This window comes from Sminthopsis crassicaudata, chromosome 1 (assembly GCF_048593235.1).
Source record: "Sminthopsis crassicaudata isolate SCR6 chromosome 1, ASM4859323v1, whole genome shotgun sequence".
NCBI lineage: Eukaryota > Metazoa > Chordata > Mammalia > Dasyuromorphia > Dasyuridae > Sminthopsis > Sminthopsis crassicaudata.
Window position 1 is genome coordinate 748,739,826 of NC_133617.1, and position 142,262 is coordinate 748,882,087.

The following is a 142,262-nucleotide window of genomic DNA, read 5'->3' on the forward strand; positions in this document are numbered from 1 at the left end:
TCAGAATACAAACTCAGAAGAGGAACAGCAAAGGCAAAATGCTTTCAGGTGAAACCTCAGAGGAGCATATGAACTGGTCTCCAGCTCAAAAGGCTTTCTTAGAAGAATTCAAAAAGAATCTTAAAAGGGAGATAGAAGAAAAATGGGGGAAAGAAATGAGAGTTATGTAGGAGAATTATAAGATTTAAGGGGAAAAAGCCAACAACTTGGAAAAGGAAGCATAGAAATGGACTAAAGAAAACAACTTCTTAAAACTAAATTTGTCAAAATGGAAAAAGAAAACAACTCCTTAAAAACAAAATTGATAAAATAGGGGGGTGGAAATCCACCAAACAAAATAATTCCTTTAAAAGTACAATTAGCCAAATGCAAAAGGTTTAAAAACAAAAACAACAAAAAAATGCTAACTAAAGAAAATAATTCACTAAAAATTAGAATTGGACAAATGAAAGTGAATGACTTAATGAAACAGTAAGGCTCAAACAAGACCAAAAAAGTGAAAAAAAAAAAGAAGAAAATATAAAAATATAAAATACCTCATTGGAAGAACAACTGACCTGGAAAATAGATCCAGGTGAGAAAATCTAAAAATTATTGGACTTACCTGAAAATCCTGATATATATATATATAAAAAAAAAAAAAAAAAAAAAAGATCCTGGACAACATCTTTCAAGAAATCATCAAGGAAAACTGCCTGATGTTCTAGAACCAGAGAGTAAAATAGTCATGGAAAGAATCCATCGATTGCTTCCTGAAAGAGACAAAAAAATGAAAACTCCAAAGAATGTTGTAGCTAAATTCCAGAATTATCAGCTCAAGAAGAAAACATGCAAGCATCAAGGAAGGAACAATTCAATTATTGAGGAGCCACAATTAGGATTACTCAGGACTTAGTTTGCACATTAAAAGATTAGAGAGGCGGGAATATGATATTCTAGAAGGCAATGGAGCTTGGACTGAAGCCAAGAAAATCAACTACCCAGCAAAACTAAGCATCATCTTTAGGGGAAAAGATGGATATTCAATAAAATAAGGGTTTTTCATTTATTTCTGATGAATTACCTGGTGTCATAATTAATAACACAATTACTCAGAATTATCTCTCAAACTTTTTATGTCACAGGGTGAACAGTTGGGGCTGTTGTGATAGTCCCACTGGTGTTTTGCCTCTAGACTCTTGTCAGCCTCAGCACAACATGCATGGATAGTCAATATATGTAAGCATTGAGTTTCATTTTATTGTCTGCAGCTCCTGCTGGATATATCCCAGGTATGGATATTCTTTATCACTCAGACCTCCATATCCAAGCTCTGTCATAGACTTTAAAGATATTTCACACAAATATCTGTCATAAAAAGATTAGAAAATGAGCAACTTGGAAAACAAGTCCTCTACATGACGTCCTATGAGTTCAAAGGGAATAGACTCACAAGGAATTGATGAGGTTAATGTGGTTGTCCTTGGGGGCCCAGAGTGACTTCTTCCCTGGCCCTACGCTGGTTTCCAGAAGCTAGATCAGATTTTAAATTTGTTGTGACCAGTGACTAGTTCTCTTTGCCACTACAGCCAATGTAAGTATGTCCATATAATTCACAATTATAAACAAAAAGAGTAGAGCAAGAGTCCTGAAGTCAGGAAGGACCTGAGTTCAAATCTGGTCTCAGAAACTTATCCTAGCTCTGTGACCTTGGGCAAGTCACTTAACCCCAATTGGCTCAGCAAATAAAATAATAAAAATAAAAAATAAACAAAAAGTGTTACTCAGTTACTCTGATGATTACCTGATGGGAGTGATCTTATATCAGGCTTCCAGGGGCTCCATTCCTTTGGGCGCTATTCCATCTCTTACCTGATTACCTCAGCTTCTGGGACCACAATTCATCACTGGTTCCATTTATCAGCATATGGCAAGTAATAATTATACATTTAGTAGTATCCAAACTTTCAAGAAATACACTGTATCAGTACATACAACACTTGCATAACAGGAGGATAAAGATAAGCCAGAATAAGCTTCTTATGTCTCCGTGTAACAAAATCAAAATTGCTTTGGAATAACAATTTCAGAATATAATATAAACAAAGTGACAATTCTCAAAAAAAAAAAAAAAAATCTACTTCCTCTGGAAAAACAAAACAAAAACAAAAGAAATGCAATCAAAAAGCTTTCTCTTGATCCATAGTGGAGAAATCCCAAAGCTTGCTTAGATTGAACCCTATGGATTAGACTGACCTTTGAATGCTTTGTTTCAGTCATGATTGATCATAGTTTCTGGGTCCGCATAGTTAAAGCCCTTGATATCTAGATGGGCATTGACTGAGACCCTGAATTACTCTAATCAAAGAGAAACTAAGCTGCTCACTGAGGCAAGGAGGGAGAAGCACTGATGGGATGGACCTTCAGTAGGTCTATCACAAGAGGGGATGGCTTGTGCTTTATGGATGTAGAGTTTGGGCTATAATTATAATATTTAATCTTTCTGTGGAATATAGCTTCTTCTTCTTTTCCTTTTTGCTGAGGCAATTGAGGTTATGTTGAGAAGGGAAACTGAGGTCGGAGACCCTAAAAAGTCACATTATCCAGACCTAGAAGTCAGCTAACCCCACCTCTGTTAAGTACCACTAATGTACCTTTCTAATAGAGTTCAGCGGACACTACCCAAGTTTTCTATAGAGCTGAACTAAAGCTAAGTACTCCTACTTAACTTTCAATAGAACTGAATTAATGTTAAATACCACCACTTAAGCTCTATATATTTTGAACTATCACTATAGCCTTACTGAAGTCTAATCAAATCCAAAAGCTCTGTATCTTCTCAAATCATATATTCGAGGGTGGGAAGAATGGGCAGAAGGGGGCAGAATGGACAGAACTCTAATTCCATCAGAGAGTTCTGGTCCACTGAGATCTCTCAATGACTTAACATAAACTTTTACTTTTACTTTTAATTAAGTAAATTATTTTACTTCACCGGTGCCTTGTCTCACTCATCAAAAAGCCTGGAAAATCCCCCAACAAACCAACTTGCCGGAGTCACACTGTCAGGAAATATTAAGTGTCTGAAACTAGATTTGTATTTCTTTTTTTTTTTTTTAATTTTAATTTTATTTTATAATTATAACATTTTTTGACAGTACATATGCATGGGTAATGTTTTACAACATTATCCCTTGCACTTACTTCTATTCAGATTTTTTCCCTTCCTCCCCCAACCCCCTCCCCCAGATGGCAAGCAGTCTTATATATGTTAAATATATTACAGTATATTCTAGATACAATATATGTGTGTAGAACCAAATTTTTTGTTGCACATGAAGAATTGGATTCAGAAGGTAAAAATAACAGTTTACATTCATTTCCCAGTGTAGATTTGTATTTCAGATCCACCTGACTTCAGGGCTAGGGTTCTATTCACTGCACCACCTAGCTTTAACCAGGAAAGAGGCTTGCTACTTTGTAAAGTGATGCATGCATAAGTCTGAAATTCCCACTTCTTACTGTTAGTACCTCCATGTTTCTATGTTTCTATGGTCAAAATCCTCAGGCACAATTTTTAAAAAAATCCTAAATTGTTTCCCCAGCCTTGACATCAATGGCCTCAATTATTCATTCTTCTAATCCTTTCACTTTTCTTCCAAATAGGCTTAAACTGTTGTCATTCTTAATGTCTGGCTCTATTTCTGATATTGGAGATCTAATGATCCATGTTCTTCATTCTTGTCTTTTCTGGAGATTGCTCCAGATGTGTCCACATTAATACACAAATATTAACACAATGACAAATGTACAGTATTATAGCAAATGGCCTCTCTGATTAATCTAGCATATTGAACCATACAATGGTACAGCAAAAGACATTAATTCAAATATAAAAACAGAACCAACTACTTTTCCATTTATCAGCATATAGCAAGTAATAATTGGACATTTAGTAGCATTCAGACTTTCCAAAAATACACTGTATCAATACATACAGCAATTGCATAACAGGAGGATAAAGTCAAGCCAGAATAAGCTTCTTACATGTCCCAATGTAACAAAATTACTTTGAAATAACAATTTTAGGATATAACCAAGGATATAATATAATATAAACAAAATGACACTTTAAAAAAAAAATTCTTCTTTTGGAAAAAAAAAATAAAAGAAAGAAATGTAATCAAAAAAAATTTTTTTTTCCAAAAGGGGAAGACTTAATCTTGCTTTTGAAATTAATCTGATCCCAGGTAATTCCCAAAAACAAAAATGGGGGGAGGGGCAAAAAATCCAAGCCAAAAAAACATTCTTTACAAATTCAGGGCATTTTCCGTGCCACAGAGGTAGAAGAGAATGCTCATTCAATCACAAAAGACAAAGGAAGATGGCTTTAGGATTTACCATCACAAAACCCCCACAAAAAGAAAAAAACAGTGGGGGGTAAGGATTGGGGGAAGAGGAAAAATCTCCAAGGCTTAACCTGGTGGGTAGTAGAAAACAGTTGCTAATTATATTTACTTCCATCCATTAAAATCCAAAACTCTGCCTAGGATTGGGGGGTTTTTATTGGCTATTCAAAGATTTTGGTCTTAAAGGTGTGATCTAGAAACTCCATTTGAAATCCAATGGGCTAGCCTTAAAAAAATTAAAAAAAAAAAAAAAAGGCTAATAATAATAATAAAGAAGCCCTGGACTAAAAGCAAATTGTCCAAACTATTAGAGGTTAAAAAAAATAGCACCTTCTCCCCAAATTGTAGGATCTTGCAAAATATAAACAATGCAAAGTTATATTTCTGCAGAATGCCTGTGCATAGAGTGCCCTATCACATATAGTAATGAGAAAGATGGTGGCTTCTACATGTGGGGTAAAGGGCTTGTCATCCTGTGTGGCTCAAAGGGAGGCAGAAGGGACATCTCCAGCCTCTTCTTCCCCTCCCCCCTTTTCATTCCCGCTAGGAGAAGAACAGAAAGCTGGGGACAAAGGGCACCATCCTGCTCTCCTTAGAGACAGGCTAGAAATATATCTATTCCTGTAAATATGGCTCAACCTAACTTTTACTTCCTTTGTCATTTTGGGGGGAAGGTAGATCCCAAGGTCTATATCCAATGTTTAACTCTTTCCCATCAAACAATCACTTCCATAATGTAAATGACTAAATTCCCTATACTCTTGCTATAGAATTATTAATATTATATCAATAATAATTAATTACTGATTATCATCATATTGTGTGGGACAAGACCACCAGCTCAAATAAATCAAGGAGATTTCTCAAGGCAAAAGCAGAAATAAATTTTATTACAATTTTGGGAGAAAGGGCATCTCCTTCCCCACCTAAGCAGATAGGCAAGGAGAGGCAAGGATTAAATAAGGGCCTGGGCTAACAGTCCCTCTAGGCTGAATCTTTGTCCTGATTAGCCAGGACAAATGACCTCACATTCTAAATCATAAATGAGGAAAACTTTCAACCAACCAGCTTTAGGATTACTGAATTACTTTATTTGTGAGTTTCAGTGCCAAGGTGGCTCCAACTTAGTCTTACAAAGAAAAGGTCCCACTCCTCATTAACCATATGATTTCTGGAGAGAGAAACCTGGCCCTGGGGCCCAGCTGACCCTCATTCACTCTTTAGAATACTGTCTCTATCTTGCAAGACAGCTTTCACAGTTCACTTCATTCAATTTTTATCATTATATTGGTGTATAATGATTATATTTATATATTATATATAATAATGTAATATAACAATATTAATAAAATTACTATACTTTTTGGACACATAATAACTAGCAAAGAAGACCCCTTATCTGAATCTTAGCAAATTGGAGAAGGCCTCCAAAGGAGAAGAAATGCCAGGCTATCTGGAGCGCTGCTCTCCCATTGGGAGTGAGATAACTCAGTTCAACTAAGAGAAAACATTCTGCAACTCTCCCAAATGGAACCTCCCCAAAGCCTCGAGGATGGCAACCTGGGGACAGAAACGTGACCCCGATGTCCTGCTCCTCTTGAGTCTTCCAGAATTTTTTTCTTTGGTAACCCAAAGTAAGATTGGTCTTTTTTCCTCTTCTCTCTCAAAGCTTGAAGCTGGTTCAAGACTAAACGCAAAGATTTCATTTGAAGAGTCCCCAAAGGCAGGACTGGCTGAAAACTGAAGCTCTTGCCTGTCCCCAACTCCTGCCCCCGTCACTTAGGGCAGATGTTTATTTCTACCGAGATTCCCATGCCAGTGGGACAAGATGCCTATTGAACATATAATTCAATTTGTCTGAAAGATGGTGGGAGATAAGAGATTGGACGTCAAGGGAGAAATTGGGACAGAATAGAAAGAGTAGAGAAACCTCAGCATAGACATGATAATTAAATCCCTGGGAGCTGATGAGATCACTAAAGGAAATAGTATGGACAGTGTAGATGGAGACTGAATGTAAATCAACAAATGCTATGTTCACTTTTTTTCCTTTTTCTTCTGTTTTTTTTTTTTTTCTCTCTCATGATTTTTCCCTTTTGTTCTGATTTTTCTCTCCCCACATGATTCATAAAGAAATGTATATGAAATTAATTTACTTTATAATCAGGAAAAAAAATGAGACGATTAAAAAAAAAGTGAAGAGGACCTAGCACAGAACCCTGAGGGATCTCATGAATGAGAGGAGTGGTCACCCAGGAAGGAGCAGAACCTGGCAATTGTGTCCCAGTGATCAGAGGAAAGAGATTACCAAATTGGAGTGACTGATCCATCCCCAAAGGCTGCAGAGAAGACAGGGAAAATGAGGATTGGGAAAGGCCATTGGAGGCAGAAGTAGACTCAGGGGTAGATGTGACCATATTCAGGACCGAGAGGCATTTATGGAAGAAGGACAGGCAAAACTACTCACTTCATAAATGTGTATGTTTTCATATCAGAGAACTCCACTCTCTGGGGTACAAATACTCATTAAGTATTTATTATGTGCCCAGCACTGTGCTAAGAGCTTTAAAATATTATCTCATTTGGTCCTCATAACATCCTTGGGAGGTGAGTGCTACTGTGAGGGACTTTTTATATCAGGAAATGGAGGCAAAGGTTTAAGGGACTTACTTGGAGGCACCCAGTAAGTAAGTGCTTGAGACCAGATCTGAATTCAGATTTCCTGGACTCCAGGCCCCGTGCTCTATCCATGGTACCACCAGCTAACTCAAAAAATAGATTTCTTTATCAGCATCAGTTATAGGGAAAGCTCCAAGACATGTTTAGCTGATGACTTTGGTGGAACCCAGACCTGATGTTCTCAGCATTATGTCACACTCTTGATCATCTCTATATGGAGAGGCAGCACAGCCTAAGCCTGGCATTGGAGTCAGGAAAACTTGAGTTCAAATCCTTCCTCTGATATTTGCTAGCTGTGATATAGCAGAGCTATAAATATGTATATAAGCATGTTTAAATATATAGAATATATTTATAATATATATTATATTATATATTGTTTATAATATATAATAATATATTATAAATAATATATATTTACCAATCTACAACTCCATTTTCTTGCCTGTAAAGTGAAGATATTTATTCTTGCCTGAATTATTGCTTAGATTGAACAATAATGTACATGTGTTAAATCTGTATCTTGTTCAGGTCTTTCTTATCTCACATTCCTAAAGTCTAGCAAGTAAATTTATTCTCTAAATCACTTTTAATAAGAGAAATGCTTTTTTTTTTTCAGAGAAGCAACTGGGGTTAAGTGACTTTCCCGGGGTTAATACCACTAGTAGGTATCAATTTAAATTTAGGTCCCTAGACTCCAGGACCTAGTGATCCATCCACTGACTCAACTAGCTGCCTCACTGCATCCAGGGCTATCCTGATCTATATCTGGCCACCGGATCCAGACGACTGGTGACCTTGCACAGCCTTCCCTCCCTCAAATCCAATTCACTTGCATGGACATGGCATCTTGATCATTTTGGAGAATGAAGGGCAAATAACAAGAGCAAGGAAATTTATAAGTAGCTAGAACAAAGGTACAAGAGCGAGAAGTGAGATTGCAAAGGGGGAAGGCAGAAGCCACTTACAGACTGTCCCATAGATCAAAGGAACAGAACTTGCACACCGTATAATTAGTTAAAATCCCATCCTGTGACTATGTGCTAGATCAGAGGCAGCCATCTAGACTTGCTGGCAGATCCTTTTGATCCTGCTAACTGCCGTTCTCTGGCAGCTTCAGATAAGGTCCAAATTTCACACACAGCAAGCCCAGGAGAGCCCCAGATGTGGCTGATAACTTTGAGATGATGTAGACGTACCTGTCAATGAACTAACCCCAAGGTGGTAGAGTTAAGAATTAGTTAGTCTCCCTATAAAAATGAAACCCCCAATTCCTCCTATTCCCAGCCCTCTTCTGTCACCATCTGAGTCTGAGCTGCTGAGCGCTCCCAATTCTACTCCATGGCTACATAATTGGCTCTCCCCACTCTCCTCCCTGCCTCTTCCACCATCCCATCCAGTCCCCATATCCTTTGCCTCTAAGGCCCCTCCCTTCTTACCCTTTGTCTCTGTGCCTTATTAAAGTGTGACTGAAGCACTACTTTCTACAGTCATTGGGGTATTTCCTGGGGAGTACCCAAAGTACTGAGTTGTCTGCCCCTGTTTCATAATTCAGAAATTAATTCACTATGTTAAAACATTTTGTAAATATTAAACTGTTACATGAATCTCTGCTACTGCTATTATATAGTCAAGCTATTCCTAACTTTTTTTGTGTCTTGAACTCTTTGGTAACAGCATGGGAAAGCCCATGAACCCCTTCTCATTTCCTTCCCCAGCTTCTTTCTTCTCCAGCTCCAGCTCTGCAAGAAAATTCATATGAGGAAACTGAGGCAAACAATGAAGTATCCACAGTCAGAGAGCTCTGTGGTCACATTTGAACTCAGGAAGATGAATTTCCCATATTTTTTTTATGTTTTATGTTTTAATGTTTTATTTGAGGGACAGCTAAATGGTACAGTGAATAGAGTACTAGCCCTGAAGTCAGGAGGACCTGAGTTCAAATTTGATCTCAGACACTTAATGCTCCATAGCTGTGTGACTCTAGGCAAGTCATTTAACCTCAATTGCCTCTGCAAATAATAATAATAATAATAATAATAATAATAAATAATATTTCATTTGTTCAAATACATGCAAAGATAGTGTTCAACATTCACCACTGCAAAACCTTTTGTTCCAAAGTTTTCCTCCCTCTCTCCCCTCTTCTTCCTTCCCCAAGACAGCAAGTAATTTAAATATGTCCAATTCTTTTAAACATTTCCATATTCTTCATGTTACAGTAGAAAAATCAGATCAAAAGTGAAAAATAAAAGCAAACCAACAGCAGCAAAAAGGTGGAAACATTTTGCCTTGATCCACATTCACTCTCCACATAATGCTCTCTCTGGATGTGGATGGCACATTCCATCCCAAATCTACTGGAATTTCAGCATATTTTTTTAATTAAAGCTTTTTTTTTTATTTTCAAGATATATACATGGATAATTTTTAACATTCACCCTTACAAAATTTTGTGTTCTAAATTTTCCCCTCCCTTACCCCCCTTCCCTAGATGCCAAGTAAGCCAATATATATTCAATCCAACAAGTGCAATTCTTCTATACATATTTCCACAAATATTGATATTTTTATTTTATTTTTAATTTTTTTGGTCAGGCAATTGGGGTTAAGTGACTTGCTCAGGGTCACACAGCTGGGAAGTGTTAAGTATCTGAGACCAGATTTGAACTCAGGTCCTCTTGACTTCAGGATGATGCTCTATGCGCCACCGAGCTGCCCTTTTCAGCATATTTTTAAATGAACAAACTAAAATGCATAGGATTAGAACAGTAACCACTCATACTGAAATGCTGATCAAAATTTTATTTTTAATGTTCATATTCCCCAGGTCAAGAACTCATAACTTTGTTAATCCCTCTCACTTATAGATGCTGAAAGAAGGATTTTGAGATGTCAGAGAGAATAGAGAGCAGAGTCTGGCTTTGAACTCAGGATAGCATAGCAAGGCTGCTCTCCTGGACCTTTCTGGGATGGGATTTGGGGTCGCTAGGGGGTGCACAGAGTTCTGGGCTTGGAATATGGGAAATTCATCTTCCTGAGTTCAAATGTGACCACAGACCTCTCTGACTGTGGATACTTCATTGTTTGCCTCAGTTTCCTCATATGAATTTTCTTGCGGAGCTGGAGCTGGAGAAGAAAGAAGCTGGGGAAGGAAATGACAAACCTGCTATCTCTGTCGAGAAAATCCCAAGTAGGGCCCTGAGAAGTCGGATATAACTGAAAGGACTGAACAACAGCCCTGGGATTTGACTGCAGTTCCATCCCTTTTCCAGTGAGAGAGCTGCTTGTCTTTGCATGCTTCCTCATTGCCCCACCTGCCCGCCTGCAGAGAAACACAAGGCTGGCCAGAGGGTTCTTCAATGGCACCTTTGGGTGGAGTCCTGGCTCTACCCCAGAGCCCCGGCTCTCAAGTTGCAAGCCAGGATGACTAGGCAGTCCAGTTGGGACTCTGGGAAGGGAGGCGGGAAGGAGAGAGGATATCCTGGGGCTGGAAGTGCCTTGTAGCAGTGGTAGAGCTTCTTCAGGCGGGAGACTTCCTGGAGAGGTCCGATGGGGATGCATGCCCAGGCAGCTGACCAGGCAGTGCACAATTGGGCATCGGAGCGGAGCTCCCTGGAAGAGCAGCTGGCTGCTTTCAAAAATGTCAGCCAGTCAGCGCCTGCCCAGATATGCCTTCATCCCGATGTGCCCTAGCCAGAGCAGGGCCCCAGAAAAACAAGGGAGGTGGGGAAGTTTGCTTGGTCTGCCTGATCTCACCCTTCTGTACCAGCATCCCTCTCTCCCAAAGGGCCTGCTGTCTAGTGCTCAGTAGGCCTGGAGGCTGGGGAGGCTAGAGTTGACAAGGGTCCTAGAAAGCAAGACTCTGCTCCATTCCCTTCAGTTTACAGAGCAGGAAACTGAGGCCAGTAGGACATGAATGGTCCAAGGATCTACAAGGAAATAAACTGCAAACCTGGACCCGAACCCCTGTCTTCTAAACATAGGTCTGGTGCTCTTTCCATCCTGCCACAGCTGTGGGGCTCCATCCCACTCGTGACCTGGTCAGTGCCATAAGCTGGTTAAGGCACCTCATCTCTCAAAATCTCAGTTTCTTTCTCTGTCAATTGGAGGAAATAATCCACCTCCTGCTTACTTTGCAGTGTCATCAGGAGTGGATGGGGAAGCTTATTATATCTTAGAAAAATCAGGACGATGAGACCCGAGTTCAAATTCTGCTTCCATAGCCATGGGATTGTTATTTTATTAGTGTAACTATTGACAATCATAAAATGAGAGGATCATGGTATGATAGCCCAGCTTTACTAACTGAGTCAACAGGCAAAGAAGTTTGAGACGGGAGTTTTATTGTTGTTGTTCAGTTGTTTCAGTTCATGTCCAACTGTCTGTGACTCCATTTGAATTTTTCTTGGCAAAGATACTGGAGTGGTTTGCCATTTCCTTCTCCAGCCCATTTTACAGATGAAGAAACTTACAGAGTGAAATGACTTTCCCAGGGTAACACAGCTAGTAAGTTTGAACTCAAGTTTTCCTTACTCTGGGCCCAGCACCCAGCCAGTCACCCTCAATAATAATAGCTGTTATTTACTAGTGCTTTACAAACACACTATATAGCATAGGGACAATTCGGACCTGTCTCTGAGTTCTTTCCAAGAACTCCCCAAAGTCTCGACTTTTCAAGGTATATTATGCAGACCATTCCTCCAGGGGGAGAAGACAAAGCAGAAGTTCTCACAGCAGGCCACCTAACCTGGGGTCCCAGGGGCTCCCTCCTCTGTGTTCTATATCAGCCACCCAGCCGAACTTCTCTGATCTTCTCGGGGACCTATCCCCTTCTACAATGCGACCTCAATCCCAGGGATCAGAGGACAGATGTGGGGCAGGGTGGGATGAACTCAGTCAGGAAACAGTGACATTTTTATTGTCACCACCCCTAGGCTTCCTTTGGAGCACCATGTAGCTCGTTTTATGCATTTGAAACTCTGAGAAGAGGCTGGGAGCTTCATCCATCTCATGCCCAAGAGTCCGAGACACAAAGACAGTGATCAAGACCCCAAACAAAAGCAACTAGCTGTCAGCTGCCAGACTTTCTTGGGTTTACTGTTTCCAAGGCAGAAGGGGAGATATCCTAATTCTTGTAAGAGTGGGCCAAGGTTACGCCAACAATCCGCACGCCACAGTGGATCAAATCACCAAGCGGCAGCAAGAATGAACTAACCTGACATTTGTGTGTGTGTGTGTGTGTGTGTGTGTGTGTAGGATAGGATCCACCCATCAAGCCTTCCACATGCATTGGCAATCATGTTTGCCCATGAATTGTTCCTGAGCATTTGGGCAGCAAAACGCTCTGTTAGTTTTAACTAGCTGTCCCTTCCATCAAATCCAGCTGAACCCATTTTACTAATGTGGAAATTAAGGCAATATCTCCTTCCACATGTCAGAGAAGTGGCGATGTTTTATACATTTTCCCGCGTTGTCATTGGATTGGGCATTTTTACTTATTTTTCTTTGTTACAAGAGACATTTTAGTGGCACAATGGGCAGAATATTGGGCCTGGAGTCAAGAAGACCTGAGTAATCCAATTCAGTTCCATTTGATCAATGATGAACAGAACCAGCTATACTCAGCAAAAGAACATTGGGAAATGAGTGTGGCCTGCTTGCATTTTTGTTTTTCTTCTTTCTAAATCCGATTTTTCTTGCACAACAAGAGAACTGTATAAATATGCACACATATATTGTATTTAAGATGTAGTGTAACATATTTAACATGTATGGGACTGCTTGCCATCTAGGGGAGGGGGAAGGGGAAGGAGGGGAAAAGTTGGAGCAGAAGGTTTTGCAAGAGCCAATGTTTAAAAACTACCCATGCATCATGTGCTGTCAATAAAAAGCTATAATAAAAAAAAAAGAAAAGAAAAGAAAAGAAAAAAGAAAGAAAGAAAGAAAGAAAGAAAGAAAAAAGAAAGAAACAAAGAAACAAAGAAAGAAACAAAGAAAGAGAAAGAAAGAAAGAAAGAAAGAAAGAAAGAAAGAAAGAAAGAAAGAAAGAAAGAAAGAAAGAAAGAAAGAAAGAAAGAAAGAAAGAAAGAAAGAAAGAAAGAAAGAAAGAAAGAAAGAAAGAAAGAAAGAAAGAAAGAAAGAAAGAAAGAAAGAAAGAAAAGCTTTGTTGGATATCAGGATATGGAAGGAAGATGAAAAGAAGAGAGGAGGGATTGTTGATGAGAGGAAAGCAAATAGAAAATAAAAGAAAAGTGAGGGTTAGAATTATGCAAAGCAGAGCCAGACAGATAAAGACTAGGAATGCTTTCTCTTAGTTTATTTACAGTGAAGGAAAGAGTACAAAAATGCTACATGTATATGGTCTTGGCCCATTAATCTTAGGTATCCCATGTGGTCAGGTAACACACCCAGGGAAGGTTGATTTCTGGGAAGCAGATCTTTGGAAAGAGATACTGCTGCCCAAAATAACTGTATGAATATATAATATATATATATATGTATATATATATATATATATACATAAATTTTATTTAACTTATACTTTAATATTTATAACTTTTTTTTTGATAGTACATATGCATGGGTAATTTTTTACAACATTATCCCTTGCACTCATTTCTGCCCCAATTTTTCCCTCCTTCCCTTCACGCCCTCCCCTAGATGCCAGGCAGTCCCATACATGTTAAATGTGTTATAGTATATCCTAGATACAATATATGTGTGCAGAACCGAATTTCTTGTTGCACAGGAAGAATTGGATTCAGAAGGTAAAAATAACCTGGGAAGAAAAACAGAATACAAACAGTTTACACTCATTTCCCAGTGTTCCTTCTCTGGGTGTAGCTGATTCTGTCCATCATTAATCAATTGGCACTGAATTAGATCTTCTCTATGTTGAAGATCTCCACTTCCATCAGAATACATCCTCATACAGTATCATTGTTGAAGTGTACAGTGATCTTCTGGTCCTGCTCATTTCACTCAGCATCAGTTGATGTAAGTCTCTCCAAGCCTCTCTGTATTCCTCCTGCTGGTCATTTCTTTTTTTTTTTTTTAATTTTTTATTATATATATATTTTTATAATATTATCCCTTGTATTCATTTTTCCAAATTACCCCCCCTCCCTCTATTCCCTCCCCCCGATGACAGGCAATCCCATACATTTTACATGTGTTACAATATAGTCTAGGTACAATACATGTGTGCGAATATCATTTTCTTGTTGCACAATAAACATTAGAATCCGAAGGTACATGCAACCTGGGCAGACAGATATTAGTGCTAACAATTTTCATTCCCCTCCCAGTGTTTCTTCTCTGGGTGTAGCTACCTCTGTCCATCATTGATCCACTGGAAGTGAGTTGGATCTTCTTTATGTTGAAGATTTCCACTTCCATCAGAATACATCCTCATACAGCATTGTTGTTGAAGTGTACAGTGATCTTCTGGTTCTGCTCATTTCACTCCTGCTGGTCATTTCTTACACAGCAATAATATTCCATAACTTTCATATACCATAGTTTACCCAACCATTCTCCAACTGATGGACATCCATTCATCTTCCAGTTTCTGGCCACTACAAAAAGAGCTTCCACAATCATTTTGGCACATACAGGTCCCTTTCCCTTCTTTAGTATTTCTTGGCAAGTAAAGCTTATTTATTTTCCCTCATATATTTTACTTGTCACCTTTTGTTTGAACAGATCAGGTATATTTACACTTCCAAATGCATAAGTATAAGCAATACTTTTTTTTTCTCCTTTTTATCAGCTTAGCCCCATCTCTTCTTGGAAACAAGCACATAGAAAATGAAACTAAATAAACATTGTGTATCAGAAAAAAAAAAAAGACCTGAGTATAAAGTCATCCTCACACACTTATTCGTTGTGTGGCACTTTACCTCTCTGCCTCAGTTTCTTCAATCGTAAAATGGAGGTAATAATAACGCTTATTTTTCAGGTTGTTGTGGAGAATAAGTGAGACGTTATCTATAAAGTGCTAGCACAATTCTTGGCACATAATGGGTCTATATAAATTCTTGTTCATTTCTTCTGTCCTTAAAACAAAGGTGGAGGGTTCAGAAATGACTGCTATGATGGCAAAAAGTCATTAATATTTTTTAAATACCAAAAAAATTTAAAATAATTTTTTAAAAATGAGTTTTGGGCTAAATGATCTCTAAAGTCCTTCAAGCTTTCTCATTTGATGATACTGAATAAGAATTTCATAGCAGAATCAACTATTGGCCTTTTGGGCTGGCCGTACAGGAGTCCCCACTACCATTGAGCCCCCTTCTAGCCCAAGATGGTCCGTTTATCCACAGAAAATATTTATTTTACCAGGGGCCTGGCTAAAAATTTTGATAAAGTAACATTAAGGCATTCTCAGTCAAAAAGTGAAATGAAGTTAATTTAGTAAATTAGATTGTATCTATTGAATCCATACATTGTAACATTAGAAGGGATCCTTTCCTTGAAGGTAGAATGCTTTCTCTATGATTAGTACAGTGCCTGGCACACAGTAGGTGCTTAATAAATAATCATTGAGGAAGCAGTTAATTGGTGAAGGGTACGGAGCACTAGTTCTAAAGTCAGGAAGACCTGAATTTAAATTTGATCTCAGACACTTAACACTTAACTAGCTGTGTGACTCTGGGCAAGTCACATAGCCCCAGTTGCTTTAACCTAAACACACACATAAAACAAAATGAATGCTCATTGATTAATTGATAGTAGAACCCTTTCTCCCGCTCTTTGCTTTTCCCACTCTGTCCAAATGGGTCCAAATGATTTTTCCCACACACGATTTAACATCTCCCACCTGTGTCTTTCCATTGACTGTCCCTTAAGTCTGGAATGCTCTCTCCTCTCCAAATCTTAGAATCTTTAGCTCCCTTCAAGGGCTAATATACCTTCTACATGAAGCCTTTCAACTCCTGCATTATTTTGTACCGATTTATTCCTATTGAAAGAAAGAGGTCCCCCCCTCACATAGCTTTAGTCGCTGTAGTCACAGTATGGAAGAGCAACATTAGCAAATAGTGAGTGATAAAATCTTATTTTAAGGTTTAAAGTTTATTTCATTTGATCTTCACAAAAACTTGAGAGGTCGATGTTATTGTCCCCAATTTGCAGATGAGGAAACTGAGGCTCACAGAAGTTGCCTGAATTAGTAGCCAACAATAGCACACATTTATGAAGTGTTTTTAAGGTTTGTAAAGTGCATATTTTATTTCACTTGAATAGGACTTCATAATACCAAATCTAGTGCTCTATCCACTGAGCCACCTAAAAGCAATGAGAGCAATGACACCTGCTGATCCCTTTATGATACCCGAACATTTTTCTCTTATGGAATCAAAGGGAACTGACTTTCTCCTCTATTGACCACAAGTAGACACCATCTCCAGAAGTTCTAGAGTTTGTTGGTTTGAGAATTGGAAACAGAATCAAGGGAGCAGAGACAATGCTACAGAGTCACCTGAGGGAGGAAGTTGTAAAGAACAAAATTCCCAAAATGAAAGAAATCAACTATGAAGTTAAGGGAGAACTAATCCTCACCACCGAGAGGTGGACCCCAGAGAGGACTACACAAGGGGAGATAAGATTTCAGTTTAGCTCCTTGGCAGATGGCTTTGAGAGGTGGACCACAGAGAGGACTACACAAGGGGAGATAAGATTTCAGTTTAGCTCCTTGGCAGATGGATTTGAGAGGTGGACCACAGAGAGGACTACACAAGGGGAGATAAGATTTCAGTTTAGCTCCTTGGCAGATGGATTTGAGAGGTAGACCACAGAGAGGACTACACAAGGGGAGATAAGATTTCAGTTTAGCTCCTTGGCAGATGGCTTTGAGAGGTGGACCACAGAGAGGACTACACAAGGGGAGATAAGATTTCAGTTTAGCTCCTTGGCAGATGGATTTGAGAGGTGGACCACAGAGAGGACTACACAAGGGGAGATAAGATTTCAGTTTAGCTCCTTGGCAGATGGATTTGAGAGGTGGACCACAGAGAGGACTACACAAGGGGAGATAAGATTTCAGTTCCTTGGCAGATGGATTCCCTGAAGCAGTGGATAAAGTGGATAAAGTGCTGGGCCTAGAACCAGCAGGACCTGAGTTTGACCTCAGACACTTATTAGTTGTGTGATTCTAGGCAAGTCACTTAACCTCTGATCACTAGAGAAGGAAATAGTAAAGCACTTTGCTATCATTGCCAAGAAATAACTCTGTGTGTGTATGTGTGTCTCTGTGTGTGTGTGTGTGTGTGGTCCATGGGATCATGGAGAGTTGGATAAGCTGAATGACTGAGCAATAGCATGTGTCCCTACACATGTGCCTCCTTATTATTGTACTCTAAATGTCTGCCTTTTATGCCCATGGATGTTGTGTGTCATTGTAAAAGAGTGCACCTCCAGTTTAGAGGAGGAATACTTTGTAGCTACAATGGCTTCTCTATAGCATGCTATCTTAGTAAATGTCTTGGCTATTGCTACTTGTTGAATTGGGGAAGAACACTGGTGGGGGCTCATAAGCTATAGTTTTAGGAATACAGCCCCGTGGAGTTACCCCCAGACCGTGAGGCAGCAGCCATCCTCTGGGTGATCAACCCAAAAGTTCAAGTTGGGAGAGTAATCCGGAGTAGGTGCTATATATTGGGGTTTATGTGTATGCATATATTTGTGTATCTCTCTCTCTCTGTCTCTCTCTCTCTCTCTCTCTCTCTCTCTCTGTCTCTCTTTCTCTGTGTCTCTGTCTCTGTCTCTCTGTCTCTCTCTCTCTCTTTTTCTCTCTCTCTCTGTCTCTCTCTTTGTCTCTCTCTCTCTCTGTCTCTCTCTTTCTCTGTCTCTCTCTCTCTGTCTCTCTGTCTCTGTCTCTCTTTGTCTCTCTCTCTCTCTCTCTGTCTCTCTCTCTCTCTCTTCAATTTTTTTTTAATTTTCAAAACATATACATAGATAGTTTTCAACACTCACTCTTGTAAAACTTTGTGGTCTTTCCTTCCTCTACTCCTACTTCCTCTTACCTAGATGGTAAGAATCCAAAATATGCTAAATATGTGCAATTCTTCTGAACATATTTCTACAATTATCGTGCTGCACAAGAAAAATTGAATCAAAGAGGAAAAAAATGAGAAAACAAAACAAAAACAAAAAACAAGCAGACAACAACAATAAAAAAGATGAGAATACTATGTTGTGATGCACGCTCAGTCCCTCTCTGGGTGCAGATGGCTCTCTCCATCACAAGACCATTGGAACTGGCCTGAATCACCTCACTGAACAACATGACTCTCTAAGGAAGTAGGTTTCAATCAATTGATCCACAATAGTTAATTGAATCCCTAGTAATGCTGTGCTAGGCTAGTCCTGTCTCATCAGTCCCTTCTGACCCTCTGACATGGACTCCAAAGCCTCCATTAAGGAGCGGTCTCAGGCATTTTCCACTCACCCTTTTGGAAAGACATCTAAGTCAAAGATTTCGGGATGTGGGAATGGACCGCCTAATGGGGCTCCCAGCTTCAAGCCTCCCTCCGTTTCAGTTTGGACTACACATTGCTCCCCAGGGAGCTTTCCACAGATCAGACTTCATTGCTCCCTCATCCTACCACCACCAGTGTCATAATAGAATAGAATAAAATATAAGTTTGTCCCTTTGGCCTTTAATGCCCTTCACAGCCCGGCCCGAGCCCATCTTTGCAGCTTCACTGGATCCATCTCTTTCCTTTTGGCTTTGATCTGGCCAAACAGGCCCTTCTTTCTCTCCTCATTCAGTCTCTCCACCTCCAGTTTCTGAGCCTTTGTTATGGCCATTCAGCATGCTGTCTTTCTCCTCTGCTCTCCAGTTATTCTCTCTCTCTCCCCCCTCCTAAATAAAAATCCCATCTTCTTTTAGACAGAACACAAGCACCTTCTCCTAGGAAGCTTCTCCTGATGCTGCTGATCACTGGTTCTCTCCCATCGAAGCTCTCTTGTATTTAACTACTTTCCGTGTGTCTGTATTAATAACTCCATGTGGGAAGAGTGGATTTAGTTATTTCGTGCTGTCTTTATTTCTGAATTGGAGCTGGCCTGGGGTGGGGAGGATGGAGCCCCACAAAGCAGAGATGGGAGAATCTGAACACAAATGGAAGTTTAATTAATTTCAGAGGGAGGAGCAACATGTGCAGGCTGGAAGACCACTCCTGAGGAGGACTTAGGGCTGCTGAGGGGGCCCTTTATATACATAAAAGGGGTTGGCCCCCAGAGCAATCCTTCTTGAAAAAGTTTTCTTGGCTAGTGTCTCTTGGGATAATCCAGGGGTTCTTTGGTCCCACAGGAACAGCCCTGGTCTCAAGTTTGGGAGGGTCTCGGCCTAGCTGTGGGACTATGTCTGGAACAGGAGTCAGGTCCCCATCAGGGACAAAGGGCAGGGATTGTGAACATGTGATGGAGCACCTGGGAAATAAGAGGAGCTAAATCCCTCAGTGAACACCTGGTGCTGGTCCATGGCGTATACTTTGCCAGAGGATGATATTCTGAGGGCAGAGCATTATTGTTATGACAAGCTTAGGAGCCAGCCCGCCTGCTAAGCAGCTCTGGAAAACAGGGTGTCTCCAAAAGAGTTTAACAATATGTATATGTAGTCTCCCCTAGTAGAATGCAAGCTCTTTGTGACAAGGGATTGGTCCATTTTCTGTATTTGTTTGTCTAGTACCTGACACTTACTAAGTGGGCTTAAGAAACACCTGTTCCCGAGCAGCTAGGTGTTGTAGTAGATAGATACCTGGAGTCAGGAGGACCTGGATTCAAATCTAGCCTCAGACATTTACTAGCTGTGTGACCCTGGGCAAGTCACCAGATTGCTTAAAAAACAACAAAATAAAACTAAAAAAAAACTATTCCTCCATTGAGCTCCTGCCTCCAATATTTGCTAGCCATGATGGGAGGAAAGAGGGAAGGAAGGATGGGAGGAAGGAGGAAGAAAAAAAGAAAAGTTCTGTATCTGGAATCCCTTGTCCACATCATGCATCGAAACAAGCTCTGTTCTGGTCAGAGGGACTGACATTGAATCCAGCTTGGCTATTCACTATTTGAGAGACCTTGGGCAAGTGATTTCCTTCGCTAAAATTCAGTTTCCCTGTCTGTAAAAGAGACTAGATGATGTCTAAGGCTCCGTGTGATTGTGAGAGCTGAGGAGAAGACAGCTCTCCTTCCCGTGGTGGTAAAGGCACTATGCAGACTGGCTTAGTGCACCATGTCAACCACGCTCAGCCAGCTGCTGGGGCCTGGAGGCCGGCCAGGGAGTGCTTAGTCCTTCAAAGGCCTCCATCGGAAGAGGGAGACCCCAGGCCTCCAGCCAGGGTGAGTCAGGGGAAGGCCGAGGTCATAGTGGGGATAAGTTTGGCTTATCTGAAGTCTAGCTGGGGAATCAGGGCCCAGCAAGTGAGGCCTTAGATCACACAGCACAGATGGCAGAAGGGAATGCAAAAAGCTGGGCTTGGGAGGCCCAAGGCCTGGGTTCCAATTCGCCTCCTTCCTTCTTCCCTCCGGGACTTTAGGCAATCACTTGGCTTTCCCAGCCTCCTCTGCTGCCTTCTCTGTAAGATCAGAGGTTGGGTCCAGGAGCCTCCCAGGGCCCCTGCAGGCCTAGAGCTGAAATCCTCTGAGCTCAGATTTTTGGGCTCCACATCTAGAATGTTGTACCTCAGTCACTTCCCCACGCGTAAAGGGGGAGAGCAGCCCCCCCCCCCGCAAAAGCAGACGCGGGCCAGAGGCTCTTTGGGGGTGGAGCTTCGGTGGGGGCCACTTACAGGCAGGTGAACCCCACAACTCTCCATGCTCCTTCTTAGAGCGGGTCCCTGGGCCTCCCCCGACCTCCCCGGGCCTCCCTGGGCCACAGTTTCCTCTTCCTAAACAGTCCTAACTGGTGTGCAAAATTCTGGCTGTGAGGAGGGGGACTTCGGGCAGGGAATCGTGCGTGGGAGCGGGGCAACCCAGGGCTCCCTCCTGCACGTCCTTCCCCCCCTCTTCCCCCCCCCCCCCCCGCCGTGGGCCGGGCGGAGGCTGGCTCCTCCTCCGCCCGGCCTTCCTCTTCCTCCTCCCCCTTCCCCTGCCCACGTCCCCCGGCTCCTCCCGCAGGTAGGCCTGGTCATAAGAGGGCGCGCAGGGGCCGCCGTCCTCCTCTTCCTCCTCCTTGCTCCGCTCCCCCGTAGCAGTGTGTGCCGCCGGCCCGGGACGCCCGCCAATTCCTTTCGCCATGGAGGATTATCACAAGCCCGACCAGCAGAAACTGCAGGCGCTGAAGGACGCCGCCAACCGGCTGCGCATCCACTCCATCCAAGCCACCACCGCCGCCGGCTCCGGGTAAAGCCCCGGGCCCGGGGAGGGCAGGCTGGGGGCAGCGGGCACGGGCTCGGGACGTCGCAGCCGCCGGGCTCCCACTCAGGGAGCACGGGGAGGACCCTGGGACTTTGGGGCTCCGGCGCGGAGACTTTGGGGCCGCAGCAGCCGCGAGCGGGGGCAGCGTTGGGCATCCAGCCCCCGGCCCGGGAGGAGAAGGCTGGGGGCACGGCAGTCGGGGTGAGCGCGGGGCTCCAGCAGACGGGCCGCCGGCGCGGGGTGCGGGCTCCCCCGCTGCTGCAGCCGAAGCCGGGCCGCTCTGACTGGGGAACGGAGGGGATGCGCCGGAGGGCCAGGACGGGCCGGATCTCGGGGCGCCGCGCTAGCGCGCTCGGGGCAGCCTTTCCGGGTGCCCGGGCCCTCCCGAGCCTGACATCCCCGGCCGGAACCCGAGCTGGCTCCGCCCATCCCCGCCAAGTCGCGGGGCTCGGCCGGTGACCCGGGACCTGGGCAGGGATGGGCAGTCGGAGCCCCTGGGCCGAGCTGGGGCCTCCCCCCCTTCCCCCACCCCGGCGGGACTCCGATGGCTGCAAGCAGGGAGCCCCCGCGGGCGGGGGGAGGGGAGGAGGAGGGCTCCGAAGGAGTGGGCGAACCGAGCCCGAATTTGGGGCCCAGCCTGCGCCCCTGCCTCCGCCGGCCGCTCTCCCAGGTCCACTGTGGACCAATTTTGGGGAGGGGAAAGTCGGCGGGCGCTGGACAGCGCCCCAGCCAGTTACTGGGGCCCCCGCACGTGCTGACTCGGGCATAGGGAGAGAAAGTGCACCGTGGAGCTGCCTGGGCAGGGGCCCCTGCCTCCGGAGGCGGCCCCCGCGGCTCCTTCCGCGATCTCCGGGCCCCTGGAGGCCTCTCCGGTTATTCCTGTTCACTGCCCCGCCGGGGGGAGGGGAACGTTATTTTCCCGGGGCATTAGGATTGGCCAGATCAGCTTTCCCTGCTCACTCTGGATGGGGGATGGGATGAGGCATGTGGACCAGGTCCTGGAGCTCCAGAGAGGTTTGAGGTTGGGGCCACGTGGTGTGCCCCTTGGGGCGTTTGTTTACCCGTGTGCAATTTCGGTTATTGCTGGAACATTTGCCATCTGGGGAAGTCGAGGCCTACAAAACTCAAGTGACTTGCCTAGGAGTTGGTCACATCCTCTGGCCCAGGGAAAACCTGAACTCGGGTTGGGTGACCCCAGCCGGTGGCCTTCAGTGACCCTCCCCCTCCTAAACCACCCAAGCTTGGAGAGGGAAGAACTTGCCCTAGTGAATAGACTTGTGGGGACTTCGTATTCCGGGGTCTCCTTCCACAAACACCATCTCTGTCCCCTTTCCTCCCCATGGGAGAGCAACCCCAGGCTGAGGCCTCCTGACACCTGCAAGGTGTGGGCCAGCTCTCTGCTCTCTCCTCCTTGAATCTGGACCTCCTTTCCAAGGGCTTTGAGCTGCTGGGGGCACGGTGCAGAAGCGGAGCTTGGTCTGGGCTCCAGGATTGCCCAGCAGCCTCTGCTCCCAGCCCGCTCCTTCCAAATTCTGGCTTGCTCCCGCCCTCGCCCCCTTCTCTTACTCGATGGCCTCTGAAGACCTCTCTGACTCAGCCAGTCTGGAGTAAAGGAAAGAACCAAAATCAAGACAAAGAATACCCAATGGGTGCCGGCCACCTGGCCAAAGAATGTGCTCCCTGGGGCCCCAGGGCGCCTTATTTTCTTTTTGTGCCCACCAGTCAGAACTAATTATCCACAGGACTTCTAAGCGTTCCCCAGAATGTAGGTCAGTCCCTTAAGGCTGGTGACTTATTCATTTATGAGCTGGATCCTCACCTGCTCCCCAGAGAATCAGAGCTGGCCTGGAAGGTTCAAATGCTGGTGTGACTGGGCAATTAAAAGGAACCACACTAAACAAACCCCCAATCCCAGCTCCAATGGTGTGAAACAGTATTGAGACTTGATCGCGCTTCAAGTCTTGTCTCTGTCCTTTTTTAGACTTGTGACCTTGGATAAGTCATTGAACCGCTGAGTCTCAGATAACTCTTGAGACTATCAGTTATAATGACTAACATGGAACTAGATTTTACATATTTGCATATATATAATCCATATCAAATTGCTTGCCATTTTAGGCATGGGGAGGGAGAAAAATTTGGAATTTAATCTTTAAAAAATGGAAATTAAAACATCACATAATTGGGGAAAATTTTTTTTAATGTTAATTAAATAATTAATAATGTTAATTATTATTAATTAAATAATGAATAATGTTAAGTTGATGTTTTTTTTAAAGTTATAGCTTGGTGCAGAGACCCTATTGACTTAGACGGTATGGACTAAGGGAGAAAGAGGATTTGCATTCACGTTTTGCATCTTGCCACAGCCTGGCTGTGCTTCTGGGCCTTAGAATGGAACCTCTCTGTGACTGTGCTGTGGTACAGTAGAAGGAGTTCCCTTTGGAAGGTGATCCCCCAGACTGCAAAGTCCCAAAGTCCTTTGCTCATGTTCACTTAGGGGTTAGCTCCATTTTACTACTTTTAAAGACCTGGGTCTCAGAGAGCCTTTGTGCTTTTTGTTAGCTAGATTGTGGCTGGACCCCTGGCAAGAACTTCCTGCTTCTAAAATGACCTCTATCTTCTGGCTCAAAGTCCTGGGAGTGATTATGCTTCTGCTGAGTGGCACTACTTCTGCTATCTCCCCCACTTGGGAGAAGTAGAGCAGCAATTGTTTGTTCAGGCCTCAGGCATTCATTTGGTGAGATTGGAGAGCTCTTTCTAGCCACCCTGGGGTGGACCTTGTGGCCTTGCTCCTTAAAGGCTGCAAAGACCCAGTTTGGGAAATACTCTTGAAAGTTTGGAATTCCCCCCCTGGGGGGGGGAGGGAAATCTTTCCACCAGCTTGGATCAGATTCCAAATTTGGCTCCAGGATCCCAGAGCTAAGGGCCCCCTCAGAAGCCCTTCAATATAGAGAGAGAGATCAGTAAGATCTCTATAAACACTATCTCTAGATAGTGCCTTCTCTCAAGGACATCTGTCTGATTCACAACTGGGAAAACTGAATTCCTAGGGAAGGGGGGAATGACTTGCCCAGAGATTGGTTTTTAACTTGAAGAGTCACTGCTCCTTTTGCCGAGTCATTCTGTCTGCAGAATAGAAAGTATTGGGTTTGGAATTGTACATCATCCATTACCTTTGACACCTCTGACAGTAAAGGAAATGAATGAATGAGGCAATACGGGATTCCTATGCTGAGGGCCAGAGCTTGACAGTAGCCACGTACTGATGGGATGGACACAGAGCTTGGTAGTGGTCATCTTGGACAGAGTGCTGATGGGATGGACACAGCTTGATAATGGCCACCTTGGACAGTGCCAATAGGATGGACACAGAGCTTGGTAGTGGTCATCTTGGACAGAGTGCTGATGGGATGGACACAGAGCTTGGCAGTGGCTACCCACAGTGCAAGCATTGGTTCTTTCCTCTTTTTAACCCCAACACTGGCCAGTTGCATTTCCTAATTTGTCTTGCAACACTAGTATTGTATGGGGTGGACAAGTGCCAGGGGAACTAGAAGTCAGCTCTCATTGGGCCCTGACCTCTTCACAGGAAGTCTGAATGGAGGACAGAACTTAGGCCATACTAAGGTAGAGGACAGAGACAGCTCAAAATGGAGAGTCCCAACCAAAATCCCATCTTCTGGAGGAATTCTTTCCCAACTTTCCGAATTCAAGCAGCTCCCCTCTCTGTTCCTTATTTCCTATTTGTTTTTTGACTAGATTATAAACACCATTACTCTTTTTTGATGGGAATGTCTTTCACCTTTTTGTGTCCTCAGCACATTGCACAATGCTTGGCACATAGTAGGTGCTTCATATTTGTTTATTGATTTATTAATAGCTAACATTTATAAAGCACTTGCTCTGTGCTAGGCACTATACTTAGTGCTTTACTGTTACCTTATTTGATCCTCACAACAACCTTGGGAGGCAGCTTCTATTAATACCCCCTTACAGAAATAAAAACTGAGGCAAACAGCTTAAGTGACTTGTCAAAGGTCATAGCCAGTGGGTAACAAAGACTGATTTGAACACAGATCTTCCTGATTCCAATCCCAGTGTGTCAAGCATGGTGCTAGGCTGAGGGTGGGGAAGAGGGTGAAGGGGTTTGCATGTGCCCTCCCCTCGTCACATCCATTTCATTGTAGGGAACTCCCAGTGTGGACTCTTTGCCAATGCAGATGGGCACCTGCATAGAATCATGAAGTGGATCTCAAAGGCCAGCTCATTTCCAGAAAGGAGTGACTGACTTGCCCAGGATCCCACAGGGAGTGTCAGGGACTATTTGAACCCCCTCCTCTGTCTGTAGAGCCGGCGTTCTTTCCACAGTTCTGCAACAGTCTGGGGCACTGAGTGGTTAAGGGCCAGCATGGGTCAGAGACAGGCCTTCTGATGGCTGATCTCCATGACCATAACCTCTCGATTTAAGGATCTAAAGAAGAAACAAAAAAAAAAAAAACAGTTTCAGCTTCCCAGTTTGCCATTCTTCTAGGAGATACAATCTGACCAGCTTAGAGAGTAAAAATATGTACAAAGTAATTTCAGGAGGAAGCAGGTGCTAGACTCCCAGCATCCTCTCAGCTACATGGGTGAGTATTTAGGGCAGAAATCAACAAGGGATTTCAGAACCGAACCAAGTCAGGTTTAAGAGATTTCCCAGAATTAAATCAATCAGCCAAAGGGTAAGCCTACTATGTGCTAAGGGGGGGGGGGATTCCAAATTAATGATGTAAGGAGGTATGTGAATAAAAGTAGAGTCAAGAAAGAGAAGGTGAATTGATAAGACTGAAACAATCTAGTTGTAAAGCTGCTGTAAAGAAAGGAAAGGGAAAAAAATGACTTCAGAGTAAAAACTGAACTTGGAACTTTGCAGAAGGAAGGAGCATTGCTCACCAGTGGCTGACTAATGTTGTAAGACACGTTAGGAAATGTCCCTGGGCACCCATGGTTCCTTCGGGCTTTCTTTTTCCCCCTCAAGACAAATGGAAAAACTAATGCTTGTCATGAGGTCATGAACTCTCCAGCTCTTACATGAATTAGATTTGAGCCCACTAAGGTGGGCTCTTTGATTCATGATTCCAGAATCTAACTCTTTGAGGCCTTTTCTCAATGGCATAATTTATATTCTACACCATGATCTTTGGGAAAAGATGGCTGACTGCAGCGCCTCAGTTTACTCATTATATTCTGACTACTGAGAGTCAGCAATTATTATTAAATGTAAAACTTTGTATATAGGTTGTCTCTCTCTGTCTCTGTCTCTGTCTCTCCCTCTCTCTCTCTGTTTCTCTCTCTCTCTCTCTCTCTCTCTCTCTCTCTCTCATATATATATGTATATGCTGACCTTTGAAAATCTCTAGCCAACAGCTAAAGGGAAGGACATAAGAACACAATAGAAATAGAGGGTGTGCATAAAAAGAAATGAACAACCAGGCAGTTGTCCACATCATTTATCATTGACTGGATGGTGAGATAACTGCCTAAGAAGCCAAAACACACGAATTTAGGATCATCCAATTCTGCTCTGTGCATATAAGCCCTCCCCAGAAGCTAGGAAGGAGGATGAAATTGTGGGAATAACATAGGTGAAAGGAGGAGTCCTGGTTCTTACCACTTATCACTTAAATTTACTGATCTGTGAAATAAGGGGGCTGAGCAAGGTGGTTTCTAAGGCCCTTTTTTTTTAAACTCCCTCACTCTCACCTGATGGTCTTGCTGAATTTTGCTTCCCAAGGGTTACACAAGACTCCGGCTTCCTGGCTTAAATCAAAGTGAGGCAAGGGCGAACTTGCCAAGATTTTCCCTGAAGAAGTGAGGGTTCAAGCCCTTGGGGAGGACGGAGCACGCAGCCTTAGAGTGACTTGGTTATCTGTCCAAACATCCACTGGCCTGAGCTCGATTAGGGAATGTGGATCATCCTACCTGCACCCTGCATTGGGATGAGCAGTTGGCAGGAACCCATTGCAATCATCACAGCTATAGAGCATGGAGGCTTTTCCTTAGGAGTCTGACTGATGTGCTGCATGGGTCAGAGTTCAGCTTGGGATTTCTCTGCTTCTGCACATCAGCTCTCCCGATCTTGTGTCCTGTATTTTAGGAGGAACTTTTGGGCTTTCTAGGAGATCTCCCCCAGCACTGCCAGGGATACAAATTACTCCAAAGAGAGCAAGAAGAGAAAGCAGTCAGTGGCTCTGGAGCTAGGAATTGCGTCCAGATCCTACTTTTGTTCTTAACCTTAGCTGGGTCACTTAAAAATCTTGGGCCTCAGTTTCCTCATCTGTAAAAAATGAAGGAGGTTGGGTTCAATGACTTTTGTCCCTTCTAACTCTGGTCCTAAGTCCCTAAGAATATACTTTCAGGGATTCTGTTTTCTCACCCAGTGACTGGAATCTAACGCAGGATTGTACCCTGGCTGTGCAGGACTCAGGGATGTTGAAATTTCTTTCTAGACAAGTAGTAACACACACACACACACACACACACACACACACACACACACACACACACACACATACACACACACCCCTATTCCTGTCTCATATGACTTTAAGCCTTCCTTTGCTGTGTACACCCACGTCTGTCCTTTTAAGGTCCCTGAGCCCAGGGGCCCATGCTACCTATCTGGCACTTCCCTTGATCCCGGAGAAGCCGGGTGTTGCTGGTTACCCTTCCTGGTGACAGAAGTCACCAAAGCCCGGCCCATAAGGAGAGACGCCCAGGTCTGGCCCACGGCAGCGCTATTGCTTCTTACGGTTCAGCTATTCTCACTGCTTTCTCCCATTTTAGCTTCCATTACTCGGGATCTGATCTGTCTAAAGGACTAGGTTAATGGCTAAAACCTCTTGCTTCCCCAGCACTTAACCCCTCATCCTTCTTAAGACTAAGGGGGCTCTCTGCAAGCAGCACCAAAGCAGCCTACAACTGTGGAAAGGATGTGGTAGCTCCCAAAGACCCGGAATCAAATGCCACACCTGTCCCTTATTTGTGTGACCCAAAGCAATTCATTCAGTACTCTGGTCTCAGTTTCCTCATTTGTAAAAAGGGGACCAAACTCATTTGATGCCATCTGGCTATGTTTCCACAGTGGATTGGAAGAGGACTGTGGGAGGAAGGAGGGGACAAAATCATCAACAAGCCCCTTACCCCTTATGGCATGCTTCAGGAGGCGCAAGCCCAGTCCTAGCTTCGTTCCTCTGGGAGCTGGGACTATTGCTCATGGCCATCTTTGTTTAAGTCTCCAAAGGGCTCAGGAAACACTGAGTCAGAGTATTATAGGTGCTGGTAATGGGACCCTGCACCTTCAGAGGAGAGGAGAGAGAGAATAAAGATTATTTCCCAAGAGAAAAACTGTTAGAGTTTTGGCACCAGTTTCTAAATCAGGAAGCCACTTATTAGCATTTGAATACTTAACCTTCTATGTGCCTCAGTTTCCTCCACTGTCAAATTAAGTTGTCGGGCTAGCTGTCTGCTAAGGTCCCTTCGAATTCCAACTGTGAGCTACTGAATGTGGATCTGTAGCCCCCCATGGTGCTGGGGAGAGCTTTCATGCTGCATTTCATATTTTCTTATTTTGAAAACTGTGTGAGCACATGGAGCCCTCCTCTCCACCTTTATCTGATTAGGCCGGCTACCAAGAGTTTCCTCTTTTTCCTTCTTGCTTAAGAGAATGGGGCTGGATTTGCAGAACCAGTATCAATGCAATCCCTTCTGCAAGGGAGATGTGGGCTAACCGGTCGCAGTTTCCTCCTTTGAGCTCTGGAGTAATTTCTGCCAATTTTTTTTTCTTTTTTTAAATATATATTTATTTATAGCTTTTTATTTACCAGATATATATGCAAAATCTTTTGTTCCAATTTTTCCCCTCCTTCCACCTCCCCCCCCAAGATGGCAGATAGACCCATACATGTTAAATATGTCAGAGTATAAATACAATATATGTATATATGTCCAAATAATTGTTTTACTGTACAAAAAGAATCGGACTTTGAAATAGCGTACAATTAGCCTGTGAAGGAAACTCAAAATGCAGGCGGACAAAAATAGAGGGATTGGGAATTCTACGTAGTGGTTCATAGTCATCTCCCAGAGTTCTTTCACTGGGTGTGGCTGGTTCAGTTCATTACTGCTCCATTGGAGCTGATTTGGTTCATCTCATGGTTGGAGAGGGCCTCGTCCATCAGAATTGATCCTCATACAGTATTGTTGTGGAAGTACACAATGGTCTCCTGGTCCTGCTCATTTCACTCAGCATCTGCCAGACTTTGAAGTTCCTTCTGCCACCGGCTGACTGAATGGTCTTGAATAAGTCTTTCTGCTCCAAATCTGAAGCAAGGGGTTTAATTTTTTATTTTGAAGGCCTCTCATGGATTTCCTTCTGTGCTTAATAGAAACAGGTTTCTCTTGCTCTTTGTGTTCCAAGCACCCTTAGGAAGAGTTTCTTGGGTCTGATGGCTATGGATGCTCTTTGCCAATGGGTCTGCACACCTCTCAGAGTAAACTTGGGAGTCAGGATGGCTTGGAGACATCTGGCCAGTCTCCAAGGAAAGGCTGTTGTTCGTAAATGCTGTGCCCACTCTCTTGGAGGAGGATGATGGGAGCCCATCCATGTACTGGTCTAGAAACAAGGAGTTTTGTTCACTTATTTCTGTTAGGAAGTTTTAAAATCTGTCCCCTCCAGTCATGTGCCCTCTCCTAATTGCTGTTATTTCTCAATCCTCTCTTGTCACATTTCTGGGACAGCAGGAGCAATCCACGGCCTTCCATTCTCCCCGAACACTGGTTTAGTGTGTCTCACTTTCCTTGCTGGGTTTGAGAAGTGAAAGGCACATGCCTCGTACTGGAGCAGATAGAGCCTGGCACTTGATAAACATAAATCGAATCCCACTAATGCCATTTAATGGATTTGCCTAAATCCGTATCCTTGGAGTCTCAATTTCCTCAGCTGTAAAATGAGGGAGGATAATCTTGGGGGCTTCTAGGATCCCTTTGCTGAATCAACGGTCCTTCCCACTAGGAACTGTGCAGCTGAGTGGGGGAGTCATACTTCCCACTGTAGCCCTTCCCAGAGAGCCAGGCCCTTTTAACAAAAAACAAAAGGATAATAAGAGTTGAACAAAACCAGTCTCATAGTATGTCCTGTATTCTTCACCCATAATCCCCCACCTCTGCAAAGAAGGGACTAAGGTACAATATTGGAATGGATGGAGGAAGGGCCTGGTTCTCTCTCCCTTTTCCCCTTGGGGAATTACCAACATATTTAAAGTTTTTCAGAGCAATGCTGCCAAGTTCAGACTCTCAAAGTTGGAAAGGTCCTCTGGGGTCCATCTAGTCCCTTCTGAAGCCCCTTACACTGAAATGCCTCCTTCAGCCTCTGCTTGAAGGTTGCCAGGGAGGTGAGGTCCACTGCTTCCCAAGGGAGCCCATTCCAGACAGGGCCACGGTCACCTCCTGGTTGGGTTGTTTCCCCTGAGTTCACTTGTTCTGATCTGCCTTGTGGGCCCAAGGAGAACAAGGAATCCAGACACTTGAAGGCAACTGGGACGTCTTTGGGTCACCTTCTCTTCTGTGTGTGCCCAGAAATGCCAAGAAGTTAAGCTTGCAGTTTTCCTAGAGAAATACACACTTTGGACCAAAAGAGACTCATTGTCCGGCGGATTTGCAGACCTGAACTTCCTAAAAGTCTGAGCCTGGTTTAAAGTGGGGAAATCCTTGGAGTTGAGGAGGATTTCTTTGCCCCTAAGGCTGTGGGGGTTCTGAATGTGTAGGAAGCGTTTTGAGGGGTGTTATAATTTGGGAAAATTACACCTCATCAGAGTAATTTCACTGGAACACGTGTTTGCTCTTTCAGGTTAAATCTGTTTCCCCCCAAGACCAGGAATTCATAGACAATGGCTAAGTATAAAGTGGTTGAGACCCTAGGAATGGCAGCACTAAACATGCATGTGCTTGGGTTTGGTGATGAACTCTCGCCAGTCTTCCTGCCACTAATACCTGTTGGAAGTGTTAGTAGTAACTCGCTCCTATTCCCGTTCCCATGTGATGGGGACTCAGCAGAGAGACGGTGAAAGTTCCTCTGGATATAGAAGCTGTTCTCTGGGAAAAGGAAGTGGCCGGCGTATTCCCCAGATCCAGAAGTGATTCTGTGTGTTAGAAGGGAGCATCTCTCCCTTTGGGCCGGCCAGCCCAGCGCTAACATGCATGGAGCGTGGGGTCCCGTGTGCTGTGTGTATGGGGGGGTGGGGGGTGTTCAGGAACCAACTGTCCCATGTGCAAACAGGCTTTGGGGCTTAGTCAAAAGTGGCTCACACAGAAGCAGCAGAGCGACGGGCTGCCGGAACCACATCACCAGGACTTTGAGCACCCGTCCCAGAGGGAGAGGGAAATGCTGAAAGATTCTCCCTTGATCAGGAGTTTTGGGGTACATTGAGGAGAAACCCTGTTAGAAATGGCACTGGAGGAATCCTCCAATGACCAACTTAGGCACAACGAGAAAAACTCAGGAAACCCAAAGGCCTGCTTCAGATCCGGTTGCTGGCCACTTTGTCTTAGACTCATGGGTCCAGGGATCCAAGCAGTTGCAAAGGCTCTTGATGGTAACTGTGCCTTTTTCCCTTTGCACCTACCCCCTGCAACCTGCCCCCCCCCCCCGGCCCCCAACCAAAGGCTTAGACTAGAAAGGGAATCTAGAAAGATTGTTTCTCAAGGTGTCTCTTCTAAGTTGTGGAGGGTAAAGCCCCAAATGATCTGAGGGTAGGATGTTGGGAGCCAGCCATACTTGGACGCCCTCTCCCCCCCTGCCCCCGGCATCTTTTGAGCATCATTCTGGCTCCCCTGAGAGAGCTGGTGAGGGGACCTCCAGGGTTCATCTCTTGATGGTTTTTTTTATGGACTAGATTCTAAGATTCACATGTATTTGAGGTCTTCCTTTCCAGTTCTGTCAGACTCAATATGTTCTTGGCGCCCGGTGTGGGGCAGCAGAGCCAATTTGCTGCTTCTGGGACGGTGGAGAAAATTCTCTCTTGGGACTCTCACCATCCTGACCTTTGGGTACTCCCCCAGGGGGAGAATCCTATCACCACCTTCCTTTGAAAACTTTTTAAAGCAGCATTAAAGCTTTTTTTTTTTTTTTTTCATCACTCATTATTTATAACATTTCTCCCTCATCCTATCTGCTCTTCCCACCCCTGACAGGGAGTATCAGCTTTTAATAATAAGAAGAAAAAGAAAATTACCAACATTTTAATGGAATTTGATAAGTGCCCTGTGCCATGCCCATAGTCCTACCTGCAAGGAAGGGAGGCAGGTGCAATCTCAGAGCACTCCTCCCTTTGTTTCTTTTAAAAACAAACAAACAAACAAACTTACATCAATCATACTTCCCACTGTAGCCCTTCCCAGGAGGGCCAGGCCCTTTTAACAAAAAACAAAAGGATAACAAGAGTTGAACAAAACCAGTCTCATAGTATGTCCTGTATTCTTCACCCATAATCCCCCACCTCTGCAAAGAAGGGACTAAGGTACAATCTCATCTCTTCACATCCTTTTTCTTATGAACTTGACAGACATCCCTTGTTTCTCAAGGTGTCTCTTCTAAGGTATGGAGGGTAAAGGCCCAAATGATCTGAGGATGTTGGGAGCCAGACATATTTGGATGCCCTTCCCCCCCCCCCAGTCTTTTGAGCATCATTCTGGCTCCCCTGAGAAACCTGGTAAGGGGACCCCCAGCAGTCTTGATCAGGGTTCAGACATCTCCATGGCTGGGGTAACAGGAAGGGCGGAAGCCTCCAGAGGATGGCTCTGAGTTGGGCTGTTGGGCTTTTGGTGGGTCACTGACCTCCGGCTGTCTGTCTCCTTGGCTTGCAGTCACCCCACATCATGCTGCAGCGTAGCAGAGATCATGGCGGTCCTCTTCTTCCACACCATGAAGTACAAACCCCAGGACCCCCGGGATGCCAGCAATGACCGCTTTGTGCTCTCCAAGGTAAGAAGCGGCTGTCCCGAGGCAGCTGTGTCAGGGTGGCTGCTCCGATGTCCCACGAGCCCTCCCTCCAGCTCTGGTGGATCAGTGCCCACATTGTGTAGCATTCCCTCTCCCCGTTTCCCTTTGCTGAAGAGGAGTCGGCCGGCTTCTTAAGCTCTTCCATCTCTTTTGCCCTTTCATCACTCACCCATTTTCTGTGGGTCCTAACTCCACGGGAGGCTGTTTTGCGGTTTACACAGAAAAAGATCTGGGTTTAAGCCATGCTCCTGACATAGACTGTGTGACCCTGGGCAAGTCTCATGGCCTTGATCGCACTTGTCAATTAGTAATTGAAATTTCCACCTTGGGAGTTTGTATGCTAATAAAACTGCAGGATTACTACATCCCCCCCCCCAAAAAAAAAAAAAAAATTTGTTTGGGGGAAGTGCTTTATTCTGCCTTTTAGCCCTTTCCCAAGGAGTGATTCAGGTCTCTCCCCTCTTCCTATACCTTTCCCTCCTCCCTCTCCTTCTCCCCCCCTTCCCTCTCCCGCTCTTGCTAATCCATCCTTGTTCCTCCCAGGGGCACGCGGCTCCCATCCTCTATGCAGTGTGGGCTGAGGCTGGCTTTCTGCCAGAGGGTGAGCTGTTGAACCTGAGGAAGATCAGCTCCATCCTGGACGGCCACCCCGTGCCTGTAAGTGCAGGGCAGTCTGGGGGTGGTGGAGGGGGGAATCAGTGACTTCTGAAATGTCCCCTTGCCCACGGTGCCCTCTGGAGTTGCCCTCTCTGGGTTCCTTACAGACACAAGGGAAACTTGGGCCGAGGCAGCCGTGGCCCTTTCATTTGGAACATGGTGTGAGTCTGGGTGGAGGGTCAGACGCTGGTCTGAATAGGCCAGGCCTGACCCCATGGCTTGAAGGCCATTCCCCGTGACCACTGGCCGGGGCTTAGTTCTCCAAGGAAAAGGAGAAAGATTTAGACTCTGGTGATTTGGTGTCTCTCCTTTCCTGCATCCCTGGCCCGCCAAGGGTTCAGATCTCACCCTTGCCACTAAGTTATCCAGGCTACCTTAAACAGATTTCTGGGCCTCTATTTCCCCTACAAGGGGGATGAACCGCATTTAGGGCCTCCATTATACCCCTTATTAGGGCACAGTCATCCGCTCATCCTAGAGTGGCCTATTTCACCATAGAAGGTAGTGGACTTGGAGTCATAAGACCCAGATTCAAATCCAGCCTGTATTCCTCACTGATGACCTGCGGGGTCTTCAACAAACAACCACGTTTCCTCCCATCTGCACAAAGCGGCCCAGGGCTCACGACGTTTGGGTTCCTTCCAGTCTGAGCCTTTGTTCTTGGGAAATAAGAAAGTCTCAGTGCAGTTTCTAAAGTGGGGGCACTGGGGAGCCTTTCCATGTGGAGATTTTCAGTGGTGACCCAGCCGGGGGCCCTTCACTGGCTGCCCGAGGCCCCTGGCCCCGAGCTCCACGTGCTTGGACGGCTGCTTCTCGGCTTCTTGGGAAATCATTTCTGAGCACAAGAGACTCTTGGGGAACAAAGCCCACCATCTGGGACTTGGCCTGGCTGGGTGACTCCAGGCAAGACTAGAAATCCGAGTGGGCCCTGCACCTTAAGGTGTCTCCATGGTGAATTTGGACAAGAATGAAGGCAAAGTGCCATCTGACTCCTTAGAGGTGCTATCTTGGAGCCTGCGGCGCTGCTTGGGGTCCCCCATCGTGTGACTCAGAATTTACTTGATTAGCAGCGGGTGATGGGGCGGGCACCCCACGTTTGGGTCTTCAGCTGCTTCTTGTTGAATGGAAGTCGAAGGTCTTGAGGAGTGATTGACATCAACCATGGTGGGGGGGGTTAGGTGGGGGACAAAGCCAGAGCTTATCTCCAGATCTAAGAAGGAACCCCAGTGTTCTTGCCAACGCACCACACTGCCTCAAGCCCTTATATTGCTTTTTGTAATTGTAGAAACAAGCCTTTACAGACGTGGCTACCGGCTCCCTGGGTCAAGGGCTTGGGGCGGCCTGTGGAATGGCCTACACGGGCAAATACTTCGACAAAGCCAGGTAAGATGCTGCTCTCCCTGAGGTGACTGGGTCTGCTGCTTTCCTCTTCTCCTGAGGCTCCCAACCACCTCCCTCCCCCCGACCTGGGGTCACCCATTACATTGATTGATGGCAGTATCGCCCCCCCGCCCCGGGAACACCCCAGAATCTTTTTCCACTGTGAACCTCACTATTTCCTGCTTTGCTTGTAGAGAAGAGGTAAAAACCCTGGCTCCTGACACAGTGACTGAGGAGCTCTTCCATTGGCTGCAGATCGTTTCAGGTCCAGCCCTTGGGCACCCAGTTCAGTGCTTTTCTCACTCAAACACGCTGGAGTGTCCTGACCACTGAACTAACGAGTCTCAGTACGGTGTCTGGACCTGGCCGTTGGTGTGGACGGGCAGGGAAAGTACCGTGACCATCATGTAGTAGGTGCTCGATGAACAGCGCAGAAACCTTGGTTCCAGGGAAACGGATGGGTGCTCGTGGGGGAGGGTCCTTTGTCCATTCTCTGGTGTATCAGCCAGTGTTTGTTGAGCCCTTGGCTTTCTGCTGTGGGTGTCACCCCCAAGTGATTCATTGCTAGAACAATGGCGCTGTTTGACAGAGGACTCAGTTCGTCCTTCTCTGAAGTCTTAGGAAGTAATTCCCCGTGAAGGAGAATGACTTTATGATTGAAATTTGAAGGGACAGGGGCTGCTGGGAAAGGCGTGTCTAGTGACCCGCTCTTTCAGAAGCGTGATATTGCACAAAATGGTGGCGACCGGCCAGACCGGGGATTGCACCTGGGCCCAGAGGCCGACTCAGGTTTAGACAGGAATTTTGGTGCATCTTGATCTTTAGCCACTGCCCTGGGCAGGATTTGTCTCTGGGAATTAATTCTAGTGGGTGAGCGAGTTCCCCGAGGAAAGGCATTGGGTGGAAAGGGCAGCTGTGTGAGGGTCCCATCTGGCAGCGGCCTCTGAGGGAGGCTGCCATTCGGGCTGATACAGGGTGGCCCGGGGCCCCGCTGGCCGGATGTTCCCCAGGCCGCTCGCTGTCCTCGCTCGGCTCTGCTTTGGGGTGAGCCCAGGTCAGGAGTTGGGGAGACAGCTGTCTGCTGGTGCTCCAGCAGAGCCAGAGTGAACCCTGACCCACCCCGAGCCGTCCTGGCTGCCTCCTTCAGGCCCTCTCCAGCCCGAGAGGGCACTCAGTGCTGATTGTCAGGGCCACTGTGAGGCAAGAGCTGGCCGTTGGCACGGGAACCGAGTGCAGATAAGGGGTTCTTGGGTAATGGATCAGGGAGAGTTGAAGCTCTTCCAGAAAAAAAAGAGTCTAAGCCATTCCTGGGTGTGGCCCGGCAAGGGGAGGGGTTGAGGTTTCCCTACCTGCCCTGGCCTGTTCTTGGACCCTGAACTTGCTCTTTCTTGAGAGAAGGGACCGTCCCCATGGGTTTCCCGCTCTGCTCCAGTGAGGGACACACCCACGGGAGAGCTGCCCTGGCCTCTGCTGGCAATATTGCTGAATCACTGTGACTGTTAAGTGGAATGTGTCAGTGTGGACCGGGCCTGCCCCTTTCCCTGTGTCCAGACCAGGGCCAGAGGGGCCTCCCTAACACCTGGGGTCTCCTCAATGTGGGACCCCAGACCTACTTTTCTCAGGCTCAGTTTCCCCATCTGTTAAATGGGGCAATGGGGCCTGGGGCTCCTCCCAGTCCTCTGATTCCGAGGCTCTGACTGGTCCAGCAGTGAGAGTGGAGCCCCGGCGCTGGGGAGATCCCGGATTGTGTGTCCTTGGGCAGTGATCAGGCCTGGGCCGGTGGGCTGTGGAAGGAGCCGCTTCTTCCTCAGCTCTGACCATGCAGGTTCAGGCCTTTAGGCAACAAAGGAAATAGTTGAGCTGCTTTCTGTTAGAGCCGCCTACTCCTCCCCAGCCTGGCTGGACATGCCATCCATTCCTCCCTGGGTCCCAAGCTGGGGGAAGTCTGTCTTTTCTGCCTCCCTTGTGGCTGCTTGGGGTTGAGGCTTTCCTTGCCTCTTCCTGGAAAACCCTGGGACCCGGTCTTCTCTACCCAGACTCCTCCAGCCTAATTCCTCCCATTACTCCCTATTCAAAATTTGTCAGGGGCTCCTTGCTTTCCATGACACAGCAGGCCCAATGTGACCTCTGATCTACTTTCCCATGAAGCCATGAGATGTTGGGCTAAGGGCACTGAACTCAAGTTCCAGTCTTGACTACTATTTACTGCTCATGTGATCTTGGGCAAAGCATTCTATTGCCCTGAATGGCCTCAGTTTCCTCATCTGTAAAATGAGGTAGTTTGAGGAAATGGAACTGAACCCTGAGGTTGATCTTGATCCACACCTTTATTAGTCTGACCTCATCCCGACTATAATTTGACATCAAGGACTGAGCACAGGACTGTCTCCCATCTTCTGGACACTGGATTTTAATTAAGGCTTGGAGTCTGCTAACACTCCCGGGTCCTTTGTGTGAGAACTGTCACTGTCTACCTTTGGTCATTGGCCATTTTTACATGCTCCATTTGGCCACGAGCAGGATAAAATCCTCCCGCTCTGGCACCGTGCCTCCGATGACATAATCTCATCTCTTTGGCTAGAGTCCCTTCTGGCGATATTCTGTGACCTGGTAACTTGGCAAATAGGGCACCCTGGGGAAGGTAACATGTTCTCAGGAATTCTGATCTCAGCGGGGGAATGACTCAAGACTGTTCCTTGAAAATAGGTTCCACGAAGCTTTGCAAGGGTCAACGTATCCGGGCATGTGTTGTGAATATAAAAAGCTTTAATAAAAAAAAAATTATTGGAAAAAATGAAAATAAGTTCCAATAGTCGAAAAGGAAGAGAACATGAAGGCTCTGGAAAAGTAGCTACGAGGTCTGAAGTATCCTCATGTGGGCAATTGTACTCAGGCAAGGCGTGAAGAATTGTGGGTAGTGGATAGGAACCGGAAGACCAGGATTCAGCTGGCCTATCCCTGCTCTTGCAAAGAGGTCACTGGCGAGGCGTGGCCATCTCTGAATCTGCTTTCCTTCTTCTGTGAAAGGTGAAGGGGACACCACCTCCCGAGGTTCTCAGCATCACTGCTGTGTAAACTGAGGTGCCATCACTTCCTCCCTTAACAGGCTGGGTGAGCCTTGAGGTTCCTTCCAATTCTGTCACTTAAGCCAGAGCTCAGTCCTTTGTGGGGGGGCAGTACATTAACCTGGAAGAGGAATCCATGGCCCTTTTCCATAACTCCATTGTGGACAATGATGGAACCATCCTTTTGTTTTTCAGTTACCGCGTCTATTGCCTGCTGGGCGATGGGGAGCTGTCCGAGGGCTCCGTGTGGGAGGCCATGGCCTTCGCGGGGTTCTACAAGTTGGACAACCTAGTCGCCATCCTTGACATTAACCGACTGGGCCAGAGCGACCCCGCCCCTCTGCAGCACCAGGTGGATGTGTACCAGAAGCGATGCGAATCCTTTGGGTGCGTATGGGGCCGTCTCTCTGGGCTGGCGGGCTCGGAGTCACTTCTGAAACTTGTCAAGTCCCTCACAAAGATGGTATTCGGGCTGGATTTGAAGAGGGAAAGGCCGATCTTCCCCCTTCAAAACTATCGTATTTGCCAACTTCTGGGAGGAGAAAGCATTGTTCTCTGGGGCTGGGAAGGAGGATGGTTCAGTGCTCCCTCCACCCCCTTTCTGTACTTGACCACTGAGGGTCTTAGCCAGAAAATGGTAATAAGAATAATACCTGACTGGCCTCCTTCCCAGCACTATTGTGGAGACATCTCTGGGGCTTGGGTTCCTATCCTGGGCCCCTAAAGAGTCTAGCCTAAGGACAGCAGAAGGCTAGGACTTGGGCCTTGAAATAGTCTGTGGACTTAAGAGAGTTTGGTCAGGTCATTATCGCGCCTCAGTGGAACAAAATGATCGTTTTTGTCACCGAAACCTCTTCAGGTGTGCTTGGACTTAGTACCAACCCATAATACACAAAAGTGGTGCCTTGTATAGACAGTGAAGAAACACCTTTCTTCCAGCTTCTGTCGCTGTCCCTGTCTCTCCTGCTTTTTGCGTCACGGGCCTTCCACTGCTCTTCTAGGTGGAACGCGGTCGTTGTGGACGGACACAGCGTGGAAGAACTCTGCAAGACCTTCGACCAGAACAAGCACAAGCCACTGGCTGTCATTGCCAAGACGTACAAGGGCAGAGGAATCTCAGGTGAGGGATGACCTCTTCCCCTCCACCAACGGCTTCCTCTCCCCAAGGGTTCCTCTGCAGGGCCTCCAGAGTGGGCCGAGATCCTTCCTTGATCAGCCCTATAGAACAACGGAGGGCCAAAAATGCTCTCAGAAAGCCATGTTCTTGCTTTCATGTGGTCCTCCTTTCTCGGACGGGTACCCTCTGCTCCCCTCCCCAGGTTTATGGATGCATGGCACATCTCTTAGGTTTTCAGGGCATGTCCAGTATCCCTTCTAAGACCATCTGAATACCCATCCATTGCTCTATTTTGAGCATGACTTGGATCCCCACAAATCCTAAGATGGCTTGGTGATGGGCCGGATAGAAGGCCGGATGAGAATCAGAAAGACTTGAGTTCAAATCCTGTCTCAGAGATTTCCCTCCTTCTCAGCCTCGGTTTCTAGCTATAAAATGGGACAGTAATAGCATCTGTCTCATAGTATTGGCAAGAGGATAAAATTGAATAATACACATAAAAGTACTTTGCCAGTGCTTGCTATTGTTACCCCTGTGTTAAGCCCCCGGCTGCCTCGACAGTGCAGATCACGAGTGTCACTTCTGACGTTCTTGAATTCGTGGCCAGCTCCATGGCTACCCCGTCTGTGTATTACCTGGGTTTGCAGCGCCATCCGGGCCCTCCCTTTACTTTCTCTGCCCAGCTCCTGTTGATCTGCTCGGTTTTTCTGTGAGCACATGCCTCCTCCTCTGCTGTCGAGCAGAAAGCCAGATGCCATCTTGGAAGGCGGCACCCCTCAGCAGAGCCCATGGCCCCCAGAAAATGCCCCTTTCTTTTTACGAGCAGATCGAGTTTTGTCCATGGGACACAATTTTCGTGTATTCGAGGGTCAGTGCCTCATTTGGAGACCTGTGATTTGCCCTCGTTTATAACATTTTTGGCCGGCTGGCCTGTTTGCCCGGGGCCTTGGGCCTAATGGAGGCAGGGCCGGTGGGATGCCAGCCTTCAAGCTCTTACTGGGCTCTGTTCTTGAGAAATTCCTGAAGTTCCCCAGGCCTTCCCTAGGGAACCAGTACCTTCTGGGCTTCCCAGACCACCAGACTTCCTGAAGTTCTGCTTTGCCCACATGGCTCTGGCCCGCTTCTCATGGCTGGCAAAACTCCCCAGGCCATAGGAACGCTGGGAAAAGGCAAAGGCCCTTTAAGGGAGAGGAAGCTGGGTCTTCACTGTGCTGCTTTGTTAAAGGCCTTTTGGGAAGCTGTCCAGTTGTGAGAGGGGGCGGGGAGCAGGGAGCTGCTAGAGCTGCCCCACAAGCCTGTGTGGGAGGTGGAGGGCTTGCTGTGTGACCTTGAGCAGGTCACACAGGTTGTTCTGCAAATGAAGGGAATGGACGCCAATGGGCAGTATTTTGGCCTAAGGCTGCCAGGAAGCCCAAGGCCACATTCTCCTCCTGCTCCTTGTCACTTAGGACAGTTTCCACCTTCCACAACCGCCACATCACTCCTTTTAGTTTTTAAAAATGATTTTAAGCCCTGTCGTTAACCTGTTGTGGCGTCTGCTATCAGATGGGAACCGAAAGTTAATAGATGTTCACTGCCCATATGAAGCATGGGATAGGTTTGGCTTGCAGTGGCTCATTTCCTTGCCCAGAGAGCCTTCCCTGATAATCCCTCCACCCCCAGAAAACCTATGTCCATTCCTCTTTGCTGAACTCCTGGAATAGCAAACAACTACCCATCTCTCACCTGGAATCCTGGTCCTTGGTCACCTACATGAAACTTCCTTGGTCCCCCCCAGGATTGATTAGTTTTTGTCTCTTAAGTCCTGTTCTTTGCACTGGTTGGTGATTGTGTCATGTGAATTTGTGAAAGGGTTCTCCCTCCCTCCCTTTCTTCCTTCCTCTTTTCCTCCTTCCTCCCTCCCTCCCTCCCTTCCTTCCTTCGTTCTTTCTCCTTTATTTTTTCCCAAACTCTTCTGGAAGCTCTTTGAAGGCAGATAGTTTTTGCTTCTTTCCCCTTCCAGGGCTCAATACAATCATAGCTAACCTAGAAAACATTTATTAAGCACTTGTTGTATTCCACACTCTGGGATCATACAGTGAAACACTTCATAAATGGTTGTGGTGGATGAGGATGATAATGTTGCTCATTTCTATGGGGTTTTACAGTACCCACATTTCTGGCATAAACCTGGGAAAGGACGTATAAATAAATGCCCCTGTCTTACAAATGAGGAAACTGTAACTCAGATTAAATGACTTACCCAGGTTCACATAGTAAGAGTCGACACTGAGATCCTGTACATCCAAACCCGGTGCTCTCTCTGGAAGCTGCGTACTTACTTGCTGTGAGCTTTGGGGCAGGCAGCCTTGCCCATCCTCCAGAGAGCTTTGGGGAACTTCTGTTTTACTTTTCTTTTTATTCTGTTCCCCAACCACAGGTGTGGAAGATAAGGACTCATGGCACGGGAAGCCACTTCCCAAAAACATGGCGGAACAGGCCATTGAGGAAATTCATGGCCAAATCCAAAGCAAGAAGAAGACTCTCTCCACCCTCCCCAAAGAGGATGCCCCTGCGGTTAACATCACCAACATCCGGATGCCATCTCCCCCAAATTACAAACTTGGAGACAAGGTAGGAGGGGGAGCCTCGCTTGTGGGAGGGTCCAAAGGCACAGTCAGCAAACATAACCCCACAGACATTGATAAAGCTCCCATCCTCCGCCCGCCAGAGAGGCGAGAAATAGTCTTTGCCCTTCGGGAACCTTTGTTCTCCTGGGACAATTAAGCAACAGTCTCGGAAGAATAGTGGAGCTGGATTTCTCCCCTCAGTTGAATGAACAGTGACACGGTCACTAGTGCCAAGCTGGGTACTTGAGGGAGATACAAATGTTAGCCAGAAGCCCAGAGTCTGGCAGAGGGCAAAACCCAAACACAGACAAATTGAACCGATACATCATACCTCTGGGCCTATTTTTCTCACAAACAATGGGGACAATTGTCCCCGCCATCACCTACCTCTCAAGAGCGCCATAAGGATTAGACGAGACCACATATGTGTAAGGGATCAGTTGTTGCTATTTTGGAGAGCTTTCTGAGGGTGTCCTGGTACCCCCCAATAGAAGCAGCAGTCACACTTCCCACTTGCTTCCCTTCTGGGGGCTAGCATCCGCTTTTCCATTCTTGACTCTTACTGAAGAAAGGTGTCCGTCACACGGATCCATCAGGGACTAGAACATCCTGGAGGGTGGGCGACAATAACCACTGCGGATTCTCTCTCTCCTATCAGCTAGCCACCCGCAAAGCCTACGGCATGGCGCTGGCCAAACTGGGGCAAGCCAGCGATCGGGTGATCGCCCTGGACGGAGACACCAAGAACTCCACCTTCTCAGAACTCTTTAAGAAGGAGCATCCCAATCGCTTCATTGAGTGTTACATTGCCGAACAGAACATGGTAGGTCTGGGGGAAGCACGGTCATGGAACCCAAGATTGCAATGGGAGGGGTGGCTCATTTTATTTTTTCAAACCAAAGTGAACGTTTCATAAACCCTCAGAGTTGAGGACGTTAGGTCATTTTGCCTGATCCTGCACAGTATCCGGCACACAGGAGGGAGTGTTGCCAGTGCCTGGCACACAGTAGGATGTTTTGCTAGTCAAATGGCAGTTGACTTGGTCATATATCTTTACGACCTCCCTCGAGCCTAGCTTATCCTCTAATAAAGGAGAATACACTTTGGATGCTACCCTTTGCACAGCTCCAATGATCTGGGATTACATCCTGGAGATTGAAGTTTGGGGTTCGGATCCTGCACAGGCTGTGTGATCTCAGGTAAATCCCTTAACCCTCCCAGCATCCATTTCCTCCTCTGCAAGAAGGGGTTGGATAGTGTGATGAAGCTTTGAGTGTAGGGATTAAAAGTGGCCACTTGGCAGTGAAGGGAGCAGACACGCCGGCCTTGCTCTTTGCTAAGGTTTTGTAGGTTGGGAGCTCATAGGGAAACAGCTCTGTCTGTGCATGAGCAGTAATGGCCAGGGCCTGGGTCTGGGGGCTCGGACAACCCGGACGTGAGAATCTGTGTCAGTAGCCAGGACCCAGAAATCCCCTTTCTCCTGCTGTTCCGAGGCGACTTCGCTCTGCAGGGCTTCGGGAAGAGCCATTCATGTGGAGAAGGGAGTCTGCTGATGGGCCTGGCTCTCTGGCAGCCATGTGGGGAGAGTGGTACAGCAGAAAGCTCTTAGGGTTCAGATCCTGTTTCTGTTGTTACGTTTCGCGCAGCCATTTCATCTCTGGGACAGAAAGGAGGGGCTTATTTTGCTGTGCCTTCCCTGTTGGCTAGTTTGAAGCAGGGATCCCACGTTTGTTTCTCTTCCCAGGTGAGCATCGCCGTGGGCTGTGCCACACGGGACAGGACCGTGCCTTTCTGCAGTACTTTTGCTGCCTTCTTCACTAGAGCCTTTGACCAGATCCGCATGGCCGCCATTTCCGAGAGCAACATCAACCTATGTGGTTCACACTGCGGCGTGTCTATCGGTAAGCTGCCACTTGCCCACTTTTGTCCCGGGCCTTGGTGATTTTTCAAGGTATACTCATGCTTTTGGGCTATGTTACAACCATTTCCTAATATGTATCTCCCCTCCCCTCTCAGAGTGGTAGCCAAGTCATAGGAAGGTGCTGCTGAGTGCTTTGCTAGAGGGAGACTTCTCACCAAGAGTTCCCCCTCTACTAATAAAGGCCTATTTGGCTTAAAAAAAATCCAACCCCAAACCAGTTTTAAAACCCAGTGGTTACATCTACTAGCTTATGAAGCAGGGAGAGAGAGATATCAGACAGACTCGGGCCCAGATTATTTTGGCCACTGTGCATGAGGAAGGGGATCAGGGTGAGAGGGATTGTGGGTAACCTTGACAGGCACTAAGCACTAATTCAGTCTGAAGGGTAAGGAAAAAGGGAGTCAATCAAATATATCAATGAATCAGTGTGCTTGGGAAGCAGAGGAGGTCATGTGGAATGGCTGCCCTTTGGGGGATTTGCTGATTTTTTTCAAGCATTTCTTTTCCTCCACAGGGGAAGATGGTCCTTCCCAGATGGCCCTTGAAGACCTTGCCATGTTCCGGAGCATTCCCAACGGGACAGTCTTTTACCCAAGTGATGCTGTGGCTACTGAGAAAGCTGTAGAATTAGCTGCCAACACCAAGGTTTGTTGTGTGTGTGTTGGGGGAGGAGGGGGTTACAAGAGCAGAAGGGAACCCGGAAGCTCAGGGCCTTGATACTCACTCTTCTTAAATGGGAGAACTGGGCAGAGTTTGGCTCTCAGAGCCTGGAGAGAATCAAATTGCCAGAGAGTTCTGAAATCCCACTCCCTGCAGTGATATGAATTCCCAGAGAGCTTGTGGAGATCTCTGGGCCCAAGGGATAATTGTTCTCTGCCTTGGTCTCCTGAATGCAGGGGGGCCGGGGACCTTTCAGGGCCCTCTAGTTTTGTAGAGTGAATAGCCATCCAAAGGGAAACAGGTTATCTGGTACCAGAAACAGTCTCCAGAAATGACCGAGATCTTTGTGTCTTCTCCAAAAGAATATAAGCTCCAAGAAGACATCAGGAGCTCTTTCACTGTATCCCTAGTATCAATACAGGGCACGTAGTAGGTGCTTAACAAATGTCATTTGCTTGACCATCTGGCCCAGCTCCTTGCCTTCAAGCCTTGGGAGCTGGGTCCAGTTAAAATGTTTTTCCTTGAGGGCTGACTTTATTCTCTTGCTTTATTTCAATTGAGTTCATCCTTGTTCATTTCATTTATATTTATATATTCATTTTATTTAACCAGCATTTATTAAGTACTTACTGTATACAGAGCACATGCTAGATATTGGAGGAAATAAAAGACAAAGTCCCTATCTGCATGGAGGGAAGGGAGCGAGAGAAACCTGAAATCCACACCCCAAGAATTCTCAATACAGCTTTCCTGATAACAGCATGCTTTCAGCTCAAACTCTGGAATCTTATGAGTAGAATAATTTCTCACCTTTCCAGTCTTGTAGAGGCTCTTGAATGCCAGCATTTCATCAGCATTCTTGAATGCCAAGACTGGGGGCAGTTGGGTGGCACAGTAGATGTCCAGCCCTGAAGTCAGGAGGACCTGAGTTCAAATCTGGTCTCAGACACTTAACACTTCCTAGCTGTGTGACCCTGGGTGAGTCACTTAACCCCAGCCTCAGGAAAATAAATAAATAAATAAAAAGAAGGGAAATCATTCTGAGGAGAAAAGGGCATAACCAATGCAGAGGATCAGATTTTTCCAAAGGAAGTTCACCTTTAAAGCATGTGTAAGAATTAGGCAGCTAGGGAATGACGGTATCCTAGCTGGAAGAGATCTTAGGTTCGCATCCCTGATTATACAGATGAGGAAGCCATGTGATTGGCTCACGTGTGACTACGTGAGCCAATCACATGGCTTCCTCATCTGTATAGTCACATAGCTAGTAAGGAGCAGAGGCCAGCTGTTCTGCCTCCGGTCTGATCCTATCTTGTGACCAATGATTTTCCCCCCAATCCAGGGCATCTGCTTCATAAGGACCAGCCGCCCAGAGAACGCGATCATCTACAACAACAATGAAAACTTCCAGATTGGCCAGGCTAAGGTCAGTACCAGTGAGTCTCTGTCCTGCTAACTTGGGGTGGAGAGGATGGGATATGCTAGAACTCCACCCCCTGTAAGAACTCCTTTGTTCTCTCCCTGGATCCTTTGGCATCGCAGATAGGCAGCCAGACATTCAGTCTGGTAACAAACATACCCGAACCCAGTGCTCATTCTGGGCCTGCCATTGTCCTCCTTCCCAGGTGGTCCTGAAGAGCAAGGATGACCAAGTCACTGTGATCGGTGCTGGGGTGACCCTCCATGAGGCCTTGGCAGCTGCAGAGCAACTGAAGAAAGGTGAGATTGGCTGTCAAACCGGCTCCCTCTGAAGCCCTTCTCCAGCCTCGGCCTATGCCGTTGGGGCCTTGGGGGAGAAGTGAGAGCACTTAGGCTCCTAGCTAGGGACGACGCAGCTAGCTCCCGGTGCAGAGCAGCACAGGCTGAGGTCTGGGTGGTGAGCACTGCCCGCTCACAGAGGGAAGATTCCAGGTTTTGAAGGCCTCTGGGAAAAAGCTCCCATCTCTGACTGCATTGAGGCAGGTGCTTGCAGGAGTGTCTTTGGGAGGCTAAGCAAGGAGCATTGATGGCCAGAAAAGCCAGGCTGGCCAGATAAGGACAATTTGACTGGTGCCCTCCTGGGCCCTGGCTCCTGGCCCCATGCAGAGGGCTGGTAATGTGTTAGCATACAAAAGCTCATTGCCACATTACACTGCAGTGTATTGCCACCGCAGTGGACAACGGGGGTCCACACCACCCGGGACTGGCCCTGGCTCTCCTCAGTAGCTGTCTACTAGCTCTTGACCTGGGTCTCTATGTCCTCAATGCTGACTAGAACCCAGGTTCTTACTGGTTTTTACATGGGGAAATTGTGATCCATGCAAGGCTACATGGCCAAGCAGTGGAGAGAGCTTGCAACTTGTCTAGGCCTCTGTTCCTATCCCAGGTTCAGGAGGCAGGACCTTTAAGACTAGGCCACGTAGAACCAGGGAACCTTTTATCTAGGGAAACAAGCAGGTTGAAGGGGACTGGGCAGAGGCAGGATTCGAACTTGGTGCTTTAAAGTCCAATATGGTATTCCTTATATCCTCTGAAATCCCACTAAGGGCTATTTCCCATTGTTAGACCCGAGGCCTTCCAGTCACATCGGGCACTTCTTAAGCATTCTCCTTTGTGCCAGGCGCTTTGCCCATTCTCCTTTGTGCCAGGCACTTTGCCGCTCCCAAATGCAGGAAATGACTGTTCTTATCAGAGCAGACAGGAGATATTCTAGAAATGCACGCTGAGTTACCTTACCGAGATTCCGGAAATGCTGATTGGATTCATCTGCTTGTGCCTTTCTTCTGCTTCCAGAAAAGATCAACATCCGGGTGCTTGATCCCTTTACAATTAAGCCTCTGGACAAGAAGCTCATCCTTGAAAGTGCCCGTGCGACCCACGGCCGCATCCTGACTGTGGAGGACCATTACTATGAAGGTATGGTCGGGACCTTCGGCGGGTGGAGGGGGGATAGTGTCTGGGGATTAGGTGGGGACCTCTTCGCTTGGGGAGACATAGAGCAGAAGTTTTGGAAATGGGAAGAATTGGGGGTCTTTGCTTTCAGCTCGCTCCTAATCACCCCTTGTAGAAAGAGATACTAAAGGGATTCCCAAGAGCTACCCTTGCTTGGCAGTGGATTGACTGTTTTTTAAAGTGTGATTGGCTTGGAGATACCATTAAGAGAGCTTCCTTTGGTGGGCAGCTAGGTGGCGCAGTGGATAGAGCACCAGCCCTGAAGTCAGGAGGACCCCAGTTCAAATCCGGCTTCAGACACTTAACACTTCCTAGCTGTGTGACCCTGGGCAAGTCACTTAACCCCAGCCTCAGGGGAAAAAAAAAAGAGAAAAAAAAAAGAACTTCCTTTGGGGGCCTGGGCATTGGGATGAGGAACCCAGATGCTGCTCAGGATGATTTGTCGATCTTAGAAAAGAGTTGGCAGAAAGGATCTCCTACTCTCCCCCCACCTCACTTTATAAAAAAAGAAAATGGCAGCCCAGGGAGCCCACAGAGTTCTCAAGTGCTGGGGCTGGGAGTTCAAGCTAGGGATTCTCCATCTTTCCCTCATCTCCATTGGAGCCACCCCTTTGAGCGTTAGCTCGGCCACTTCCAGAGACGGAGAACGAAAGGTTTTGCTCGGTGCCATCCCCCAGACCCCCCCTGCTGACCGACGTTCGGTCCCTCCCATCTCCTCTTCTCCTCAGGCGGCATAGGAGAGGCTGTGGCTGCTGCCATTGTGGGCGAACCCGGCGTGACCCTCACTCGCTTGGCGGTCGCCAACATCCCAAGGAGCGGGAAGCCCGCGGAGTTGCTGAAGATGTTCGGCATCGACAAGGACGCCATCGTGCAGGCCGTCAAGACGGCCGTGTCTCAGGGCTGAGACGTCTGCCGGGGATTCCAGGCCAAACGAGGGGTAGGGAAGAGAGAGGCAGAGAAACATTCCTGTAACTTTAACCACATCGAGTAACTATGTTTATCGAGGATCCATTGAAAATAATAAAAGTGTTTTGAGAAAACGTTGCCAGCCAATGTTATTTTCTATCATTCGCAGACGCTACTTAGTAAACATAGCTCTGGGCTGGACGTTAGGGCTACAAGGCAAGGGTGAAATGAATGCATTCCCTGCCTTTGTGGGCTTACTGTCTCCGGGGGTGAAAACAAAAGCAAAATTGGTATTAGCTACTAGAACCAAGCTCCGAATTGCTTGCTATTCACCCACCACAAGGGACAGAGAAAGCATGAATAAAATCTTGATTTGGTTGGAAAGAGGTAAGACTCTGGAGGCCTTTGTGGCCCCTTACCCTCTGCCAGCTTTGGCACATCTGGCCTGGGGCTGGCATGTTGTTGGTAGGCTTCCTACAAACCAAATGATCCCTCTCTGGCCAATCAAACCTGCTTCTCCCACACTCTTTCCCACTGGGTCAGAGGGCGCTGTGCATTAGGGAGCTGAGCAGGCTTGGCCAGAGCCTCAAAAAGGGAGGAGGAGGAGGAAGAGGAGGGCTCGGTCAATCTGTTTCTTTTCTTAGCTGAGGGCAACCCTTTAGTGATCAAGGCTTCTCCTTTTACCCGATTTGGAATCGGAGAAAGAAATGAACCTGTTCTCCCTGTCCTTGTGCAGGGGGAGAAGCTGGGCTTGGGAACAGAAGCCAGTCTCTTTGGGGCCAGTTCTGATGGTCTTGTGATGGAGAGAGCCTTCTGCACCCAGAGAGGACTGTGGGAACTGAATGTGGATCACAGTATTTTCACTTTTTGTTGTTTACTTGCATTTTATTTTCTTTTTTCTGGTTTGATTTTTCTTGTGCCGCAAGATAAAAATATGTATGTATATATTTATTTAACATTGCATTACTTGCCACCTAGGGGAGGAGGTGGGAAATTGGAACACAAGGTTTTGCAAGGATTTTTATTATGCTTTGGGAAAAAAAAATCTTTAAGCTTTTTAAAGCGAATTTTTAAGAGAAGCTAATTCAAAGACTGCAAGCCAAACACAAGTTAGCCACCTGACCTGGGCCTCAGTTTCCTAAAGTGGAGAAGGAGGCTTTGCCCTGGATAAGGGAGGGCCCTTCCAGCCAGAGTTCTCTGATTGCTATTTGGTGGATCAGGTGCCCAGATGTGTGAAACGGTTAATTCCAAAAGCCTTTACCCCGGAGCCTCATGATAGCAGGGAGGTGAGCCTGGGGAGGCTGCGCCGGGGAGCAGGTTGGGGCAGGTTTCGGCCCATCTTGAGAGAGCTTTGGCAGGTTGTGCTTGCTGGAGCTGGAGGCAGGAAGACGGGTTTTTTGTTGTTTCGCATGCAGTCCATGCAGACAACTGTGAAAACATGTTCTAAAAACAGCACCATCCTACATCTTAGAGGTTCTAATAATGTGCTTTCAAAACCGGACTCGTGATGAGTCCTCTTTGTCCAGCTGGAGGTTCGGGTGTCTCCCTCAGAAGTGGAGGGATCTAGCGGGCCTCCATCAGTCAGTAGGCTCTGTCCTCAGGGAACAGTCCGGAGCCAGGCCTAGCTGAGACCCAAGAACAGGAGCTTCCGGGGAACAGAGACCAGAGCCAGGCCTAGCTGAGACCCAAGAACAGGAGCTTCCGGGGAACAGAGACCGGAGCCAGGCCTAGCTGAGACCCAAGAACAGGAGCTTCCGGGGAACAGAGACTGGAGCCAGGCCTAGCTGAGACCCAAGAACAGGAGCTTCCGGGGAACAGAGACCGGAGCCAGGCCTAGCTGAGACCCAAGAACAGGAGCTTCCGGGGAACAGACACCGGAGCCAGGCCTAGCTGAGACCCAAGAACAGGAGCTTCTGGGGAACAGAGACCGGAGCCAGGCCTAGCTGAGACCCAAGAACAGGAGCTTCCGGGGAACAGAGACCGGAGCCAGGCCTAGCTGAGACCCAAGAACAGGAGCTTCCGGGGAACAGAGGCCGGAGCCAGGCCTAGCTGAGACCCAAGAACAGGAGCTTCCGGGGAACAGAGACCGGAGCCAGGCCTAGCTGAGACCCAAGAACAGGAGCTTCCGGGGAACAGAGACCGGAGCCAGGCCTAGCTGAGACCCAAGAACAGGAGCTTCCGGGGAACAGAGGCCGGAGCCAGGCCTAGCTGAGACCCAAGAACAGGAGCTTCTGGGGAACAGAGACCGGAGCCAGGCCTAGTTGAGACCCAAGAACAGGAGCTTCCGGGGAACAGAGACCGGAGCCAGGCCTAGCTGAGACCCAAGAACAGGAGCTTCCGGGGAACAGAGGCCAGAGCCAGCCCTAAAAGTAGAAGCTTCCAGAGAATGGAGGCCAGACCCAGTACGGGTCCTAGCTGAGGGGGAGTCCTAGCAGTCCTGGTAGGGGCTTCCAGTGGGTTTCTACACTTCCAGCTATGGGTTGACCACATAATTTGGTAGATGACTATATAAATTACTGATAAAATTGTTCATAATATTTTTTGTGATAGTTTGTATGATCCGAAGATCCACAAGTTCATCAGTCGTTTAAGGACATACAAAGCTAGGTGGTTCAGCGGAAGGAAGATCCAGCTTTAGACACTTAGTTGCACAGCGCCGGGCTAAGATACCATGTCACTTCCGATTCTTTTTTTTCCCCTGATGAGTCGATGGGGCCAGGTAACTTTCCCAGGATCATACGACTGGCGTCGGACTTGGACTCGGGTCCTCCTAATTCCCGGGCCAGCGCTCTCCACCGCGCCAGCTGACTGCCCTTGGAATGTTTTTAAATGTATAAAATAAAACAAGCGATTATGAAGGAAAGATATCAAAATATTAAAAAAAAAAAAAAAAAAAAAAACAACTTTAAGATCATTCCCAGATGCTCCAAGACCCCCGCACTAGCTGGTTTCCAGGGCGCCGTCTCTCCCACGCGTGGGGCCTCCCAAATCGCCGCCCGAAGCCCCCTCCACAGCAGGGATCTGGGGACCAGGAGTGAGGTTTGGGGGCGCTAAGTCACCGGAGGTTCGGTTGTGTTGAAGGAAGGTCCCCGTGAGGCGGCGCCTCCTGAACCCGCCCCTTGGGGAAGGGATCTAGGAGAAATAAGGGGTCTTCGCCTCCGGGTTTTTCAGAGTCCCAAGTGCGCCCGGGGAGGAGACTATACAGAGAAGGGGAGAACTTCCGGGGAGGAAATCCACCTGGGCATGACTGTGTGCTCTGGACTCCCCCAAGCCCTGAATCCACGTTATGTGGGGGGCGCCCCAGCGCTCCCACGTGCTCCCCACTCTCTGGGCTTCACACCCTGTCCCTTCTGCTCCCTCCCTCCGGGGAACCCTGGCTGATCTCCCCGGGTGTGTGCAGGGGAGGGGGCGGGGAGGCCCGGCTGTTTTGTTTTGTTTCCCTGGAAGGTTAGAGAGGGGAGCCAGCAGGGATGGGGGAGCAGCGCCATCTGGTGGACACCTTGTGGTGCTACCAGTGAAGATGTCTGCTGGGAGAAGCCGAGTTTCCCTTCCCTATGAGGGGCCTGCGCACCCGGACTGAACTCGCGTGAAGCATCTTGGGACCGCGGAGGCCTCCGGACAATCCCTCCCTTTGCACAGAGGAGGCCACGCGGCCCGCGGAAAAGGGAGCAGAGCCAGGCTTCGGGCCGGGCCAGGGGCCGCCCAGCTCGCGGGCCTTCCTTGGGACCACCGGGCTCCGTTGGCGGGACTCCGACAGGCCGGGACGGGAGTGACCTGCTCAGGGAGGGGAGAAAATGAAGCAGTTGGGCCGGGCTGGAGAGGACGCAGGCCAGAGAGACCAGGCCCGGGTGGCAAACCGCAGGGACAAGGCCCGGTCGGTCATTTCTTCCCAGGATGGAAGACTTTGGCCTCAACCGATCACACCCAGAAAACCAGAGGGATGAGCCAGGCGGCCGCACAAAGCCTTCCCTCGCCGATCACACCGGGAAAACCAGAGGGATGAGCCAGGCGGCCGCACAAAGCCTTCCCTCGCCGATCACACCGGGAAAACCAGAGGGATGAGCCAGGCGGCCGCACAAAGCTTCCCTCGCCGATCACACCGGGAAAACCAGAGGGATGAGCCAGGCGGCCGCACAAAGCTTCCCTCACAGATCACACCCGGAAAACCAGAGGGATGAGCCAGGCGGCCGCACAAAGCTTCCCTCGCCGATCACACCCGGAAAACCAGAGGGATGAGCCAGGCGGCCGCACAAAGCTTCCCTCGCCGATCACACCCGGAAAACCAGAGGGATGAGCCAGGCGGCCGCACAAAGCTTCCCTCGCCGATCACACCCGGAAAACCAGAGGGATGAGCCAGGCGGCCGCACAAAGCTTCCCTCGCCGATCACACCGGGAAAACCAGAGGGATGAGCCAGGCGGCCGCACAAAGCTTCCCTCGCCGATCACACCCGGAAAACCAGAGGGATGAGCCAGGCGGCCGCACAAAGCTTCCCTCACCGATCACACCCAGAAAACCAGAGGGATGAGCCAGGCGGCCGCACAAAGCTTCCCTCACCGATCACACCCAGAAAACCAGAGGGATGAGCCAGGCGGCCGCACAAAGCTTCCCTCGCCGATCACACCGGGAAAACCAGAGGGATGAGCCAGGCGGCCGCACAAAGCTTCCCTCGCCGATCACACCGGGAAAACCAGAGGGATGAGCCAGGCGGCCGCACAAAGCTTCCCTCGCCGATCACACCGGGAAAACCAGAGGGATGAGCCAGGCGGCCGCACAAAGCTTCCCTCGCCGAACACACCGGGAAAACCAGAGGGATGAGCCAGGCGGCCGCACAAAGCTTCCCTCGCCGATCACACCCAGAAAACCAGAGGGATGAGCCAGGCGGCCGCACAAAGCTTCCCTCGCCGATAACACCGGGAAAACCAGAGGGATGAGCCAGGCGGCCGCACAAAGCCTTCCCTCGCCGATCACACCCGGAAAACCAGAGGGATGAGCCAGGCGCCGCACAAAGCTTCCCTCGCCGAACACACCGGGAAAACCAGAGCGATGAGCCAGGCGGCCACACAGCTTCCCTCGCCGATAACACCGGGAAAACCAGAGGGATGAGCCAGGCGGCCGCACAAAGCTTCCCTCGCCGATCACACCGGGAAAACCAGAGGGATGAGCCAGGCGGCCGCACAAAGCTTCCCTCGCCGAACACACCGGGAAAACCAGAGGGATGAGCCAGGCGGCCGCACAAAGCTTCCCTCGCCGATCACACCCAGAAAACCAGAGGGATGAGCCAGGCGGCCGCACAAAGCTTCCCTCGCCGATAACACCGGGAAAACCAGAGGGATGAGCCAGGCGGCCGCACAAAGCCTTCCCTCGCCGATCACACCCGGAAAACCAGAGGGATGAGCCAGGCGCCGCACAAAGCTTCCCTCGCTGAACACACCGGGAAAACCAGAGCGATGAGCCAGGCGGCCACACAGCTTCCCTCGCCGATAACACCGGGAAAACCAGAGGGATGAGCCAGGCGGCCGCACAAAGCCTTCCCTCGCCGATCACACCCGGAAAACCAGAGGGATGAGCCAGGCGGCCGCACAAAGCCTTCCCTCGCCGATCACACCCGGAAAACCAGAGGGATGAGCCAGGCGGCCGCACAAAGCCTTCCCTCGCCGATCACACCCAGAAAACCAGAGGGATGAGCCAGGCGGCCGCACAAAGCTTCCCTCGCCGATAACACCGGGAAAACCAGAGGGATGAGCCAGGCGGCCGCACAAAGCCTTCCCTCGCCGATCACACCCGGAAAACCAGAGGGATGAGCCAGGCGCCGCACAAAGCTTCCCTCGCCGAACACACCGGGAAAACCAGAGCGATGAGCCAGGCGGCCACACAGCTTCCCTCGCCGATAACACCGGGAAAACCAGAGGGATGAGCCAGGCGGCCGCACAAAGCCTTCCCTCGCCGATCACACCCGGAAAACCAGAGGGATGAGCCAGGCGGCCGCACAAAGCCTTCCCTCGCCGATCACACCCGGAAAACCAGAGGGATGAGCCAGGCGCCGCACAAAGCTTCCCTCGCCGATAACACCGGGAAAACCAGAGGGATGAGCCAGGCGGCCGCACAAAGCCTTCCCTCGCCGATCACACCCGGAAAACCAGAGGGATGAGCCAGGCGGCCGCACAAAGCCTTCCCTCGCCGATCACACCCGGAAAACCAGAGGGATGAGCCAGGCGCCGCACAAAGCTTCCCTCGCCGAACACACCGGGAAAACCAGAGCGATGAGCCAGGCGGCCACACAGCTTCCCTCACCAATAACACCGGGAAAACCAGAGCAATGAGCCAGGCGGCCGCACAAAGCTTCCCTTGCGGAAGGGAAAAACGACAAGAAAGAAAAGTGCAAACAACCAGCTTCCCTCCACTCTCGGACTCCTTAGTTCCGCGGAGGGGACATTTTCCATCACGAGTCTTTTGGCGTTCCCTTGGATGGCTTCATTGCTGAGAAGAGCCGAGTCCGCCAAAGCTGAGCATCGCAGCCGCTGCTCTCTCTGTACGGCGCTCTCCGCTTCTGCTTCCCTCACCATCAGTTCACATAACTCTTCCAGGTTTTTCTGAAGTCTGCCACGCACAATAGTATTCCACTAATACTCCCCTCTATACCACGATTTGTTCACTTGTCCCCCAACCGGTGCGCATTCGCTTGATTTCCAGTTCTTTGCCCCCACACAAAGAGCGGCTCTATAGGATTTGCTCAAGTGAGTCTTTTCTTCTTTTTTATGGTCTCTTTGGGATACAGACCTAACAGTGGTGTTGGTGGATAAAGGGGACGCACCGTGGTACAGCCCTGTGGGCAGTTTCAAGGGGGAATTGCTGAATCTAGAACCGTTGGACCAGTTCACAACTCCACCAACAATGCATTGTATTCCAATTTTCACTCCATCCTTCATCTCCCATCTTCTTCCACATGGATCATTCTCCTTTTCTATCATAGGAGTTTAGTTTTTAAAGGGCAGAAGAGAAATAGGAGGAATGTTAAAGAGGTTCAAGGGAGGTTTTGGGGGGACCAGGAAGGCATTAGAAAATGAGCCAGGAGAAAGAGATTGAAATTAAGGGAAAGCATGGGGATTACAGAGGGGGAACAATCTTGGAGAAGATGGGATGCAGTGGGAGCACTCAATGAGATGGAGAACTCAGCCTCGGAATAACGCCCTCTCATCATATGAAACAGGAGAAGGGGGGAAGAGTCACCCCAGTGATAGATGTGGAAGAGGGAAAAAGAGTGGGCTCACGACAAATGGCCTTGATTTTTCTTGCAAAATACGAGGCATGGTTATGAGAGAGTGGGGTTAGGGAGAGCCAGGGAAGGTTTGAGGAGGGATGAGAAAGTTTGGAACTGTGGAGAGTGTGCATGTGAGCTGATAAGGGAGGTATAGCAGGATAGCCTCACAGCAGCGAGGGCCCACTTGAGGTTGAGCAACAAATTTACAGTAGACGCAATCAGAACAATTGCGTGATTTTCTCTACCTCTGTTCAGTGCAACTCTATAGAAGGGAAGGTGATAAATGGCTGGGCATCATCAGTGATTTTTTTTTTTTTTTTTTGGGGGGGGGAGGACACTATTCCAATAGCATTTTATTTTAAAATGTTTAAATTTGATTTTACCAATTATACGTAAAAACATAGTTTTCAACATTCATTTTCTAATTAAATAATTTTGCAAAGCAGATGCATGGGTAATTTGTCCAACATTGAACCTCGCAAAACCTTGTGTTCCAAATTTTCCCCTCTTTCCCCCCACCCCCTCCCCAAAGGGCAGGTAGTCCCATACATGTTAAACATGTTAAAATACATCAACATTCATTTTTGTAAAATCTTGAGTCTCAATTTTCTTTCTTCCTCCCATCTTTCCCTTTCCCTTCCCCAAGACAGCGAGCAATCAAATGATATGTTAAGGTTAACACAAGAGGGGACAATGTAAAGTTGAAGAGATTCAACGCAGGCTCAAGATGTGGAGAAGGGAAGTGGAAGGCTAGTGGAGGGGAAATGACCTGGGAGAGGATTAAGGGGTCAACATCGTGGATGAAAGGTAGGATTATATAAGGGAAAGCAGAGGGAAAAGTGAAAAGATTATGATCAGATAAGGATATTTCAGAACTCTTGAACTTGGAGGTGGTATATTTATATAATATGTAATATTATATAAATATATAATATATAAACCATATAATCATTATATATTTAATTATATTAATTATTATTATTGATAATAATAAATAATAAAATTATTATTAATTTATATTTATATAGAAATATATAATTATTTAATATATAAATTTTATAATCATTATATATAATGTTATATATTTATATAATATATAATATATAAATTATGTAATTATAATAATTATTATATATGTTATATATATTTATATCATATATATATATATATATTTTTTTTTTTTTTTTTGCTGAGGCAATTGGGGTGACTTGCTTAGGGTCACACCCCTAGGAAATGTTGAGTGTCTGAGGCCAGATTTGAACTCAGGTCCTCCTGACTTCAGGGCTGGTGCTCTATCCCACTGCCCCATTTGGAGGTGGTATATTTATGATGGCAAGATGAAAGCTGAGATCTCTGTATATGGCTAAGGGGAGGAGCTCATGGGAAGTGAGTAAGTTACTGAATGTTAAGAGTATTTGAGAGAAGATCACTAATATGATGAAGTCGCCTAGTAGAAGGGCAGGCATTGGGAAGGAGAATAAAGCCATCAAACTCATAGAGGAAGGAAGGAGAGTGACCTGGGGTTCTATTAAGTGCTGTGCCACAGTTCCCTTTTAATGTCCTGACCCAGTTTCCCTAATTGTCCTACTCAGTTACTCTGCCTCAGGTTATAACCATTCCCACTTAATATTTGAGAGGATAAAGGTCCTCTCTCTTAGACATCATTAGAATATCAGTACCTCCCTCCATCATGTCACCCTAGGTACCTCCCCCGTTATGTCACGGTTCTTGTAGCCCTATACAAGAATCTTGTATCTGACATTCACTGTTGGATTCTTGGAGACGATAGTCTCATTCAGCCCTGGGACCAAAGCCTGGATCCATTTGGTCCCAGTAAATCTTTCCCTTTCAAATAAATAAAACATTAAAAACTCTCCAATTTCTACCTTGCCTCTTTGGCATTACATAAAGACTAGGTTGGGTGATATGCATGAAGAGCACAAACCTCACAGGTTACCAAGTGATGGAGGAATGGGAAGAACCTGGAAGTGAACAATAGGGAGCAAGGAATATTCCAACTCCCTGACTGGACCAATGAGCTGAAGACAACGAGTGAAAGTGTAGCCCACACTGGAAAAGGAGGCTCAGGGAGACTGTGGACATACCCACGTGTGCAGGTACACATGTATGCATGCACATGATGGGGGCAGTAAGAAGTAGGAAGAAACTGTATTCCAAGCAAGAGCAACGGGAAGCCTGTGCCCAGCTGCCAGGGGCTTTGGGTTGCAGTGGAATTGTTTGTTTGACCTTACAGATAAGAAGTTTACCAAGCAGAAGAAACACTTGGTAAGAGCCTGAATTTTATTTATTTCAAATACAGAAAACATTGATATATTCTTACAAGGTGAGTAGACACTTTTGAAACTCCAAAGGCAGCATTTTATTTCCTACCTGGAAGCACAAGTCCCTCCCCTGATTCCTTATTAATTGGATGTCACAGAAGTTGCAAGACATGAATCTCCATCCTCATTACATTGCCTGTCCCTGCCCCCAGGGAGCTTCCATTCTGGAAGGGGAGGGAGATAATAGAGGAGGGTTAGGGGCAAAGAACAAAAGATTCTTTTCAAATCTCAGGCTATGGCTCTGGATTACAAAAGCCAGTCCCTGTCCCCAAGGAGCTTTCATTTTTTTGGTGGAATATCACTTCCACCCTTGATGATTATTCCTGGATGTCCTTCTGAGTTTCAGTTTTCTAATTTAAGTTTCATTTCTCTATCCTTCAGTTATTGGAGTCCAGTCATCTCACACACTCTTATCCTTCAGTCACTGGGGCCTAGTGACCTTATTCACTCTCTCCTCCAGTCACTGGGGCCTAGTGACCTTATTCACTCTCTCCTCCAGTCATTGGGGCCCAGTCATCTCACACACTCTTATCCTTCAGTCATTGGGGCCTAGTGACCTTATTCACTCTCTCCTCCAGTCATTGGGGCCCAGTCATCTCACACACTCTTATCCTTCAGTCATTGGGGCCTAGTGACCTTATTCACTCTCTCCTCCAGTCACTGGGGCCCAGTGACCTTATTCACTCTCTCCTCCAGTCACTGGGGCCCAGTGACCTTATTCACTCTCTCCTCCAGTCACTGGGGCCCAGTGACCTTATTCACTCTCTCCTCCAGTCACTGGGGCCCAGTGACCTTATTCACTCTCTCCTCCAGTCACTGGGGCCCAGTCATCTCACACACTCTTATCCTTCAGTCTTTGGGGCCCAGTGACCTTATTCACTCTCTCCTCCAGTCACTGGGGCCCAGTCATCTCACACACTCTTATCCTTCAGTCACTGGGGCCTAGTGACCTTATTCACTCTCTCCTCCAGTCACTGGGGCCTAGTGACCTTATTCACTCTCTCCTCCAGTCATTGGGGCCCAGTCATCTCACACACTCTTATCCTTCAGTCATTGGGGCCTAGTGACCTTATTCACTCTCTCCTCCAGTCATTGGGGCCCAGTGACCTTATTCACTCTCTTCTCCAGTCATCTCACACACTCTTATCCTTCAGTCTTTGGGGCCCAGTGACCTTATTCACTCTCTCCTCCAGTCACTGGGGCCCAGTCATCTCACACACTCTTATCCTTCAGTCATTGGGGCCTAGTGACCTTATTCACTCTCTCCTCCAGTCATTGGGGCCTAGTGACCTTATTCACTCTCTTCTCCAGTCATCTCACACACTCTTATCCTTCAGTCTTTGGGGCAAATAATGCCCATTTCCTACTCCAAACTCTATTATTCTAGGGGAATAACTCTGAAATTGCATCTAAACTCCTCCACACTCTGGCCTTTTATTTTGAAGCCTTAATTCCCATTCCTTCTCTCAATCCCCAGACTAGACACTTCCCCACTTCCAGATATTTGCAGACTTCTTCCCCTGCCAACCCCCCCCCCCCAACCTCTCCCTCTTCCCCCTCTCCAATTACCTTGAAGGCCGGGCTCAAGTGCTCCCATGGATCCCTTTTCATCCCCATGCATGAAGCGCTCTTTCCTCAAATTACTGGCGTTTACAGGGATCTAAAAAGGCAAAGCCTTCCTCCTTCCTCCTCCTCGGCCACTAGTAAGTTGTGCAGTATAAACATCCAATAATTTGAATTGAAATTCAAATGGAAATTGATTCCCAGAGGTAGAAATAATGTGGTTGCCACAGGGATGTGTGTATTCCCGGGCATCCAAAAAGGGAGCTTAGAGGGTTAAAGGCCGAACAAAAATAGTGATCATCAGATGGGACATCTGGTTCTTTTATATGCAGGGTTGAACCAATCTTGATGGCACGGGATGCTCATGACTCCTCCCGTCTCCTGCCCAATGGTGCATCAGATGGGCAGAAGCACATTTGGCTTTGGCTTTTAAAGCAGATGTCTGCTCTTAAAGGACTTCTGGAACCCCATGAACAGAGATGAGAATAGTGAGAACAAGGTCAACTGCCCCCATCTAGGGGGGGCAGGTCAGACAAGAGGATGGTTAACAGCTCACTACCTCCCTGCCTTCCACACCAGGAGGGTAGGAATACCCCGGGAAACAGCAACTTATTTGTAAAACTGACTTCACTCACTGATACCAGGAGCTTTTTGTATGGTAAGAGAGAAAGGGAAGTTTATTCCACGAGCCAGCTGCCACCCCGTGCCCCTTCCCCATTTCAGCCAGCTGTACCCAGGAGCTCAATTACCTCATTGTAATTGTTCATAAATCCATATTTTCAACTCTCCAAGAAGACTGGCTATGAGCCCTTTAAATTCTGGAGCAATTCTCCAAAGGAGGTCAAAGGTAAAACCAATATGGAGCATGCTATTTACAACTACTTCCCCCTTTTTTTAGGGGAGGGGTAGCAAAGGACTGAAAGATAAATCGGGGAATGGCTAAAACAATGTATGTGACTCTTGCTGCGTTCTAAGCCATGAGAATTGGGAAGATTCATATGAACTGAGCAGACATGGAAGGAGCAAGCTTTAATGAGCACAAACCTATAAATTAAGGAAGCCAAACTCTGAGTAATCAGAATAAACAAAGAGAGGTGGGAAGCACAAGGCAGATGCATGATCAGTAGGGAAACCATCAAAGCCGGGAGACTCTACTACCTCCTGGTAACTCTGGGCATGCCCCACCCATTCCTGGGCCCCTTTTCCTCACCTGGGAAGAAAAAGGGGGATTGCCCTGGAAGGCGGTCAAGGTCCTTGGCAGCTCCAAGCCTCTCATCCCACCAGTGTGGTATTATTGGTCATTTTTACTTAATCTTTGCTACAAAGGAGAGTTCAATTTGGGGTGTGAGTGTGGGGTGAGCAGGGCTGTCTGGATTCAAATAACTGATATAAATGCAAAATGCATCCATGAAACATCAGCAAACTTTAGGCTTACATTAGGTCTACACCTGCATTTTCCTAGCTGGGCTCTCTTTGTAAAAAATGCATTTTCTTTCTTTCTTTCTTTCTTTTTGGAGTCTTCCATCTATCACTTGGATCTGTGAGCTCATTGGGAGGTTCTCCACTTACTGTTAATTAGCGCCCTCTGTCCATCTCTTTTCAACTCCTGGGCTTAAGTCTTCTAGGTTCCCATAGAGAAGCATCAGGAAAATGAGGCTGGTGGGATGATGGATAATTATGACTAGATAACCTTTCAGGTCATCTCCACGCCCAAAGGCTCAGAAAATCCCAAACCGCAATTCCCAAAGAGTTCTCGTGGATCAGAATTCAATATGAAAAATACGAGAGATCCAAGACACATTTTAATCTTTAAAAAATTTTTTTTATTATCGAATAACTGCCAACGTGACTCTTTACACAGGCCGGCTGTTTTCTATAAATATTGGTTTGGGATTAATTTAAAAGTCATACTTTTGCACTCCCTAGACAACAGAGAGTTACCCAATCGTGAAAATTAGACTCTTTGAGAGTTCTCGTCCTCATTCTTTCTCCTCCTTTCCCCAAAGAATGAGGACGCTTTAGCCTCTTCGGGTCTGTGTAAAGGTTCCTTGGCAGGAGTACATGCATATGACTTTAAAATAAAGACCAATAATCCGCCGCTAAAGGTAATGCACAGAGAACAGAGAATACAGTACGTAGACATCATTTCAAATAAATACCCACATATAGACAGATGAAGTTATTTTAAATGCAACAATATTTCTTATAAATCAATACTGTAACAGAAGGTGAAAATAGAGAAGTCCCCACATCTAGGAATAATAATGTTTATTCCAGCAAACAGAACTCATTTGTTCCTGCCATTTATATTATTATTATTTATTATTATAATTTGTACTTTTTTGAGGAAAAAATGCCTCCTTCTTCCTCCCGAAGTACCAATTTAATCATTCCCACCAGCTTCAACAAATGTCCTGAGCCACTGGGCCCTGACTTTTGTTGATGTCTTTTTTTGTTTGTTTGTTTTTCGTTTCTGTTTCCTGAAATTACAATGATTAGATACCACATGCAAGAGAAGATATTAATGTCTCGCCTTCACATTCGCAAAGAATACTAATGGTTAACCCATGCCCACCGCTGCTGCTACAGAAAGCGAACAGAAGATCCACAGCCAACACCCATCGGTGCCGCAACCAGAAACGTCCTCCTTCTTTTGCACAGCTTGCTTCTTTGTTCAGTAAGTCCATTTGGTTCCCAAAGTGTATTCAATGTTTTGCATTTGCTTTTCTTTCTCAAGCCCTGAATTTGCCAGGATCTGCCTGGTAAAGTATCACTGACTAACAGAATTTTGCACAATTTCTCATCTCTCGCGGGATACGAAGAGACCCATTTTCAAAAACAAATGAGCTGAGGCGCTTGCTTTACTTTGTCTTTATTGCTCCACATCTTCCCAATTCCCAACCAGCTCGACCCGGTTCCTTTTTTTTTTTTCTCTAGACTAAAACTATATCTTAGGATTCTCCCTCAAATTAGCAAAGGCACTACTGGCAACAATGAATAACAAAAAGGCGTTGAAATTGAACACCCTATAATTGACAACTTTAGAATTTTTCTTTCTAAATGTACCATAATTTGGCACAACAAACAAAGAGGTAACGAAACAATTCCAATTTGGAATTTCACTGGTACAGTTGTAGAAAATTCTGTTAATCAGTCATGCTTCCCAACCTCCTCCAATCCAGAATCTCTGGAGTTTGCAGGTAATACTACTGCTTTCATCGCTTTAATTTTATTTTTCAAGTGCCTATTACTGTTTTAACCAGAGCAAAGTCAAGTTTCTTCTTGTTACATTGAACTATTCCTAAGAATAATAATACAATATGAAAAAACCCCAGAATTTGAATACCCTGGATTTCTTAATGAACATGGCAGTTAAAAATCAGTCATTTAAAACATAAACCATAACATTTCATAATTAAAAAAGGCTGCTGAAGCACAGCACGTAACAGTTTAGCAGAGCCGCCCCCCCACTGGAGCCGGGGCGCTCATCTAAACGGAGTCTAGAGCAAAAACAACCCCGAAAAGCTTACAGATTTCTGCAACATGCCTCTGGAGAAATCAACAAGTACAAATGCATGGAGACCTACCGTGAGCATAAACCATTGCTTCGCATAGATCTTTTCTACATGAGGAATTAAGGAAGCTAATACAATATCAAAATATCAAAAGTGCACAGGTTTAACAATCAGATAAGAAAGGAATATAGGTAACAACCAAAATGGCTTCCCCCGACGGTCCCCCCCCTCCTCCCGGCCCCCCGACCCCGTCCGAACATTTCTAGTAGACTCATTGTTTGTTTGAAGGCGGCTTCTTCAGCACTTGTAAAAAATTTTTCCTGCAGCAACATCGGCACATGAGGCGTGCAGATTTTCTTTTTCCAACCCAGGATATGCAATTTTGAAAATAAGCGCAGGTAGTTTATTCATGACAAAAAGAAAAAAAGAGAGAGTGGAAATTTGGGATTTCGTCCATTCCTTTGGGCAACCAGAACTCCCTGGGCTGGCTTAGCCACCAGCATGAACAGTTTTAAGAAAGTTGCAATTTGAGCGAGGGCACTGTAGGCCAATTCCATCTCCGGGCACTACTCTACAGCTGAAAATGAGGGGGAAAAATGAAATCACATTAGAAAAAACAGGTTACTTATCCCGCTAAGAGGTCTGACATCTTAATACTGATAGCGCCGGGAGAGCTACAGAGCGGGTTAGTGTGATGGCGAGAGAGGACCCGACGGTCTGTCTGTTAGAGGGGCGGCCCCTGAGCCGGCAAAGAGAGAAGGGGGCTGCCCAAGCACTGGAAACTGAGCCCAGGGACGATGGGCTGGGGCTCATCATTTGCTGAAGAAAAGATTTCTTACAAGTACTGAATGGAGAGGCTGCAGGAGCAAGGGGCCGGCTGGGAGGAAGCATCAGAAGAGTTTATCAGTGAAGTTAAACGGTCTCTGGAAAAACATGCAGGAAGTGTGGGTCATGCGGGCCAGCGCCGAAATCCAACCGACAAGAGCCTGCTCCAGGAGGTAGTGACGGCTGAAGAAATTTCCCATGTTAAGAATCCCAAAGAGCCGAGTAAGTAGAGGTGAGGGCTGGACACAGACCAAGCTCAGGAGCAAAGAGCCAAGAACACACAAGCCCCGCGATGCTTCCCTAGGAGCCTCATCTACACGTGCACACACACTGGGGGGATGGACTTTTTTTTTTTTCCACAGCCTGTTTTGGACCCAATCACAAACGTTTGGCTACTACTTGAACAGTCACATCACCTCAGGTCCCCGTAACACTGATGATGATCCCTTTTTACCAAAATCTCAGGGACTGGGAAAGTCACCGTGGGCTGGACGCCTCGTCTCCTGAAATTTGTCTTTGTACCCACTGGGCTGGGGGTCAGAGCCTGAGGCCCACCAGGACTCTGTGTGTGTGTGTGTGTGTGGCTTCCTGCCCAAAGGGAAGCCCCTGAGACTGACAGGGCCGCGGTGGGGGCAGGGGCGATTGGTAGAGTAGCAGAATGAGTACATCGGCTCCTAAAATAACAAGCGGCTCACCGGCAAAATGAAAAGTTTGAATTTATGAAAATGAGCGCTTATTATAGGAGACAGACTATGTACTGAGCTTTCTTGCTCTTTTTTTCAGACCTCAGTTATTTACTAAGAAAATTTAGTTATTGGGGAAAAAAAAAAAAATTAAGACCAACCCCCCTCTTCTCCAATCTGCTGCCCCTTACATCACACCCACATGAGCGATTTCCATTCTTTAGGATATTCCAGATGTAAAAAAAAAAAATTTAAAAAGGGAGGGCAGTATTCCCCATGGAAAAGGGAAATAAGAGCCAGGCACTTAAATAAAAATCAAAATCTTGTGCCTCCTCGGGCCTCACCAATCCCCCAACCCCACTCCAGAAGCAGTGGTTTCCAGGCTTCCCTGGCTCTCCAGACACCAGTCCCAGAGATCTTTTTGTTTCATTGGAAATTGGGCTCAAGTGCCTAAAAGTCTCCCAGCAAGTCCCGGGGTCACCAGATTTCTCCGGGAGGCGCAGGGCCTTGCAAAGGAGCCGGCCTTGGCCAGATGAACTTCCCCTGCTTCCGGCTGGCTCTGGGTGAGTGTTTAAAGGATCCTTTCTTGGTCACTTGGAAAGCCTGCTCCCCGAGGGGCGGGGCTAACGCCCACTCAACACAGTCCGGGGAGCAGGGTCCCCTCTCGGGCATCCCTACCCCTACCCACCTAACTAAGCTCATGCGTGGACGGCCTGTGGACACAGCTTTTCTTCTCCTAAATTCGCATGCTGCAAGAGACTACCTAAGGCTGGCCCAAGAGCCGTCGGGTGACCCAGAAACTACGTCAACATACACCCTACTACCTTACGTTGTGTTCCCGAAGGGGTCCAATTGCATAACTTGATAATCTCTACATAAAACATGAAATGTGCAAGTTTGGGAGGCCCGGCTACCTCCGGCCACATCCCGGAAGCCCCCGTCACCCTTCCTTCTAAGGGCTGTCCGGTGTCTTGACTCCCACTGACGGACAACTCATCCAACTACCATTAAATGCAGGGCCCGGTCTCCCGGGACTCCCGCCTCCATTTCTGGGGCCACCTCATCAGCTCCAGCCCGCCGGGCAATCGGATGTGTGCTTAACGTAGCTCGGGAAGGGGCGGAGGTCATGTTTGTGCTCTACGCTACAGCCAGGGCCACCCAACGTACAACAGGTTCGGGACCGCTCCCTTTAATAGAAAAGGAAAAAAAAAAAAGAAGCTCCCCCCCATCCACAGTCACGAGGGGAGGGTCCGCTCCCCACTCCAATAACCCGGGACTAGGGACGTCCCCTCGCGGATGCTCCTGGCCAGGAGGCGGGCGCAGCGGGTGTGACGGGGCGGGAAGGACAAAGAGCGGGGCCTCTCCCTGCAACGTTAGTGGGCGCTAAGCGGACAACGGAGAAGCCAGCGGACAGGGGGTGCGCCCGGCCCCGCGGCACCCAGAGCCCCCTAGTCGCAGTAAATCTTATACTTCTCGCTGCAGAACACCTGGCCGCCGAGCACGGCCCCCTCGGGCCTGTCCGCGCAGGAGCGCAGGTGACTTACGCTTGGGGTACTGCTCTTGCCTTTGGAGGCGGACTTGGTGCGCCCCCTCTTGGCCTGCTCGTGGTCCAGCTCCAGGTGCTCCAGCCGCTGGGTCAGGGCCAGCTTCTGCTGAATGGCCATGCGCAGCAGCGAGTTCAGGGTCTTCTTCTCGTCCTCTGCGGCCGCCAGCTGACGCTGCATCTCGTCCAGCTGCGTCACGTACTCGTCGCACCTGCAACGACAAGGGATGGGAGGCGCCTGAGAGGAGACTCTGGAGAAGGCCGAGAGAGACCCTGCGGCCCCCGGGGAGAGGCCCAGACCGAGAGGGAGAGGAGACCCTGCGGCCCCAGGGAGAGGAGACCCTGGAGAAGGCTGAGAGAGACCCTGCGGCCCCCGGGGAGAGGCCCGGACCGAGAGGGAGAGGAGACCCTGCGGCCCCAGGGAGAGGAGACCCTGGAGAAGGCTGAGAGAGACCCCGCAGCCCCCGGGGAGAGGCCCGGACTGAGAGGAGACCCAGCGGCCCCCGGGGAGAGGCCCGGACCGAGAGGAGACCCCGCGGCCCCCGGGGAGAGGCCCGGACCGAGAGGAGACCCCGCGGCCCCCGGGGAGAGGCCCGGACCGAGAGGAGACCCCGCGGCCCCTGGGGAGAGGCCCGGACCGAGAGGAGACCCCGCGGCCCCTGGGGAGAGGCCCGGACTGAGAGGAGACCCTGGAGAAGGCTGAGACCCCTGGGGAGAGGCCCAGACTGAGAGGAGACCCTGTGGCCCCCGGGGAGAGGCCCGGACCGAGAGGAGACCCCGCGGCCCCAGGGAGAGGCCGAAGCTGGGACGTCCGAAGCTTAGTTCAGGAGAGGGCCGTGAGGTGGAAAGGCTGCCAGCCCTGGGCCCCGACGGCCCTTCCCCCCTGGCCTCTAACACTGCCCACGGGCAAAAGGAGCGGGCCCAGCCCCAGTCACGTTACTAGCTTAAACCTGCCTCAGTGTCTTCATCTATAAACTGGGAAGAGCAGCAGCTTCCTCTTAGGGTTTTAAGAGAAGCTGGAATGAGATAAACCTTGAAGTGTTGTGTTCACTCTGGCTGGCACCCCCAGCGGCCCCTCCCCAGTTAAGAAGCCTCCCACACCCAGGCCAGCCTGGGCGGGACGTTTGAAATGGCAGGATCCCGAGCTGACCACCGGGGGGAGACAGAACCCAGCGGAGTGGTCCCACCTCCTGCTTCCATTCTCTCCCAGCGGGTGCACAGGCTCGGAGGGGCCCGCGTGTCATGGGGCAAGGGGGCGGGATTTGAACTCGGAGCTTCCTGCCACCCTGTGCTGCCCCGAGCCCGATACCGGCCTTGGGCAAACAGCTCCCGTTTCCATCTCGCTTCCAAGTTGACTTTTGCCCCCGCTGCCCCGAGGGAGGCCGGCAGGAGAGGCCGGAGGGTCGGGGGTCAGCAGGGATGGCCTTGTCTCAGAGGTCAAGCAAAGGCTCCACAAGGAGGCCGCCGGTCTCCGACCCCCCCCCCCCCCCCCCCGCTCTCCGGACGGAGGGCAGCACGAGGGGTGGCCAAGCGACCCTGTGGCAGCCCTTCAGCTCCCACGTATGTGTCCTGTCTGGAGCTCGGCGGGCGCCCCCAGGGCCGGCGCTGCCTTAACCAGGCCCTGTGCCAGGAAACTGCCGAGAAAGCGCTGGCACCAAGCGGGGGCAGGCGCCGCGGCCGGAGATGGCGGCCTGCCGGAACGGCCCCCGGCTTCCTCCCGGGCCGGCCCTCCCAGAGACCACAAGTCTGGGGATCTCCCAGAGATCCTAGCTGTGGGTCGCTGGCAAGGTGTCTAGCGGCAGAAGAGCTGGGTGCGAATCCCGCCTCGACCCTGGGCAAGCCCCCTGCGCCCCCCAGGATGGGGAATGAGAGCTCGATTCCGTTACGGAAGGCCCCTTCCAGAAGCCTAGCTCTAGGACGACCCAAAGAAATGCCACGTTCCCTTCTAAAAGAAGGCCCCAGGGCCCTGAAAAGGGGAACCCAAACAGCTTCCGAGTGTGACGGAGCTGGGCGGGTGCCGGGGCCAAGAGAAGTGCCATGCTCACGCCCCGGGAGGAGCTCAGCGAGGCTGCTGGGTCCGGGCGGCCGGAGGTCCCGGGCCGGCCCTCCCCACATCAGAGGCTTCCTCCAGCGCTGGCACGCCAGCAGCTGTGCCCCTGTGGACTCGCCCTGCATTCCAAGCCTAATTAAAGGGCTCCTGCCACCTGGTGAAAGCCTGGGCCCGTCCTCCCTGGGAGCCTCCCCCGGCTCCGAGCTCCCCCCTTGGGTGACACATAATGGGATCAGCCGCGGCTCCAAGCAGGAAAGCCGCCCCCCCCCCCTCGGCCCCTCAGCAGCGGCAACGTGAGAACAGCATTAAGGGAGAAATCCCTCCGTCCTCCCCCGGCACCCTCCTGCACCTCCCACCCCCCTCTCCCCACCGGCTGGGGCTCCCTGCTGGCCTTAGCAAGGCCCCCCCAAGTTCTCAGGGGAGACGGACAATGAGGCCGGCCCTGCCCGGGCTCCCCAGGGAGCCCTCTGCCCTCAGCTCCTTCCTACGGCTCGGGAGGATAGCCGGACGCCAGGGTCTGGCGTGTCACGGCCCGGCTCAGATCTCCCTGGCGGGGAAAAGGCAGCTCTGGGCCTGGCAGGGCAGCCCGTGGCCGCCGCCGCCCCCCTCCTCCCGCGCCGGGCCCAGCTCGGGGTCTCCCCACAGGGTGATGTCATCTCTCCCTTGAAAACCAGGCCAGAGTTAAAAGTCTGATTTCAGAGCCGGCCGCCTGGGGGCTCGGGGGTGTGAGTGGGGGGCCAGGCCGCCCCCGGGGAAAAGTCAGGAAGCCAAAGTCCGTTTCTTCCCTGGCAAAGGTTAGGCGCAGCCCGTGGAGCCCGGTGTCCCCTGAGAAATGCCCTGGGAAAGGCCACCGGGCGAGCTCCTGCCACGAGAACCGACTCAGGAGCGGCTGATGAGGAGATTGTGCTTTAAGGTGACAACAGACACTCACCCCCCCTTTACCAGGGATGATCGACAACCTGGGGGGGCAGGTACAGTGCTGGAACTGGGGCCCAGAAGAGCCCTGTGACTCGGGCTGCTGCCCAGGCAGCAGTGGGCTGGCACAAGCCCCCACCCCCGGGCTCCCCCTTGGTGGGCGGCACACAGGGATCGGAGCTGGACCCCACATCCTTGCTCTGAAGCGGATGCCCCTAGACAGGCTGCTTCGCTTTCTCTACCTCAGTTTCCCCCTCCATAAAACGGGACACCAACAACAGCCCTCTCACAGGACTGCCGCGAGGGCCGAACAAGACGAGGGGGGTAACTGCCGGCTACCTCTGCGCGTGCCCTAGCCCTGGAGGATCAGTGTGCGGACGCCGCCCCGCCCCCGCCCTCCCGTGCCCGTGAGCTCGGCGCCGTTACCTGGTGGCGAACATGGCCCGCAGAGAGGAGAAGGTGGCGGCGTCCTCCTTGAGGGCCTTCAGCTCGTTGCGCAGCTTCATCATGGTCTCCGTCACCATGGCCTTCTCGTTCTCGTACTTGCTCTTCAGGTTAGCCAGGGCGACCTCGGCCGTCTGGGGAGGACGGAGGGCAGAAGTCAGCGAGGGACGCGGCCTGGGGCTCAGGGCAGCTGGTCGTCCCCGGAGCCAGCAGCCGCCTAACCTCAAGCGGCCTCTGGGAGCTGGAAGGGTCCAGCCGGGTCGCCCCCGCCCCCCGCCAAGCCCTCCCTCCACCTGCCTGCTGTGGGGTCACCCCAGCCTCTGCTCGACGGCCTCCGGGGAGGGTAGAACTCTGAGTAAGAAGCCTGCTTCTCCGGAAAGGCTGAGACAGGTTGGAGAAAGGACTTTAATTCCTGGAAGTCTGCTGGGGCAAGGGTGCGAGCGATTGTCCCAACAAGGCCAGGACTACCCCCGGATCCCTCCCCAACTATGAGGCTCCCGCCGGGCGAGGGCCCGAGCCAGCCGCTTTCTTGGGTACGGGGCTGCCCGCTTTGTGGGGACCAGGGATCGGCTGCCCTCGGATCACAGCATCAGAACTGGGGGCCCCAGGGCCACCGTCCCTCCCACCTCTCATGTGACAGGGCAAACGGAGGCCCAGAGCGGCCGCAGCATCACGGGACATCACGGGCTCTGGCCTCCTAGGCCCATCGTCTTATTCTACAGACGGGGGCCCAAGGCCCAGTGAGCTGCTCGGAGACCCCCAGGAGTGTCAGGCCGGAGACCCCCGAACCACGCTGGCCTTGACGGCAGCTTACTTCCAGGGCCCCGCTTAGTTATGACCGATAACGGGGAGGGAGTAACGAGCCGAGGCACAAGCGGCCCAACATGCTCCCGGGCCGGCAGCGGCCCGGCCTCCCTGCCGTGACCCCAGCGGTTGGCCCGCCACAGTTGGGCGGCCAGACCTGCCACGGCTCCCCCCATACAAGGCAGCCAGGGGCAAGAATTCCCGCGTCTCACTGAGGAGTCTCGAGTCCGAGCCATTATGAGATAGCTCCCATCTGTCTACACTGGCCTTCGGCAGGTCTCGGCGACCAGATCCTTACTGGTCGCCATCTTGGATTTTCCTCCCCTAACCGGCAGAAGGCGCACCCCGGAGGGCCAGGAGCACTCACCGCCTTCTCCTCGGTCCAGCCCAAGGACAACACTGGCTTGCCCGGTTTACTGTAAGGAGCCTTTCCCTGTCCCCGACACCATTCCTCCCAAACACCTTCCCTCACCCCCCGGGGAAGACAAAGTGCCCTTCACCAAGATCGCAGGCCCAGCGCAGTGGCCCAGAGAGGAAGGGCAGCGGTGCCCAGCAGAGGGGAGGCCCTTAACGAATGCCCACTGGTCAATTAAGGGCAGCAAAGAGCTAGAGACCAGGGAGCCACCGAACCGTCAGCTGGGACGCGGGAATCGCTACCCAAAAGCTGACTGGGAGCACAGGCTGACCGTACTGCACGGAAGAAGGGGGAAGCAGCGGAGGGGAGCCTGGGAGGACGCCCACGAGGAGCACCTCCGGCCCCTCCGGCCAAAGGCATCGGGCTTACTGGGCTGGAACGGGAGGGGGCCCGTCCCTGAGAACGGCAGGGCTGGCGGGGATGGAGCCCGGCCTAGATGTCATCGTGACAGCGGCCCTGAGCCCCGGGTCCGGGAGAGAACCCTCTGGCTCCGGGGCTTTTTCTGGAGGTCAGTCTACCTTCCCTCTCTGTGCTGCACGCGCCCCTCTCGCCCACTGGCCCCCGCCCTTACCTGCTTGTTGGCCTTGAGCACGGTCCTCAGGGTGGCGATCTGCTCGCGCTTGGTGCTCAGCAGGGACTTGAGCTTCAGGATCTCCTCCATCAGCGCCTCCTTGTCCTTGTCCACCACCGGCCCCAGCTCCTGCGTGGCCACCCGCTGGCGGGACAGCTCCACGGTGCGGTCCACGGCGGCCTGCAGGTGCTTGATCTGGTCACGGATGATGGCGATCAGGTTGTAAATGTTCATGGGCTCCTTGCGGGGGTCGGACACGGGGGACGGCAGGGAGGAGCCGGGGGAGGGCGAGCTGTCTCCGCTGCCGCCCTCCACCTTGCCCAGGTCGATGGCCAGGAGCCCCTTGGAGAGCAGGATGGGCGAGCGCCGGCCCTTGCCCTCGGGACTGATGCGCCCGCCGCCTTTGCCCTCCTTGTAGTAATCCAGCATGACCCTGTTGGGGGTCTCGTTGTTGCACATGCAGACGTGGTGATAGAGGTTGGCCAGCTCCTCGCTGAAGGTCACCAGCTCGTCCTGGGCCACGCTCAGGCTGCCCTGCGTCTCGCCGGCCACGTCGCTGACCTTCTTCAGCTCCTTCTCCAGCCGGGCGGCATGCTCCCGCTCCAGCCGGCCGGCCTTCTCCAGCAGCGCCACCTTCTCCGCCAGGCTCTGGCCCTCGCTCTCGTAGCGGCTCCGCTCCTCCGCGTACCTGGCTTCGCACGCCTCGTAGCGGCTCTTCAGGCCCTTCAGCTCCTCCCTCAGCTCGCCCATCTCGGCCATGGCCACCTTGTACTTGCACTCCAGGATCTCGGGCCCGTTGATGTCCACCTCGTAGTAGTCGCCGTCCTCGTGGCTGTCGCGGTCCTTCTCGTTGTCCAGCGCCGACTGGCGCTCCTTGCTGACCTGGAGCTTCTTCATGGCCGTGAGGTTCTCCGTGAGACGGCTGACCTTCTCGTGCTGCTCCGACAGGGCTCCCCGCGTGCACTCGAGCTGCTTCTGGGACTCCTGCAGCGACGACAGGAGGTTCACCTTCTCCCGCTCCATCTGAAAAAAGCACAAAGCGAGACTCCAGCTGCCGTTTGTCTCGGCTCAGAGGCGGGCAGTGGGCCCGAGACAGCCTGGGGAACGGACACAACGGACCCTCCCACGCCAGGGCTCCGAGCAAAAGCAAGGCAGCCTTCCCTTGTGCCCCTCCAAATAACGGGAAACTGACAAATGGCCAAAGGACATAAACAGATAAATTTTCAGAGGAAGAGATTAAAACCATTTCTAGTCATGTGAGGAAATGCTCTAAATCGCTATTAATTAGAGAAATGCACATTTACATGTGGGTCTCAGGGGTCTCAGACTGGCTAAGATGACAGGAAAGGGAATGATGCATGTTGGAGGGGACGTGGGAAAACTGGGACACTGGTACATTGTTGGTGGAGCTGTGAAAGGATCCAGCCATTCTGGAGAGTGATCTGAATTATGCCCAAAAGGTTATCAAACTGTGCCTACCCTTTGATCCAGCAGTGTTTCTACCGGTCCTGTGTCCCAAAGAGATCTTAAAGGAAAGAAAGGGGCCCACATGGGCACAAATGCCTGGAGCAGCCCTTTTTGTAGTGGCGAGAAACTAGAAATTGAGTGGCTGCCCATCAGTTGGGGGAATGGCCGAGTAAGTTAGGGCCCATGAATGTCGTGGACTATTCCTGTTCTGTAAGAGACGATTTCACAGAGGCCTGGGAGACTTACAAGAACTGATGCCGAGGGAAGTGAGCAGGACCAGGAGCTCACGGTCCCCGGCAACGAGCAGATCATCCACCGTGGGGGCTCGGCTCTTCTCAACAATTCTAATAGACTTGGAATGGAAAGAGCCACCTGCACCCAGAGAGGGGACTAGGGGACGGCACGTGCATCACAGCAGGGGATCTTCCCCTTCCGGGGGGTTATTATTAGCTTTTTTTTCTTTCTCATTTTCCCCCTTTTGACCTGCTTACTGTCTTGGGAGATGGAAAGGGGGAAGGAAAGGGAGAAAATTTGCAGGCACGAGGTTTTGCAAAAGTCAGTGTTGTATTTGGAAAAATAAAATACCATTAAAATTTTTTAAACATTAGCAAAGAATAATAATAATAACAATAATAATAATAATAATAATGGCAATTAGAGATTCACAGTCATTTCAGAAACAAATGGCCACGACGTGGTCCTGCCTCTTCCTCACGAGGCTGGCAGAGGGATGGGAGCAGGAGGGGCCACCGCAGGCCTTCTCCTCTGCTCCCCCGCTTGGGATCCCCCGGTAACTCGGTCCCCTTATGGTCACTAGCTGTGGAGGGTCTGCCCGTCTAAGAGTCCCCGCAGACCTGGCTAGCTGCGCGCTGCCTCAGCGGCAAGGACCGGGCCAAAGGGACGCCCGCCTCCCCTCCTCCCCAAGGAGCCCTTAGAGCATTAAAGACCGCTCGAGGGCTCTTCCGGGACCTTCAGGATGCCGAGAGCTGTTAGGGCTCCTCCGCCGCCCCTTCTGTGCGTGTGAACGTCCCTTTGCTTTCACGTCCTTTTTACATTGCGTTCTCCACACCTAAGCCAGTACCTGACACACAGTAGGTGCTTATTCCAACACAGTACGTCCGTCAGTCGCTATTATCTAGCATTGGACACAGAAAGGGTTCTCTAGGACCTAAGACCTGAGTTACACGTCCCCACCGGGCAGTCACAGGTACGTCGTCACTTCTGTCTCACAAGCTGGAAAACTAGGGCCGAAGGAAGGCCACAGGGAGTTGAGGTCACCGATGACTCCGTGGGCTCCCATAGGCCTGACACTGAGCAACGGTAACCTCGGGACAGGGCGGGTGCTGTTACACTGGCTGACATATTGAGAACCGCACTTCTAAATGATGAAGGAGGTGGTGAGGGGACTGGGGAGAGCAAGGAGCCAGCTGAAGTGACGGCGCTTCACGTATGACCGAATCACGCCGCCTGCCTTCTCAGAGGGTGGGAGGGAGAAGATGCGGACCTCAAAAGTTATAACAAAACTGCTCGAAATAATTAAATAAAAAGTTGAAACAAGGCAGTAGCAAGCTTAAGGGAAAATCCTCCACCCACAAAACAGCAGCCAAGAAGCCGGAGGGATCTGGGGAGGAGATGCCCGCGTGGGTGCCCCCCTCCTTCGGCCGTGGCATTTCGCCAGCCCCACGAGCGGGCACCTCACTCACCTGCACCAGCTGCTGCTTCAGCTTCTGGATCTCCGAGATGTTGAGCTCGCTCAGCAGGTCGGACACCAGGCTGGGGGCCGGCGGGAAGCTTTCGTCCTTCTTGGGCGTCGAGGTCTTGTTGCTGTCGCAGGCCGACATCTTGTGCAGCCCGTTCTGCTCGAAGCCGTTCACCAGGACGTCGTCGTTGTTGGGCTCGGCCGCCTCATCGCTGAACTTGAGGCCGTCCAGCGAGAAGCTCAGGTGGCTGGTGTACATGGAGTCGTTGATGTTCATGTAGTGGGACAGCTCCTTGCGCAGGTTGTTCTTCTGCTCGCGCTCCGTCTTCAGGGTCTCCAGGGCCTCCTCCAGCTGGCGCTCCGAGATCTCCTTGAGGCGGATGGCGTCCTCCAGCTGGCTGTTGAGATACTCCGTTTCCTCTTCCAGCCGCTTGATCTCATGTTTGAGGCCTTCAAACTCCACCTGGGACAGAGACAATGCAAGAAGGTGTCAGGCCCCGGGCCTCCTCTCATTCAGGGAGCCCTGGGGCTCTCCGGGCCCCTGGCTCACAGCCGCGCAAGGAGCAAAGGGGGAGCGGCAGTTCTGGGAGCGAGGGGCCGTCCAGATGTGGCAGGGGCAGAAGGAGCGCCCTCACTGCTACCCTGCCCCGTGCCCCCATGGGCATGAGTGTGGCCCAGCCCCGTGGCCCCTGTGGGAACAAGTGTGGTCGGGCCTTGCGGGAACAAGTGTGGCCCAGCCCCGTGGCCCCTGTGGGAACAAGTGTGGTCGGGACTAAGTGTGGCCCAGCCCCGTGGCTCCTGTGGGAACAAGTGTGGCCCAGCCCCGTGGCCCCTGTGGGAACAAGTGTGGTCGGGCCCTGAGGGAACAAGCGTGGCCTGGCCCACGCGGCCCCCGAATGGCTCCTGTGTGCGCTGCCCCTCAGAGCATAAGCCTTTTGAGGGCGGGCCCCTTGCCCACAGTGCTCCAAGTGCCGCCGGGCTCCTCCTCTCCCCAGGGCCCACGGGCAGGGAGCCGCTCTCTGGCCCTCACTCACCTGGTTTTGCTTGAGCACGGACACTTGTTTCTGCAGGCTGATGTTCTCCTCCTCGAGCTCCGTGTAGTCCTGCAGCAGGCGCGCCTCCCTGAACTTGTACTCCTTGATGTCATCGCGCAGGCGCGCTCGCTGGATCTCCACGTTCTGGTTGATCTGTCAGGGAAATGGCAGCACGTGTGGGTTACTGAGAGCCGGGCTGGGGGGAGGGGAAGGGGGATGGGAGCAGGAGCTCTGGGCCGGGGAGCTCCCCCCAAAGCCTGGAGCTGGGCGCCATCCGGCCCAGCATCCAGGCTACCCGAGCTGGCGGGACGTGAGCAATGGTGCGCATGGATCTTGTCCCAAAGAACCCGTGTGGACACGTGACTCCCTCCCCTCAGGCAAATGGGAGACAAGGGAGGGGAGTCATTCATGTGGGGGAGGGGGGCTTAACAGCTTTCCTTTGTAAGGAAGGGATATGGGGGCACCCAGGGGAGGGGAGAGTTGGCAGCCGAACCCTGGGAGCGCGTCGAGGGCATTTTACTTGTTCCCGGGACATCACCAGACAAGATTTTAAAAAGCAAACACTGGGACGCAGCTTTGGGGGGGCCCGCCCTGCCACGCCCCGGGAGGCCCACACGGCCCTGGACCCACAGGTGTCGGCAGGATGGCCCAGACGCTGCCGGCAAATCACTTCTCATCCATCTACCCGCTACCAGATCTCCGCCCTTTAAGGTCAATGAGCCGCCTTCAGCTCTCGAGCTCGGTGACCCGGCCAAGCTTGGGGTTTGCTTCCCCCACCTCCCAGCACTCACTCGGCTGCCAAAGCTTCCCGATTGTCTCTGCCCCCCCCTTCCCCACAGAACCCCAAGCCTTATTTTGGGGTTATCGCAGCCCCTCCACGGCGTCTTCTGGACCCCAGTCTTGTCGTTCTCTTCCCCTCGGCTCTCTCCACTGTCCCCTGCAGGGCTCGTCCTGTTCCACGGCTTCAGCGATCCCGTGGCCGATTTCCCCACTCAGATCCCGGCCCCCCAGAATCCTGGGCTTCTTCCGGGCTGCAGCTCCCGGCCTTCTCCTCAGCGGCCCCATCTGTCCTCCCGGGCCAAGCTTGGAGGTGAGCTCAAAGCTGCTTTGGCCCGACCTTGCTGTCCGCCCTCCGGACGTTCCCGGTCTGCGAGCGGAGCTGTCTGAGACTGCGCCTTCCACGACGGCACAAGCACGTCCACGTGCGGGCTGCCCACGGAAACCTCGGAACTCTCCCCTTCTTTTCGATAGCCGGTGGTCTCGAGACCACCTCCTCCAGGGAACCCGTCCTGACTGCTTCCTCCCCAGGAAGCATCTCCACCACCCTCTCCGAATCTCTCCTGGTACCTGACAAAGGTCCAGACTTTCCGGGCTGACGGGGATCTCGGAAGCCCGGCCTAATGCTTCACTGCACAGGGAAGGAAACGGTTCGGAGAGGAGACGCGGCCTCCAATAGCAGCGAGGGCCTGGTGGGGGTGGGTGGGGGGTCCGGCCCGGTCCTCTGAGGCTCTCACATCCCCCCGCCCCCCAGCGCATGGCGGCCCTTCACACCGTTCAGATCCCTCGGTGGCAGCCGCGGACCAGGGCCTGACCTGCCCCAGCACGTGCCCCGGCCCACGGGACAGCCCGAGAACACTTGCTGTCTGACTGTGGGCGCTCCCCCGGCCGGGGGTCCGCAGTCCCACCCCCGGCGGGGCCCTGGCGCAGGCCGGCCCAGGAGCGTCAAGGCCTTGATTTCCGGGACATCACTTCCCAGTGGAAGGATCCCTTTTTCCTCGGGGCCTCCTGGGAATTTTCTTGATGAATCAGCCAATGATTATTCTTGCCGCACGAGCTCAACTGGAAGGACGGGCGCCATCTTGCTGGAGCGTCTCCCCCCGGACCTCTCCCCTGCTCCAGCTCAGCCCAAGAGGCAGCTTCCAGCTCCGAGGGCTCAGACCTGGCGCCCGCCAGGATGGGGGTGTGGGACGGCCCAGGGGGCTCCCGGGCCAGACTCTGACCACCAGGGGACAGCCAAGAGGCGTTAACATCCCTATTCCAGCTTGTCATTTCTTCTGGTTCTCCGGCCGGCCGCGGGCAGGGCTCCCCGAGGAGGGGGTCCGGCCCACTCTCTGTCCCGGTTTCTGCTCCGCGGCCCTTTTTTCGGGATCTCGTCTCCCCGAGTGCCTCCTCCGTTTCCCTTGGTATGTGTTCTCCCGGTTAGACCGCCCGCTCTCCCATCCTGGGCATCCATCAGGCCCTCATTAGTGTTTGTGGCAGCTGGCACCGTGCTGGGCACCATGGACGTGGAAGCCAGCCCCGGGCACCGGAAAGTCCTCCAGGGGCATTGCAGGTGTGGAGGCAGAAGAGAAGGGGCACCCGGGGGGCACAGCCGCAGACGGGCCAGTGCGGCGGAGGAACTGTGGCCCGGGGGGCAGGAGGCTGGTCTCTGAGCGAACGGGGTCTGTGACGTCGTGTGTGTCTGGGCAAGTCCCAGACCTCCCCGGTGCTCCCGGCAGCAGCCAGTGCTCCGCAGGGGGGCCCCGTGCCAGGGGCTCGCAGCTAGAACCCCTCGTTCCTCTGGGGCTTAGGCCTGGAGCCTCCGGCCGCGTCTTGTGCTTCAGCTTGGACATGGGTCCCTGCCGCTCAGTCTCCAGCCGCTTCCCTGTGCCCGGCCCCCAGATGTTCTCCCCCCGCCCTTCCTGGACTCCCACGAGGCGACTTCCCGGAAGGAGGAAGGGCTGGGCCGGGCTGGCCTGTTTACCAAGAATCTGGGTCCTCCAGGAGGAGGTCAGAGCCAGCTCTAGGAGCCCCCTTAGTCTCAGGGGAGCTCAGACAGCCGGGCGCACGGGGCAGACCTGCGACTCCTCTCTCAGGACGCCGGCAGAGCTTCTGTCCAGGAGTGGGCGGCGGCCAGGCCCGTCCAGCGGGAATGTTTGGGATGCGGCCTAGGGCTCTTGGGCCGCACGTCCGCACTTGGCCGGAGGTCACTTCAGCTGTTACCTCCTCTGCCCTCCTGGGCAGCTGGCTTGGGGAGCAGCGAAGGGAGGGGCAGGGCAGGTGGGGGCCCGGCCTGGATGGGGGCTGCCTCTGATTAGTGGCCCGGGGAGGGGAGCAGCTGGCGCCTCCTTCTGGGAGGATCCTCCTCGTCCAGCCTGGCTGAGCACTGGCTTGAGCGCTACTCCAAGCCGCCCGGAAGGTCTCGGCCCAGCGAGGGAGAGCCCGGGTTTTGCCCACCCAGGGAAGGAAGGCAAGCTCCATGTCCCAGCATCCCCTTCTCCCGTCAGGGCCCAAGGTCATAATTTCATGAGAATTCCAGATAAAAACGAAGAGAACGGAGCTCAGAGTGACCTTGGAGCCCCAGGCCGACCCCCCTTTGTCAAGGTCACCCAGGTAGGATTTGCACCAGGACTTGCTGCCTTTCAGTCCAGAGTCTCTGGGGTGCCTACCTCCGTGAACGTCCCTCCCACCCCACCACAGAGCTGCTCCTGGGGCTCCTGAGCCATTCCTCTCAAAGCCCCCCTCCCCCCCAGATGAAACCACAACAGCCAGCACCAGACTGGGCCAGAGCACTGCCCACTGAACCCTCCTCTGCCCAACAGACAGCCTGGCTCCCTGGAGGGGGAGGGCCCAGTGCCCGTCAGGACCAAGGGAGCCCCGGGCACCTCCAGAGTCACCCTCTGATCTGTCACTCCTCTCCCCTGCAACAGTCAGAAGCTCCCAGCTACCCGCAGGAGGAAGCCTCAGGGACTCCGCTCGATTGCCCTGCCCTGCTCCCTGCCAGGCCAGCACGCTCGGGGGCCGCCCTTTTCTCCCTCTCGCTGGAGCTACCCTGGGCATGGCCCCGACTCTCCCAGCACCCCCGGCCCAGGGCGCTCACCTCCCTCAGCTCCTGGGCCACCGAGTTGAGCCGCTCGTTCTCCGACTGCGTGTTGGTCAGCACGTTGCGCAGCTGCTTGAGCTCGGTCTGCAGCTCCAGGACCTTGCGCACGTAGTACTCCTCCTTGGTGGCCGACTCCTGGATCAGGGTCTCCTCCCGACTCTCGCCGTCCGCGGCCACCTTCTTGTGGTTGGTGTGGGCCTGCCCGAAGGCCTGCGGAGACAGAACGCACCGACCCTTAGTGGGAGGCTGGGAACGGGGGCCTGGAGAGCCTCGGGACCCTGTGGCCCTCCTCCCCGCCTCGGCCCTCCTCCCTGGCCTCGGCCCTCCTCCCCGGCCTCGGCCCTCCTCCCCGGCCTCGGCCCTCCTCCCGCAACTCTCTGACTGCCCTCCCACTGAAAGCTGGACAATCCAAGTGTATAACCAAGCACAAGGGCACACAAGGGGCTTCACAGAGGAGGAGGAGGAGTAGGAGGAGGAGTTAGGGAAACGAAGGGCTCTGAGAAGGGATATTCTGGGCCAAAGTCCAGGCTGGGCTGAGATGTCCCAGAAGCCAGTCTGGCTGGCCTGAAGGCCTGGGGGGCCCTTCGATGCCGAGAGTCCCACATGGGAAGCCCCGGGCTGGCTGGAGCAGGGCAGCGACGTGGGCAAGCCTGAGCTTGCGGAATAAGACGGGTGTGGAGGGGCTGCGGGAGGGGAGGGAGAGGACGGACCGGAGAGGAGAGCGCCGGGGCACCCGCGCCTGCCCGGCGCACCCTCTGCGGTCACCGGGAGGCCGTTTCTCCCTCTGCAGCGTCTGGGACACGCTCGCTCCGGAAGCTTTCAGCTCAGCAGCTCCCAGCCTCCTTTGGGAGGGAGAAGAGCCCAAGAGGAAATCACTGGGACCCCAGCAAGATCACGCCGAGGCTTTGTGTTACTACAGGGAGGAACGAGGCTCCTACAGGGGCTTAAAATGAAGTGAAAAGAAAGAAAATGGGTCGGAGGCAGCAGATGTGTGAGCAGGGAACCTCGGGGCTGCCCGCCTAACGAATAAGCAGCAGCGGGCCAGTCGGCTCCCTCGGGAAGGCGCAGCCGGCACCGGCCCCTGCTCGGGGAGCCGCCCAGGGCAGCGCCAGAGCCACCTGTCCACAACCGCCTCCTGGCTGCCAGCCCAGGACCGGCCCCAAGGTCATCAGCTAACGCGGTCCTCTCCTCTGACCAGGCTTTACTGAAGGCGCAGGAGAGACTCGGGCAGGACGCGAGGGCTCACGAGCTTAGAAACCGACTGAGGAAGTGAGGGCGGCGGGAGTTCTACCAGGCCGAGGTGCCCCCAAGGAGCGGAGCAGGCCGTCGGGAGGGCTCTGGGGGAGCGGGGCCTCCAGCCCGGAACAGCCGAGGTCTGACAACGACATGCACCGAAGTCTCCCCGGCAGGAGGACGGGGGAGGTGGGGGTGAACACTGCCGCGTCTACACTGCCCCACAGATGGACAAGGGCACAGATGGAGGGACGGCAGCCAGCGTGGCTGGGGGGGGCATGGAAGGGGGACGGGGGAGCCGCCACGGCCCCCCCCGCAGCCCGTCACCAGTCATCCCCAAGGACTGACTACAGAAGGCTATGGGGGAGGGGACGTGCCAACAAAATGCTCCTACTTGCCCGTTGCCATGACAACCCTACTGGGGTCCCTCGGCTCCCAGAATGTTGCCAGGACCGACTGCCCGGCCGGCTGCTCTTTGCGGACACGTCGTTTCTCAGCATTTGTTTTTTGTGAGGGAAATCCAGTGTCATTAAAAGGCGAGAAAGCTGCTCCCCCAGAGGTCCAGGGGAAGGGGAGCCTGGGAGGGGCGACTGCCAGAGCCCGACTCCCGCCGGAGCTTTCCTTCCCCAACCGGCCCAGCTTCGGGGCCTCCATCCGACCCGGTGCATGAAGGCCGGCCCTTCCTTCTCAGAGGGGACCGGGAGCTCGGGGCGGGGCGGCCAGCAGGGGAGGGAGGCTGCCCAAGGACGGCTGGAGATGGCCCAGAGGCAGCGGGGTCTTTAAGGAGCCCAAGCAGGGACAGAGACAGGAGCAGATCCAAGGGAAGAAGGAAGAAACAGAGCCAGACTCTGGGGTTTCCGGCCAAAACAAAAACCATGGTTCCTTTCCCTTGTTAATCCTTTTTTCCAAGGCCCCAAGTGAAACAGGAGAGGGGGCTGCCTCCCCACCAGCCCTCCGCCTCCAAGGGAAGGGACAGCTTCCAGGCGGCCTTAGGACCCAGCCTGCATGCAGCAGGCCCCAAGTAAACGCTCTTCACCACGGCAATCCTGGGATCCCCAGGCCTTGCAGAATCTGTCTCCTCCTCCGGACAAGGGGACCCAGACTTTCCCTCCTTTCCTCAGGGCTGCAGAGAGGAAGTAACCGAAGAGCGCGAGCCTCCAGAAAGGGGAACTTGGGGCAAATCAGGGTTTGAGGCTCTTGTTTTCGGGGAGCCGCAGCGCGGCCCAAGTTCCCGTTCACTGTTTCCATGACATCACCCCTCCCCCTCGTTCCCTTTTCCTTCCACCTTTCCTCACGTGAGCATCTCTCCCAGAGTCAGGTCCTCTCATCACCTCCAAAGCATCCAAGCTTCAGAGAGCGAGCCCAATGACCGGCCCCTGCGGGCTGCCCAGAGGGCCAAGGGTCCGGGAGGAGCAGGAGCTGCCCACTGGGCAGCCGAGCGGAGCCGGCCATTGGGCAACCCGGCCCCTCTGGGCTTCCCCTTTCTCCGCTCCTGTTCTCTCTCCCGTCCCTTCCATCCCCTCACCAGGGCAGGGCGGGGAACCCTCTATGTCTACCTGTGACATCACTGGAGGTTCAGAACTCCAGCTGTGGGAGGTATGGTGGCCCAGAGTCCCCCGCTCTGGCCGGAGGGGCCAGCCCCCCTCCCCCCATGGTGGGAATGCAGCTCACTAAGACCTCAAGACAGGGTTTATGGGTCAGAGTTCTTCCTGCTGGACCACACCTTAAGCCCAAATCTCTCTTGTTGACAGAGCAAGCCCAGTGCTCATTGTTTGGGCCCAGAGACAAGTAAATAGCAAAGGTTTTGGTAAAAGGCCATTCTTTGCCTCAAATCTTATCTAGCCTTAATCACTGGTTGGGTTAAAGGTCTCCCCCAGCATCCAGGGCCTTCTGGATCTTATCTGGCCACTGGGCCCTGGGGGCTTCGGAGGACAAAGGATGTCACAAGCCTCTCTCCCCCTCCTCAGGGAGGCTTCTTAAATCTTCCTTTTGCTTCCACCTGGAAGGCCACGGCCATTCCTCCCAGCTACCTTCACTGGGGTCTTTTGGGGCATTTTGGGCCGCCAGCCTAGGAGGCCCCAAAGATTTCAGACAGTTAAAGTTTGTACCCAGGAACCCGGGCCCTGCCCCGGCACAGTGCCAGGCACACAGGAGCCACTTCCTACGCTGCGGGGAGCAAAACTGACGCCGTGCTGGACGCCGTGCCATCCTGGCTGGCCAGCCTGACCCAGGCCCGTGGGACCCCTGCCTGCTGGGCCTGGAGGCTCCCCCCCATGAATGCAGCCAGCGGGGATGCGGCTCGGACCTCTCCCGCCCAGACCTCCCAAAGTGCCGGCGAGCCCTTTCTTCATCTTTATCCCGGGTTAAAACCAACCAAGGGAGCCCCAGCGTTTCGGCCTGGTTTGGGGCCTAGCCATCACCGCAGCCTCCTGCGCTCCTGGGACTTCTGCTTCAGCTCTGCAGCACCGTCTCCCACCGCGGGCCAGCCATAAACCTCCCACCGCTTTCGACAGCTCCCCACAAGCCCCGTGGGAAGGGCACCGGCGGCTACTTGGTGCGGCCCACAGCTGAACGCCAGGGCCCGAGGGAGAGGGAGCATGCCCAGCCTCCCCCTCCCAGGGTTTACAGAGGTGCAAATATTTGGGGGGGGGGACATACAGCAAGCAGCACAGGGGCTTCGGACCGCCACTTTCTGCCATCCACCCATCACCCTTCCCCAGACGCAGCTGCCCGGGCAGGGGCTGACGTCATTTAAGGAAGCTCTGGGCACACGTGTAGCTTTCACACCTCCTCCTGCCCATTTTCCAGGTCGGATCGTCAGCAGATGAGCTAAGCAGAGCCACGACTGCCTTGCTCAGGACTTTTTTGGTGTCACCTGGGAGCACTGTGGTCCCTCCTCCTCCCCCCCAAGCACTGGTTCCACCCTTAGCCTCCTCCCCTCCCCCTCAGCCCCGCACCAGTCCTGACAATGCCCCGGCAGCTCCTCCCTACAGTCACCTCCCCATCTTCCCAGCACCTGTGATCATGGAGTTGGAACTTTATTTTTCAGAGCCTCCCAGCCCTCAAGGGGTGTTCTCCCAAAGTCTTTTCTTTCTGAAATCTGTTCTCCTAACACCAGTGTCTGTGCCCAAAGTGCCGTCATCCTGGCTCCGAGGAACCAGGGGATGAGGCGTCAAGGGTCACGGCATTGCCATTACTAGTCACTTAATCCTCTCCCTGGGCCGCCTCCTCCCCGTGAGTCCCTGCCACCAACAAGCTGCTTGTTCAACCAGACGCGACCCAAAGAGAGGAGAAACCCAGCAAGGCCCGGGGTCCCACAGAGACATCACTCGCCCCCCGTCTAAAGGTGGCAGCGCAGCCAGAATCGGGACCCGGCTCTTCTGATGTGGAGGCTCTCCCTGTGCCGGGCTAGCTCCTGAGGTCAATGGGGATGCAGGGATAAACGGGACATGTTGGCAGATGACCCAAAACTGGAAGGGTCAGCTCACATTCCGGAAGCAAACGGCGTCCCCCAAGATGCCCCAGGACCAGTGAATGGAAGCTCATCCACAGCAGTTACAGAACCAAGGGCAACCACCTTGGAAATAGGAAGCGAGGTCCGGCTGGGATAAAAGCAGGAGTCCCGGCCGGGTCAGCGGTAGGACGAGAGAGGAAGGAAAGGCCCCCAGCAGAAGCCCATCTCCGCATTAAGCTCGGCGCCCAGGCCGAGAAGGGCCCCGGCTCCCGGCTCGCGATACCCGTCCCGGGTAGAGGACCTCTGGAGCCTCGCACATGGGCACCAGCAAATGGCAGCCACAGTCATCCGTATCATCCGTAGGCCCCAGCTGGCCCGGCGGCCCGTGTTGCGCTCCCCCGTCCATTCTGCTCTTCTCTTGTTCCCCCTTAAGGGAAGGCTGTCTGCCACGTTTCCCTCCTATGGTGGATTTCCCTCTGGGGCGATCCCCCTCCTCGCCACAGGATCCCAGGCCCTTCCAGGGCCACATTCTGACCACCAGCCCTCTCCTGCGCTTGCCAGTGAGCCTCAGGAAGGGGAACCTGAATTCCTCAATTCCATTTTCCTCACAGAGACCCAATGCCAAGCTCACCCTGTATGGCGTCTCCGCCCCCCGCACCAGCGACAGGACCCCGGAGACCCTGGGTAGATAGCCACCCCCTCCCTGTTATCTCCATTTTCAGAGCCCATTCGGGGCACCTTCTCCCCCCACCTGGCTTCTCACGCCGCCTTTGCCCAGAGGCCTTTCCCCCTCCCGTATTTCTGGATCAGGCCGGCCGACGCGCTGCCAAGCACACTCCTAGTCCTCAGGCGAGCCGCTCCATCCCTTGGCAGGGTCTCCCGCCGCAGGCCCCTTCCTGAAACTGGACCCACTTTCCACAGCCTTGGGCAGCCGGCCCTTCACTTGCCAAGAGAAACGAGGGCCCGGACGGGACAACAGAGAGATGCACGTGGGGGGCGCTTTTGGTCCCTACAAAACGGTGGGGGGGGAGGGTAGTCAGAACAAATGGACTCTAAGCTCCCTCGGAGTTCCTCTTCCCTGCCCAGGACTGGCCAGTGCCCAGCGCTGCATTCTGGGTTCCCTCCGGCCGCATCCTGCTTTCTCCACCTGCCTGGGCAGGAAGCGGAATTCCCTTGACGGGGCGGCTCTCGTTCATCCCCTGACCCCTGTCCTCTCCCAACCAGCCTCTCCTGTCCTTGCCGGTTTGTGGGCCGTCTTCCGTCACCTGGAAACAAGCAGCCCCCCACAGGCCCTAAAGCGGGCTGCCGCCTGCTCACAGATGCACCAGGAGGGCTCCGGAGGGAGCACGGCCCCAGGGCCTCATCAGCCCAAAGGCTTGGCCAAAAGAAAGGAGCGACCCACAGGGCCCACATCCTCAGTTTTACAGATGAGAACTGAGGCCCGGAAAGGGGAAGGCCTTGTGCAAGACAGAACGGGCCAGAGCCAGGCAAGTACTCCCTACATTCCAGCCACTGGGCAAGAGGCTGAACTCGAACCCGGGACCCAACCAGCCTTCAGTCTACACACAACGGGCAAAGTCCCGGCTCATTTTCCAGCTTGGTCTTCCCAGAGGATTAGTTCTCTGCGACGGCTCTTTGTGAGCTCAGGAAGAGCTGCAGCCACTGCCCACCGTCCCCAAGAGCACCCCGTCTGACCCCCCACCTCCCCCAGAGACTGAAGGGCAGCTCCAGGCCCCGAACGACAGGTAGGTGCGGTCAGGGGAACGGGCTCCCATCAAGTGTGGGCAAATGCCTCCCCGGGGCGAGTGTGTGAGAGAGTGTGAGCACGTGGGCGTGTGCACGTGGGAGACAACAAACCATCCCCCGGTTCCTGCTCCGCTTTAGCCCAGGGTGCTTTGCCTCTTAGTCACAGCTAATGAGAGCCAGGGAGACTGAGGGAGCGGCTGGATGGGGAGCCTGTGCCCAGCCCTCACACAGGAGGCCGGCCCTCGGGGAGCCGGAGGGGGCTTGGGGAGGGGCAGGGGCTGGGGCTTCCAGACTCCCGTCCCTGCCCCATTCTGGGCCGGCAGCGCTGGCTCTGTTGCTGGTCACCTCCAGGCCCACAGCCCTCCCCTCCTCCGGGCCTCAGTTTCCCCGGTGAGATGCATGGGCCGGGGAGCTCTCTGCCTCCTGTGTAAGCCGGGTTGAAGGGCACCGCGGAACCGAGCCGCCGTGGGGGGCAGGGACTCCTCCTCCGAGGGTTTTCCTTCCAACCAGTTGGGCCATTTCAAGGCACCCACACAGCTTGAGACCCCGGGGTGAGCCCGAGCCTCGTAATGAGCTGAGAGAGTTCCAGGAAGCAGTTCCATTAATATGTCTGAAGCCAGTCAGCTCCCTTTGTTCAAATCCCACTGCCGCCTCACAGTCTGGGTTTGTATTTTGTTCCTGCCAAAACCCACGGGCCCGCTCTGCCCCCGAGCATCCCGGGAGCCTGGCCACCAGAGATGCCAAGGCCCGGGAGACTTCCCACGGTGGCGGGGGCCGGCTAGCTCCGGCCTTCCGGAGAGGCGACCCCGCTTTCCCAGCAGCCCCTCCTCCGGGGACGTGGTGGAGGTGGAGGTCGAGGTAGTCCAAGGCCAGCTTCAATGGGCCTATGTGCAAGGTCAGTGGGCCGGCCGGTAGGTGGGCTCACCCGGGGGGACAACTCTGGAACCTCTCCTCACAGACCCGCAGTGGGAGGGAGCAGGCTCCAAGCGGCTTTGGGGCCCCCACCTCCTGATGGAAGCCTCTGCGGTCTAACAGCATGTCTACATTTCCTACTACATGCCGGGCACTGAGCTGGGGTAAAAGTGGCAGAGGCTGCCCTTCGCCCCCGAGGAGCTCACACTCTAATTAATGGGGAGCGGGGAGAATAACAAGCCAACAAAAACGATGACTCCGCAGGAGATACAGCGCCCAGAGAATAATCAACGAGGTGGCAAGAGAAGGCTTCCTGTGGGTGGGGGGAGCCAGGAGGAGAAGCGGGGAGAGCCTTCGGGTCTGGGGGCAGTCAGAGGGAAGGCCCCAAACCCAGAGGACGACGGGGAGGGGGCCGGGACCCCGGAACGGCTGGGGAGGGGAGCCAGGACCCCGGAATAGCCGAGGGCCGGTTCTGGAGCAGCCCAGGGGCAGATTTCTCTCCTGGCACTTTGGGAGCCACTGACCCAAACCCCTGGTTCTGAACACAGGAGCGGCCCGAGGCCCGCGAGGCTGTCTGCCTTGTTACGGAGGTAGAGGGGAGGAGAGGTCCCTTCCCAGGTTTTCCCGACTCGCCGGCCAGGGTCTGCCCACTCGGCCATCCCGCCTCCGGCAAGAGGAAGGACATGGCCATACAAGTCACAAGCTTTGCAGGGCCTGCTCTGGCTGAGGAGGGAAGAGGGAGCCCTGGAAGGCTCTTGACCGGGGTCACTGGGCCACGTGCAGGATGGCCGGGAGGGGCAGGAAAAGGAGGCAGGCAGCCCACATGAGCTCAGAGCTGCCCCTGCCCCCGCCCTATCCCTCCTCTGTAAGGCCTTTCCTGTGCAGGCCGGCCCTAGGCCCGGGGGCTCGCACTGCCCCGTGGACCGCCAGGGAGTCTGGGGAGAGCCTCTTTGTGCAAAACAGGAAGAGGGCCAGCCTTCCTTCCCCTCCTGGCCGTCTCCCAGCACCCCCCCCCCCAGCATTCTCCACCGCCACGTCAGGGCTCCCTGGGCCGGCTCAGGCTCTCGGGCCTCCTGTCCTCAAACACCCTCCAGCTCCCTCGTCCCGGGCAGGGGCCTCCAGAGGCTCCCCCCAAGGCCGCTGACACCCCTGCGGCTGCAGAGCTCGGCTGCCTTCGCTGCCGGCAATGAAGGGCTCACTCTGCTGAAGGACAGAAGGCCAGCCGGGAGCGAGGGGGAGGAGGGGCCGCCGGCCTGTGGAGAGCCCGAGGACGGCCCCTGGACGGCAGCTCCCGGGGGATCCCGGCTGGCTGCTCCCAGGGCCCTCCGTGTGTCCCCACCGAGTCCAAGCCCAGGGTTTGTCAAGGAGAGTCCCAGCCCACGGCCCTGGGCCCCACGGATGCCCTTGTCCCGAGGTGGAGAGAGAGGGTGGGCAGGAGAGGGGCAGAGCCAGGGCTTCCCCACGACCACAGGGGCAGTACAGATGGCAGAGAGGAGGGAGGGGGCTCAGAATCCCTGCATCCACCTCCTCGCACCCAAGACCGAGTTACAGGGAAAGTGGGGTCCGGTGCAAGCCCTGAACTCCAAGCTGACGGCTGGGCCTTCTGCCCCGTAGGTAGGAGGGAGCCAGTGAAGGTTCCTGGGCAAAGGAGCCAGAGAATCAACGCTGTGTTTTAGGTAGATTAAGGGTCCTGCAGGGGTCACTGCGCCCCCCCAACAGCTACAGTCCGGGCTCTAAAAACCGGCACCTCGGAGACAGTCCCTGGGACCGAAGCCCATGGGGGAAGCGCGGGGCTCTCCTTTTCCAGCCGGGGAGGTTGAGTCAAGAGCCCAGAAAGGGCTGGTCTGGGTCCCCACAGCCGGGTCTGGCAGCACAAGCCCCGGGGAGGGCTCCCACAGGCCGCCCTGAGCGCCGCAGGGGGGTGGGTGGGGAGTGAGGGGGGCTGAGGCAGGCCCATACTATTCAGGACCTGGACAAGGGGCTTCCTGGTTTCCCCGGCAGCAAATCCCCCGCTCCAAGCCCAAGTCATGTGCCGGCTGCTTCCCCCCCCCATGCCCAGATGAGGTCATGGCTCAGCAGACCGTGCTCTATCCAGAAGCAGGAAGCAGTAGCCCCAGTGCTGGAGGGGAAGTCCCGCAGGCACGGCGGCTCCTCCTTGTACAGATAAGGAAACTGAGGCAGAGAGGGCGTGAGCGAGTGTCAGTGAGGAGGCGCACACAATTTGAATCTGCCCCACAAGCGGATGGATACCCTGTAAGACTAGAAGGGGAACACTCAGCAGTTCCACAAGCATTTCGACACTGCCTAATGTGCTACCTTCCACGTGGGGGGCACAAAGCCCAAAACCCAGGAGCCCCCATGGCCAGAGCTCGGGCGGGAGGCAGCGCTTGCTCAGCCAGACCACAGGGGACAGAGCTCTAGAGACACTTGCTAGCTGTATGGCCACAGCCTCAGTCTCCTCCTCTGTAAGATGGGGATAAGAGCCTTCTCTCCCCGAGTGACATCTGTAAATCCCTTTGCCGACCTCACCCCGGAGAGAAAGGCCGGCTGCTGCTCCAACTCCTCGGCCCCCGGATGAGGGCCCGCCACCAGGAGTGCAGCAGGGCGATCTGTCCTGACTGAAACCCCAGCGGCTCCCTCCCCAGAGGCCGGTGCCGACAGGGAAGCCGTGGCCATTAGCCTCCATCTCAGATGCTTTAGGGAAGTGCTCTTAGCCTTTGCCCAGAAATCGAGCTCCGGCCCGGCTGCCCCTTCTGCTGCCCCGAAACCTGAGCCGGGTCGTAGCTCAGGCCGCAGTCAGCCTCCCAGGCACCCGAAGGACCCATTTCTGGAAGGACTCTCTGGCTTTCGGATCACAGGATGGAGAGCCAAGGGGCCGGGCCCAAGGAGAACCATGAAACCCAAGGCCTCCTGCAACGTCCTGGCCAGATCTCTGTTATAGGGGGTGAGAGGTGTCTAACTGGAGGGTTTCTTGGGTCCCTTCCCCCAAGTCTCCTTCCAACTGGGACACTGGGCGAGTCTCCACCCCGTTCTGGACATGGGGATCTTATCTGTCCCCTGGGACCCTTCTCTGCACCCAGAGCCACTCCCTTCTGCCAGCCCGAAATTCTCCCCAGAAGTCACTGGGGTTTGGGAACCCTACAAACCGGGCGAATGAAGACTCCTTAGGGAGGCAGCTACATCGGAGTTTCTTTCAGCCCAAGAGAAGCATCAGGAGGAAGGGAAAAGGGGAGCAGGTGGGGAGATGGAGGCTGGCCCCCAGGGGAAGGGCTGAAGCGGCAGACAGGGCAGCAGGGAGCAGATGGGAGGGGAGCAGAAGCCGCCAGCCTGGGGGGCGGCAGGGGGAGGGCAGGCTCCGGGCGCAGGCGGCCGGAGTTCATCAGGTCTGTGGGTTCGATCTCTGGGTCGGGCCAAGCCCCTTTAGGAATGGCAGAAGACTTCTCAAAGGCTCTAGCCCCTCTGTAAAAGCACTGGGCCACCCGGTCTCAGAGGAGCTCTAACTCTAGGGCCAAGAACCTGCGGGATCGTGCCCGCTTCTTTCTGGGGGCTCCCTGGGCGCCTCAGCCTCCCGTGGGCCTGGGAGGAGGCGCAGGGGGGATGGGCAGCCCTGCTCTGGGCAGGCTCCCAGATCTATAATCTGCAATTCAGGCCCAATCCCGGCCTGAGGGAGGGATTTATGATGAATCGGGCCCCATTTAGAAAAGCTTACACCCTAATTGCCCGGACCAGCTCTGCCAGGGCCAAAGCCCCTCCTGGCACTGGCCACGGAGCCAGAGCCGGCACATGCACCCAGGGGGCGAGGGCGCGCCCAGGCCGGGGCACCGGCTTCCCATGCAGGGCAGGGCGAGGGCAGGCGCCTGGCAGTGCGGGGGAGAAGGAGCCAGCCATTCTTCCAGCACAGCTGTGAAGGCCTCGCAGACACTCACTGAGACACAGACCCCCATTCAGTGGCCCACAGGGAGGAGCCCCCACCCTCGGCCAGAAAGGGAAGGGCCCTCCTGACAGCTGGGCCTCCCCTCCCCCCAACACCCCCTGGGAATGTGCTGACGGCAGGCCTAGGCCAGGGAGACTCATCTTGGCCGCCCTCCTAGTGCCCTGCAGGTCCCAGCCTGGCCTTCTGGCCCTTCCCAGCCACTAGAAGGGTAATGGCGGCAATAACAACAGCAATAACAACTGGGCTCACGCAGGGCTCTGGGTGGCAACATCGTGGCCAGTGCTCCCCCTGAGAGGCAAGTCCTGGGGACAATGTCGCCCGGATTTTACAGTGGGAGAAACTGAGGCAAAGACCGATGACGGTGACTCCCCCAAGAACGCACAGCAAGAAGCACAAGAGCATCCGAACCCAGGTTTGCAGGCTCCAAATCTACAAGGATCTTAGACTAAATTAGCAGCCAAAGAAATACAGCCCAACCCCGTATTTATTTACAGAAAAGGAGACTTCGTGAGGTGGCTCACCCTCAAGGGCACTGCTCACCAAGCTGGGGAGAGAAGGACTGTTGGGGGGAGGGGGGAAGGAAGGAGAGGGGGAAGAGAAAGGGAGAGAGGAGAGCAGTGGGGACACAGAAGGGAGGGGGGAGATGAGGCGGGGAAGAGAGAAGGAAGGGGGAACAGGGAAAGTGAGATGAGAGGGAGGGAGGAGAAAAGGGGTAGGAGAGAATCAGAGACAGAGGGAGGTAAAATAAGGCAGAGGAGAGGGAAGGGAGAAGAGGAGATGCAGAGGTCGTAGTGCTCCCCTCCCCTCTGCTCAGCCCACGGGAGTTAAGGGAATCGGAAATCAGCAAACAGGGAAACTCGGGAGGGAAAAAAGCTGCCATATTGTAAAATTCACATCAAATTCACAGCTATCAGAGAAAACCGGGGCTCAGAGAGTCCATGACTGCAAAGCCACAGAATGGGCCACGTTCAGGGCCACGGGACGCGTGGAGAGCGAGTGGCCAGAGCCAGCGAGCCCCGGTGCCCCGACCCGGACTGGCTGCGTGAGCCTGAGCAAACCTTCACCGGCCGGAGGCAGCCTCCCAACCCTGCGCTGCGCCAAACCTCCCAACCTTTCAAGGGCTCCTCATTGGTCATGGTTTTGTGGTCCTTCCCCCCTTCAGACCCTCCATTTGCCAGTCTCCTCTCCAAATGGAAGTGATTTATTCTGAGGCTCCCTGGGCAAGTGAAGGTACCAGACGCTGAGGTCATTACTTGAACCTAAGGCCAAGCGTTCAAAGCCCACTGCAGAGCATGGCTCTGATGGGCAGGCGACGTGATCCCCGTGCCACAGGATTCCCACACCATGCGATTCCCGTGCCAAACGTACATTTGCCTAAAACACTTTTACCCAGAACACACCAAGGCCAGCACTCACAGGAAGGTCAGAAGTCCTACAAGAACACACTCAAGGTCTCTCGGAAGGACTTCGGAACCCGCAGTGAGACCTGGGAGACGCTGGCCCAGGACCGCCCAGGAGGCTCTGTGCTCTTGAGCAGAGTAGATGATCCAAAGAAATACAGATGCACAAATAGAGCCGTGTCCATCCCCCGTGTTCACGTGCACGCCATGCCCGACCGTGGTGGAGCCTCCCAAGCTCAGCCACACTGGACGCCAACCCCGACAAAGTGAGGCGATTTTTGTCCTCCGTCAAGAATGAGAGATATGGGGTCACAGGGAAGACCCCAGGGGTCTTTCCCCTCCTTGTTCTCTCTCAGGAAGACTGATGCTCAAAGGGGAAAACCAGATTTCTTGGGAACAACAGCGTCCTCGATTTCCTGCTCAGAATGAGCCTCGGAGGCGAGAACAGCTGACCTGTAAGAGACTTTACAGAGGGACTTGCCACTGCCAAAACCGATCAAATCTGGATCCCGACGCTCACAAACTGGGTGGCCATGAGTACTGATCCTCAGCCTCAGTTTCTCCCCCTGCCTCTGAGGCCTTTTCAGCTCCTCTCTGTCTCTGGACACCCATGATTCTCAGAACTCTGAGATAGACCCGCACCGTTATTTCCCTCAGTTTTTGGATTGGGGAAAAAGGGGCCATGTCGCCATGTGACCAAGGCAATGATGTTGGCTGCCGGGGGCGACGTCCAACGGCAGGCAGGGGCCCTGGATCGTTCCAAGGGCCCCACGGGCAGTGCCGTCCTCCCTGCAGGTGCTGAAGGGAGGGTCAGGGTTTGCCGTGTCCAGCTTGGTGCCTCGCGTGGCAGGGACAATCAGTCATTCACAAAGTCCCCCAGCTGGTCTCAGGCCCGCGAGGTCCAACAAGAGTCCACTCAGACAGAAACGACTCAGGCCGGCACCGAGAATGCCGAGGATCCTGCCCCCAACCCTTCAAATCTTAATAACAGCGCCATTTACAGAAAGCGGTACAATTTAGAGATGATTTTTCACAACAACCAAGACCCAGTTCAAGCTCTATGTTCCCCATTTTCCAAATGAAGAAACGGAGAAGAGGCTTACCCCCAATCCCACACCGGTGTAAATGGCAAAGCTCTGGAATCAGTTTCTGGATTCAAATCCCACTTCGGACCTGTGACCTTGAACACATTAAGCAACTTCGCTGAAATTCCGTTTCCCTATCTGCAAAGAGATCTGGAGAGCCCCTGGGGTTCCTTCCTTGGTTGGATTTTAACTAACTCCATTATGTCCAAGCTCAAAGCAACGCACAGTAAAGACCAAGGAAATCCGCCCACCCAGCCAGCCATGTGAATAAAACCAAAGGAATTTCCCAATGCCTTTCACTTTGTCAGCTCAGTAGGGGGCAAAAAACCACCTTCAGTCAGGAGCCCTGGGGAAGAGTGAGACCAGCTCTGGCCTTAGCCGTGTGACCTTGTCCAAGTCCCTTACTTCCTATGCTGCCCAAAATAACTGGTGAACACTGTGGCTGCACATGGTCTCAGAGTCCTCGAAAGGCAGAGGGGGGAAATTCTGGCCCATCCAAGTCCCGAACAGGAGTCTCCTTCCTCACCAGCTGATCATTCACCTTTTGCCCAGATCTCCACGGATGGGAACTTGGTGCTACTGGAGCCCATTCCCCAGACGTGCAATGTGCTTCTTGGCAACTTGGCTCAAGGCTCCTGGATCTTTTCTCTCCAGGACTGGGCAGAACGGCTTAATCCCTTTTCCCTAACAGTGCCTTTTAGCTACTTGAAAGGGGCTATCACATGTTCCTGCCAAGTTAATCAATCAAGACATCTATTGAGCACTTACTATGTGCTAAGTGCAGAGGAAAACAAAGACATATACAAAGGGAACTGAAAGGGAAGGAACATTCTAAAGGTATAGAGCCTTCTAAAAGTCAAAAGCAGTGTAGCTGATGGGAAATCCCCTCTTCCTTAAGTGGAGGTTCATGGCCTAAGAGGCTCAAACTGAAAAAACTATGGTGCCTTAAACAGTAAATAATTTGTCCAATTGTTACAAATCATCTTTTTTATAACATTATCCCTTGTATTCATTTTTCCAAATTACCCCCTCCCTCCACTTCCTCCCCTAGATGACAGGCAATCCTATACGTATTAAATGTGTTACAATATAACCTAGATACAATATATGTGTGTAAATCCCATTTTCTTGTTGCACGTCAAGAATTGGATTCCAAAGGTATAAGTAACCTGGATGGAAAGACAGTAGTGCTAAGTAACCTGGGTAGATAGACAGTAGTTCTAACAGTTTACATTCATTTCCCAGTGTTCCTTCTCTGGGTGTAGTTGTTTCTGTCCATCATTGATCAATTGGAACTGGATTAGCTATTTTCTATATCGAAGATATCCACTTCCATCAGAATACATCCTCATACAATATTATTGTTGAAGTGTATAATGATCCCCTAGTTCTGCTCCTTTCACTCAGCATCTCTGTATTCATCCTGCGGTCATTTCTTACAGAATAATATTCCATAACCTTCATATACCATAATTTATCCAACCATTCTCTAATTGATGGGCATCCATTCAGCCACTACGAAAAGGGCTGCCACAAATATTTTGGCACATCCAGGTCCCTTTCCCTTTTTTAGTATTTCTTTGGGATATAAGCCCAATAGCAGCACTGCTGGATCAAAGGATATGCACACTTTGATAACTTTTTGGGCATAGTTCCAGATTGCTCTCCAGAATGGCCGGATTCTTTCACAACTCCACCAACAATGCATCAGTGTCCCAGTTTTCCCACATCCCCTCCAACATTCATCATTATTTGTTCCTGTCATCTTAGCCAATCTGAGAGGTGTGAAGTGGTACCTCAGAGTTGTCTTAATTTGCATTTCTCTGATCAGTAGTGCAAATCTTTTTCTTCTGGGACAAGGAGCTTCACACATTTGAAAGCATTATAGTTTTGTTTCTGCAAAACCCAAAATGATCAAACACACAAGTTGTGGTATTTGTCCAGCACTCTGTGACCATTGTCGGTGAGACAACATTTTCTTGTTTCTCAATCATCAAATTGTTTCCAAACCAGCCAGAAGGGTTTTCTGTTCACGCACAAGCCGATTCCCCACAGACAGTCAAACTCCGGTGCATCTCCTCATCTGCGTTCTGTACCCTGCTGCTCCAGGAGTTCCCTCATTCCCATCATCCTGTAGTCTGACCAGCTAGATGATGACATGCTTAAGATACTATGAATGTTTCTTTTATAATTGTATACGCTATTTATATTTTATAATTTTACTTTAGAGTTTTTGAAGGCAAAAGTTATCATTTTATATCTTATAATTTTACTTTAGAGTTTTCAAGGGTAAAAGCTATCATTATAGTTATTATAAACACTTAATGAAGAGGCCTTGAGTTACAGTGCGGGGGTTTATAACCTATTATTTTCATAAAGTGGTTTGAGGAACAAGAAACATTGGGATCCACTAGCAATGTGATGATCTGAAAGACTTCTTATAGATCCAAGATCGTGATCCATAAAATGCTACTTGGCACTGTTATTTTATTTAATCTCATATGTAAATGTGTATGTCCAAGTACGGGATACACATGTACACTGCCATATACACATCTGGCCTCAAGTCCTGCGTTGCACATAATGGCTCTGTGACCCTGGTGAAGTCACTAAAATTCTCTGTGACCAGTCTGGCAAATGGAAGCATGGATGCAAATAAGCATTCAGTAAGAAAGGAGATTTTCTCACCAGAAAATTCAAATCCCTTTCTTACCTCTAAGCTGGAAAGTCTGTCAGAGTCAAGGACAGAGACTTTCTTATTCCCTTTCATATTCTTAGAACAAAAGAATATTCAAGAAGTGTTTGGTGGTGGCAAATACTAAGACCCTTGAGAAGGGCCAGAACACCGGAGTTTGGGGCAGCCATGGTGGGCTTGATGATAGATTTATGGTCCCTCAGAGAAAACGAGCCAGAAGAGAAGAACATGTTCCTAATAAGGAACAAGAGAAGCAGAGGTAAGATGATCTTTGCACACTGTCTTCCCTAGGATGTAAGCTCCAGGAGGCCAGGAGTTTGGGTTTTTCTTTGTACCCTGAGTGTTTACCCAGTGCTTGGCTTAAGCCCTTAATAAAATACCAGATGACTGACAGAATGTTAATTAGCCTTGGAAAGCAACTCCAATATCCATCTTTCTGATCTCTTTATGTTACAGAGGAAACCCTCCAGAGAGAGGCTAGCACCGAGGCTGCTCTAAGGAGGAGAGGGAACACGGAGTCCAGTGCTTTTCCTGCCTGCAGCCTCTGATCCACCCAGTTCATTTAATGAATTCCCAAATGGTATTTGGTTAGCTAAGCTAACCAAAGCAGATGGAGAATAGTGGGAAACAAAGTTGGGCAGCAAGGTGGAGCTGGCTAATTGGGTTGGGGTGAGAGGGAGGGTGCAGAACGCGGGGATAAGACGTTCAGATTTGATCTGATAAGCAGGAGAGGGCACCATTATGGATTCAGAAGCAGGGAAGGGCAATGAATGAGAGCAGTGTTGAAGAAGATAGCTCTGAATGCAGTACACAGGATGAGGAGGCCGCAGCCAGATGAATCAGCCTTCCAAAGAATCATCAGTAAGAATGGATGGCCAGTAGAGCATGGGGAACGTAGGAGAGAGGAGCACAAGATGACTCAAGTTCTTGGAAAATAAAAGCCCTGATGCTGCCGAGGGAAGAGAAGCCGGTTAAGTGGACATGATCAGTTCAGACAAATCCAAGTCACTCAGTAAAGAGATCAAGTAACTGTGGTCCTGCGGGCCACTGAACATCCAGGATGCAATCTAGAGCCTGGGAGAGGCGGGGATGGGCAGACACTGGGGAAGCCATTCACAGAGAGAACTAATTCCATCAGAATGTCAGCAGACTCCCATCCCAATCAGGGCAGAGGTCCCTGGGTGTGGAGCTGTGCATGTATAATCTGTTTTTTAAAAAGTATCCCTTAGTTTTGCTGCTTTTCTTTTTTTTTTTTTTTAACCCCCTAGAAATCCTTTGTTGTGGGGGGAAGAGTCTCTAGGAAAGGGAAGGCTATGAGGGGAAATTAAAGCAACAGGAAAGTAATTCCTGAGGGCAGGGACTCTCCTTCCTGAGCTCTGGGTCCTCTCAGGCCCTGGTGTCCTGCCCAGTTGTAGCCAGGCACTGCAACTGCTGGTTGCTAAAGGCATTTGGGGCACAGGAACTCTGGGAGTCTCGGCGTTCACAAGGGTGGACAGAAGCCAGCTTTGCAGCAATGGTGGCGGGCACGTTACAATGTGACCACCTGTGACAGGTAAAAGCACTGGAGGTCGCCGTGTCCCCAAAATTCTCTCCTTCCTTCCTCTCTTCCCTCCATACATGGAGGCCAATCTGCACTGAGCCTCTTCCATCCACCAGGCACAGTTAACGGGGAGAAAATGCAGACTCCCTACCTGTCCAGGAGCTGGCAATGGAATTGCCCAGCACCTAAACAGGCCGGACACACCAGGTAGCCTCTGGGCCGGAAGCCAGGGTTCTAAGTGGTTCTGCTCCAGGTGAAGAGCAGAGCACTCCAGGAGGGGGGAAGCCAAGACTGCTGTGTGTGGAGGCCCAGAGGGGCCAGCTTGTCTTCCAATGCTCAACAGCATGTCGGATGCTCTCCAAGGTCCTCATCTAGGACTCCTCCTCTCCCCAAATATCCCATTTTCTCCCCTCTCACCCCCAGGTGAATAAAAGCATTCTTTCCTCCTCACAGAATCTCCAGTTTCCTCCCCCATGCTGAGCAGCAGTTCTAAATCTCTCCCTGCCCTCATCAGGTGATGTTTTCTCTCCTAACTAAGCAAATACAAAGTAGATCTAAAAAATAAAGCTCTCTCTGTGGGTGGAGTATTAGTCCAGGCCCCCACAACACCCTTACAGAGACCTCTGCTTATTTTTTTAGTTTTTGTACCTCTGGGACTCACGCCTACAGTAGGCACTTAATGTTTGGTGATCTGAATTAAATAAATGTACAAGAGAGAGAAGAGAAAGGCAGGCTGGCCTGGTAGATGGGGACTCTAAGGTTCCTTCCTGATCTAATTTCTTTTCTTTTGTTTTCTTTTAAATTTGATTAATCTTTTATTTGGAGACAGTGTTGATCAGGAATAAAGAACTACAGAGTAAATCACTGGACCATTATTGAATTTCAACAGGGAGGATTATTGGATCAAAAAAACATGGTCCAATGGATCACACAGCAAAGGAAACAAACTATATTCTAAAGTCTTCCGGAATGACCGCTGACAAAACAAAATGTGGAGGAGAGCTTGGCCGGCTTTCTCCCAAGTCTTACCAAGTTCTAGAGCTTCTGTCAAGTAGTCCTTGCTCCTAAATGTCCAAAATATGGGATATTCTCTGAGAAAGCTACACTCTCAAGGCAACAGCTAGGAATCAAATCCAGTTCTTCGCAATCTCAGGTCAACGTGACATTAAAGATCCAGCCAATTGCTCCATAAACTATGGCAACAAGAAAAAGAGTCAAGGAACTCATCTGCATAAAATCAAGCTTGTATTTCCTACTATTCCACAAAACTTTCTTTAATCTGCGCTCCTTATTTGCTCTGAATCTCTAACATATTAACTGGCAACTTAATAATCCATTGATTATTTCACTTGAGTTGTGTCCCCTTATCTAGGTTTCAAGCCTGATGAGAACCAGGGTGGTACGCCACACTTTTCAGGGTGGGGGGTGTGTGTTAACTCTTCTCTTTAATTGTTCATCATGGGTCTTTGTTGAGTCACAGAGCAGTCGGGATTCAAGAAAAATGTGGCAAGTGAGAGCAGCCAGAGTGAATAGCTGATACTTGAGTGATCATGGGCAAGCTTTTCCAATTAAAACAACCATTTTCTCCTCTGGAAAATGGGAACGTGATTTCTGAATGTCGGGTCTAAATTCTAAGACTGTGTCAAAGAGCAAGAGCAGAAGAAAAGGGAAAGGAGGGGGAGAAGCCCTCTTACACCTAGGTCCTTTGACCAGGACCTCACCAGGAGAAACCAGCCTTGGCAGCCAGCTCTCCCCGAGGCAGGGAGGATTATGGGGGTGATGTACTTCGGCTTCTTTCCAGAAGGATACAGCCCCATGAGCTGGCCTGTGGGTGATTGGCTATAATTGTTTTTACTAAAAAGAGGCAACGGTTGAATTAAGCAGTGACCCAGAAGGCATCTGGCCCTTAGTAAAGGCAACAATGGGATCTCAGCTGCTCGGATTGGGATCAATCTTCACCTCCCAACGGCTAAAAGCCTTCATTTTGGAGTCACTTGGGGTCCCCAGCCCCATGCAGTCCTGCACCTTCACTTGGAAGGTTTTGGAAGCCTAAGTCAGTATGGGAAAGGTTCGGTGGCCAATGGCCTGGGTGAACTTCTATCTGTTGGCCACCTAAGGAACAATCAAGATGGGACAGGCTCGTCGCCGGGCGGGCTGAAGGCAACGGATCTTTCGCTCACAACGATTACTGAAAACTGCTTACCGAGTCATAAAGGGATGGCAATTTCCATGGGTGAAATACTAAATTGTAAGGAGTTCATGACAACTCTGGGGAGACTTACACCCCAGGGCCCCTCCCATTGGCGGCCGGGCTCCGTGGGAGGTGCCCCATGTGAGGAGGCGCCCCATGTGAGGACTGCTCCCGGGAGGCCCCACCTCAAGGATCTGTCCTTTCCTCCAGCTAGAGCTCGGGCCCTCCAGAAGCTTCCGTGGGGATGGGTGAGAAGGAATGACAAGATGTCTTTTCCACATAACAGAAGAGGGAAGCCAGAGGCCACTGGGGAAGAGGAGGGGGAGGAAGCAGTGACCCAGAAAGGGAGCAGAAAGGTTAGGGCAGAGGTCAAAAGAGGGCTCGGCGCAGGTCTGCTGCCCGACTAAAAGCATGGCTTCCTCCCAACGGAAGGGCCGTGGCGCCTGGCGCCTGCTCTTCCCAAAGTCAAGTCCTCCTTCGCTTCACTGCCAAAGTTGCCCGCAGAAAACGCCCCATAGTCTTCCCTTTCCCCCAGGGTCGGTTCTGGGCCCTTTCAGCCAGGGCCAGCGGAGTAAAGGCCCAAAGCCCAAACTCAGAAACTTGCCTTCTCTAGCGGCCGCCTGGGAAAATGAAAAGCAGCAGGTTGGGGGAGGGGACGCTGCAAGCTCTCAGCCACCAGAACAAGCGCTATCCCCCTTTGGCTCAGGCCGGACCATTAAAAGGAGCCTCCTGGATCCCCAGCTCCGTGACCTTCCCCAGTCCGTGACCAACAGCGAGTCATTTAACTTGAGGGCCCGTGCTGCTCATCCGCATAATGGAGCGAAAGCCTCCCTTACCCAGGGCGCAGGGCGAGGCGGAGCGCTGGATTTTCCTGATCCACGGCAGGCAAGCCCTGGCAGTCCCAGAGACCACCGCGGCCCAGCTGCCATTTCCATAATTAGCCCTGCTCGGCTCCCATGGGCCCGAGGCTCTTCCTCCGGCACCCTCTGCCCCCCCCCCACCTGCGCCCTGTCTGAGGAGCCCAGTAACTGGCTGGGTGGGCAGAGGCTGCCCAGCCCATGGCCAGGGTGGACAGCATCTTTCTGCTACTTTTAAGGCTTGTGAAGCACTCTCATTGGCTCCCCACCACCCAGGGAGCTCGTGCAGTTACTATACCCATTTTACAAATGGGGAAACTGAGGCGGAGAGGGGCTAGGAGTCCCCAGAGGTTGGAGAAAGAATCCAGACTAAAGGTCTCCCGCCACAGCCCCGCCCACTTGCCTCGGGGTCACTCCCAGGGGCCTCATCAAGTGCTGACAGCAGCGCCACAGCAGCACAAGGTCAGGAGGAATGGCCCCGCCCAAGTTTCACTTTCTGCAAGTTTGGGCCCCAGGGCAAGCACTCCCCCTGGGCTGGCCCTGACCCGTCCCTAGGGAAGGGGCCTCCTAGTGGGGGAGCCTTGAGGAGGAGAGTCTTCTGGGGGAGCCCCATGGGCCCGCCGGCCTTCCTTCTGGAGACCAGCACAATCTGGGTACCCAGATGGAGGGGCCAGTGTGCCCCGGGGCTGGGGATCCCAAACTCACAAGGCCTTTAGTGGCCAGAACCAAAGCCAAGGGAGGCAGAAATGGGGCAGGGCTGGCGTTTGGGGAGAGCATGGGGGGGTGGGGAAGGCCTCCTACATGGGCCTCACTCCCCAGCATACCTAGGCTCCTGGAGAGCCTGCCTCCCCATCCCCTATCACCCCACATCTCCAGAACAATCTGGGGAAACCGAGCCCATCAAGTTTGTGCCGCTCACAAGCGGCCCTGCTGCCCACTGCTGCCGGCCTCCTGTCCCTGGCCAGAGGCCCCAGAGACCTTGCTGCCCCCCTCGCGCAATCCCGGCCCTTTACCTCCCCTCGCCTACAGTCCCAGAGCTGCACCCCATCACTGCAAGTCCCTCGTCCCCACACCCCATCCTCTTCTCCAAAAGAATCCTGCTGGGGGGAGGGGCCTTTGCACAATTCTATCAAAAGGCCCCTCCAGGGTGCCCTACATGGCCACAGGGGAGGGTGGGAAAGGAAGATGGGAGAAAATCCTCAGGGGGCTCCTCCTTTCCCCTCCCCCAGCCCCTCTCCCTCCCCTCCCCAGCCCCTCCTCTTGGGTGGCAACAGGACATGGGTGAGAGGTCAAGGGTGGGGTCAAGCTGGTTTTTTTTTTGCTGCTTCAACACAACCACTAAAGACAGAGGAGTCTACGGGAGGGGTAAGAGGGGAGGGTTGAATTTCAAAGGCAACAAGGAGTGATGTCAATCTACTTCAGGAAGTGTAGACAAGGGAGCTGCATCTTGGCACTGGTCTGGCAGAGGGCTCTCTTTACAAAGGCCCTCTCCTCGAACGGCCTGGCACCCGCCCCAAATCTGTGTGCCCTCAGAACAGGCGCCCTCTAGAATTTCCCTGCCGCCGAGCCGGGTCCCCATCCGGCTGCAGCAAAGGGCCTCCCCTGCCTAGAACTGCTCCGCTCAGAGGCCATGGCGGCTGGTCAGAAGGACCAGGCGGGAAGGAGGGAGGGGGAAGGGCCCGAGAGTTTGGGTTGGGAAGGACCCTCCCTTGCAGTTAGGGACACCAGCCCAGCTGGCCTGGGTAGTGGGGCACTGGGCACAGGTCTGCCACAGCAGGGCAGCTTGATGGCACGGTGGAGAGTCACAGACGAGTTCAGGTCTGACCTCAGACACCCATCAGGCCCTACCCAAGTCACTTAATTAACCCTTGCCTAAAAGCAGAGAAAGCTCTGGCTAACCACCCGGTCTTTGCCAAGAAAATCCCAGACAGCCGGGCCCAGTCTCCAGCTGGCACGGCCCCCCCTTATCCAACCACCTAAGAATGTCAGAGTCAGAAAGAGCTTGTCCCATCTCCTCCAATGCCAGGATCTACATGGTGGCAGAGCTGACCCCTACGCCGAGGTCAGCAGCGCCCCAGACTAGGGGGCTTGTCATTAACCGCAAACACTCCCCCCATTCCCAATCTAGAGCTCCAGGCCCTCCAAGGCCCCCGCCCCCACCAGCCGCCCAGGAGTGGGGGGCTGGCAGCCCACCATTCCTCTCAGATGAACACAAGCAGCAGCTCAGATAAGAATGGGGCCGCTATCAGGAATTTCCAGATGAGGAAACTCCCTCTGCCAGAGCCGGCTGGCACCTTCTGGGCAAGGCCAGCCTCGGGGCTTGTCCTGGCTTTCAACGTGGCTCCCACCGACGCCACCACAGCCGCCTCTGAACCAACCCAGAAGAGAGCCAGCGAGGATTCTGGGAAAGGGAGCTCAGCGCCGAGGATGGGGAGCTCCATCCCTGTGCCGCCCTCCATGTGACTGCTGGTCAGAAGAGGAGACCCGGCTCATCACACCAGGATCGGGCCTTCCTGGAAGCCAAGGGCAGCATATGCCCATCCAAGTGGCCAGGCTGGGGGTTCTCAGGTGAGAGGGGCTCTCTGCCCCTCCCCTGCTCACACCTGCCAGGGAACTGCCAGCCTCACCTAACAGCCCCCTACCCCGTGCCAGGATGGGAGCCCAAGACATGTCAACTCCAACACTGCAACTCCGCCAAGGGGGAGGCAAAGGGAACCATCTGAGTGTCATTTGTTAGAACAACTCCGCCAAGAAGCTAGAAGCCGCCCTGATCTTCCCAAGGCCACAGCCAGAGCCTGAGGATGAGGGGACGGCACCCTGGCCTGTGCTGTGTCCCTCAGTTTCCTCATCTGTAAAATGGAGGGCTGGGCTAAATGGTCTGAGACCCCTTTGAATCTAGCTCTAGGGGAGCTGGCCAGCTTCCCCATCCTGGGAACCCAAAGAAAACTGGCTTTAACTTGGGGAGAGGGGAGGATGCAGGTTTGTTCATCCCAGCACTAGATAAAGCAAAGCAGAGCAGAGCATAAGTGAACTTCGTGGGGAGGCCCACCAGACGAATCCGGAGGACGCACCACTTCTATGAGGAACCCCTTTTCCTCAGTCCCCCTCACCAGCTCAAAAAAGGGACCAGAAACTTGGCTTATGAGGCCAGGAAGGGGCAGGGCTTCCTCCGGCCCAAGCGGGAATGCACATCCTGGGGCACTCTTGGGACCAAACTCCCAACATTCTACACTCTCCTACAAAGATGGCTCTTCCCTCTGAGAGCCCAAGGGCTTTCCCATCACAGGAGATCCATCATTCTGTGCTCTCAGCTACCAGAAAGGGGCCCAGCCCAACTGTCTCATTTTACAGATGAGGAAACTGAGACCCTCCCAGGAAGCTCAGGGGTTCAAAGCCAGGTCTCCCAATTTCATTCCCATAGGAAGGTTCCTTCCATAGCACCGGCTGCTTTCCTCTTCCTACCCTTGATGTGACCTCCAGAACTTTTGGGTACAAAAGATCTGTATGGCAAAGCCATGTGACCCTGAACATGTCACCTGACTTCATCTGCCAATGAGAGGGGTGGAATTGAAGACCTTTTTCTTAGCTCTCTTCCAACCTCATTCCTCAAGTTAACACAACTGTTATTTAACTCCAACTGGGTCAGGGCACTTTGATCGGGTGCAGTGGGTCCCGTGCCCCGAGGTGCAATCCCTGCTGCTGCATTCTTGGAGGGCCAGGGCCATCCAAGCTGAAAAAAACTCCATTTCAAGCCTGGGCTGAGCTCACCAGTGCTCCGGACTCCTGGCTGGGGAGCAGGGGGGCCTCCCACCCCAGGGAGGATCCTCAGCAGTTCAGTCACTGTTTTACCCGAGAAATAGGAAAGCCAAAACCACGTCCGAAGACGATTGGAATATGAGGCGTTGGGGGGGGGGGGGGGGGAGAAGATTCAAGTGAATTTCCTCTTCCCGTTCCCCAACCCCCTTTATTCCCCACTTAAGGATCTGAGCGACATTATCAAACCCCAAACTTGACCATTGAGCATGAGATGGGGTAATGCTAGACTAGCCGATCTCCAGAGCCCCTTTCACATCCAAAAGCCAACAATGGCTTGGAACAGCCCACAGGATGGATCTATCCTAGTAGAGCCACACTTTGTCCAAAGGATTCTCCGGGGTGTCCCACAGCAACCTGCTCACACATCCCCTTCCTAGCCATCTCTTCCCATCAATCTTCCACAGGGAGACCGCTCTGTGGGCTGGGAAAACTTCCTCTGAATCCCTAAATTCTGTAAGGACACCGGTGGGACCATGGGCTATCCCACTGGCTGTTCTTGGCTACGTGGCCCAGCCCATGACCTCTCTCTTTCACAAGTTATCCTTTACACCTGAGCTGTCAAGCACCCTCCAGCGACTCCTGGAAACTGCCCAGTGCGGCTGAAAAAGGAACAGGGGGGGGTTTGGTACAAGGTTTGGAATCTCAAAAGTAGGCTGTGGGAACTGAGTGTGGATCACAATCTAGCCTTTTCACTTTTGGTTGCTATTTGCTTGCATTTTATTTTCTCATGTTTTTTCCTTTTTGATTTAATTTTTCTTGTACAACTTGATAATTGTATAAATATCCATATGCTATATTGGATTTAACATATATTTAACACATTTAACATATATTAGATTACCTGCCATCTAGAGGAAAGGGTGGAGGAAAAGGGGGGATGAAATTGGGAACACGAGGTTTTGCAAGGGTCAATGCTAAAAAGCATCCATGCATGTTTTTTGAAAATAAAAAGCTTTTTTTAAAAGTCCCTTATTCCTCAAACACATTGGGAAAACATGTAAAAAACAAACAAACAAAAAAAAAAAAAAACCAAAAACAAAAAAAAAAAAATAGAGCACAGCTAATCTAGGTGGATCTGCAGCTCCCAGGGATCCTCATGTACTGACTGTTTCATGGCCACCATTTCTAGGTGAGTTGGATACCACCTTAAAGGGGCTGGGCTTGGGATCTCCTTGGGAGAGGAAGCAAATCCTGGGCTATTTCACACTGTATTATTACTACCTTTTTAACATTACTCCTGGCTGCCTGGGAAGCTGGGAGTCCACTGGACCCCAAATTTAGCCTCTGATCACTCACTACTGGGGAAGTGTGGGCCAGTGATGGTATGTTTCAGGCCTCATTTCCCCAATCTGGAAACTCGGGGGCCCTCTCGGAGCCTCACTGAGGACGATCTCAGAGCACCCTCCCAGAGGCCGTCCTACCAGGGGGACAAAGCGAGTGCAGGCTGCCTTCAGATCCTCACAAGGCCATCAGACTGGCTAAATCTGGAAACCTGAAACTCGAGACCAGGATTCCAAGGCCGGATGGATAATAACCCAAGTGTGAAGCCCGTGGCAGCTCGGCCAGGAGCCCTGGCAGGCTCCCCGTCATTCCTCGGCCCGAAGCCTTCCAGTGCACCGAGGGTCGCGCCAAGCGAGAGGTCTGGTGCCATGCCTGGCGTGCCAGGCATGCCTCCGAACCAGGCGGTCTCATTCCTGCCATATCAGCGGCTATTCCGGCATTGAGAACTCGGGTTACCAGAGAGACAGTTATCTGGGGCCTTCGACCCCACCCTTATCTGAGAGAAGATGGTCTGGCAGCTGAGCCTTTAGGATTTCAAAGGCTGCCTCTTCTCAGACCCACTGTGTCCAGGGCATCTCATGTGGCAAGGCAGTGTGGGGTAATGGAAAGAGCACCAAGGGGAGCAGAGCTCAAATCCCAGCTCAGCTACTTACTACCGGCGAGACTAGTGGTGTTCCCAGTGTGGGGCTCAGGTCTGTTCAGCTCTAAGCAGGGGCAGGGTGACTGGGGACAGATTAGATGGCTGACTGGGACCATTTCCATCGCTAGATTTATGGTCTTATGGTTAAAAACAAAACAAAAAACAATCCCTTCAGGTGAGTAAGCTTCTGAGAGATGGGAGCTGGACGTTCCCCAGACAACAGAGCTACAGAGGACAAAGGCCCTGGATTCCAGTGGCCAGAGCGGAATGGGCAGCCTGGGTCAGTGTCGGGAAAGGGGACAAGGCAGAACGGGCGGCCTGGGCCGGTGTTGGGAAAGGGGACAAGGTGGAAGGGGCAACCTGGCCAAGTAGTGAGCTCCCTGCTCCTGAAGGTTGCTAAGGCAGGCCAGTGCCAGGAAGAGGGGGCAGGGCAGAACGGGCAACCTGGACCAGCTGTGGGCTCTGTGCTCCCGAGGGCTTGGGAGCAGAGGCTAGAAGGCCCCTTGGTGCAGGATCATGTCGCCGGGTCAGCTTAGCCGCCTTCCCGGGTCCCATCCAGTTCCACATCCCATGACTCACTCCCCACTCCACCCCTCCCCAGTCAGGGAGAGATCAGCTGGGAAGGAGGCCGGCGGGCAGAGAGCACTGCCAAGCTGATGTCAGCCTCCGACCCTGGTGCTCCAGCTCCACACGGCAGGCCCGGCCAAGTTTCCACTGAGCCTCAAGCCAGAGAAGGCTTGCCACAGAGAACACAGCTTTCCCAGGCAGAATCTCTTCGGCAACACCAAGAAACCAATGTCCCCAAGCACAAAGAGGCCAGGATGGAGACCAGAAAAGGGCTACGAGGAGAACCTGAAATCACCGTCACCAGAGCAGCCTTGTATAAAGGGGGGCTCTGCAGCTGACCTAAGAAGAACTGATATAGGGAGGTGGGTAGGATTGGGGTGGGGGGGAGAAGAAGAGGGCAAGGAACAGCCTTGTGAGGGGGGACCACCAGTATGATTTTTTTTTCTTTTTTCCCCCAATAGGATTTTATTTCTCCAAACACATGTAAAAATCATTTTCAACATTCAGTTCTACAAAACTCCATGTTCCAAGTTCTTCCCCTCCTCCTACCCCAGACAGCAAGCAATCAGATGTAGGTTAAATATGGACCCCCAGTATTTGTGGCCCCATTTTACAGATTGGGAAACTGATTATTCCAAGAGCTTAGGTCACACAGCTAGAAGCTTCTGAAGTGGGATTTAAATCATCCCAGAGACCCACCTCGTGGGCATTAGGGCCATCAGGTCAGAATGGCCCCAGCTCCGGGTTTGATAACTCAGCACCCAGTTATCAGGGAGCTGGCTCCCACAAATGGGGTGGGGGGCAGGATTCTCTCCCTCTGTTCTCAGGAGCAAATGAAGCATGTTATAAAGAAAGAAATTCTGTAACACAAGACCTGGGCTTCCACAATACCACTGCTGCCTCCAACAGCAGCCACGCCCATGAGCATTTTCTTCACAAAACAGATAGAGGACACAAGTACTGGCACACCCATTTTACAGATGAGAAAAGCCTGAAAAACATCAGGAAGCAAAAACAAAATTCCAAACAATTAACACAAGCACGCCTGGTATGGTAAGGTGTGTGAAGCACTCTATGGACCTCAAAACACTCCTAACAAAGGAGATAGTATGGTTATCGATCCCATTTTACAGACAGGTAAATAGGCTACAAAGTGAAGTCATGTGCCCAAGGTCAAACAGCCAAGAATAGTCTGACCCCCAGCTCTGCCAAGGATTCAAAATGTGGCCCCATGGTAGTTGGTTCTCCACATGTAAGAGATGGCCTGGGGGAGGAATGGGGGGAGGAGTGCACTTCTGGTGCTCTCAATTTGTGCTTTTACAGCTGATGACACAATTGCACTTGCCTTCTTTCATATATACTCTATGGCGGTCAACCACAACTGGGAGAAATCAAGTCTAAGTTTAGGGGCCTGTTGGACCACGCTCAGACCCTTCATGACCTCCACAGCCCCTTCCAGCTCAGTCACGGCCCGGTCCCTTCCCCGGGCAGCCACAACCTCCCAGCATCCCCAGCTTGACTCTTCCCCAAGACAAGGTACTTGAGACTGAACTCATCCCTCAGATGGAGAAGCAAAGCCTTTCTGGCCCCCAGTCAGGGAAGATGTACAAGTGCAAAAATAAAATGTATTTTTAAAAGGCAGGTGGCTTACCTAACTTTTTTTTTTTTTTTTGGGGGGGGAGGCCCATCCTGCTCTGCTTTGGAGGTTGGTGCTCAAGGAAGGATGATGGAGCTCCAGCACATCCACAAAACAGGGAGGGAGCCAGAAAGTACAAAAGGATCAGCAGTTTTATCTTTAAAATATTTTATTTTTTCCCAATTACTATAAAAAAGAGATTTCAGGCTCACCCCTTCCTCCTTTCTCCCTGACTGAAATTTTTGTTTTGATTTGATCAATGATATGAGAGGGAGTGGAGTAAAAAGGGAAGAAAAGAGACTGGGGTCAAGGTCTGGACTTCACCCCAAACTCTCACCAAGGCCACCAGGACCCCAGACAAGGCCCTTCAAGTGCGGAATTGTGACTGTGAAATGAGAACAATGCACCAACTGCCCAACTCGGGAGGGGCTTGCAAAGTAATTACTTGGCTCATTAATTCAATCTGAGCTCCACCTCTCATTGGGATCCCAGTCTTACAGTCAAACTAGTAGAACCAGGGGAAGCCGAGGAGGATAGAGTCTGGACATGGAGTCTGGGAAAACCTTAGTAGCTGGGTGACCCTGGATGAGTCATTTAACCTGCCTGCCTCAGTTTTTTTTTCACTTCAAATGGAAATAATAGCACTTTCTTCCCAAGTTTGTGGGGATCAAATGAGGCGATATTTGTAAGGCCCTCTGCAAATTTGATATTTATTAATAAATATTAGTTGGGGAGAGACTCTGAGACTCAGCTTCCTCATCTGTAAAATGGGAGTAACAGGATCCTGAGGATTATTTGAGCCCCTCCCAGGGACATTCAGCTCCTTGAGGGCAGAGACTGGCTCCTTTGTGGCTCAGAAGTCCATCAAGCTTGACACACAGATGCTATTAATGTTAATATCACCTATTAATATCATTACTACAAAGGATAAGGCAGGAAGGGGAATGCAATAACAAAGCTTGTTAAAGTCCTTTAGGGGTTCACCATCTTGAAACAGAGGTTAATGACCAAGAAACCAGTGCCCCCCCACCTCCATCGCTCTGCTGGGTGCGGGATGTGTCGGCCCAGATGGGAAAGCATCCTCCAAGTAATTCAGTCTCTCTGACAAGGGACTCGGCCACCATGGGGAGGTCAAAGAAAGCCACAAGAGTCCATTCATGCCAAAACAGTAATAGGCGCCTCTTTTTTAATAGTAGCAAAAACTGGAGATCAAGGGGGCCCCTGGGAATTGGAGCGGCTAAAAGAAAGGAGGGATCCAGAGGAGAGAACTGCTCCCGGCCGGCAAGAGATGGATTTCAAGGAGCCACTGAAAGCTGGGAAGAAAGACTCCTCCGAAGGACGGAATACAGGCCGATGTGGGAGAACAAGCCAGCCGGTGGCTAGAAGGCCAGAACAGAAACCGGCATGGAAGACAGCTCCCAGCGCGCATAAACGCAGTGGGCGCAGCAAAGGCTCCAGAGATGCTCGCTTAGTGACCACTTGGGAGTCCGCCCCAGCCCACAGGAGAAACATCTCCGGGAAAGGCGGTGGACTAGGGGGCAGAACAACCAACACGTTCAGACAGGAGGGACGGGCAGGCTTGTTTTGTTTGCTCAAACTTGTTACTTCTTGTAACAAGTTTCAATTCGGAAAGGGGAACGATGGGCAACAGTGTCAGATTGTTAAAGAGTGTCAATAAACTTTGTTTTTTTTTTTTTAAACATAGAAACAAAGTAGAACCTTTTCTGGTGAGGGGATAACTTACTCCCTCTGGGGAAGAAAAGGCAGGCTAGCAGCCCATCCTTTGATGGGACCAGGAGCTTTGAGTGCAGAATTTGGTGTAGAATGAGATCTGGGGGACTTTCCCACACTTGTTGGAGCCGGGGGAGGGCCAGGCCCATCCTGCTCTGCTTTGGAGGCCGGGGCTCAAGGAAGGATGATGAAGCTTCAGCACATCCACAAATCAGGGAGGGAGGCGGAAAGCACAAAAGGATCAGCAGAGGGAATGGAGAACAGGTTAGTCTGGGGCAGGGGGGTGAGGGGAAGGCAGCAGGAAAGTCACAGCAAATTAAAGGAGCTACAGGATGGCTGGTCACACTGAAGCTGGGGACCCAGGTGGTCTTACTCTAATGGAAGGAGGGTAAGCATCAACTGTATGTGTCAGGCTTGAGGGACTGCAAAGGCACAACGGGGCCAGCCCCTGCCCTCAAGGAGCTGAGGGTCCATGGGAGGGGCTCACAGAAGTGAGGCAGGATCCTGTTATTCCCATTTTACAGATGGGAAAGCTGAGGCTCAGAGAGCCTCTCTCCAATATGAGGAGGCACACAGATAATCAGAAGTGGCCTCACATTACATGGGCATGCCTTGGAAGGCAGCAGGTCCTGTCACGGGCAGCATTCGAGCGGAGGCCAGATGACCAAAGGCTCCTAAATGGAGACTGGAAGAGACCTAGAGGCCCAAGGCCCTTACTTTACAGAAGAACAAGCTGGGAGTTAAGGGAGAGTAAATGACGGCTCCCACAGAGAAAAAGAAAGCAGCGGGGGGATGGGAGGTGACCCATTGGCTTCTATAGCCCCTGCTCCTTCCAGATCCATGGCTCCTTCCTCAAGTGAAGGCTCCTCTGCCAGAATGGGCTAGGAGGAGGTGTTAGAGGGAAGAGACAGCCCCTCCCCTCCCATCTCTCACTCTAGTACACAAAGACTAAAAATAGAGAGGGATAAACACCCTGAGAATTTGCAGAGGAAGTGGCCAGTTGTTTTGCTGGGGAATTGCTGAAGGCTTAGCACTGTCTAGGCACTGAGGAGTGAGGGAATAGCCAAAGGAGAAGGCCAAGTCCTAGAGCGAGTCCTGTGTTTGGGATGACCGCGGCGCACACCCAAGCCATCCCAAAGCCGAGGCAAGAGGCCCAGGTCGGGAATCCTGTGAGTTTGGAGGGGGCAGGTGAAGGCCGAGAGGCTCCCTCAGCCCCCGAGGCACAGAGCAGGACAGGGCAAGGAGTGAGAGGGAGCAAGGCTGACCGGGCAAAGCAAACCCTCAAAGCCAAACAGGAGCTTAGACAGGCTGCAACGGGGGTTTGGAGCAATAAAACGATGCCACAAAATAATAACAAAAACATCATAAGGCAGGTATCTATCACTTTAAAGTCTGGAAAAGGCTTCCTGAATATCAGGTGATCCTCAGCACAACCCTAGGAGGGGAAGTGCCAGTATGATCCCCATTTTATAGATGAAGAAACCAAGGCAGACTGAGGTTGAGTCAGAGCTGGGAAGTAGCCAGAGTCAGATCTGGATTCAGGTCTTCCTGACTGTAGCTCAGTATTCCTATCCAGCTTTCCCACAGCCACCACTTAATTCCATGTCAAGCCTAGGATTGTGGGAGAAGCCGGGAGCTGGGTTCCAGAAGGACTCCTCCCCGGGGGAGACCTTTCATCACACAATCAGCCCTTCACGCAATCAGCCCTTCACCTAATCTCGGAAGGTGGAAGGAATTCCCGGCTTAGAAGGACAAACATTCCAGAGAACTGAAATTCCTTCCCATGGAAATCCGGCATAAATGAGCCTCCTGCTCTTCCCTCCCAAAGAGGGATCGGCAACTAGAAAGGGAGCTCGCGGGCAGATCGCACAGGAATAGGAAGTCATTTTGAGTCATTTTCCTGTAATTTCTTCTTCCATCCCAGTGAAAGCTCTTGGAGAGCAGAGCCCAGATTTTTGCCTTTCTTTGGATCCCCAGAGCTTAGCACGGGGCCCGAAACTTGGAGCAAGGATTTTTAAATGCCATATAATTGAAAAATACTCAGGGGGAGGAGGTAAGATGAGAAGGAAAGAAATGCTCATTAATTGAAAAAAAAAGTGACTTAATATAGATAATATGAATTATCTAGATTAGCGTGTCAAAAAGCCAGATTTCTGTAAGAACAGCAGGTTGTCTCCACAAGTGTACTTAGGAAATAAAGTCACTGAGTAAGTAAGTAGTGGCTAAAGAGCAAGACCAGCTCCCACCTCGGATACAGCTGACAGGTACCCAGGTGTGTTGACCTGCATTAATAGACTTCCCACCTGGGAAGTTCTCAGCACTTCTCTTACTTGTCATTTCCTTGGTATGGGGAGCTCCCAGAGAGGACCCCCTTCCCATCAGGCTACTCGGCAGCAACTCTGCAAAAGAGATCTCCTCTCCCTTCCCGGGGATCTTCCTTGGAAACTGCTCCCTGACTGCAAAGTCTTAGCGCCCAGAGGTCTAAGATGACTATCTTGGGGAAAGTGAGATTTAAATCCACTTCTTCCTGTCTCCAAAAACTCAATCTACTAAGGCCAAAGTGATTTGTTGTCCCTGATATATTACTGTTCACAGAGTGCTTTACTTACATTATCTCACTCGATCTTCAAGTGAATTTCTGGCTCTCAGTCCCATTTTACAGAAGAAGAAACTGAGGCTCAAGCAGACTAAGATGGACCTACCACGGATTAGATCAGAGGCAGTATGGGAAACAAGTCTGCAGAACTTCCAAGCACACACAGCAGCTTCTCTCCATTTGCTCTCAGTAGCCCTCTCTGGGTCTCTATTGGGAATCGGTCACCAAGCAGTGTTGGGGCTTCCCTCTAGCCGTCCCCCACTGGGAGAGTTTCCCACAGGCCATCTGTTCCCCGCATGGATTCTCCTCTCTCCGGGTCCCTTTGCTGGGAGCTGCCTCTGACTGCTCTCCCTCTAGCACTCGGAAAAGGGAGGGCACCTACCCAGAGTCCCCTGCTTGAATCAGTCGGGGAGCAGCTTCCAAGGAAGATCCCCGGGAAGGGAGAGGAGATCTCCCCTCTCTTAAATGAGTCTCCTCTAGGCACCGGATCTCTCTCCCTCTCACACATGCGGCTTCCCTCCCCCAGCTTCCTCCAGAAGGCTTAAAGCTGTCGAGTTTAGAACCCAGAATTACATAACCAATAAGTGACCTATGTCCCACTCCAGAGAGGATGCGGGGGGCTCCGCGACGGCAGCGCGGCTGCCGCACACACGAATGCTCCTGCATCCGCCCGGTCTTTGTCCACCTGTGATTTCTCGGGCCGTCTGGGCCAGGGCACTAACTAGGAGGGAAGCCTGGCCAACAGTGCCAGCGAGGACCCATTTCATGGGTTTTTAGCCTCTGTCTAAAACTGGCATTCTAGACGCTGCTGCCGGATCTTACACGCAAACACACACGCCGACGTCCCAGAAGGCGATTCCGCCGCTGCCTTCCCGGGGCCGAGACCCGGCCAAGAGAACGCTCCAGGGCAGCTCTGGGGCAGGGGCACGGAAGGAAGGCAGGGGCTCCCAGGGCCGGATCCACTTCCAGACCCCTAGAACTCACACAAAGGGAGCTGCTGGGAAGGGGGAGCCCCTGCCGCCCAAGCTCCCCGCACCAAGGGCTCGGGCGGCCCGGAGGGTCCTGCCAAACCGTTCTGGCCCTTCTCTCCCAGGCAGGCTCGCTCAGCCCCGCCGGGCATGGGCTTCGGCACGGAAGGTGGCACCCCGGCGGGATCTCCCGGGATCCCCGGGGCCGGCGGCAGGACGGGGAGGGGGCCAGGGCAGGGCCGGCGGGCTCCCCTCCCCCGGGGAAGGGGCAGGCGGCGCCGCAATGCTGCCGCAGGAACCCCCCGGCGCGCAGGCTGACAGGCCGGGAGTGGGGGGGAGGGGGCGGCGGGCCCGGCGGCGCTCACTCACCTCCTTGAGCTGCTCCATCTCGCTGCGGATGGTCTCGTACTCCAGCTCCAGCTCCTCGTACTGCAGCTTCAGCTGCTGCTTCTCCTCCAGCACCACAAGCCCGTACTCGGCCGCCTGGATCTTCTCGCGGGTGGTCTCGCCCAGCTCGTGGAAGAGCCGCTTGACCTCGGCCCGCAGCCACTCGGGCTGCGACTCCATCACCAGCTTGGCGTACTCCTCCTCCTCCATGGGCCCCGCCATGGTCCCGGGCCGCGGCGGCCGACGCGGAGGGGGCGGGCGGGCGGGCGGGGGCGGACGCGGGGGGACCTGGCTGCGCTGCGCCGGCGGCGCCCGAGAGTGGCGGCCCTCAGCGGCGGCAGCGGCGGCGGCCGCCCATGCCGGCCTCCCGCGGCCCGCGGCAGACGGGGCTCCCCGCTCGCTTCGCCTGGGATGGGGCTGGAGCAGCCCTCAGACCATGCCGTCCCCGCCGCTGTCGCCGCCGCCCCGCCGGCCTCCTCGGGCCCTGCCCTGGCTCCGCTTCGAGCGCCGGTCCTCCGGGACCTCCTTCAGCCGGAACGCCGCCGCCGCCTCCGCTACCGCGTCTGCCCAGAGGGAGCGTCGGGCCGCCGGTCCCGCCCCAAGCGCGGCGAGGAGAGAGGAAGCGCTCGGCTCGATTCCAGCACCCTCCCGATCCCGGCCGGTCCCGGGAACTACAAGGCCCAGGAGGCGCCTTCGGCCCCGCCCAGACCCGCCCCTCCCCCTCCTGGAGACCCGCCCCTCCCCCTCCTGGAGACCCGCCCCCTTCCTTGGGCCGCCCCCCCTGTCCGCCGCGCTCGATTGGTCCCGGAGAGCCTGGAAGAAGAACGCCGATCTCCTCTGGAACGCCGGCGCGCCTGACGTCACTGTAGGCCGGCCGCTCCCTCCCGATACATTGTATCTCTCCCCGCTTCCCACTTCCGGTCCGGACGGCCGGGCCAGCCCGAGCCGGCTCTCCGCAGCTGTTGGCCTTTTTTGAAAGGAGAGGGGGGCGGGGCGGGAGGGGACACGCCCCTGCCTCCCCGTGATTGACCGCTGACGTGCTCCGGTGTCTGCCCTGGGCGTCCAGTAGGGTCGGAGCTCCGGAGTAACGGTCCGAAAACGCTCAGGGGCGGGCTGCGGGGGGCGGAGCAGACGGACTGGCTCCTTGGGCCCGGGGGCCGCCGCGGCGCACTTGCGGGCGGCTCCCCCGGCAGGTCCTCGGGGAGCGTCCGGCAGGGACCACCTATGGGACCCTCACTGCAGCTTCAGGAGTCTGAGGTCACTCATGTGTACCATGGGGATGGCAGCGCTAGCTTGCTGCCCCCACTTTACAGATGAGGAAGTCGAGGTTCCGTTCCACCCCAATGTCAAGAGCAGGTTCAGAATTCGAGTCCAGAAATATACAGAGTGTGCGTGTTTTTCTACGAGAACAGGCCAGCTGTTTCTATGGGCTTCCTCTCGGAGCCCGCAGCCGGCTGCCCCGGCCACTTCAAGTCCCGAGCGTTTGTTAAGCGCCTTTCTACCCAAGTGAAGCCCACAGGCATTGATTGAGCCCGCTGCCCACGTGCCAGGTGCTGGAGATCCCAGGAAAGGCGAACTCCCACCGGCCGCAGCGCAGCGTGGCTCTTTCCACAGAAGCCTTCTTCCTCCCATTCACACTAGTGGTGACTTTTGGAACGCTCCCAGCACTCCCTTCTGCCACCTGGTTCCGGGCAGTGCCAGGAAATAGCCGCGGACCGGGCCTGGCAGCCTCTTCCCAGAAGGAGGGATGGTCTGAGGGGATGGGTCACGGGTAAATTGTGTTAAGAACTCAGTGATCTCCGCGGCTCCTGCGCCCAGGCAGGGTCCTCCACAGCCCGGGGTTGGCAGGGGGCTCCCGGACACAACCCCAGGCCGTGGGGGCCTCTGCTATATCAGCTGATCTTGTAGCCCAGTGACTCGGGCCATATTTGTTTCTACACTGGCATGGGACTGGAGCGGTTAACACGAGACTGGGAGACACAGATCTATTGGCTAGAATCCTTAGAAGCAGGGCCCTCTGCTAACCCAGTGCCAAAATGCAGCTTCCCCTGCCCACACTTCCGCAAACCAGTTGGCATCAAGAGCCCTTTTTGTCTCGCAAGCCAGCCTTCCCTTCTTACCCCTCCTCTTAGTCATGGGGAGTTGTGTCGACGTAGCAAAAACCCAGCCTGGCTCCCTCACACCCCTGGCCTTGGGCTGGGGTTCTACCAAGCCTGGCTCTCCTGTTTAAACCTTCTAATGCAGACTGGCACCGGGAGCTCTTGCTCAAGCCCTCCCCGGGGCGCCTTTTTATCACTGGAAGCTGTGCTGATGTGGCAAAATCCCTCACGACAAAGTGTTGCTTCCCAGCCCACATGGCCGCCTCCTTCTGCCTGCTGGGTGCCACCTGGGAGGTGGGGGGGGGGGAAGGAAGAAAGGGGGAGGGACATGGATTTCTCTTCCCTTGGACCCCAAGCTTTCTTCCATAGCCTTATCTACCTACCTACTTTAGGCCCATACACTCCTCCCCCCAGAGCGAAATGCCCACTACAAGAGACCTTGTAAAAGGACTGTTGTGAGGATGTAAAGGAGAACTAGAGAGAAAAAAAAAAAATCATCTCCATCCAGGTGGTGGGAGGCATGGCAATCAACAAATCTAGAGAAGTTAGGAAGAGGAATCAGATGGAGAGAGTTTCAGTTAGAGGTACCTGGGCTCCCATCGGGAAAGGATCTGGAGATTCTAGTGGACCAACAACTCAAGAGTCACAGAGGGATATAGTTGCCAGACCAAAGAGATCTCCAGCTTCCCTTGTGGTCTTGGGCAGGATCCCTGATGATACCTGACCATGCTTGTGTGTACTCTGCCCAGCCCCGCCCTAACTCCACTGACCTGAAACCCTCTTAGGGACTTCCTGGGGACATTGTAGCTGAGAAGGGGGTGTGGCCTGTGCCATTCAGCCTTGTTCGAGTCCCCAAATGATGCTTGAAGCTTGGACCGTGCCAGTTTGCTCACTGTGCATGTTTGAAGACAAGCCTAAGCTTGGGCCACCAGCTCATCACCCCTCTAGCAGGCCCAGAAACTCAACCTGGGAAAGCTTCCAACTTGTTTCTAATGCTTCCTTGTATACTAAGTAAGTGACCTCAGATCTCTTGACTCCTGCCCCCACTCAGGTCCCTATTCTTTTCCTTTCCTAGTCCAGTGTCCTCCAAATAATTCTCTCACATGGCATATAAAGTAAAGGAAACATAATAAGAGGAAATTGACAATTAACTGTAATCACATCACCAACCAAGGGGCTTAAATCAAGTTGCTTCCACTCTGGCCAAATTTGAGTCCTCTGAATTCTGCCCCTTTCAACTCATAGAAGGACAGATGGCACCAAAGGCCATTTGTAGAGAAGTGCTATCAGGCTTTCTCAAGGTCAAAATCAAAAGGGGGAAACTGATTCACCCCCAATGACCTTTTCCTTTTTTTACCATATTCCAGATGGCCACTTGGACATTAGTTCATACATGAGTTCCAGGGAACTCCCCGAGGCCACATCTATTTCCCAGGCTTTTCCAAGAGAAGCTAGAATATTCTGCCATCCCAAAAGACCAACTGCCACAAACAGAACACTGTACCTCCAACTCGGCCAGGGCAAGGACAGTGTGACCTGACATCTGACAGCACTCTCTCCTCAATCCCTAAAGATCTAGGAAAATGGCAAGGAAAAAACCATTCGTCCCTACAGCGAGGTGCTTCCTCTGTTGGGTGTGATGGGATGCTTGATGAAGAGATGGTCCGTCCTGGGAATCCCAATGAATTAGTACATTATTGGAGGATAATCAGGATAGCAAACAGTCTGGAAGACTCAGTAGAAGGAAATGGGGATGGTTAACCTAGAACAGAGATGTCCTGGGGAGGGGGGGGAGGGCGGAAAAACAGTCTAAATATTTAAGTCTGTCATGTGGGAAAAGGATTTATTCTTTTTGGCCCCAAACCAGAGCACCTGGAGCAAAAGGTGGGATCTGCAAAGAAGCCCATTTGAGTTTGACATACAATAAAAACTTCCTGTCAGGGAGAGCTGTCCCAAAGGGAAATGAATGGGTTGACCCTAGGAAAACTGGGGTCTGGAACTGATTGGACACCTTCAAAGGTTAGACTCCAGGTTGGGTATGCTGCAAAACCAGGTGTGCTTGGTCTAGGAAGCTGCCGTCCTGACATCCTGACGTTGGGATCAAGCAAACAACCCACAGACATTAAGTGCCTGCTGTATGCATTGTGCTAAACAGTGGAGGCTCAAGCTTACACTCCACTGGGAAGGAAATGATATATATGTGTGCATGTATATGTAAGTGTATGTGTGTATATGAAACATACCACCTTAATGGCGAAAGCACTAGCAGCTGGGTCACAGAAGGAGGAAGGAGGACAATCCTGTAGCTGAAAGCACTAGCAGCTGGGTCATGGAGAGGAAAGGACAAATGTCCCATAGAAGGTAGTATGTTAACTTTTACAGTAAATCATATTTGATCATGATATTTTAAAATAATGTTTATTATGTAGTTATATAAATAAGATATATATACACATGTACATTATACAATGCTTTTATATATGAAATTAATTTTGTTTTAGATGAGATATCACCTGCATTTAAGAGCATACACTCTTCAGACATCTAAACTAAATCTCTTGTTGCAAGGAATCCAAGACTCAAAGGAAATCTTAGTGTTCATCCACTCCAGTTCCACCCAAACTAATTTGGCATCTTACGACTTCAGATAATGTTGAGAGCTCCCATAAGTCCATAAAAAGGTGATCTAAGACATTTTAGAGAAAATAGAGGAAATGAAATCTTATTTCCCCATTGGATAAATAGCTCTTATAATGAGTATATTGTTTGTATATAGGATTTTATGTTTAATATTCAAGAAGGGAAATATTATGACTATCGCCATTTTCATACAGAAGCTCTCTTTCTGTTGGAAACTACTACTCTAGTCCAACCATTCCCACTCCACGCTGGCATCCTAGTTTTTGGAAAGCAATAGGTTTGGCTTTTTTGGTCCTTAGTTCTTTGAAATTCTCCTTGAGGTGCTGGTTGCCATAGAGAACGAACCCAGTATTCATTGGAAAGTTCTAGGTGAAGATGGGGGATTTGATTTTGATATACAATAATTGCTGAGCCTTTCCATGGGTCCCTCACAAGTTTATGCTAAGTAATCTCAATTGAGCACTCACTCCTTTTAATAGCTCCTTAATGCACTACAGCTGCTTTCCCAAACCTTTTGACCATTCCTTAAACCCTCCCCCACCTTCTCAGCTAAGAACTTTTCCTCATTTCACTGAAAGAATTGAGATCATTTGTTGAGAACTTTTCCTTCCTCCTCAAATCGTTTCCTAAATGACTTCTGCCAAGACCTCTGCCTTCACTCCCACATAATGAGGATTCATTCTGCCTTCTTTGGCCAAGGTAAACTTCTTCACGTCCACATGTGATTTGGTTCCTCCCTTCGCTTCCAGCAGATTGCCTCCCCTGTCATCCCTATTCTTTTTTTTTTATTATTATTATTTTTGAGGCTGGGGTTAAGTGACTTGCCCAGGGTCACACAGCTAGGAAGTGTTAAGTGTCTGAGACCAGATTTGAACTCAGGTCCTCCTGAATTCAGGGCTGGTGCTCTATCCACTGTGCCACCTAGCTGCCTCCATCCCTATTCTTTTCAATCTCTCCCTGTCTTTTGGCTGCTGCCTTACTGTCTACAAACACACCCATGTTTCCCCCATCCTCAAAAATCCCTCCTTCGATCTATCCATCCATCCACCCATTCATCTATCCATCACATGTCCATCCCCAAGAATCCCATATTTCTCTTCCATTTGGGATTAAATTCCTTGGGTCTCTAGACTAGTTGCTTCTATTCCCATTCCTCTCACTAAGGCTTAGCAGTCTAACTTCTGACCTCAAAGATTAATTAAAACTGCTCTCTCCAAGTTTATTAGTGATTTCACCATTGCCAATCCAGTTGAATGACATGAGGTTAGATCTTTCAAGACAGTTGTGAAAATCGAGGAAGGCTTCATCTACTTCAGAGTTGAGTAGGCCTGAAGGACTTTGAGCATTGATTTAAGGACATAATTGAGTCCCCTTCCTGCTATCCTCCCATTGATGAGGGTTGGGGTCCCTTTAAGATTCCTTTCTAATTGTCCAACCCATGGCTGACCTTGATTTATAAGTCCTGGTCAAAGGCACCCTTTTGAATATCCAGGCCCAGCCTCCCCACTCTCAGCCCTCACCTGATCTGAGCTAACTGAAAAAGCCCGCCAGAACTGGGTACTGCCCATCATCTTTTGGGTATAAAAGAGGTGAGCTGGAACTCCCTCATTGCAGGAGCCCTCCCAGCCAACACATGGTAAGGGTCCTTGCCTGCCTAGCGGCCACCTTCGACCCTGGCATCTTTATAACTGAACTTTACTTCCAAAATCCTACAATAAACCTTTTATTTATCTAGGTTTTCAGGCCTGTAAATTCATTTTACAGGGGACACTGCGCCTCATGGGATTATCTATGCGCCAAGAAATGGGGTTCCCCCTTTCCTTTCCCTCATTACCATGACACAATCGCCTCCCTATTTCAGTCAAATATGGGCAACTATGTACTTATTGGTCAAGTTCAATTTCGTGGGTAGATCTCGAGCTTAGAATGTAAGATTCTCAGCCAATGAGGAGGAGGGTCAGTGGTGGGTGGGGGTGTTCTGCATTAGAGATTAAAGGTGCTGTCCTGCCCACAGGAGATGCTTCTTCTCTTCCATTGTCTCCTCTAAGGGTAAGACGTCCTTCTCTGGAGAATGTACAATAAACTTTGCTTTACTCTGGAGATCTCTCCAGCTTTTTTTTTATTAAATGGTGACCCCTCGCCATTTCCGTACCACACACAGTGTTCTTGATCTCTCTGCAGCCTTGCATAGCCCACCTCTCTCTTCTCTGGAGGTTTTCTCAATACTGACCCTTCCTGCTTCTCTTTTCTCTCTGATCCTTCTCATGTCCTTTCCTAAGTTTTCATCCCAGTCTCCTTGGATGTTCCCCAGGGCTCTGGCCTGGGCCCTCTCCTCTTTCCCCTGGGTGTTCTTTTCAGTTCCCATAAACAGTGATCATCTCTAGGAGGATGATTCTCAGATTTATTTTTTCAGCTCTAGCTTCTCTGCTGACCTCTGACCTTTGATTCCCAGCTGCTTATTAGGTATCTCAAACTCTGTCTCATAAACTTAAATTCAATGTGTCAAAACTTAATTCTTAATATTTGCCCCCAAACACTCCCTTTCCCTTAACTTCCCTCTTACCATGCAGGACGCCATCATTCTTCCAGTCACTCAGACCTGCAATGTATTTGTCATTCTTGACTCCTCTCATTTTCCTTCATCCCACATATCTGATGTGTTGCCAGGGTCTGTTCATTTTATCTTCAATAACATCTCCCAAGGGCCCCCACCCCTTCCCTCTCTGACACAGCCAGTGCAGGCCTCCAGCACCTCGTGCCTGGAATATTGCAATAGCAGTTGGGGGAAGGGGTGGGGGTGGGGTCTGCTTGCCTCCAGCCTCTTTTCTATCCCAGTCCATCTTCCATTCCTATGATAAATTGATAATCTGAATGTTCTGGTCTGACCCAGTCATTCTCCTATTCCAGGCCCATTACCTCCCCAATATAATGTAAAAGCCTTGGTTTGACTTTTAAAGCCCTACATAAACTGGTCCTCCCCCAATTTCCAGTCTCCTGGCATTTACACTGCCCTTCCCCATTGCCCATCCCTTCCTCCTGGGATGCAGAGCCCTTGCCTAGCTTCTAAACCCTCCACCTCCTCTCCGGGCTCTTCCCTGGGCTAATCAGCATGTCTGGAATGCTCCCCCTCCTGTCACCACCTTCTGGTTTCCTTCTAGGGCACCTCCCACTGGACGTCATTCCTCAGCCTTCTGGAGCCAGTGCCCTTCTGAAATTCCCTCCAGTTTATCCAGTAAATGGTTTGTTTGTACTGGGTTGCTCCTATCTTGTCTCCTCGGTAGAGACTGAGAACTCTTGAAGGGTGGAGTTTCTCTTTCTTTAAATTCCCAACTATAGTCAGCATTTAAGAAATATTTATTGACTACAAAAAGAGGGTTGGATTCAGGGTGGTGTCCGGAAGGTGTAGGGCTGAATCTTGTAACTTTAAATGACTTCCTTTTACTTCTTTCTGGACCTCAGTTTCCTTGTGTATAAAATGGAGAGATGCTGGATTAAATGATCTCTACAGTCTCTGATCTTCAAAGTCCTTTTTTTTTTTTTTTTTTTTTTCCCCCCCTGAGGCTGGGGTTAAGTGACTTGCCCAGGGTCACACAGCTAGGAAGTTTTAAGTGTCTGAGACCAGATTTTAACTCGGGTCCTCCTGAATTCAAGGCTAGTGCTCTATCCACTGCACCACCGAGCTTCCCCAATCTTCAAAGTGCTTGATAACCAACCCCTTTCTACCTTTCAAGTTTTCTTATTCTCCTCTTGACTGTTTCTCAAACAAGAAGCTAAACCTATTTTAGTAATAGGCAAAAATGCTCTAAATCACTACTTATAATGCCAGAGAAACCAAGGCAAGATAGAATTAGAGAGTTTTAATATTTTATTTGAAAGGGAGAGGTTGTTGCCCCCAGGGCTGATGTCCAAAGCATCCTGACTAGAGAAATGCAAATTAAAACAACTCTGAGGTACCACTTGTACCAATCACATTGGCTAATATGACAAAAAAAGGATGATAATTGTTGGAGAAGAAGTGGGAAAATAGGAACACTAATGCCTTGTTAGTGGAGTTGTGAACTGATACAATCATTTGGAATTTGGAATTGTGACCAAAGGGTTATAAAACTGTGCAGACCCTTTGATCTAGCAGTGTCTCTCTTGGTCTGTGTCCCAAAGAGATCATAAAAGAAGAAAAAGGACCCCACACACATATTTATGGTAGCTCTTTTTGCGGTGGCAAACAATTGGAAATTGAGTGTGTGAGGGATGTAGAAAACTCTTACCCAAAATGAGTACTCAGAAATCACTCAGTAGAAGGCAGAAAAGTTGTTTATTGAAAAACCTCTGGAGGATGAGCCATCCCATGGAGAGATAAGAAAGAGAAAGCTCGTGGTAGGAGGGCTAAAGAAGTAGTGAAGATACACAGCTTTTATACAAGAGATTACATCACAAGGAAGAGAGCCTTGAGAAGGGGAGGGGAGGCATCTAATGGTTCTTGCTATTTGGAGAGAGATTGGAATGGAAAGTTTCTGTTTACATCATAAGTGCCCTCTCCTCTTAATTGAATATTAAGACATGGGTGCCAACAGACCTTCAAAATTTCGGTTTCTAAGCTAACAGCATTCAACTAATAATCTAAATATTGATAACATTGAATGGTGATAAATGTCATTTCAGGTCAAGGAAATATATATCTAAAGTTTTAAGTAAATATTGGCTTGCACACATTATACTTATGTAGGTCATAGAGACATAGAAATAATAAAAAAAAAAAAACAGAAAAAGAATTTAAACATTCTTATAAGTTCTTCACTTTATCTCTCCATTCCCCACAAGTGGATGCCCATGAATTGGGGAAATGGCTGGATAAATTATGGTACGTGAATGTATTGTTCTACATCTATATAAATAGAATATTGTTCTATTAAAAAATGATGAACAGACTGATATCAGAAAAGTCTGGAAAGACTTATATGAGCTGATTCTGAGTGAAGTGAGCAGAACCAAGAGAACATTGTACACGGTAACCGCAAGATTAGGTGATGATCCACTCCAATAAACTTGGTTCTTCTCAGCAATGTAATGATCGAAGACAATTTCAATAGACTTGGGATGGAAAATACCATCTACATCCAGAGAAAGAATTACGGAGACTAAATGCAGATGCAAGCAAGGTATTTTCACTTTTTGTTTTGTTTTGTTTTTCTTTCTCATGGGTTTTTCCTTTTGTTCTGATTTTCTTTCACAACATGATTAATATGGAAATATGTTTAATATGATTATACATGATCAGATTGCTTGCTGTCTTGGGAAGAGGAAAGGAATGGAGTGAGAAAAATTTTGAACTTGAAATCATACAGAAAGGGGGAGGTAGCTAGGTGGTGCAGTAGATAGAGCACCAGCCCTGAATTCAGGAGGATCTGAGTTCAAATCTGGTCTCAGATACTTAATACTTCCTAGCTGTGTGACCCTGGGCAAGTCACTTAACCCCAGCCTCAGAAAAAAGAAAGAAAGAAAGGAAGAAAGGAAGAAAGAAAGGAAGAAAGAAAGAAAGAAAGGAAGGAAGGAAGGAAGGAAGAAAGGAAGGAAGGAAGGAAGGAAGAAAGGAAGGAAGAAAGGAAGGAAGGAAGGAAGGAAGGAAGGAAGGAAGAAAGAAAAATGTTGAAAACTATCTTTACAAGTAATTAAGAAAAAAAAAGTACCAGAAAGTGAAAAGTTTATTTTATTGATAAAAAGTACTGAGCTTTTGGTGAGTCATAATTTTTTTTGCTGATGGACAGTTGTGCCTTGATGTTGATGGCTACTGACTGAATAGAGTGCTAATTGTTGCCAGTTGGGGTGGATGTGGCAATTTCTTCAAGTAAATTGGCTATGATATTTGCCACATAGATTGACTCTTCCTTTCACTTGAACACTTAGAAGATATTACAGGCTTGTTCATTGTCCTAAATTCAATATGACTGTGTCTCCAGGAGGCCCAAGGAGGAGGAGAGAAATGGGGAAACAACAAGGGTAGTAGGAGTAGTCAGAAAACGCACACATTTAGAGATTAAATTCTCTGTCTTGTCCGGGCATAGTTTGTGGCACTCCCAAACAATTATAAAAATGACATCAAAGATCACTGATCGCAAATGAGCAGAACCAGGAGAATATTGTACACAGTAACGGCAACATTGTATAATGATCAATTATGAATGACTTGCCTATTCTCAGCAACAGGATGATCCAAGACAATTAATTCCGAAGGACTCACGATGAAAAGCGCTATCCATTTCCAGAGAACTGACAGAATCTGAATACAGATCAAAGCACACTATTTTGCTGTTTTTGGTTTTTCTTTTCTTTTGATCTGTTACATCTTTCACAACACGACTAATGCTTGCAGATATCTAACCTATATCAGTTTGCTTATTGTCTTAGGAAAGGGGGGAAATAGGATGGAGGGAGAAAATTTGGAACTCAAATTTAAAAAAATAAAAAGAGTGTTAAAATTGGCTTTATTGTGATTGGAATTTTTTTTTTTTTTAAAACATCACTGTTCACAGATTACCATAGTAGATATAATAATAACTAAAAAATTTGAAATTTTGGGAGAAGGACTATAATGTGACACAGTAACATGATTTGAGCTTGCACTGTTGGGAAAATGGTACTGAGAGATTTATTCCTGGATGTAGAAGTACCACAAGCATTCGGTTTGTAAAAACAGTATATGTGTGAAGCAAGATAGAAACACAGAAAACAGGGTAAAACTTGTAAAGCATTATATAAGCAAGCAACAATTCAGCCTGCAGGGTATTTGTTTAAAATGATGTTGGGGGCAGCTAGGTTGCACAGTGAATAGAGGACCAGCTCTGAAGTCAGGAGGATCTGAATTCAAATGTGGCCTCAGACATTTAACACTTCCCAGCTGTGTGATCCTGGGCAAGTCACTTAATCCTGATTGCCTCAGCAAAAATAATATAAATAAATAAACAAACAAACAAACAAACAAATAAGTAAATGAGTAAGTAAGTAAGCAAACAAACAAACAAACAAATAAATAAATAAAATGACATTATTTTCCTAGGTTGCTTAGTTATGATTGTCTACCACAGGGTACCTATCCTGCCCCCAACTCTGCTTGCTGAGCTCAGTTCCTGAGGATCAAAGGAATGGTCCTGACATAAAGCATCATTGCTTGGATTCTCTCCTTGCTGCACCTTGTTCTAGAGTTCCAAAATAGTCCTTGGTAGGGACCCACATGCAGACCATCGCCCAAGCTCCTAGCTGTTTCTCTAAGAACACAGAATACTAAAAGGAATGCAAAGGAACACTGGGCCACTGTAGTATTTATTCTTATTTGCTGAATGACCCTGGGCAAATTACAACCCCATTTGACTCAGTTTCCTCATCTGTAAAATGAGCTGGAAAAGGGAATAGCGAAATACTCTAGTCAGCTACTCTACTAAGAAAGCCTCAAATGGAATCATGAAAAGTTGGAAATGACTGAACAATGACTTCCCCCTGCACTACCTCCCTGAAGCTCCCAAATGGTGGGCCAGTTTAACATTTATGCTGCATATTAATTACAATACCAACATTATCCATGTAAATAGGCAGAGGGTAGAGCACTGTGCTTGGAGTTGGGAAAACCTGAGGTCTAAATTGACCTCCTTGATACTTTTTGTGTCTTTGTGCTCTGTTTGCCTCAGTTTCCTCATATGTAAAATGGAGATTAAAAACCCCTCCCAGAGTGTGAGGTTCAAACGAGTTAATATTTATAAAGTGCTTAGCACTGTGATTGGCCCACAGAAAGCATTACCAAAAATATTACTGTTTTTCTTACTGTTAAATACTATTTAACACTATTACTCTTACTGTTAACTATGGTTGGGGTTTTCTGGTCCAAATACACTGAGATTTTGGGGTTCATCTTCCGTGGATGGCCTCAGCTGTGGCCTGTCAATCGTCTAGGTTGCTGTTAACCTCCTTCTATTATTTAAAGTCATGGATCTTATCCCTGAAGTGCTGCCACATCTCTGGGACTGGCAGCGTCTAGCTCAGCGACAGCTCCTCAGAGACAGGAGCAGCTGCCTGGCAGTTGGCACTGACTGACACATCGTTAGGAACAATTTCAAGGCTTTCAGATTATGATGGAGCCCAAAGCTGACTCACTGTTCCCAAGCTGGGATTAGAGGGAGGAGGAAGTTCTAGGACAGATGTGTCAGGGCCTGTGACCTCTGGTTTCTGGGGCCCAGGAGATGTGAAGAGGGGCAGAATAATCACTGATCATGTGGCCTGGTGTCATCTCTGCCCAATCCAGTGAAAGCCTTCAGATTGCCATGGGTGTGTGGTACTGCCCACACTGGTGACCCACACAGCACGGAACACCAAAGCCAGTCAGGTAACTTGCTCTCTTCCTCATCCTCCTGTCCGGGTGCTAGATGCACTAGCTGGGAAACTTGGGTTAGCTCTAGCCTTAGAGTTGGGGCTCCAAGACAACCCAAGCAACATTGTGGCTAATAGCCTCATCAGGGTCACTGGCCATGACTTCCACCTTTCTGCTTCAGATTAATTACTTGGCTTTGAAGTTTGTTGTAGGAACATGGGTGGGAGCTCAGGGCAGAGCCAGGCACCCTTCCCAGTGCATTAGCAGATTTCCTAGCAGGAACAGCTGGAAATTCAATTCAAAATGGTAAACAACTGGCCTAGAGTTAAGAGGGGGTAAACCAGGCAGAACATCATGGTTTTCTCGGGTCTTCTGGGAATTCTTGAGTATTAGGTCAGACTTCAGCCAGAGCCAGCTTGAGGCTGTTTGGAATATCCTTCATTAAGGGTAACAATGGATATTTTCTTCCTGCTTCTCATCCCAGAGCTTAATTTAATGATGTTTTCTCATTCTGTCCTTTGTGGTGTCCTCCTCCAGCCCCATAGGGCTCCTAGCTAATTAAGAGATTCTGCAGGTGGAAATCTTGAAAAATTATCTTATATCTCTCTTAGATTTTCTATCTTCTTCACCCTCCCCACTTCCAGACTATTATAATAAAGAATTTTAAGGGGGAAAAAAATTCTGAAAAAGCAATCAAATAGTTAAAAGAAAAAAATCTTGTATTTTAGGCAATGTTTCACATTCATTGTCCAACTACCCCTACCAAAGGGTGTCTTTTCCTAGCTCTTGGGAGCCAAGCTCGTTCTTTATGCCTTTGCAACTTTATTTTTCAATTGTTTTTTGGTTATTTTTCTTTCCATAGATATTGATGTAGTGAAAATATATATTATTTTTCCCAGCTCTGCTGGCTTCATTTTGTACCAGTTTATGTAAGTTTTTTTTTTTTTTAATGTTCTTTTAAATTTTTTGTTTGTTTGTTTGTTATTTTTGAACTCTTTCCCAACCACCCAAGCCATTACCAGGAAAGGCCAACAATAGACACAGATAAATATGTAATTCCATATAGCAATTCTTTTTTCTGGAAGTGGGTAGCATTTTCCTATACAAGTTTTTTATGCTCTTTAAACAATATGGCTCTTACTGTATATAAAGTTCTCTTGGTTCTGTTAATTTCCCTTTTCATTATTTCATGCAAATCTTTCCATGTTTTCCTAAAATCAACCTACTCTTTTTTTTTTTTTTTTTGGCTGAGGCAATTGGGATTAAATGACTTGCTCAGGAAAGTATTATGTGTCTGAGACCAAATTTGAACTCAGGTCATCCTGATTTCAGGGCTGGTGCTCTATCCACTTTACCACCTAGCTGCCCCTACTTGTTATTTCTTATTTCTTATAGCACAGTGGTATTCCATTATAATTTTATATATATATTTATATATATATATAAAACTATATAATTATAATTCCATTATAATAGCCTATCACAATTTGTTCAGCAATTCCCTAATTGATGGGCATTTTCTGAATTCCTAGTTCTTTGCTACCACAAAGAAAAATACTATAAATATTTTAGAATATATGAGGTTTTTTTTTTCCTTTTTTTTCCTAATCACTTTGGGAAATAGACCTTATAGTGGTATTGCTGGGTTGAAGAGTATATTCAGTTTTATAACTTTTTAGGTGTAATTCCAGATAGTTATTCAAAATAATTGGATCATTTCACAGTTCCACCAACAATGTATTAGTGTCCCAATTTTTCCACATCCACTCCAACATTTGCCATTTTCTCCTTTTATCATTTTAGCCAACCTGATAGGTGTAAGATGGAATCTTAAAGTTGTTTTAATTTACATTTCTATAATCAATAGTGATTTGAGCATTTTTCCCACATGACTATAATTTTGATTTCTTCCTCCAAAAATCACCTATTTATAACATTAAATCATTTATGCAGAACTGTTTTGTGAGAGTCAGATAGTCTATGGGAGAAGTTCTCTTGGTCTTTCCTCTTACAGCAGTCTCTCTCCTTCTTCACCATATGAACTAGGACAAAATAAGACCTGTTGCCAATATCATAAGATAGGATGCTTCCGGTCAGGCAGACAGAATCTTTGAATTATGGGGAGGTAGCAAAACCACAGAGTTGGAAAGACCTCAGAGGCTATCTAGTCCATTTCATATGGAAAAAGAATTTCCTAAGTGACAAACTGAACAAGTAATCACTCCATGCTTATTTAAAATAGTGCTGATAAAGAAGCCAGCCCCCTCCCCCATGTAGGCCACCTTAATGCAGTATCACAGAACATAAGTGGAAGGGCTCTTATCTCAGCAGTTAGTGTGTTCCATGCCTGGAAAAGAGTCTCCCAAAATATATCCAAATGGAGACCCAGTCTTCTTTGGAAGCCCTGCAGCCAGATCCTTTGGAGATCACTTCAACTGTTACCATTTTGTTTCCTAAACTTGAGGTCATGTTTGCCTTTCTGCACCTTTTATCTGGTTCCGTGTCTGGGCCAAACAGAACAAGTGGAATCTCTCTTCAACATGACAGCCCTCCAAGTACTAAATGTAGTTATGACATCATCCCCTGAATCCTCTCTTTCCATGACATCATCCCCTAAATCCTTCCTTTCCAGGAGAAACTTTCTACTTCTGCCATTCATCTTCCTATGGCATGTGTTCAGAGCTCTTTGCATCTGGGTGCCCTCTTCTGGTCACTCCACATTACAGAGTCCTTCCCAAAGTAGTTCCCAGATGATCATCTAAATGAGGAATGACCAGGAAAGACTACTCTCATCTGCTTGGTTCCTGAGAGCTAGACCTTTCTTAGTCCAGTCCCAGGACACTGAAACTTTCTTCTTCGTCTTTTTTTTTTTTTTTTTTTTTTTCTGAGGCAACTGGAGTTAAGTGACTTGCCTAGGGTCACACAGCTAGGAAGTGCTAAGTGCCTGAGGTCAGATTTGAACTCAGGTCCTCCTGACTTCAGGGCTGGTGCTCAAACCACTGCACCACCTAGCTGCCCCCTTTCATTGTATCCCAAAGAGATTTTTTTTAAGAGAGAAAAGGACCTATTTATATAAAAATATTTATAGCAGCTCCTGTGTAGTGACAAAGATCGGAAATTAAGAGGATGTCCATCATTTAGAGAATTGCTTGAAAAAGTTGTAGTGCGTGATTGTAGTGCAATAAATTTGTGCTTTAAGGAATGATGAGCAGGATGGTTTCAGAAAAAAATTGTAATGACTTACATGAACTGATACAAAGTGAAATGAGTAGAACCAGAACATTGCACACAGTGATAACAATATTGTATGATGAAAAATTTTGAATGACATCATTTCTTAGCAATACGATGATCTAAAACAATCTCAAAGAACTCATGTTGGAAATGGACTATCCACCTCCAGAGAGAGAACTGATGGCATCAAAATACAAATTGAAGCTTGCTAGTTTTCACTTTATTTCCTTGTGTATTTTTTAAATAGCTTTTTATTTCCAAAATACATGCAAAGATAGTTTTCAGCATTCACTCTTGCAAAACCTTGTGTTCCAAATTTTCTCCCTTCCCCTTCTTCTTCTCTAGACAGCAAGTAATCCAATATATGTTGAATATGAACAATTCTTTTATACATATTTCCACAATTATCATGCTGCACAAGAAAAATCAGATCAGAAAGGAAAAAATGAGAAAACAAACAATAATAAAAAGGGTAAAAATACTCTGTTGTGATCCACATTCAGTGCCTACAGCTCTCTCTCTCTGGGGCAGATGGCTCTCTCAATTGCAAGTTATTGGAATTGGCCTGAATCACTTCATTGTTGAAAAGAGCCAGGTCCATCAGAATCGATCATCTTATAATCTTGTTGTTCTTCATGTGTTTTGTTTTTTTTTTTTTTTTTTTTTTGGTCTGTATTTTCTTTCACAGCATGACTAATATGGAAATTAAAAAAAAATCACATTAATTTCCTTGACTACCTCCTCATGGGACTGACTCACAATGAGCTTGCTTGCAATTCACTCCAATTTCCACATCCTTTTCAAAGGATTATTTCCCATTTATCCCCATCTTGTTCTTGTTCAGTCAAACTTTGAAATCCAAGTTTAAGAATTCACATTTCTCCAATCATATTCTTTTAGGATTTTATTTTCAAATTCCAAAATTAACCTCTCCACACACATTTTCACATATATAGGAGAAAACAAAAGAGGATTCTACATGAAAGAATGAATCTCTATTTCCAAGATTAGCTTTTTTTGTTTTTTCTTTTAAGTGCATAATAAATACCACATGTTACTTTTTGAAACTCTGGCTTGCTTATGCTTCCTTCTGAATTACCTTCTATTCTCTTCTGTGCATTTAAAAATAATTTCAGTGATCCTTCCCCCCCCTTTTTTTTTGCATCAATATTCTTAATTAACCCTCCCCAACCCTTCTCACCCTTTCCCTATTTAATTGAGAGGGGGGGGAAAGCCCATTAAGACAAATAAGTCAAAGAAAAGCAATCTTTACAATATAATTTGCACCTTTCATACATTCATACCTTCCTTTCAGAAGATGGGAACATACTTCGTCACAGGCTGTTTTTAAAAATTTTTTTGGAGACATTGTTAAGTCATTTCTTTGATTAGAGTCTTTAGTCTTTCAAGATTATTATTATTGTTATTATTATTATTATTTTACTGGAAAAGGTTTCAGACCTTTACCAGGGTATGGCCTTTGTATCCATTATCCTCCTGTTCTTGCTTTTTTCACTCTTATTAATTCATATAACCCAGAATTCTTTGTTTTCTCTCGTTCTTTCTTATGGCACAATCATGTTCCATTATCACAATTTGCTCAGACATTCCACAATTATCTGAAGCAATGGAAAGCACCCCCCCTCCTAGATTCTAATTCTTTTCTTTCTCCCCTCCTTTTAATCTCCATTTGAGAGTCAAGAAATCAGCTCTGCACATAACTGTTCCCTCTCTGTATTATCTTCCCTTTCAACTCCTGTCCCCATCCCCTCTTGCTTTCTTTTTCTGAACCTTCTTTGTCTATTTGAGTGAGGCTTTTTAAAAGCCTCTCCCGTGTTTTGTATATTTTCATGTACCCCAATTATAAGAAATAGCAAATTCCATCCCTTCTTTTGCCTTCCTCCATGAGCACATTCACTGTTATCCTCATTTTTCTCTCCTCCCCCTCCTCCTCCTCAGACCCTCTGCACAGAACTCATTTCTCCCTGGGAAACATAGGCTTGCCTATACCAGCTTACAAGATGATTAAGAAAACCCAAGAGAAAATGCAGCAAGAGAAATCTGCCATCCCAGAACAGCAAAAAAGGCCAACAAGAAATTCACAGGCAATAGAAGAAGGAGCCTTGCCATCAATACAAGGGTCTGAGATGGGACAGAGGTGGCTCTCTAGATCACGGGCAGCAAGAGCATAGGGTTCCCTGAGAAAGGTCCAGGATCACCAGAAACACCGACATGGAATCCTTGAAAGATACAAGGAGTTTGAGTGAGCACTAAGGGGTATCCACTAGCAAAGTACTGACCAGTGTTGTGTCAAGTAGTGCTCAGATCGGAACAGCCCAGGACCAGAGCATTCTATCATGAGATACTAGAGAGGGCCCTAAAGATGCAGCACTCTGAAATCCAAAGATCCAAGAATAACCTGAAGTGATGACAGTTACTTTTTTCTTATTTTACTCCCTCCTATAAGCTGAAGAAATTGAATTTCTGAAGGGATGCTTTTTAATACTTCCCCATTAGAATATTAATATTAGATCCTCATTCAGTTCTTTCCAGTTGCTAAAATAAATTCACCTTTTGTTAGTTTCCCTGAACTCCTGTTAGTATTTCAGAGTTCTTACTCAGCTCGGGCATTTTCATCAGAAATAGCTGAAAGTCAAAGAAAGGTATGCTGCCAAAAGCATACTTTCTTAGAGTCCAAAAAAAAAGGGGGGGGGGCAGCTAGGTGGTGCAGTGGATAGAGCACCAGCCTTGAATTCAGGAGGACCAGAGTTCAAATCCGACCTCAGACACTTAACACTTCCTAGCTGTGTGACCCTGGCCAAGTCACTTAATCCCAGCCTCAGGGAAAAAAAAAAAAAAAGAAATACCTGAAAGTCTCCTATTCCACTGAAGGCTCACTTCCCTCCTCAACAGTTTTATTTGGGGTAAGATTTTGTTGGTTGCAAGCTAATGGTTTTTTGTCTTCTGAAATATTCTTTCCTAAGATTTCCTTTTGTGTTTAATAGAAGCTGTGGGGTCTTGTATGATCCTGATTAGAGCCTGGGTATTTGAATGCTTTCTTTCAGGATGTCATCTATATCTATCTATCTATATATATCTATATACATATATATATATATATATAGATATATAGATATATAGATAGATACATATATATACATATATACATATATATATGTATATATATATATATATATATGTGTATATATATATATATATATATATATATATATATATATATATATATATATATATATATACTTTTTTTTGAATGAAGGAACTCTTGATGTTGGCTATGATATTCCTAGAACTTTTCGTTCCCTTCAAGAGGAGATTTCTAGATTCTTTCTTTTTTACTTTATCCTTTAGACTTAATCAATTGAACTTATTTTCATTTGTGAATTTTTCCCCTTAATAGTATTTTACTTTTTTTTCAATTACTTATGAAGATAATTTTTAACATTCATCTTTGTAAGATTTTGAGTTCCAAAATGTTCTCCCTCTCTCCCTTTTATTTCCTCCTCCCCAAAATAGCAAGCAATATGATATGTTATCTATGTACAATCATTTTAAATATATTTCCATCACAAATGTAGTTATGTTGTGAAAAAAAGACTCAGAACCCAAAGGGAAAAAACCCCACAAAAGCAAAAAACAAAAAAGTGAAAATAATCTGCTTTGATCTGTATTCCAACTTTGTAATTCTTTTTTTATTTTCTTTTTGGATAGGGTCAGCATTTTTTAACACAAGTCCCTTGGAATTATCTTGGATCATTGCATTACCGAGAAGCACAAAGTCTATTATAGTTACTGAACAATATTGCTATTATTATGCCTGTTGTTTTCCTGGCTCTGCTTACTTCTCTTAGCATAAGTTCAAGTAAGTCTTTTCAGGTTTTTCTGATCATTTATGATTTTTTGAAAAATAGTATTCAGGCCTTAAAAAACATGATGTTCAGAGTGACTAATGAATTTAAAAAAAAAATTTTCTTGACTTCTTTTCTATGTCAATTGCTTAAAATAGCTTATATTTTCTTCTTTTTTTTTTCTTTCAGCCATTTCATTTTGTTCTAAGATTTCTTGTTAGCTCACATTATTAATTTCTGGTTAGTTTTTTTATTCTGGCTTTCAGAGGTTCCTTTACATAGATAAAATATATTACTTTCTCTTTTAAACTACTTAATCTCCTTGTGTATTTTTTCCTCAAAAGCTTTTAAAACACATTTTTAAAAAACTCTTTTGCTTCATTTCTTTTAGGTATTCTCTTGTGGAAAACTCATGATTCTTTAGAATCTCTATTTAAAATAATTAACGAGTTCAATTTGCAATAATTTTTGACACTTTGATATTTGGTGTTCTTTTTAATTTCTCCCTTTACCTTTTGTTTTCATAATGGGGCTTTGTGCCTGGACCAAGTTCTTTTTTTTTTTTTTTTTTTTTTTCCTGAGGCTGGGGTTAAGTGACTTGCCCAGGGTCACACAGCTAGGAAGTGTTAAGTGTCTGAGACCAGATTTGAACTTAGGTCCTCCTAAATTCAAGGCTAGTACTCTATCCACTGTGCCACCTAGCTGCCCCTTCCCCCTCAGACCAAGTTCTAACCCATGCTGCACTTTTGGATGGATGGTCAGCCCTGCTTGGTCTTGCCCTGAGTCCCCTGAGTTAGGGTTAGGGTTACTTCTTGGGTGAGATTATTCTTGGATGTTTGGATCTTTAAGGCCTTCTCTGCTATCCCAGGATAGAGTGCTTGGGGCCTCAGAGCCTCTGGACCTAGGCTGTTCTGATCTGAGTACTACTTGATACAGCACTGGTCAGTACTTTGCTAGTCAATACCCTTTAGTGCTCACTCATCCTCCTTGTGTCTTTCAAGGATTCCATGTTGGTGTTTCTGGTGATCCTGGACCTTTCTCAGGGAACCTTATATGCTCTTGCTGCCCGTGATAGTCTTGCAAACCACCTCTATCCCATCTCTGACCCTTGTATTGATGGCAAGGCTCCTTCTTCTATTGCCTGTGAATTTCTTGTTGGCCTTTTTTGCTGTTCTGGGATGGCAGGTTTCTCTTGCTGCATTTTCTCTTGGGTTTTCTTATTCATTTTTTAAGCTGGTTTAGGCAAGCTGGGCTGCCTGTGTCTGGATCAGGCAGCAGTCTTGGCTCGTTCATCTTGTTTGATTTTGCCCAATGTATCCGCCAAGATCTTTTTGGATCCTGAGTCTGTTCTCCATTGTGTGAGCTCTCTCTCGCTCCCAGTTTTGTGTAAGCTGCAAAGCTGATAAGAGAATCAATTGCTTTATCCAAGTTAAATATGTTAAACAGCATAGGTCCAGTATGGAGCTCCTACCAGACCCACACCAGATCATTAATGACTAATCTTTGGGTGCAGCTTTCAGCCAATGTCCAAACCATCTAACTGTACCATTGTCAGGCAGAGGAATCAAATTCTCAGCCAGTAGGCCACAAATTGTCCACAACGTTCCCCCTCCTCCCATTAAAATGTAATCAGGAAAGGTTTATTGTTTAACAAAATAAATAAAACTGGTAATTTTTTAGTTTTCTAAATCCATATAAGGCCTGCAAAGATCCATTTTTATTTGAGTTTGAAGCCTCTGCATAGTCCACATCTCTCTATATTTTCTGCAAATAATATTAAAAGTAGTCAAGTCTAATGGAAATAGCTTTGAATTTGGGGTCAGAGGATCTGAGTTCAAATCACACCGGTGACTTGCTACCTGAGCAAGTGGACTTCATTGTCCTTATCTGAAAAATTGGGATAGTATCCTCAATAATCTTAAAGCTCCTTTTAGCTTGAAATCCATAATCCTATTATCATCTAAGTAGCGCAATGGAGAGAACACTGGCCCTACTGTCAGGAAAACCCATTCTTTGACTCTAGTGTGGGTTCCTAAACAAGTCCCTTAATCTATGTCAGCCTCAGTTTCCTCATCTGAAAAATGGGATAATAATAGCACATTATCTTTCAGAGGTGTAATAAGGATCAAACGAGATATTTGTGAAATGATTTGCAAATCTTAAGGAACAACAATATAGTATAATTCATATGTAATTATATATAATAACCTTATTTTTACTATGACAAAAGATTTTCCTAATTCTAGGTATCCCGCGTCTGTGGCATTCCTCTGAGATTTAGTAACCTTATCCAAAAAATGGCGTGACTTGATCTTGGTGGAGCCATGTCAACTTTTGTGGTCCCCACGATATCTCTACTCCCTGCATCTTTACTAAGATCTTCTAGACTATGTAACTCTAGTGACTAACCTTGGTCCTGGAGAAGACTGAAGAAATGGGCCTCCTTCCCATCACTGAAGGTGGGAAGCAATGGCCATAGCATATTGCTGTACTGACCGCTAGACACTGACTGGTTTTTTACATTTCCTTTTTCTCCCCTTTAGTAATGGAGGTATAGGCCTGCCCCAGAGTGCTTTCCAAGGTGTTTCCAGATGGATAATTCCAGGGACCAGCTTCCTGGAGAATTATGACTCTGAAGAGACAGTGGAACATGAGGAGATGTTCTTGTACTGATTAAAAAAAACAAAACAAAACAAAACAAAAACAACAGGCTTTTTTGATTAGTTGTGAAGATATTTAAAAAGACCTGTGACATTTGTCTATTGATTTTGCCTCATTTTTCTCTTGGGGATCTCAGTGACGCCTTTGTTCCTGGTTTCTGATGAAGGGAGTGGAGTCTCAGTTTTGAAGAGAGCAAGCCACAGGAATCTGGGAGTCTGGACTGAGCCCAGGTTTCTCAACCAGGACAGTATCGATGCCCCAGGGAGCAAAAAGTGATTTTCAGGAGTTTCTTCAGTGTGCCCACCTGGTGGGAGTTTATCTGAAGATTCATCTGGCAGAAATTCTGTCTTTGAAGATCAATTTGGTGGGACCACTTCTCTGTAGAAACAAGGGGACTGATAAATATTCAAGCTGATGACAACTGAGAAGAGAACCATCTCCACACCTCTGAAAGGATCTCATTGCCCTGAAGATGTTATATCTCTGGCCTTGGGACAATATGATCAGAGTGCAAACACTTAAACTGGGTTGCAAAGGTAGGTTCACAGGTGAAAGCTATGTGGGTACTATCATGTTAAATTTAATAAATATTTTAGAAAATCCAAGTTATACACAATATTCACTTTCATATACAATCCTATATTCATGTTCTTCTTTGTATATAGGAATGTTCATGTTTGTTGACCTTTATAAATTCAGGAAACCAATTTTCAAAAGTAACAGAAAATTATATAAGGAAAACAAGATTGAAGGGAGGAGATGGAGAAGGACAGGTGAGAAATAACAAGGGATACATTTGGAAGTTTTGTTTTGTTGTTTGTCATATCTGCCTCTTTATGATCCCACTTTAGGAAAGATACTGAGGTGGTTTGCCTTTCCTTTCCTTTTTCCTTTTTCCTTTCCTTTTCCTTTTCCTTTTCCTTTTCCTTTTCCCTTTCCCTTTCCTTTTCCTTTTCCTTTTCTTTCCTGAGGCATTTGGGACTTGCCCAGAGTCACACAGCTAGGATATGTTAAGTGTCTGAGAACAAATTTGAACTCAGGTCCTCCTGACTTCAGGGCTGTGCCACCTAGCTTTCCGGAGCTTAACTTTTCTTATCATTCTTATTATGAATGTAACCCTCTTGTCCTATTCTAATTTGTTTATTTATTTATTTGATATTTTCACCCCATTACATTCAAAAAAGAAAAATTTTTTAAACATTTGTTTTTAAAATTTTTGAGTTCTAGATTCTCTCCCTTATTCCTACCCACAATTAAGAAACCACATGTAAAAAAAAAACAACCAAAAAAAAAACCTATTTCTATAAAAGTCAAGTTGTCTTTAACTAATGGATGATTGTATTACTGGGAGCAGCAGAGTCATTTATAGGTGATAATCCCAGAACATTGCTATTCCTTTGTATACAGAATATTTCACTTTGCTTGAGTTCATGGAGGACTTCCAGACTTTTTTTTTTTTCTTTTCTTCCTGAGAGCATCCTGCTCATCATTTCCCATAGAACAATAATATTCTGTCATGAACATATACCACATTTTATTGAGCCATTCTCTCCAAATGATGGATATTCCCTCAATTTCCATTTTTTTTTTTTTTTTTTTTTTTTTTTTTTTTTTTTTTTGCCCTGAGAAGAAAGCTGCTATGAATATTTCTTCTATATATAGGTCATTTTCCTTTTCTTTTTTTGAATCTCTTGGTATTCATGTCTAGTAATGGTGTTGTTAGGTCAAAGGATATGCATAAATTTATAGACCTTTGGGCAAATCATAACTTATTTTTTATAAATTTGATTCTGTTTCCTCTGTTTGATAAATAAGACCTTGTCAGAGAAACTTGCTTCAAAATTGTTTTTATGCTTATTATTGCTAACTGTATTTCCCTCTCCATTCTCTCTCTCATTTTACCCTGTCCCTCCTCAAAAGTGCTTTTGGTACAAAAGGGAGTGGTTACTCCCTCCCCCTAATATGCCCCCTTTTTTTATAGAGATATAACATCTTCAGGGTAATGAGATCCTTTCAGAGGTGTGGAGATGGTTGTCTTCTCAGTTGTCATCAGCTTGAATACTTATCAACCCCCTTGTTACTACAGAGATTCATTCTTAGAGAGATTTTTTTCCTAGGAGTTTGACTGAGAAAGGGACCAAAAAACAGAGCAATGGCTTGAAGGAATAGAGGAATCAACTCAAAATTTATTTCAGAATGGAGAAGGCTGAAAACAATATGGAAAGGTCAAGGAAAGGGAGAGATTGAAGATGAAGGAGAAAATAGTGATTATTGAGGCAAGCCTCTAGAGGAGATGGAGGGAATGAGAATAGGTACCCGAGTAGAGGAGTTGAGGTGAGTGGGATAAACAGGGTTAAGTGACTTGCTCAGGGTCACACAGCAACTAAGTGTCTGAGGCCTTGATAAGGACAATGGAGAAAGTAAAAAAAGAGAGGTTATATGCAATTCTTTTTGGGTAGAAGAGGAAGTTCATGTAGAAGCTCTTACATATGTAGTATTTATAGAGTTACTTACATATTTTCTCTCCTGTTAGAATGTGAACTCCCCAAGAGCAATAGTTTTTGTTTTTCTTTATACTCCCACCACCTGACACACAGTGATTGCCTAACAAATTCTTCCTGATTTTCAAAGTACTTTAGTACCTAGGATAGGATTGATTTTTATTTTATTTTTTACTTTTTAAAAATTAAAACTTTTCATTTACAAAATATATGCATGGACAATTTTTCAACATTGACCCTTGCAAAATCTTGTGTTCCAAATTTTCCCCTCCTTCCCCACACCGCCACCCCTAGATAGCAGGTAATCTAATACATGTTAAATATGTTAAAATATATACTAAATCCAATATATGTTAAAATATATATTAAATCCAATATATGTATATATATTTATACAGTCATCTTGCTGCACAAGAAAAATCAGGTAATCAGTTTTTATAAATTTACTCTCCATATTTGAATTTTAACAGGGTACTAAATATTCTCTCTGTCTCTGCCTGTGTGTGTGTGTGTGTGTGTGTGTGTGTCTTTGTGTATCTCTCTCTGTCTCTGTCTATATGTTTCTCTTACACATAGATTTGAATTTCAGAGCAAAATTCAAATCTCCCCTTTTAGGGTTCTATGGGGTATTCCTGAGAATTCAAGAATGTTTTTTCTAATATTGTAGGCTCAAATATCCATTCTATTATGTCTTTTCCACTAGTGATTAGCACCCTGCTTTAATTGATTAATATCAATTAGCTTTTGCAAAGTAATATTTATTGTGAAGGTAGAGCAAGAAGAGAAGCACCATGGAGTACAATCTTCCCTATATCATTCTGGTTCTTGGGCAGAGTAGGCTTAAACTTAAAGTAGATTCTATATAACCTTTGTCCCTATATGCATTATAGTTAATGGATCCTTCCAGACTACACTTAACTGATGTTGGGTAAAAAATGACTCTCAGGACTTTGTTCCTTACCATCTGGGCTATCCACAACACTTACATGGTCTGTTTCCCAGACCTCTGACTTTTTGAAATATATAATGTTGAAGCTATCCTCAATACTTTTTCAGTTAAATGCAAGAAAGAATTGCAATAAAAGCAATCATGTGCTTACAGGTCCCATCTAGGTGACTTAGGTGTGGAGATAAATAAGTCTGAGGCCTTTTTCCTTATGGGAGGCTTGCTGCCTTCTTTGCCTCCAAATTTGAATATAATTACATAGAGAAAAATGTTGACCAGAAGAATTGATTAGGGGGATATTATTCCCCCCAAATTACAATATTTTGCTAGGGTGGTAGCAGCTGCAGAAACAATAGAAAACAGCTGTCCTTGAATAAGGAGGTGAAACTCCTAAGTCATGACTAGGCAGAAATTTGACTGGTTGCAGTAGAGTGACAGATGAGTTTCTCTCACCTTTCCTCCCACATCAACATTTAAAATCTTGGAAGTGTCTTTCTGTTTTAGGCATGTTTCTTACAGATAACAAATTTGGGGGCCATTGATATTTGACTTATTCAATGGCCATTTTCTTTTTATAGGTATATTGAGTTCATTAACGTTAAAAGTCAGCATTGCTAAATTTGATTTTTCCTTTGTCATGCTATGATTTTTTTTTTTTTTTTTTGCTTTATCACTAGATCTACCTCATTTCCTTTTAGTTAGTCCTTCCCTAATCTTGCATATATAAAATTATTCCCCACAAATAACCCTAGGCACAATTTACGGACACACCTAGTTCTTTTCAACAAATCAGGCATTTGCCCACATTTCTAAACCTAGTTTCCATAGTAGTTTAATTACTAGCTTGTTTTTTGTTTCTTTTAAATTTACATTTTCCCATTCCTCCCCTTTTTCTTTATACTCTTGAGACATCCCAAAATCCACCCATAGCACCAACCCAGTTTCTAGTAAGGGTGTGGGACAAAACCCATTTGCAACTTTGTTTCAGACACTGAATCATCATTTTGAATGTCCTATTTACAGATCATAGAGGATACAATAGTTGGAATGGTTTATTAGATGTTTATAATTGATATTGAACCTTGAATGGCTCACCCATTCAGTGATCTATTCACAGCTTGTAAAAGGTGTGTTCCTTTCAGACTTTGACTGGCTAGTGTCAAGCAGGTGTGAATAGTTTTCATCTCTTTATTTCTCTGGGAAGTATGAAGAAGTTCTTTCACCAGTTGAATGGTTTTTAAGCTCCGTCATACCCTTCTTGGCCTTAAAAAGCAAGGGCAGATTTAGAGATGAGTGAGTAATCTCTGGAGTTTGAGAAGAGGGTCATTTCTGAAGAAAGACCCTCAAGCTTGAGAATCCCTCTTTATTTCTTCCTTGTACATATTTCAGTGTATAATAAATGTGAGTAACTGTGTGGGAGAAGGTCTCTCCCCTTATCCCTGGCAGTGGTGTTATGGCAGAAGGTAGAAGAGCAGTCCTAGAATATTTCAGCTCAAGTCTTGTGTCCTTGTTCTAATCAAATACCTGCTTGAAAGGAGTATTTAATATCATTCTTCACTTTTTTTCCATTCAATTTAACATTCTATAC

General features: G+C 49.6%; 2 protein-coding genes across 4 annotated transcripts; one reads left to right on the forward strand and one right to left on the reverse strand.

Moving 5' to 3' along the window:
• The first annotated feature begins 21,178 nt into the window (after positions 1 to 21,178).
• Positions 21,179 to 48,848, forward strand: TKT (transketolase). Its single transcript, XM_074284473.1, has 14 exons — positions 21,179 to 21,413; positions 33,333 to 33,450; positions 34,012 to 34,125; positions 35,411 to 35,508; positions 38,766 to 38,957; positions 39,572 to 39,690; positions 42,107 to 42,300; positions 42,955 to 43,119; positions 44,041 to 44,197; positions 44,732 to 44,862; positions 46,220 to 46,303; positions 46,503 to 46,596; positions 47,650 to 47,772; positions 48,537 to 48,848. Exons 1-14 carry the CDS (start codon positions 21,307 to 21,309, stop codon positions 48,710 to 48,712), a joined length of 1,872 nt encoding a protein of 623 aa, XP_074140574.1. The 5' UTR covers positions 21,179 to 21,306; the 3' UTR covers positions 48,713 to 48,848.
• Positions 48,849 to 61,678: 12,830 nt separating this feature from the next.
• On the reverse strand, positions 61,679 to 115,052 carry BICD2 (BICD cargo adaptor 2). Of its 3 annotated transcripts, none has more exons than XM_074284477.1 (8): positions 114,357 to 115,052; positions 79,703 to 79,915; positions 75,844 to 75,996; positions 74,814 to 75,272; positions 71,644 to 72,666; positions 69,836 to 69,987; positions 66,466 to 66,656; positions 61,679 to 63,970 (listed from the first exon to the last, which is right to left on the reverse strand). In XM_074284477.1, the coding sequence occupies exons 1-8, from the start codon at positions 114,594 to 114,596 to the stop codon at positions 63,960 to 63,962; spliced, it is 2,442 nt and encodes an 813-aa protein (XP_074140578.1). In that variant the 5' UTR covers positions 114,597 to 115,052; the 3' UTR covers positions 61,679 to 63,959. The 3 variants fall into 3 exon arrangements, with proteins under 3 accessions (XP_074140578.1, XP_074140577.1, XP_074140576.1); XM_074284476.1 differs by having other exon boundaries at positions 66,446 to 66,656; XM_074284475.1 differs by having other exon boundaries at positions 61,679 to 66,656.
• Positions 115,053 to 142,262: the final 27,210 nt, after the last annotated feature.

Excerpts from the sequence above, each read along its gene's own strand:
- TKT (XM_074284473.1), top strand. The coding sequence starts at position 21,307 with ATGGAGGATTATCACAAGCCCGACCAGCAGAAACTGCAGGCGCTGAAG. Across the intron at positions 34,126-35,410 it reads TGGACGGCCACCCCGTGCCT|AAACAAGCCTTTACAGACGT; the intron begins GTAAGTGCAGGG and ends TTGTAATTGTAG. Across the intron at positions 42,301-42,954 it reads ATTACAAACTTGGAGACAAG|CTAGCCACCCGCAAAGCCTA; the intron begins GTAGGAGGGGGA and ends CTCTCCTATCAG.
- BICD2 (XM_074284475.1), bottom strand. The coding sequence starts at position 114,596 with ATGGCGGGGCCCATGGAGGAGGAGGAGTACGCCAAGCTGGTGATGGAG. Across the intron at positions 75,273-75,843 it reads CCGTGCTCAAGCAAAACCAG|GTGGAGTTTGAAGGCCTCAA; the intron begins GTGAGTGAGGGC and ends TCTCTGTCCCAG. Across the intron at positions 66,657-69,835 it reads CGGGCCATGTTCGCCACCAG|GTGCGACGAGTACGTGACGC; the intron begins GTAACGGCGCCG and ends TTGTCGTTGCAG.